Here is a 137,681-nt window from a genome sequence, read left to right as displayed (position 1 = left end):
CCACCAGAAACATCTCTAAATGCACAGTATGGTGCAGAGTCTAGAGATTATTTCTGCGACATTTTAGTTCTGATAGTAAGTTGGTTAAAATCGCCTTAATATCGGCGTAGGAATAAACAACCGTCGGTCGCCCCTTCGATCGTTGATATACGATCGATCGCCAATCGACACGAGCCTACCTGCAATATATACACACATATCTCACATCTGTGAAATCTTTCCACAGATGTGAGATCTCTTGCTAGGACCCGTGGCCTCAATATGTCCACCCAGCATTTCATCCTCCTTTTTCCTCCTCGTCCCCTCCCAGAGCGGGAAGCCAGAGGACATCCTGCTTGCAGCGCTCTCTTCCTCTTTTACCGCCAACTGTTATGAGTGGACTCCCAGCTGGCCTCAGTCTAGTGGGACAGACAGAGGCTCCCTTTCTCCACTTCACAATTGTACCTATGTCTTCATCTTCACTATTTTTTTTTAAATTAAATCACAATATATTAAGAATATTTAAACCCCAGGACAATTGTCCTGGAGTTTAAATGAGACCATAGACAAGAGACAGTTATGTGAAGTACAGTGGGTGTTGAATGTGAACAATGGCTCACACAAGATATCGAACAATGGCCATGTGAGTAGTGTGGAATGTAATACATTTGTGAGATACTATTTGATAATCTTTGACTTGACTTAGAAATGTCCAATATCTACAGGAAACTGTGGATGCTAAACATAACAAAGGAATGTCATAAATATTATCCATGTTTATGGAACGTTTCAGCTCAGAAAGTCACTAATAGCTGGGTAGGCCTGGATCAACAGCCTCCACTAACCTGGTGCTGCTCAAGAGGAAAATACTACCAGTGCAGACATTTGGCCTAAAGAAGTGGGCAAAAGTATAGTTTGATTATGTCAAGTTGTGCAAAATAATGTTTTACATTGATATTTTATTGGTAATCTTTGTTCTACACGCAGCCTTCCTTGAAGAATTTCAATCTTTTCGACCTGGTGTCACCTCAGCCTGCCTCTGACAGCCACTCGACCCATGCAGCTTTGACTCAGTCGTGCCTCACAACCCATCAACTACAGCAGTTTTGTGTACACTTGACAATAACACTGGAGGGTAGCCATACTGTATTACCCGTGTCAGAAGGGTGAACAAAGACTTCTAGCGACTATTAGTCAGATGACTCCGAGTGCTGGATCAGTCTATAAATTTTCTCAAACAAGCCCCTATGAGACCACCTTCCATACCATGTACATAGTTTATGCCTTGGCACTTATGGGCAGTGTGCGTGTGTGTGTGTGTGTGTGTGAGTGTGTGTGTGTGTGTGTGTGTGTGTGTTTGTGTGTGTGTGTGTGTGTTTGTGTGTGTGAATGTGGGTTTGTGTGTGTGTGTGTGGATGTGTGTGTATGTGTGTGTGTGTATGTGTCTTTATGTGTGGGTTTGTGGGTTTGTGTGTGTGTGAGTGTGGCGCGTGCGTGTTGGCCAGAGGAAGATTCCACCCTGTCGCTGAACCCTGCCAGAGGCAATCAAAGCCCTAGTGTTTGGGTTCAAACTCCAGCCTTCTAGTCAAGCACCATTAAAATGCATACATCACACTCTTTTACACATAAACCATACACACACATTGCAGATAATGTACCTTCTGCTGTGCTATTGGGCTCCCACTGTACCGCTGACTTTGGCTGGGAAACCGCTGAGAAACTTTTCACTGGGGGAAAAAAAAAGGAAACGTTTTTCTGATAAGATACCGACACACACACACACACACACACACGCACGCACGCACGCACGCATGCACGCACGCACGCACGCACGCACACACACACACACACACAGACACAAAACACACAAGAGCCGAACCTCTCGAGACTGATAGTTCCATAGCTTCTGTTCTTACCATAGGGGGTGGGAGGAGACACTGGGAAGGCTGGAGTAGGTGGGACAATGTCACAACTCTGTAGCAGAGGGCTCCGGGCCCCGTAATCCATGCTGTCCATGCCACCGAGGGGCCGAAGCTGTAAAAGAAGAATAAATTATGAACACAAGTCACAAACAATAGCCATTAAGCACTGAGGTCTTTTGAGGGAATATGAGCCCACACACATGCTCTCACTCACACACACACACACACAGAGACAGACAGACACACACACACACACACACACACACACACACACACACACACACACACACACACAAAGCCGACATCAGTCTTGTGATCTGTGTGTGTTTTCAGTCTGTGTTTTGCTGTAAACAGTCAAGCCATTCATGCCGCCCAGCCGTGAAAATGAGTGCTAGCTGTAATCTCAACTATCAGCCTGTGATTCACACACATGGAGCACAGTATGTAGGGCCAGTTTAATAAGCTCAACGGGATTCCTTCTTGGGGAAAAATGTCCAGCGCGTTATGTATTGTATTTTATTTCCATATAATCCAAATAATTTACACCGGGGTCGGTTTCCTCTGCAAAATCTGATCGAGACATTAATGACGTACGGACCGGAAGAGAAACAATAACTGATGCAGTACCTCATCGCTATACATCTTACAAACCACTGCTCCTCCAAAACCCTGCGACATCCCTTTCTCTTATCTTCAAAACAAAACGTGTTGCCAACAGAGTAAAAAACAGCTCTTTGCGACCAGAGGCTCATGAGAAAGGCAGTATTTATTCTGGGTCGGCACCAATTCCTCTGACACTGCAGAGAACGCTGTATTCCGTACGCAGGCTGAAAGACAATCATGGAAGCCGGCCAACCCCAGAGAAGACTATTTTTGAATAGAAGTCGCCAGATGGCCCTAAATGGTGTGACAGGCTGACCCCTGTGTTTACCTGCAGGGGGGGAGGGAGACGGTCAGCGTTGGCGGGGGAGTTCCTGAACATCTGAGCGCCGCTTCCCCTCCGCTCTGGACTACTGAGGCAAGAGTAGTCTGTCACATCACTGACCTGCCTCTGCTGCTGCCAACCTGCAAGATAGGGAGAGAGAGAGAGAGAGAGAGGGATTACAGTCTGAGTGAAATTCAAACATGTCACTTTTAATGATTAAAATAACATATGGTGTCCCAAAGACCATGAATTCTGAGTAATTCCTTTACTAAAACAAACAGGAAACGTAATACACAAACTGTTTTGAAATGGACCCCAAAGGAGCAACATTATGGTGCAAACATGATTTACGCTCAGATTCTGGCTTGGTCACTGCTACCATCTGCAAAAACTGCTATTGGTAAATTTATTGTGCCTAAATGGCTTTTAAGATCAGAGAAGAACTTGCAACTAAGCCAGACCCACTCTACCCTGAGCAGATGGCGAGCGAGGAATCTAATACATCTGTTGGAACACTCAGCTGGGGGAATCGGTCGCTCCCTATCCCCGCCTTCGGGGTCCATGCATAGCTCCGGCCCCTGGGATTCAACTCCACGGTCTGGTTAACGCTGCTTTCGGAAAAGCCGACGTGCGTCTCTTAATACAACACACGCACAATTGGGGCTCGCACCAGTACACACTGATTCCATCGCCACGGAAGACAGATCCAAATCGACATACCAGCAACAGGATTTGAAGTGCCGCTCGAACGGGGTGGAGCAAGCTGAGTGTAACAAAACCACATTCTGCATGAAGACAGATTGCGAGTGTGTTTTGTCTATTTTGTGTGTGTCATATGGATGACAAAGTCAAAGAGAAAAAGATTGGACAGATAATCCTCAAGAGGGAAATGAACTGGAACTACAGCGGCCAAAGCAGTCACTGTAAAGACAAAGAGACAGTGTCCTCCACAAATCCTCAGTCCAACCTTCACAGGATCTTTACATGATCTGATATCTTGCTAATTACATGCAACATGCATTGAAGAACGCGTGTCAAGATGGCAAGGGGTTGAAAAAAAGAACGGGACACGAATGGAGGAGCCATGTTCCAAGAGCCATGACACTCTTCAAACATATAAAAACAGACACAAGAAACAATCAGTCAGGCAGACAGATGCGCACACATGCACACACACACACACACACACACACACACACACACACACACACACACACACACACACACACACACACACACACACACACACAACCAATTTCAGACACAATTTCAGCATTTGTATGGCTCATCACCGACAGAGCCTCGTATCCAACTCACACAACAACAACACCAACAACACCAACACCAACACCAACAACAACAACAACAGCAACAACAACAACAACACGTCATTTCCTGTCCTCAAATGCCACATTTCGTGGGTCATAGATTAGGGACATCTAACTGACCCACCAACGCACAAAACACAAGGTCCAAAGTTAAAGATCAGCTGTAAAGCAGCATTGGATGATGCATGGCCGCAGGTCCCCAATAACCACAGCTGCCTCAATTGGTTTGGGACCCTCGCAGACGTGATTTAGGAGGAGTCACGGCTACATCACCTCACCCCCTGACAGTCGAGGCAGCGCTGTGAGCCGCGGCACTCGCTCTGTCTGCTTGACAGAAGAGCTGTTCTATATGTAAAAGGGCCAGGAAGGGATGACATCACACTCAACTATGGCTTTCACTCATTAAACAGGAATCGGAGCAGGGTAAAGGTCACCAGATGTGTGCCTCGCTCTCCTAGGGTTCATTCCAGTGCATATGAGAGAGCGTAAATCCATCGCATTTGTCAGGACCTGAGAAAAACACCATGTTGAGAGCGGAGGCAGGACCGAGAAACAGAGCTATCAGATGTAATCATTTGGATGAGTTCGGCCACAAGTCCAGATTGCTGTCGAGTCAGCCATGATTTAGTTATGAAGCAGGTTTTGTAAACAGGTGTGTTGCAAAGGATTTTAAAAGATAAAAAAGTATGACAATAGTAATAACCTCATGAAATATTTATACATATATATCCACATTATAAGTCTTACATGTTTACGTCTATTCTGTCCCTCGTGACATGTCATGAGGGACATTAAGGTTAGATTATTTCCATTTTAAAAATGCACCTTGAGCATGGACATAGTTAAACATTAACCTCTTTTTGTGATCCCCTGACAATGGCAGGAAGCCTACTACAACGGTAGGAGGGTCAGTAGGAAAAGTCCCAGCCCAAAGCTTTTTCTTTCAAATACTGCATATGTAAAGAAGCCTCCTACATCCTGTGAGCGCAGAGTCTGTGCATAGGATATACTTGCAATGATATTATGATAGTAGAGTTATGCAAATAGCATAATGTCTGGTCAGTTATGTTGGGTTTGCTTGGGTAGTCTGTATCCCAAGTTTTTTTTGTGGTGGAAGGTCAGGGAAAATATGTCACCATAAATCTCCAATGAAGAGTAAGTGGATGAGACAAAATAATAAGGCCTAAATATAGCTGCAGGCAGCAATACAGGTCCAGTTTAATCGTGTTAGGTATGTATTACAGTTTTCAGAGTTTCCGTAATGCCGGGATCAGACTACACAAATTCAGTCAGATTTTGTTGGGTTTTGTCGATTTTTTGTCTTCATGTCTTTTCTTCAGATAATTACTAACACTTTGACTACAATATATTAATATTAATGTCATAACTAAATACAATTCAATATTAACATGGCATAATGGTTATATAATATTTTATTATTATGTTATGTTATTGCTATTATATTTTATGTTATAATGGCAAGGCATTCGGCTATTAATCTACTATGACAGACAGTATAATGTTTACTGCAGACTAACATTACTTTGCAATTTGATTTATTACGGAAGGTCACATATACATTTATGTAACTGCTTTCATAGACAATATTTTCTTCTCTGTCGTCACAATTTAATGCCTTCTCCTTTTTTAAATGAAGCCCTCTACATTCAGCTGCTGGCAGCTGCATGTAGATTAAATGCCTTAAAAAGAACCATCTATGTTTGCCTGTAAACCAGAACTTTCTTATAACTCACCATGTTGCCTATGGAAATAGAGCTGCACTTTCCACTCGGTAGAAGACAGTGTAGCGGTGATCCACTGTGTTCTCCTTTCTGCTAGCAAAGTTAATAAAATGCTTGAATTTTGGTAGTTCGTGCCTAGTTTCGTGATGCGATCCGAGTCCGTGGAATGCATCAAGGACTCCTACAGTTTGTATGTTACGACTGGCTCGAATCCCGCAAATAAGGAAGGACACAAGACCAAATCTAACGCTGGGTTAGATGCGACAACAATGCGTTTATTTACAAAAAGGGAAAACGAGATAAAATATGAAACAAAAAAACCCTGTCGAGGTCAAGCAGGTAAGACGATACACAGACACACACACACACACACACACACACACACACACACACACACACACACACACACACACACACAACCGACTTCAGACAATTTCAGCATTCGTATGGACACACATGCACAGTTTTCAACCGCTACAGACTGATGGAAACTACACTACGCACCTTGCACAATGCGATTTTGTGCCCTGAGCCACAATTCGCACATATGTAACAAATTGGATGATGATGGCACAAAGCACCCTGCTCCACAAACTCATCTCGCTCCACCACCCGACCGGAAGCTGTAGAACCATTGCGTATCAGCAATGCGCGAACGTTCTGCTACTTCCAGTAAAATTTCATCTGTTTTTCCACTAATTCCTGCTCGTAATTCCTGTAGATCGATATGGATCAAACTTGAACCACGAGATGTCTGAGATGTCCACGTTTTAACGAGAGCTCAACCATGTCCATGGGTTCAGAGATTGTAATGTTCCACCTTTAGCCTGAAATGTCATATGCCAAGGAGAATAATAATAATAAAAATCGAAGCAATAACAATATCCCTGTTGTTGGGGGATCCAGCCTGCAGGCCGGACCCCCTCATTAGGTTGCTTCTAGAGCCCAACCTCAACCCTACCTGCTGGTGTCTCTCTTTCCTCACACGTTGCGGTGGGTGTGTTTTCAAGTCTCTCCTTGTGCCACACACACAAGCAGTCATGTGTATCTCTGCACTGGGAGACCATTGGAATTCCCCTACAAGACGTGTTTGGGTTGGGAAACCAGTCTGATCTCCTAACCAGAGACAATGCCACAGATAAAACCTATATTTACATTTTTGTTTTCCTTCCTTCCCCTCACCTCCATCATGTTTACACTTTGCAATATTTCATAGAAGTTCCTGGTCTTACCTGCCGTGTGGCCGAGTGCTTCATGGCTGAGGCCATTGCTGTGGAGGGAGGCGGAGCGGGACAGGGGAGAGCAGTTGGTGGGCACTGGGACGAAGGTGGGGTCCAGGTCCAGAATGAGCTGGTTGAGCTGCTCGATGGACTCGTCGATGTCTGTGGCGAGCGACGCCATCTCCTCTGCTTCCTGCGGATCTTCTGATGGGGATGGAGTGTGTAGTAGAGAGTGTTTGAAGTGTGTGTTGTACCTAGAGTTTGTGCTCTGGCTGATGGACGTACCAACCTCCGCCACTCGCAGCACGGCCTCCCTGCTGCTTGTTCTTCTGGGGGGGGTGACGGGAGCTGACAGGGGGGAGACCTTCCCCCCGTTCACTGCTTTCTCCCCATCCACGAGAGAATAAGTGTATGGTAGCCCGTTGACCGCCTGCCGCTGCACCCAGGCCTGGGTGGAGTATTCACTCTCCATCGCTCCAAGAGAGGAGAGGGGACCGATACCGGCTGAGCCGGGGAGAGCCGCCTCTTCATCCTTAGCCTCTTCCTCATCATCCAGGATGTCCGTCTCCCTTTCTCCGTTGAAAATTTGTCCCAAGCTGCACTCATCAACCACCACCTCTCTCTCCACCCCAGCACGGGAGTTGGCCATGACCCCCGGCGCAGATTCAGCCAGTTCAGGATCGTGTAGACCGAGATGTAGCTTTCCCGAATGTGTCGATGGATCCTGGGACTCGTGAGCCTCTTCTCTCCTGCTACTCAGCGGCACCATCCCTCCTTTTCTCTGGGAGGTGACAGAAAGCCCTGAGTCGCTGCTTGCAGACAGTGCCCAGTCGATGCTACTGCAGCGGCTGCGGGGGCTGCGGGGGCTGCGGGGGGGCGATGGGAATCCAGCCCCGTCCTCAACGCTGCTCTTGCCCACTCTGGCGTATCGGCCGTGGTCCACAGAGCTCAGGACAGGAGGCACAGCTGAGGTAGAGGACAGGAAGAAGAAATTAAGTATATTATATATACATATACATGAAGTAAACTAAATTTATAATGTATGTATTTGGGCTGGGCAATATGTCATTATGATATCGAAATCATGATATGAGACTGATATCGTCTGGGATTTTGATTATTGTGATATAGTGAGATAGTAAAATGTGGTCTTCAAGGCTGCGTCACAGTAAAGTAAGCTCTACCTTCTTGGTCATAATATCCACATTAATAATGATTGTTTCTCAAATATGCCATGTATGTAAATATCTTATCAAAGCACTGACAGGCATACCCGAAATATTGTCAATTTAATGATATTGAGGTAAAAAAAATATATAATATGAAAATCATAAAATGTTATATTTCATTTTGTCAATATCACTCTGTAACTAAGTATATACTGTACTGTATACTGTATATATGTTTTATATTAAGACAATATATCCAAAATATACATCAGTAATCTGTGAGTCACATTCAAGGTGAAAAGTGAGCACAAAACTTTACCACATTATTACTATACATGAATCACTGTCTTGCACACACACACACACACACACACACACACACACACACACACACACACACACACACACACACACACACACGCGCACACGCACGCCCTCTGTCAGGCCACAGCTCTCACCCTGAACAAACTTCATTTAGATAACAAGCTCTTTTGTGCGGGCTGGCGGATGTGTGTGTGTGTACGTGTGTACGTGTATTTCTTTATGTGTGTGTGTGTCATGGAAAGAACATGTCTGTCAGAGGACAAATCCCAGGTGGTAGGCCAGGTAGAGGTGATGAAATGAGCGCACACAAATGCACACAGTCACACACTGACTTAGAGGAAGCACACACACAAAGAAGAAGACAGACAGCCACACACATACAAACAGAAATCAAAAAAACAAAAAAAAAACAGGCACACACGCGCACACACACACACACACACACACACACACACACACACACACACACACACACACACACACACACACACACACACACACACACACACACACACACACACACACACTTTTAAAGTTGGAGCAGATATTGAGGCAAACTACTCAAGACAAACAGGCTGTGGAGCAGACTTCAGCCTGGATTGGAGAAGGCTTTTCCCCTCTGAGTTTAATAGGACTAAAATAATTTATAGTTTTGTATTAAATGTCAATATCTTGATAAATACTGATTTATTTTCTACAAAAATCGAATTTTATCACAAAAAACAAAACAAATAGAGAATAGATAAATGTGATCTAGCAGAGGTAAATGGAAAAAATTAACCGTATATGCTGTCTATATTGCTTTAATCATCAAGTCAAGAAGTATTTTTACATAAATTGTGACAGTTATATTGTTTTAAAAACTCAATAATGGTGTGGGTCTACCAGGTAATAGAGTAACAAAAACATGAACACCGCACAACACTTTTGTCTGCTCTGCTATAATAGTTCAGCCACTCAAAGTGACTCTACAAAAAGTCTAAGAATATATATTTTGGAAAACGAGGAGCCGGCAACTTTCAGACCAAAGCAAGCGTATTTGGATAGATAATAAAGCCTTATGTTAGTAGAGTATTTACTGATAAGGTCTTCCATAATACATACCGTACAGTACAAACCAGTGGGCGAGCTGCAGATGCAGAGTCCCTTAAGTCCAGAGAGGCAATAAAAGCCAAATACCAGACATGCATGGTAAAGCGTCACAGCTGGTCGAAAAAGACCCCAAGTCACACAAATACACACAAAATACACACTTGGACCCTTGTACAAAAACAAACAGCCAAAACAACCATTTTCAACGGCAGAATAAAGAGGAGTTTTGAAACTGAAGGCTATGACTTCTAAAACGGTTTCACTACAACGTGCGCAGGCAAATAAACAAAAAAAAGCATTAAAAAAAATCAGCTCCGATCAAGTGTAGTCCCAGCGTTCCCACCGACGGACTGAAACAGGATGGAAATAGCTGCTGAAGCTTCTCGTCTCGACTCCCTTTGGAGTCGGAGTCAGGGGAAAAGAGAAACAGATGACAGGCCAAAGGGGCGAGGGTGGAATGAAAGGATGAAGAGAAAAGGTGCATGGAGAGCCAGAGTTTAAAAAAAAAAAACGATTCAGACCAGTGGTGCTGTGGCCATGCAGGGCTCCTCTCCTGTTGCTTTCTCTGACTTTCTCAGGCAGGGAACATTCTTCCTCCAGAGGTGCTTACAGCCCCCCGCCGTGTGTCCCCGTTTTCTTTCTGTTCTAGTATCCGTCGCTCCCTCTCTCCCTCTCTCACTCTGTCACACGCTCTCTCTGTCGTTCTTCCTCTGTCCCTATGCTATAAATCCCCGCCTTCTCTGCCCTTTTTAAAAAGCAGCCCCTTCTTCACTGCCTTGTCCCCTCCCCTCACTTCCTCTCTCCCTCTCCCTCTCTCTCTCTCTCTCTCTCTCCGTCCAGAGCGGTAGGCTCAGCAGGTAACTCTGAGGCTACCTGCTGTCTCTCTGAGTGAGTGGCTAAAGGAGAGGGCAAGGTGGATCATCAGGTACGATTTGCTTCGATTCATTTTCAATGAATCACGCGCGCGCGCACACACACACACACACAAAGTTGTAGGAGTTTGTACAATTCAGAAAATGCATGTACAACTGAAGCAGACAAGGAAAAGGACCTTGAAATGGCCAAATATGGCAGGCGGAATGTAAACATGGGGGCGGGCTCCTAAGAGACTTGAGTGTGTGTGTGTGTGTGTGTGTGTGTGTGTGTGTGTGTGTGTGTGTGTGTGTGTGTGTGTGTGTGTGTGTGTGTGTGTGTGTTTGGGGACATATAAAGTGATGCAGGCATAGGATACGGATGAATAGAGTTCTGCAACCTGAACCTGAGCGCAACGGACAGCTAAAAGAGAGAGAGGGGGAGAGAGAGAGGGAGAGAGAGGGAGGGGGAGAGAGGGAGGGATGGGGAGAGAGAAGGAGAGCGATAGGGAGGGGAGAGGAGGGAGAGACAGAGACAGGGAGAGAGTTTGGAGACAGGAGGAGAAAGGGATGTATAGAGAGAGAGGGGGAGAGGGAAAGGGAGAGAGAGAGGTAGAGAGAGGGTGAGAGAGAGAGGGAAAGTGAGGGACAGGGAGACAGGGAGAGAAAGGGATGTAAAGAGAGAGAGGGGTAGAGGAAGAGAGGTCGAGAGAGACAGGGAGAGAAAGGGATGTAAAGAGATAGAGGGGGAGAGAAAGGGATGTAAAGAGAGAGGGGGAGAGAGCGCAAGAGAGGTAGAGGGAGGGAGGGATGTAAAGAGAGAGGGAGGGGGGAAAGGGAGAGAGGTAGGGGGAGAGTGAGAGACAGGGAGAGAGAAGAATCCAGCATAGAGAACCAGAGGTTTTGAATGAGGGCGATCGAGGGAGGGGACTGGTGAGGGAGTGGAGGTGAGCTGAAGGGTTTAAACACAACCACCTGTGGTTATAAACAACATTCTTCTTTCTGACAGGATTTTTTTAACCCCTTGCCTGGCAGTGTCATTACCTTCATGTATGTTGCTTAATGCCACCGCCACATGTCTCCCGAGTTTGCGGATGTGTGTGATGGTGCATTTCAGCTCCAACAGTTGAGTTTGTCTAAATTACACGGTTGGTCGGAGCAGATTTAGAAATTGTTAAAAAAAACAAAAATAAAAAACAGCTGGAACTGTGACCGCAACTAGCTTTTATAGTGATTGTCTCAGCTGTCTGGATATGTGTTTTTGTGCTGCGTGTTTGGGTTTTTTTCTGAGCTAAATGACCAGCCGCTCTCTGTCTGCTCTGGGGATGTCGCCGCTCCTCTTCCCAGGGAGAAGGGAGGACCCGCTTTAACCACGGCACTTGTAAGCTGTCGCACTGATTCCCAGATCATTCCCCGTAGCGCTGGATACAGAGGAGCAGCTGCTCCCAGTGAATACAACCATCAGTCCCAATACTAGATATGGATGGATGGATGGATGGATGGATGGATGGATGGATGGATGGATGGATGGACAGATGGAATGACGGATGGATGATGGATTGGACGGATAGACGGATGGCCGGATGGATGAAGGGATGGATGGATGAATGAATGAGGGATGGATGGATAGATACAGATAGACAAATGGATAGACAGATCGATAGGTCGATGATAGATAGATAGATAGATAGATAGATAGACAGACAGACGGACAGACAGATCAATGGACATACAGACAGACGGACAGACCGACAGATAGATAGACAGACAGACCCGCAGATAGACGGACAGATAGACAGACGGATAGATAGATAGATAGATAGATAGATAGATAGATAGATAGATAGATAGATAGATAGATAGATAGATAGATAGATAGATAGATAGATAGATAGATAGATAGATAGATAGATAGATAGATAGAAAAAGTATACAATAAACTTCAAAAGTAACAACCAAAAAGAAAATGTAAATCAATGAAAAAGAATCACACTAAACACTAAAACAGAAAAAAAGATGGATATTATGGAAATCCGGTGAATAAAGAGTGTTATGTAAGCTACATGGAATAATTCATTTTGATTGCGGGAGATTCCTGCTTTCTCAAATATACCCATTACTTGTGAAATCCGAGAGGGGGGAGAGGAAACGAAAGAGGAAACTGAGACGTTTCGAAGGTGTGGGTCTTGCCTGTTCCAGTGGGAGACGTGTGTTGGTACGAATCCCGTCGGACAAGTGGGTCCAGGGTGTCGTAGTCCATTGTCACACTGTCTGCGTTGTGCCACAGCCCGCTGCCTGCACCCCAACAACAAACAAACAGGAAACAGACCGAGAGGCTGCCTTGGTCATGAGTCAGCTGTGCATCAAAGGGCAACACACACACACACACACACACACACACACACACACACACACACACACACACTCAAGTCTCTCAGGAGCCCGCCCCTGTGTGTGTGTGTGTGTGTGTCTGTGTGTCTGTGTGTGTGTGTGTGTGTGTGTGTGAGTATGTAGTATGTTTTCACTCAGACTTTAAAAGTCTGTTATTCCCTCACTGTGCACTCTGGTATCTGAATTCCTCTGAGATGGTTGTGTTTGATAAAGCCCTATATTGCTTCCTGCTAAGAGGCGCGCGCGCGTGCATGTGTGTGTGCGTGTGTGTGTGTGTGCTTGAGCACTTTAGGGAAATTTGATGAACCCATCCCAATGTACTCTGTGGATGCACATTGATGAACTGCAACAGTGCCCCCTCTAGGTAACTGTAAGCACTTTATTATTATTATTATTATTATTATTATTATTATTATTATTATTATTATTGTTGTTGTTGTTATTATTGTCCTTATTATTATTATTACTACTACTACTTATAATAAGACAAATAATAGTCATAATTATAACAATAACAATAATAATAATAATAATAATAAGTATAATAATAATAATAATAATAATAATAATAATAATAATAATAATAATAATAATAATAATAATTTACTGTGCATATAATGTGTGTGAGTATATGTGTGTAAACTGTATACCTGCGAGCTTCTTAGGACTGTCTGAAAACATCAGCTCCACCCTCCCATCTACTGGAAACCTTGAATCTGGAATAATATCAATAAATTATTACAGGAAGAATACATATATTTCATTATGGAGAAGAAAGCAGAACGAGACATGCTTGATAAACACATGATGATAATATGGAAATGTACAAAAATACTCAATGAGCAGAGATAAGGTAAATGAGGCCAGTCAGCAGACGGCAGTAGCAAACTTAAAATACGACAAGAACACCTTCACTGGCACAGTCAAGGTCCACCTTCGAAAACGTTAGAGTGTGTCCGTAGATAACGCCCGTGTGAAACTGGAGACGGAAGATGACCTCGCGACTTGCAGACTGTCTGTTTTTATCATAACAAACCACCTGGCATCAGAGAAACAACACCACAGTCACATCCACTGCAGTAGTACTCTTTTGACATTTTTTAATGTTCTGAGTAGATCTTCTTATATATTTAGATCTTTTTATATATTTACTTGAATATATTTGTTAAGCATTTATATTTTCTTGCTCCATTTTAAAATTGATGAAAATAAATGTATATAACATATAATATAAAATAATTTTAATAATGATAATGATAATGATCATCATCATCATCATCATCATCATCATCATAAATAATTAAAAAGTTAAATAAAAAATAAATACATACATTATTGTTATTATTATTATATTATTATCATTGTTATGCTATTATTATTATTATTATTATTATTATTATTATTACTATTATTATTAAGTCATTGAGAATCAGGGTTTGTATTGTAGGGTCATGTGACATGTCTGTATTTACCATGATGTCCCCTTTAAGCAGCTGAGCGGGCTGCAACACAACGTAGAGCCTGTCCGTCCTGCCAGCTTGCACGTGGCTGTGATGAATACAAACAAACCACATTTTAAGATCGCCACGGCACTCATAGGGGAGCAGGCCCGTGTTTAAAAAGGTGTGGTTAAGTGAAATCATTTCACTTACTAGACAGCTGAGGTACACACGGCTTGAAGATTCTGGTAGACTTTGAGGAACAGGCAACATCCTGAGGAGAGTTGAATTCCAAAATATAATGTGATGGATTTGACAGAAAGAACTCAAAAGAAAATGCTCAAAAATGGCAAAATTTTCCCCTAATAATTCCATAATAATGGAATGGATGGATAGATAGATAGATAGATAGATAGATAGATAGATAGATAGATAGATAGATAGATAGATAGATAGATAGATAGATAGATAGATAGATAGATAGATAGATAGATAGATAGATAGATAGATAGATAGATAGATAGATAGACAGATAGATAGATAGATAGATAGATAGATAGATAGATAGATAGATAGATAGATAGATAGATAGATAGATGGATAGATAGATAGATAGATAGATAGAGAGAAAAAGAAAAAGAAAAAGAAAAAAATAGCAATAAACCTTACAATTTAATTGACAGTAGAAAAATTGGCAATATACAATCAACATACCTGACAATAAAATATTTATATATACTTCCATTAATAGCCATTAGAGATCCTGTGTTATGTTAAAATTGTCATTTTCATCTTTTGCATGAGTGCACATTTGCTCTTCTACCCGATAAATAGTGTTGGGAGATAAATCCACTGCCTTCTTTTTACTAGACTGTCATGAAGATAATATCATTTCATTCAGACCACACAGGTGTGTGTGTGTGCGGGCCGCCTGCTCCTTACCTCCATTCGGGCGGATCTTGGGAAGACTGTAAAAAGCGACGCAAAGAAGAAAGGAGGGAGAGGACCTCATTCTCATACCGCCTCTCAGCAGACCACCCAGCATCCACGTGTACCTGGAGAAGACGGACACGAGGGGGAATGAGATTGCTCGGAGTTGATCGTTGTCCTAAAAGTTTGAGCGGTTTGGAGATGGTACTCGCTCACTGAGGTCTAAAGCCAAAAGGAGATGACGCGGTTAACCCTTGGGGAACATCAAACGACTCAGGGTTGAACCACATTTGACCGGCAGTGCACCGCCGCTGACCTCTTGACCTCTGGTGTGAGGGACGTGGAGGCTGTTACCTCTTCTGGGACGGTGTCATCAAGGCAGACACGTTGTCGTTGTAGAACCTCCTCATGGCGTAGTGGTCGAGAGAAAGCTCTGCACTGAGAGAAGGGGTGGATGTGGACATGTTGGAATGCTCTCATACGCCTCTGTTTATTATAGGTTTATAATATTATATATTTATGAGCCATTGTTTATTTGGTCTTGTTTATTGTTTATTTAGGGATATATTTTTTTCTTGTTTCTTGTTGATTTTTTAGGTTTATTTTTGTGGTTACTGTAGATTTATAAGTTTTAGTATTTATTGTATTTTGCCAAAATAGAAGAATTGTCAAGATGCAATAAACCTAGAAATGAACAATAAACAATATGATATTATAATATACAAAGTTTTAGTATTAATTTTATGTTGCAGTCTTTTTCTAATTTTGTTTTGTTCATTTTTAGGTTTAGATGTGCATGTTGAAACACACACTCAAAAAACAGAGATAAGTTGTCGCCGACCCATGGTAATGATACAGTGTTTTCCACATCACAATCAACAATTTCGCAACGATGAGTCAGCTGACAGTCAAATGAGGAGTCAGCTGACGGTCAGTCAGGAGCAGCACACACACACACGGAAGCAAAAAAATTGCCTCTCCTTTTATTGCATATTCCTTACAAAGTCTCTCTCTCTTTCTCTCTCTCCCTCTCTCCCTCTCCCTCTCTCTGTCTCTCTCTCTATTTGTCTCTGGTTTTTGTTGTTTTTTTGGTTCCTTCGTGATCAAGTTGCTGCTGCTGTAACATGACTTACTGAAAATAAAGGAACCTTAAAAGTCAAAAGTCTCTCTCTTTCTCTCTCTCTCTCTCTCTCTCTCTCTCCCTTTCCCTCCTTCTCACTCTCTGGTCTCACTCTCACTCTCACTTGCTGGGATTCCTCATGACCTCTCCCTTACAAAAGTATGAGCACTGAGAGCTGGAACCATTTGGACATTTCTCCGTGAAGTAGAACATGGAGAGTGCAGAAGCAGAGACTTTGCTGAACTTCACCTTTAGAGTTACATAGTACTGAGAGCCCGGGCACCAGAGCCCGATCCCTCACTTTCTCCGCTCCTCATAGCTTGAGCTACTGTATGTAACAGAAACTCTGCTCTAAGTGTGGTCTCCAACTGCAACAGGATCCACACCTCCAAATCAAATATCGGGGGAGTTCAAAGTCTCATTAATCATTGACCTGCCCTTTGCCTCGCGGTGAAACAAGTTTTCTGTTTGCTTCAGTTCGCCCTGTCTGTTGTTTAATCATCCCTTGTTGGTTTTTGAGAACTTCTTTCAAGTTTGACATTTCTACATGAGTTGGTCCATCATGGTTATGATGGACCAACTTATGAGATGGACCAACTTATGAAGAAATGTCAAACTTGTGTTATTTATTTTTTTAATAAATAATCTGTATCATCAAATCAAAATATAGTACAATTATTATTATTATTATTATTATTATTATTATAGCTGCAGGCACAGGGACCGACACAAATTACAGTTTTCCGAGTTCCCTTGAAATGCAGGATCACTTGCTACCGACACAAAATAAAGTCATGTCCAGAACACATCACACATCATGTCCAGAAGAATAAGAATCCAAACAGAAACAATAGGGTTCGACTGGTTCTGTATTATCTTTACCTGGGTGAATTGTCGGTGAAATGAATGTAGGAAGCCAACAGCACTCCGATCCTGCCTTTAGATCCCTGTTGAAGAAAGTCAAAAAAGCAATTTTGGGACACCTCCAGTGTGTACGGGATCATCTGAATCATTAGAAAACACAGCAGGGGACTGAGGTATAGAGGGTTTGGGGCTTTACTTTACAGTGCAACACCAGCACATGCTTGGAGTGCGTTTGGAGCCAGTTCTCCATGGTTGTACACACACTGCAAATCTGATCCAGGTTTGGAGCCAGGAACTCCACCCAGCCTGTCTCCAAAACCTGCACGGCAGAAAGAAAGTCGCTTGAATGCGTCTGTGCTGTGATTCTGAGCATAGTCCCTGCGTGGCTTGTTTTAAATCATCATCCTTGGCTTATATTTAATGTCAGGTTTAGTGTGGACAATTTCTATCTTCACTTCATCTTTCTGCTTCACTGTTTATTTCACAAGTCATTGTAATAGGACCAGTATATTTTATTTTTGACTTTTTGTTTTAGGTCTCTTTCATCTTTATATTTTATTTAGAATTGTTTTTCTTTTTTTTCTTACGTTATATCTGCGTTTTTTTATTAGGCTTACTGCATATTGCCACATTTTACTGCGTGCAGTTAACTGTTATGTTTATTGTATATTTTGCAATTGTTCTATATATAGCCAATATATTTTATTTTTTGTATATTTTTTATATTGCTTTTTTATTATTTTGCCTATTGTTTTGATGTAAGCCATTGAGACAATTACAATTTCCATTCTGGAATTAATAAAGTATCTATCTATGTATCTATCTATGTATCTATCTATGTATCTATCTATCTATCTATCTATCTATGAATCATATCAGCTCTTACCTTTTGGTTCACTGAGAGAAAGGGAATCCTCTCTGACAGGTTGATGATCTAAAGAGAGGAAAAAAAGATGGAGATGAGAGAAAGAAGCAGGCGGAGTCGGCACAAAGTGTGTGATAAGAGTGTGTGTGTGTGTGAGGAGGATGTGAGGCAACGGATAAACAGAGAGATGCGGCGACGGCCACCTCACCAGGTAGTTCTGTCCGTGCTTTGATGCGAGCATGCGCGTGACGTCGCCGACGACCCGGGCCCAGGCCTCCTCCGCATTCACCCCGTGGAAGCTGAGGGTGATGATCTTCTCAGTCACGTAGGTCAGATCGGCTCCATCCGCCATGACTGCGATGCGCGTTTCATGAGCTCCTGGAGGGGGGAATGAGAGAAACGAAATGAAAACGAGTGCGGAAAAGTGAGTCATGGGCGGCGGTGTTTCCAGATGAGGAAATGAGGCCTTTTTTTACTTTTTTTTCATCTCTCAACTATACACATGCTGCATCATTTTATACCACAGACTCTGTTATCTGGGTTCAAGGTTTAAAATCTACTTCAGAGGTGATGTGGCATAAAATCACTCCCTGTTTAAGGTCGGAAAAAAAAAAGAAAAAAGTAGGACGGCGCCAAATGCTCAATCGGTGGAAGACTTCATCGAGCTTGTGACAGTAAGAGTGATGATGATGATGTTGATTCCCAGAAGAGTGACGCTCGCGGATTTGAATTTCCTGCGTCACCGTGGCGCCTAAACTGAGCAGCGGATCCCGTTTATTTTTTTATTCACTTTTTTTATTATTTAATTTCCTCCATTTTTTGTCAGACTCGGTCGACTATTTAATTGTCATGCCGGAACAAATTCTCAGTGTATGTAAATGTACACTGGAGGAATAAACTGCAGATTTGATATGTACACGTACTATCATTTCTGGATTCAATCAGGGATGACAAAATACTTTATCTAAACTCAGTATAAAGGAGGTCGACGGGATGTCTGGTTTTAAAATAAACCCTGGTGTTATACAATGTAAGTTGTTTGCATTCCAACGTCAGTGTAGTATCTCCCTGATGTGATCATGACCCCAACTGTCATGAAAGTCAGCGCTCATATAAATAAGTTTTGTCTTTCTGGAAAAGAAAAATGTGTCTATGCTCAAACTTAAACACACTCAGAATTACATCAACGAGAGAAAGGATGTACTGTGGCTGTGGGGTGTGATACTGGGTGCAAAGGGAGGTTCTTCAACCAATCCAGCCTAATTATAGACCTCACATTCAGAGGGAGTGCATTTCAAAACGGATTACTTCCCCATGTCCCTGTCTCTCCGTTCCCTTTTTTTATCCAGCCTTTTTCACCAGCGGGGAGCTGCTTGGATCTAAGAAACACACCCGAATGAAGGCTGTGGAAATGGAAAGGGAGCCAATCGAATTCACTCATTCTTTAATACGTGCTCTCTATTTTGGGTTCTCTTTAATCCCTGTTGCATTTTTTTTTAATGACTGCTCTTCTTTCTCACAGATTTTATTGTGTCTCAGGCTGATCTCCCATTTCTGCCTCCCATGCCCGTTTGAAAGGCATCCCATTCTTAATCCTCCTCGATGAACATATCACGTGCGATAAAATCCTAAAATTCTAAAAGTTTATCCTAAAGATCTGACAAGCACTACCTTCCATAAAAAAAATGTGCAACGGGGGTCAATTTTGCATCCAATTGAATTTATACGACTGAATCTCGACAACTTGCGGACAGCTAATTCTTCTCCCGGTGCAGATTTCAACGATTTTCCGTGTTTTTTCTTCTTCCACAAAAAAAGACTTTATAAGAGCGGAGGCTTACCCAGACTAGACCTGCAGCGCAGCAAGAGACAATGGAATCTTCACAGCAACATGAAGGCTGCGGACGTGAGCGGCAGTAATAGTGGTTTAGAATAATAGGTGTGGATTTGGGAGAGGTGGAGGTGGTGGTGGTGGTGGTGGTGGTGGTGGTGGTAGAGGTAGAGAGAGAGTCAAGAAGGAACTTGGTGAAGCATGAGGCCGCACTTTGCCCTCGCCTTGTCGCGTCGCTGCGTGTGTATAATCTGCGGTGATAAAAAGTAACGAAGTACTTATACAAAGTAAGTAAATTATACTTTAGATTACTTTCACTTTTACTCATACACGTATAATACGTGTATTTAAGATCACATACATTAACTGAAGTAGAAATGTAATTTGTATCTATAGTAATTTTGTACTTTTACTTTTAGTAAACGTTGTGGGTACTTTTTCCGTCGGTAGTTGTGAAAGTAAAAGTAAATCCTGAGCGGAACAATAAAATAATAAAACTGATATCTTGACGCTCCTGTAGTCACTGGGTTGGGAAGATTCAAGTTTTTTAGTTGTCTATCATGCTGGAATCCATCTGCGGAATCGTACATAAATATAATAACAACAATAATAATTATAATCATATCACAATTAGTAAAAATAAAATATATATATATACAAAAATAAAACAGTAATAAAAAAATATCATTCATCCACTAGATGACACCAGAGGACGCGCCACTCCCTGAGACGCGCATTCCAGCACAGGTTCAGTTCAAATCTCATTTAAATTAATATTCACCGTTACCAGAGGATGCAGCAGTGTGCGATTGTCCGTTGTTTGTGTTTTTGGAGTGTTTGTGCAAAAGCTATAAAAACAAAAAGACGAGGATAATTGTGCGGTTATATCAGCTTCTTGCTAATGTTGCGTTCCAAAGTGCCTCGCAACTCGGTCATTCCGAATCGGTGGCGCCCATCTCCGAGCTAAAGAGGTTCCGTTGCCTCTGTTCAGGGAAAAAGAAACAAACATGGAGACCCGCAGTAAATGCGTGTTATTTTTGGCACACGTGTGAATTAAAAAAAAAAAAAAAGTATGTTCACTTAACATAAAACCTACAGCGTAGTTCAACTCGAATTTATAAATGGGCGTGCCTTTGTATCGCTCCGCGTGGGGGGGGGTCGGTTTTTTCCGAGTTCCGCCCCGACAGGAACGCAGCATAATTCATATCCAATGAGACCACGCCCTGTCCAGGGAGCAGCCCGACCCGGCGCGTCATCCGTACAGTGAGCGGTCGCGCCTTCTAGCGCCAACGGCCATGGACACACAGCGGCGTTAGCGGAGGAATTACTGGACATATATTCATTACAGCAGCCTGTTGGTTAGCTCCTCCAAGCTAGCTGGCGGCTGTCACTCGGAAGGATGTAGCCTTTAGCCAACTCTCTGAATGAAGTGCGTGAGTACCGTGACAGGCTAAGCTAACGGGAGGCTAAAACCCATTGGAGTTGGTCAGTAACTAGTGGCAGTTGGCGCTAGCAGGCTAGGGGCTAGCAGGCTTACGGTTAGCACTAACAGGCTAACAGCTCGTCGGAATGGAAAGTGCGCGGTCTGCGGCTATGGAGGAAAGTCGGTCGGAGTCGAACGCCCTTTCCGTTTCACCGGCGACGCAGGGACCGCTCGACGCGAGCGGCGAGGGCAACTCCGTCAAGCACACCGCCGCCGGAGTGTCGACACTGTCCGCCGGGAAACGACCCGGGACCGCGGTGGTGGTGGTGGTGGGGGACGATGATGGATGCGGGCTCGGAGAGTCGAAACTCTTCGGGAAGGGACTCGCCACCACCTCGCTGCTCCAGATCGCGATCCGAAACGGGATCTACCAGAACCAGGTCCTGACCAAAAACGTGGCCGTCATGCCCGCCGCCAAGCCACCGTCGGCCAAAGACAACGCGACCGTCAACCCGCTGCTGATGCGGAGGCGGCGGCGGCACCGGAGGAACCTCTCCCTGGGGGCTCAGCCCTCCACCGCTGCCGGCTCTCCCCCGGCCGAGGCCGCCGCCCCGAGCCCCGCCGCCTCCCCGCTGAATACCCTGAGCCTGGACAGGAAGACCTTCCTCCGGCAGAAGCCGTCCAAGCAGCTCCAGGTCTCTGACAAGGCGTGGGTGCGGTCCGACCCACGGCGCGGCTGCGTCCACGTCCACGAGTGGCTCACGCCCTCCTCGCACCCGAGACCGGTGCTCTGCACGCCGGGCACCACAGCCCGGGACATGGCGGCTCAGCTGGAAGCCGGTAAAGCCGGGACCGTTGTGAGGATGAGGAAAACGGTGGAAATGAACGGGAGCTGCAGCAATGGCCACGACCAAGGTGCATACAAACCGGGTGTGTGTGGGAGTGGACAGGTCAACAGGTCTCAGGAAGCCTGTCAGGTCCCTCTGTCCTTCGCCAAATCAAAGGAGAACGAAGCTCCACAGGACGGAGACCACCCCGTGCAGTGTTACCCAGAGGCTCGGTTCTCCTGCTGTTTGTTTTCGGATGACATGCCCAGCGACCCCTCCTCAGAGGTTTACCTGAACGACTTGGACGGGACCATCACGGACGACTGCTACGGGCTGTACTCGGGTTCCGACGTGGAGAGCAGCACCTGCGAGGACTCGAGTCTCTGCGGGCCCCGGGGCCTCGAGCGCCGGGACTCCCTGAGTGACGGACTGGGCCCGGGCACTGACACCTCGGGCCTGAGCCCTGGCCGTGACAGTCCCACGGAGGGGCCCGACCCTTTCGAGAGCTCCTCCGACGAGGTGGAGCTCATCCCTTCCCCAGCGCACGCCGCAGACCCGGGCGGTGCCCCTAACGGGGTGTCGAATACGCGCAATGACACGCCGAACACCGACGACACCGAGACAGAGAGCCACGTAGATTCACCAAACTGTAAGAAACCTTCCTCCAAATGCAGCGGCAGCTCGCAGACCCGACCGCTGACCAGCCCGGCATATGGCCGACTGGACCCGGAGCTCCTGGGGGACAGCGGAGGGTGGTCGGAGCCCGTTGATAACCCCCCGGCCCTCTACGTGCAGCTGCACGGTGGAGCTGTCAGGAGGCTGGGTGACGACGAGAGACCCTTGCACTTATTAAATGAATACCTTACCAATTTGGGCTTTGAAGACCCATGGCGAGTGCAGGAAGAGGGGATGAATCCGGAAATAGGCAGCCTGATACGCTTTTATTTTGGTGAGTACATAGACTGAAAGTCTACAGAGCCTCAAATGGTATAGTATAATTTGTGGGAGAGCGATGAACAGGGGCGAGTGTATGTTCATATTTATTGGCATTAATCTTCGTGTTGACACGTTTTATGGCCTGTAGTTGTTCGTTAGCAGACCATCCATCCATTGTCCATCCACTCCCAGTGCGCCATGACTGCTGTCATTGTGTTTGGGCAGCCGGACCGTCAAACAAGTGTGTTCGATTGTCCCACGGGGACAATGACTCGTGTTGTGATATTTGCCCTGCCACCCTGGTGGTGTAAAGCAGGTAGACACATCTGGAGGTGACAGGTGCTCTCTTTGCCATTCCAAAGACCAATAATATGTCCAGTCATAATGATTTCTGTTTGTGCCATTGATGGTGATGATGTCACAATCAGAATCAGAATCACTTTATTCGCAGAGTAAGTTCTCACATATGGTTTGTTTTGCTGTAGAAAAGCAGACTAAAACCAGTTTAAGAGGATATAGCCATGATCTATTAAGGGATTAGCACCACTGGAAGTTGTTTTTGACCCTGTTTTTACTCTCTCAACAAAGGGGGGGGGGAGTCAGAATCTGTTGGTGTTATTGGTGTTATGATGGAGTAAGCGATACAGACATGTCCTTTTTTATGCATCGTTCTGAATAAGTGTTGTTATTAACATTGTCCTGCTCGCGTCTCCTTTTATCAACATGGAGTGTGGAGCAAACATTGACACAGCATGGCCCAGCTTTGAAGTACCAATCTTTTCTGACTGGTCCTGAATATGTTGTGTAAACAGCTACCCAGCAAAGGCCTCTTTACCCCCCCCACCCCACTCCCCAATTCTTGGCTCCCACAGTAGCATGACAGAGAAACAAAGCGTATGATGTGGAGTTATGTCGCTGAAAGCAGGGGCCCTTCCGGCGAGCACTCCCTCGTCACCCTGGAGAGAACGGGGGAACGGAAAGGCATGAAATGTGAAGTGAAAGGACCGGCGTGTCGCAGAAGTGGGCGGAGCTGCACGAGGGGCTCAAATGAATGAGGTGGTGCGACGGGGAATCGTGAAAGAATAACTCTCATTAATCTTTTTTTCAGAGCTATTCTTAAAGCCATTAATCTGGAGAATGTTCTATGGAACTCGTGTTTAAACAAGCCTAAATTAAATCTGTGAACGTCACTTCCGAGGGCCAGGTGGATTGACCACTAATAACCCTAGTCGTCCGGGACTGTTTGCAGAGCTGTTTCTGTCTCGTGTTTTGAACGCACACGAGGAAGTGATCCACAGAGGTGTTCATCTGTCCTCAAAAGGCCGCCATTACAGTATGCTATTCTATCAAACGATACATACACCCCAACATACACATGTTTCACTCATTTCTTAGGCATTTAAATTGTAGTCTACTCAATTCAAATAAGAACATTTTTATTTTAACCATCAACTTCCTATTTAAGGAGCAACTTAAGTCATTGATTATTTTTTTCTTCTAAAATCATTGTTTCCCCCTAGAGTTAGTTTCAGGTCTGGTGGTACTTGGGAAAACCCCAGAAAGATGCCGAATGGCATCTATGTATAGATATGAAATACTTGTGTTTTGTACGCCATACTGCATACCATGTTTGGGAGAGTAACCTTGATTCCTCTTCTTCCTCTTATTACTTACTCCTCTACATTTGTTAAAAAAATCGTTGAAAATAGTGTGAAACATTTCAGTTGAGTTGTACAAAAATCAGTAAACATTTCTGTCCCCCAGTCGAGTATAATACAGTTAACATAATGAGTTCAACCCTGGGCTAATTCCTGTTGGAGAGGATGATGATGATGAGTAGGAATGTATTTGTATCGGTGTTAAGTCTGAGGGCACTGACTCAGCGGGACCCCCCGTAAAATGATCGTTGATACACACACACACACACACACACACACACACACACACACACACACACACGCACACATACACACTGTGCTGACAATGAAAGAACAATGACCTGAGCAGTGTTCAGATTTCACCTCCTCAGTGATTCTGATGTACCTGATACAGCAGCAGCAGCTACTGCTTCTGCACCATCCAGAGGTCACTTTTTTTATTTTACAAGGTTAATTATCCATTGCCTATAAACAAATGTGTCAGACCCAATCCACCCCGAATGCCCCCGTGAGGACTAAGATTCTTCCCGCAGTACTGCGATAACCGCACCACTCCATAGTGAGTGAATCAATCCGATGGGCGGTGACGCTGATATCACCACTGGCTTATCGAGGACAAGAGGTGCCAAGAATGTTCCCTTTTCCAGCAGACAGGAAACGGTTGCAGGCTGCTCGCTTTTTCAGGGACGGGATGTTCCCCCTGCGCAGAGGAATGGACGGAAGGGAGGGCATGTGCGTGTATGTTAAAACGCGGCCTTACGTCTTGCCTGCTCCACCCAGGAAAGGGTGAATTTGACAGGATACAGATTCCATGCAGTTGTTTAGTTTAAAGATGGAGGGCGTGCAGCCTAAAGGGATTCGTTTGATGTGATTTATCAATTGCATTGTTGCAGTCGGCAATCTCCTCATACATCCGGAGTGTTTACAGGGCTTAAAGTTTGCTTTTTTAAATTCATACAATAACGTCAGCCTAGATGCAGGTTAAATAAAGCAGCTGCAACCCTTTCACCGAAAAAGAAACAAAAGACGCCACATGTGTTTTGGTTGTGGGTGTGTCGTGATCAGCTATACGTCACAATTACCAATGATGTGCAAGTTGTTAACAAATCAGCAGCAACATGCACACGTCTCTGTTCGCTAAAATATGGAATCAAAAGGGATTTTCCCTGCGTTTGGATTAAAATGTTTTCTTGCGGAGACTTGGTCACTTGGTTTATGTCCAAAAAATAGGGGAAAAATGAAGGAGGCAATTGTTTTTCTATGGTATGTGTGGCTGCTAATCTCTTGTATTCATTGTCCATGGGGCTTTTAGTGATTACTGATCATCATGGAGGATGAAGAGTGTGAACGTATAAACTAATTTAGCATAATTGGATTCCTGTTCTCGAGAGTCCCGGTTTCTCAATTTTGGTCGCCCAACAGTACAGTGTTCTTGCTGACAAACCTGTGCTCCTCAAAGTCTTCGAGTAGCGCGATCTAAACACAGAGCAAATATATGCAATTTCAACCTACGCCTGCAGAATGAATAACAAGGTCCACTGCAGCGCTCCGGAACACACATTTCTTTTGCAGACTATACAACAGCACGGAATGGATATCATTATTTTTTACACTTCTCCATTTCTCCCTTCCTGTACCGCAAACTGACTATTCATGCGCCATTAAAATAAATCCCTGTTGCTATTTCAGTCTGTGACGAGCACAAACCACAGGATTATGGCTAGAATTTCCCCAACAAAATAAAAGGTGCTGGATTTGGATGCTGACATTGCTGATTGGGATCATATGACGTCAGAGTCATGCGAGTCAGTCACACACAAAAGTTACAGAATAACCACGATGACCGCCACTCCATCCAATCACCAGTCTTTTCCTGATCGGTCTTGAAAGCCTTGTAGTGTCTTCTTTCTGCCTGTTTACAAAGCCATGAGTGCCAGTGGTTTAGGCAGTCAGTGCATTAGGCCACAGAGCCCTATCTGATAAGGTTTTGTCTCTGGGACCCCGATTGGAGAAGATTTGTATGCCTCTGCGCCAGCGAGGCATTGTGTTTTTGGGCCGGCCGGCCGTACGTACTTCTGTCCCATTCTTGTGAGTGCGATATCTCAGGAACACCTCAAGGGAATTTCTTTTAATTTGGCACAAACGTCTACTAGGACTCAAGGATGAAGTGATTCGGTTTTGGTGGTCAAAGTCAAGGTCACTGAGACCTCACAAAACACGTTTTTGGTCATAACTCAGTAATTCATATGCCAATTATGAGAAAATGTCACACAAATATCCAATAGGATACAGTGGTGATGACATGTTATACCCAATGACATAATGTTCCGCAAAAATAATTTTCTGGCCATTTTTCAACTCCATAACTCAGGAACAGAAGGGGAGACTGTGATCATATTTCACATTTGGTCAGATACTGAATTTGTGCCACGAATCATATGAGTCTGGACATGGATGTAAACTGCACCATGACTGGTTGGCGGAGGCATATAACCGCAATGCTGTAATTCTTGTTATAGTTGGATATGATTTAGTCCAAACTTCCTATACTATACTATAGTATAGGAACTCTATCCTATCCTAACTATTATAGTTGGGGAGATAACCGTGAAACTATTATTATTATGTCATTATTGAAAACCACTGATATAGTCCATATATTATAATTATCCATCTGTATCTGGGAGCAGTGAGAGCAGGAAGGACAGGAGAGGAGCAGACACAGCATATGGTAATCACAACTAAACACTCTGAGAGCCATTGTTTGTAGTGACATCCGTTTAATTTGGGTGACGATTCAGAACAGTAGTGGCCTCAGTTTGGTGTTTTGTGTGCCTCCTAATGTAACAAGCGCTTGGAAAAGTCTTAACTAATTCTCTCAGCATTCCACTGTACTGTCCATGTTCCCTGTGGAATTCAGCTGGAATTCAGCTTGTAGACTTAAGTCACAGGGGGGAAGCTGCAGGGAGAATCACAGTCAACGCTAGTGTTGTAAGACATTGCGTAACAAGCTAATCTGATTTCAGAGGTCTCAGCGGCTCAGATTTATTTTTTTTTTTGACACGGGCCTCCCTCCTTTGCAACCTCCCCCGGTTGCTCAACGGGAGATTGGACAGTTCCGGCACGCATGTATACACGACCTGAAAACGTACATGACGTGACAAATGTACGTGACTCCTGAAAGGCAGTTGGTCTGGACGCCTGGGCGCTGTGATGCTTTTCTTTGGCGCGCCTGGTGTTTCTACCTAATCCTCCGGGTAACCTTGCAATCGTAACCTAACTCACATTGCATTGTGTGTCAGCGAGGGGTTAATGTAACAAATCACGCCTGAGTGAGTGCTCACTCTCATTCACTCTCTACCCATAGGCCATTACAATTCTCTTACATAACTAGAGCGCTGTTCCCCCCCTCACCCCCTGAGGAGGGGGTGTGTGTGTGTGTGTGTGTGTGTGTGTGTGTGTGTGTGGGGGGGGGCGAGATTGTTTTTTTCCCCACAAAAATCTGCATTCATTCTCAAAGAGCTAAAAATAACTTTTTCTATGATTACAAAAAGCGGTTTTGAAAAAGTCACACTATTGATGCTGAACATCAATAGTTTTAATTTAAAATGCCAGACAGCGTAGAAGCCTCTTGCAGTTTTTTTCCGTCTCTCCCTTTCTGTCCGCCCTTAATTTTTGCCCCCTTTATTGCTCCTTTCTCTAGGTAAGCCACGGAATGTGGGAGGTTCGGAGCGCGTGCAGCTTTCCGGGGTGTTCAACGTGCGAAAGGGGAAGCTGGCCCTTCCGGTGAACCGCTGGTCGAAGCGGCAGGTCACCCTGAGCGGAACGTGTCTCATCGTGTCCTCGGTCAAGCACGCCCACACCGGCAAGATGCACATCCTCCCTCTCATTGGCGGAAAGGTACTTTGTCAAATATACTGTATGCATGCTAAACCTAACCTGGTTTTGTGGCGGGCTTTGTTTACTTCCCTAAATTAAACAATACAATAATATGCCATGATTTTGAATGACATTGGCAATGGAAACAAGCTGAGTGTGTCAGCTCTGTAGAAAGCTGAGTTTATGTGGTATGTTTCAGGTGGAGGAGGTGAGGAGGCACAGTCACTGCCTGGCCTTCAGCTCAGCGGGGCCCCAGAGCCAGACCTACTACGTCAGCTACGACTCCTACACTGAAAACCTCCGCTGGCACAGGCAGGCTGCAAAGGTAAGCAGGTCCTCTTGCAGCAGCCATTTCAATCTACTTTTATTACAGAATCAGACCAGAATACATTTATGTTGTAACAAATGTGTTTCCATCATATTTCTGGCTAGATTATTTTTATTGGTTTTTTTTATCCCTCCCTCCTCTATTGGCCGCATATCGGTTATCAGATCGGTTCCGTCTCAGATTGTGATCAAATTTCTCCACAGTCTGGATGCTATCCAGTCATGTCTTGCGTACACGTTAAAGTAAGGCAGCAGTGTTTAAATAAACAAAGAAATGAGAATTGACAGATAATCACACATATTATACTTGTGTCGTACCACTTTGAAATTCACTCTCAGCGGCCAGGTGACCAGTGCAGCAGGAAACGGTGTATCACGCCTAGGTCCTCAGGGAATATTTGTCAGCGCTTGCGCCAGCACGTCACATTATTTATTTACACTGTAATCTCTCTTTTACCCAGATCGCCTCCCAGAGGGTGAGCTCAGTGGACCTGTCCTGCTGCAGCCTGGAGGAGCTTCCCTCACAGCTCTTCTACAGCCAGGACCTCACCCACCTCAACCTCAAACACAACTTCATGTCGCCGCACAGGGGGCTGACAGCCCTCACGAGGTGAGACAACTCTCTCTCTCTCTCTCTCTCTCTCTCTCTCTCTCTCTCTCTCTCTCTCTCTCTCTCTCTCTCTCTCTCTCTCTCTCTCTCTCTCACATCTATCTATTCACGAGGGATGCAACGGTACACGATATGTTATAGAACCAGTACGCGTTTCAACCACTACGTTTCAATACACACACTTGACTATAACTGAGTGATTTGGGAATATAATCGAATTGCGATATTTTAGACCAATATTGCGATTGAGATTTAGTACGCGATTTTATAAAAGTTCTTTATCTTCTATATTTTTCACTAAACACAAGCAATAAATCATTCTATAGTAGGACCAACACAACAATGGATACAACAACATATAAACTGTTCTTTCCTGTACACCAGGCCTACGTGTTAAGATGAAATTAGATTAATCGATGTGTGAATTTATATGAATCACATTTCTTTATTCAACTATTGTATTGTTAAGAGAAAAGCCTTCACTCACAGTAGTACATTGACTGATTGATCTAACTTCAAACCTTGTGATAGTTCAATTCTGAAAACAGGGATGGCGCCCTAGGCAACCACCTATATCACCAAGAGTAAGAGCCGGCCCTGCTAGTTATTTATGGCAGACTACTACAAAAACATCTTGTACACCTTTTTAACTTTTTTGTATCTATATTTCAATTTTTATTTATCTTTCTTAAATATGAAAATACCGAAACCATAGCGTTTCCGTGGCCCCAAACTGTGATACATACCGAACAGTGGGCCCACTGTACTGTTGCATCTCTACTATTCACCCTCTATAACTCTGTTTTTCCATATCATTTGTCTCTGCCGGGATTTATACCATATGGTCTGACATGGGATGCATTTAAGATCAGTTTAAAAATGACTAGTTGCCGGGGGTGGAGGTGGTGGTGGGGGGGGCTCTGTGGCTCGGGTGATTGAAAAGCAAAGCGACGCTGGCGATGACAGATTTGACATTCCACCACCTGACCTCTGCTGAAGAGGGCTCAGTGATTTCCGACTCGGCAGCCAAATCAAACAGTTACAATGACTGACGGGGCATGAGTACGTGCTCTTTCACAGCTGGGGCCGGCGCTCAGCGAGGAGTGTTTCGGTGTCGGTTTTGCAGATTCAGTTCCGAGGAAATGGTTTATCTTCTCGTATCGGTATCGTCATATTGTCAGTGCGATGTAAAATTTTATAGTTACACAAGTTAATGGATTACGATTCTCATGATATGTGATCTATAATATTTAAAATTAAATGGTAGAAATTATATTGTTTCATTTGAAAAAAACTTACATAAAAAACAATTACATAAGGTTCAATAGACTAGCCTTTCTTCTTTAACATTGGATATTAAATCACTAAATCACAATATTTTTGGGGTTAGTATTGATGCTTTTGTATCATATTTACACGCGACAAATATTTGAGGAACAATAATTAGTGTTGTGGATTAGGGATGTTAATAGTTAACCGTTTAACCGTTAACCGACAATAACAATTTTGACCGATTAAGACTATCAGTTAATCGGTTAAAAGATATTATTAAAAAAAAAAAATAAAAAAAAATAAATAAATAAAAAGATTGTTGCATGGTAACAGAAAATTGGCTGTACAATCTATTTGCTAAATACAACTCGGGGGGCAAGACATGCAACTAGCAGACCTTTTGTGTATCAACCACGCAATTCTTGGTCCAAACACGCAGGTACAAAATGCCAGCTGAAACTATGCAAAAGAAAAAAAAGTAAAATTAAAAAATATATATAATATTCTGTGTGTGTGTGTGTGTGTGTGTGTGTGTGTGTGTGTGTGTGTGTGTGTGTGTGTGTGTGTGTGTGTGTGTGTGTGTGTGTGTGTGTGTGTGTGTGTGTGTGTGTATATATATATATATATATATATATATATATATATATATATATATATATATATATATATATATATACACTCACCGGCCACTTTAATAGGTATGCCTGTTTAATTGCTTGTTAACACAAATAGCTAATCACATGGCAGCAACTCATTGCATTTAGGCATGTAGACATGGTGAGGATGAATTGCTGAAGTTCAAACTGAGCATCAGAATGGAGAAAAAAGGGGATTTAAGTGACTTTGAACGTGTCATAGTTGTTGGAGCCAGACGGGCTGGTCTGAGTATTTCAGAAACTGCTGACCTACTGGGATTTTCACGCACAACCATCTCTAGGGTTTACAGAGAATGGTCCGAAAAAGAGAAAATATCCAGTTAGGGGCAGTTGTGTGGACGAAAATGCCTTGTTGATGTCAGAGGTCAGAGGAGAATGGGCAGACTTGTTAGAGACGATAGAAAGGCAACAGTTACTCAAATAACCACTCGTTACAACCAAGGTATGCAGAATACCATTTCTGAACGAACAACACGTGGAACCTTGAAGCAGATGGGCTACAGCAGCAGACGACCACACCGGGTGCCACTCCTGTCAGCTAAGAACAGGAAACTGAAGCTACAATTGGCACAGGCTCACCAAAAATGGACAATAGAAGATTGGAAAAACGTTGCCTGGTCTGATGAGTCTCGATTTCAGCTGCAACATTCAGATGGTTGGGTCAGAATTTGGTGTAAACAACATGAAAGCATGGTTCCATCCTGCCTTGTATCAACGGTTCAGGCTGGTGGTGGTGGTGTAATGGTGTGGGGGATATTTTCTTGGCACATTTTGGGCCCCGTTGTACCAATTGAGCATCGTTTTAATACCACGCTGAGTATTGTTGCTGACCATGTCCATCCCTTTATGAGCACAGTGTACCCATCTTCTGATGGCTACTTCCATCAGGATAAGGTACCATATCACAAAGCTCCAATCATCTCAAACTTGTTTCTTGAACATGACAATGAGTTAACTTTACTCCAATGGCCTCCACAGTCACCAGATCTCAATCCAATAGATCACCTTTGGGAAGTGGTAGAACGGGAGATTTACATCATCGATGTGCAGCTGACAAATCTGCAGCAACTGCGTGATGCCATCGTGTCAATATGGACCAAAATCTCTGAGGAATGTTTCCAACAGCTTGTTGAATCTATGCCATGAAGAATTAAGGCAGTTCTGAAGGCAAAAGGGTGTCCAACTCAGTATTAGCAAGGTCTACCTAATAAAGTGGCCAGTTAGGGCTGTACCCGACTCAATTGTGTCAGTCGAATCAGATTCCACTGTTCAATGCTGATATTCTACGGGGGGGCGGGGCGCACAGAGGAAAGGGGCACAAGTCGTCCGTGCCCCGTCCTGGTTCCTCAGAACAAAAAAAATTAAAAACACACTGTTTTTAGTTGTTTTATTTGGAGGAATGGCTCCAAACGGAGTGACTCCAGCGGTTCTATGGCTTTCAGTCGGTGCAATTGGATGATATTGGGTCGGTGCGCATGGAGAGCTGTGTTCGCATTATAAAAACATATTTATGATTCCCCTTATTTATAATTATAATTTGTCAAGTCCAATAAACAACTGACCGCAATTTCTTTGGGGGGGGGTCAGGGGGCAGTGCCCTAATATTTTAATATTGTCGGATAACAGTTAACGACTGGTTAACGAGGGTCGGTTATCAGTCAGAAAAATAACTCAAAATTAGCATCCTTAGTGTGGATATTATAACAAAGTGGGACCAATGCAGCCTTAAAGACAACATTTAACTATATGGCAATTACCAAAATCACAGATGGTATTTTGTCTCTACCAGGATATCGATGTTATATTGATATGCCGCCCAGCCTTAATATATATTGATATTTTCTAAACTTCCTTGTTGGTGTGTTAATCCATATTTCCCAGTCCTACCCAAGCATGCTTCTTTTCATCTCACTGTCGGTTCTTTGGCTGCCGCTCAGCGGCTGCAGGAACATCATGCTTCCGATGGGAACGGCTCTACGCTGCCATTGTTCCTCTGTAAACACACACTTCCCAGGCGGGTGTTTCCAGGAATGTGTTTTTTCCCGCGGCGTGGCTCAGAAAGACGTGGATCCACTGCCGCCTTTCACCCCGGCCCCTTTGTGGAGCGGATTAGTTAAGGCCTGGGAAGCCCAGAGATCTGTTAGACACACACAAACACACACACACACACACACACACCCACACACACACACACACACACACTGTAGCGTCTAACCAAAACACATGTTGCATTGTGATGGTGAGCACTTTTACTTTTGCAAACAGTTGGTTTAAAATAGAACCAGTGTGTGTGTTTGGCTTTCTTTCTAGTAGTTTCCGCTGTTTGTCAGACACCATTATGTAACTAGAGGAGTTTCACAAAAGGTGTATTGCCAGAACGGCTAGAAAAAGAACTTTCAAGGACAGAACGGCTTAGAATGTTGATATCCAAATGTATTTCTCTCCATCAATCATTCATCTTTGCCTTGGTTTATCTTTTTTTGGGTCCCCTCCTTTAGGCTGACTTCTTATATGCACTTATTTCTTCTCAGCTTTTGTAAACTGCGAAGCCTCAGTCTGTCCAATAACAGCCTGCACGAGTTTCCACTAGCCTTGTGCGACATCACATCCCTGACGGAGATCAACCTGTCGGGAAACCGCCTTGTTTCTCTGCCCGCGGCCGTGGGAACCATGCACAAGTGAGTGGAAAGACCCCCCCCCCCCCCTAAATAATACTGTTACTGTTACCTTTGTCATGGTAACACCCATGTGTCTTTTATAGTATACAACATCATTGCTGGAGAGATTTTGTCCAGAGTGACCTTAAGAAACTCGCTGCAGAAATTTGGGTGGTTGCCAGTGCATCAGTGCAGATAAATCTGTGTCAGGATGTTTATAAAGAGTGGAATTGGCCGCGAACCAGGGCCCTGTCCTGACATTGCAGCAGTTTTGCGCAGATAATCGCAGTGCAAAGGCAAACCCATACTGTCCCTGCACGAAAGGGAATTTGGGGTGGTGTGAGTGTTGGTGTGTGTTGGTGTGTGTGTGTGTGTGTGTGTGTGTGTGTGTGTGTGTGTGTGTGTGTGTGTGTGTGTGTGTGTGTGTGTGTGTGTGTGTGTGTGTGTGTGTGTGTGTGTGTGTGTGTGTGTGTGTGTGTGTCTGAGTTTTGGCGCATGTCAGAGAAAATCCCATTTCAGACATGTTGTCGTGATAGGATTTGAGAGAATTTATTGTAATTCTGTGCAAAACCTTTTTTTCGTGTTTAAATAGACAGAACAAACTGTGAATCATCATGTATATTACATTTATATCCTTCATTACAATTCAATACTCAATATATATATTATATAAATAGTAAATAAATATGTATTTATTTGAAACCCCCCCATCTTTAGCCTGCAGACTCTTCTCCTGGACGGGAATGCTCTGAGCTCGCTCCCCACGGAGCTGGGCGCTCTGGAGGGTCTTAACTACCTGGGCTTGTCCTTCAACCGCTTCAGCCGCATCCCACCAGTCTTGGAGAAGTTTAAAAGCATGGAGAGGCTCTGTCTGGCCGGGAACGAGCTCCCCGTCCTGGACACACCTGCTCTGCACTGGCTGTCCACTCGGCATGTTGACGTCAGGTACCATTCAGCTGTTCTGCATTTATCCAGAAATACATCTACCACATACTGAGGGCAGGGTTCTTATCAGATGCTTGAAGTGCTTGAATTTCTTCCTCAGAAATGTAAGTACCGAAATACCTTGAAAATAGCCTCTATTGCACTTAAGTGCTTTAAAAGTCCTTGGGGAAAAACACATTCATTAAAAACCTGCAATATTCCCCTTGGTTTTTGTTATTCAAATCATAATGTAATAACACATTTCCAGCATCGCTTTTACGACATCGAGTATGCCAGACAGGGCTTAACACTAACTTTTTTTTAGGTGGTTGCCAGGCTGGCAAAAAGGCAACACCTTTAGGTTGCCGAAACTGAAAATATCGTTGAAATGTACTTATGAACGCATCACTTCTACTTACACACATTACAGTTTTCCGAACCCGTCAACGCAGCATTGCTTTGGAGCGCTTACAAGCCAGAGTGGCCCCGGGGGGTGTCTGTGTCTAACGTAATATCAGAGAACGAGTCCACTAGTTAATAGATGGCGTTGATAACTCCCCCCCCCCCCCCCCCAAAAAAAAAAGAACAAAACAAACTGAAAACAACTCTTCGGATCGGTTTGGACGATTTACAGAAGTCACCCAAATCGACATCAAGAAAGCGACATTCGCCGAAAAGCGAGTTTCATCCCTGACTGTAACAACCTTGCTCTGCGTCCACTGGTGCCAGTTTGAACCGGTACGCACGAGAATAAACACACCAACACAGGTGCAGAGTTCTGGTTCCAACTGTAACAGTAATATTTAAATATCACTAAGGCAACAAATTTTTCTTGGGGTGCAATGTTTTGCTGTTTGCTATTTTTTATATTAAAAAGTGGTTGCCAAAGGGGGCAACCAGAGGCCACGAAATGCTTGGCAATTGACTCAATCTGGTTGTCAAGGGCAATGGTTGCTGTCGAGCCTTGCCAGGGAAATGTACATCTAATCTAGCATGGTTGGAAATACACCTATTAGTGTGTGTGTGTGTGTGTGTGTGTGTGTGTGTGTGTGTGTGTGTGTGTGTGTGTGTGTGTGTGTGTGTGTGTGTGTGTGTGTGTGTGTGTGTGTGTGTGTGTGTGTGTGTGTGTGTGTGTGTGTGTGTGTGTGTGGTATATTAGAGATATAAATAATAGACAACAAGACTAAGATTATATTTTAATTAATAAAGATAACATTGAAAATGTATTATATTCATTTTGCATGAAATGAAAATGAAAAAAATGGTGCTTAAAAAGTCCTTTAATTTTATTGTGTAATGCCAGAATGAACCCTGTGAGGAAATATAAATGAAGGCTTAAATCGTATCGGAGTATTGATTCTTTTCTCTTTTTCTTTTTTCATTTTTTAAACAGTCGGACCAAATTGTACAGTATTTAATTCTATATACAATCACTTGATATACAATCTGTCTTTCTTCCTTCTCTTCAGGCTGAACAGGCTCCAGAGCGTCCTGGCCGGAGAGGCCGGGACTCTGGTCCACGTGACCCAGCTGGATGTGCGGGATGCTGGGCTGCAGCAGCTGGACGTCAGGTCTCTGTCCAGGCTGGAGCTGCTCCGCTGCGACAGGAACAACCTTGCCCTCCTCAGGGTCGGAGGCCATGCGCTCAAGGGCCTGCACGCCGCGTGTAACGGTACGTCTGTGTGGAAAGCTCAACATTTGACGAAATTATGTGCAGATATATATTCTCTGTTCTCACGTACACTGTGCTCTCTTTTCAGAGCTGAAAGAGCTGGAGGTGTCCCCCGCGCCAGAGAATCTCACTGTTCTGGATGTGTCCCGGTACGCAGAGTAAACAAAACGATATAAACTAAACCACGCTATTTATATCCTTGACAATTAAGTGACCTATTTACTTTGTGGAAGAGAAGGCTGTGCACTTGTAATGTCCTGACAGCTGTCTCGTGTGTGTGTGTGTGTGTGTGTGTGTGTGTGTGTGTGTGTGTGTGTGTGTGTGTGTGTGCGTGTGCGCGTGCATGTGCGTGCATGTGCGTGCTCGCTCATGTGTCTCACAGGAACAAGCTGGACTTTGTTCCTGGATGGGTGTGTGACAGTGGCCGTCTAGAGGTGTTGGATATCAATCACAACTGTGTCGCCGAGCTTCCCGTTCAGTGAGTGTCTCATGCAACAACGAGCCGCAGATTCGAGATTTACAGCTTCTCCCGTGGGGAACACTCACCATGACTTTGCAAAATTGGACATCGCATTCCAACAAAGGCTACATTAAAGACAAAGTAACTCTTACTTGGAAATTTGAATTTGAGTGTATTGGGCTATAATGACACAGGGTTTATATTTACTTTTTATATGTTAATAGAATTGCTTCCATATTTCAGTATACCATCTGATGTGCATCACAAAAACATTTCACGGAACAAATTCTGTCCACTACATAAATTAAATATTTCGGAATCAGAAGTCAGAAACAGTATTATTTTGCCAGCTACATTTAAATATAATAGGAATTAGTTCTGGTGAGGTTTGGTGCGTTACACTGTAGACCATTAGTATTTAAAAAAGTTTACGAATAAAAATAGAATAAAAAGTGATAGTAAAGTAATAAAAACAATTGTCAAATATATAAAAAAAAGCAGAAAAGTAATGCGTACATAAGAAATTTGAATTAATTTGTATAGCTATAGTGGTATTTGTAAACCTATAGTGGTATTTAATGTAAGCGGAAAATGGTTGCCTAACTTCCAAACAAATTACAATTTTCAGTTGTTTTATTTACAAAAAAAATTAAGTCCCTGTAAAGCAACTATAAATGTGTTCTAGGTTTGTAACAGCACAGAAAAATGTGTCAGTATCCACCCAGCCAAATCTGAATGATTAAAAAAAATCAAGTATATAAAATGAGGTTTCAAAATTGTGGAGAAGAGAGGGGGGAGAAAAAAAAGGCAGTACCCTCTGTTCTGAGATGCTGGGGGTGTGTCCACCAAAGGCACTGAATCCACACCCGATCGCAGGGGAGGTGCAGCCTCTCTAGTGTCAAATACCACTAATCCAATACATACATATGCAAATCCAAAATCAGAAAATTAACAGTGGGCTGTTTTTTCGTTGTTTCGATTTTGTTCCGAAGTTAAAAAAAATATATAGAAAAATAGGATATTTGTTACGGGCAGCGTGGTGCTCTTCCGGGGAGCGGGACTTTGTACCCTGTTGTGCACATGGGTAGAGGCCCGCCAGCTCAGATCCACGCTCCCCGGGCTCGCACGGAGCTGGGGGAGCCACCACACTTCGAGACGGAGCTGTTTTGTGCATTCTGGCATCCAGGGAAGATTCATGTGAGGGACCAAGGCGCCATAGTGTAGGCTGTAGTAACTCGTTGCAATTAAACGAGAGAACCACTGATGAATGCGCTCGACTCTTGTATAGTATTCGGGGAGGGGCCATGCCACGTAGGAACCTGTTGCATCACGTGACCCTAATTTAGGCCCGCCCAAAAAATCAGGACCACAAAAATAATTTAGCGCTAGAATTCATAGTTCACAATATCATGCTCCTTTTCACCAAGTTAATATATGGTCTCTCAGGTCCCCAAAACATGTTTTTAATGCTTTTTTACTGGAAAACACCACTCAGATTATGCATTGTGTGCACACCAGGTTACTGTGCAGTGGGACCCTGAGGAAGCTGCTGGCGGGGTGGAACGCGCTCCGTCAGCTGGCGGAGCGGCTAGAGAGGTCGCAGCTGGAGGTTCTGGACGTCCAGCACAACCAGCTCACTGAGCTCCCCCACAACCTGTTCATCAAAGCCCAGAGGTGAAGAACCTACGGCCTCCTGCTCTTCTATTGTTCTGTCTATTGTTTTTCCTTTCCACTTCTTCTTCTCTCTCTGTTTAAGCTTTTAAGCTCCAGAACTTTTTCTCTCTTTCTTTTTTTCTCTTGTTTCTTTCTTTTTTTTCTTTCTTTCTCTGGCTCCTTTTCTTTATTTCTCTGATTTATGAATTTATCCCCCCCACGCAGCCTCCGCTACCTAAACGCATCAGCCAACAAGCTGGAGAGCCTCCCCCCGGCCAGCATTTCAGAGGACAGCTTCAGCAGCCTGCAGGAGCTCTACCTGACCAACAACAGCCTGACGGACAAGTGCGTTCCCCTGCTGACCGGCCACGGCCACCTCAGGGTGCTCCACCTGGCCTACAACCAGCTGCAGACCTTCACTGCCAGGTACCATGCTCCCGTAACTCTTACAAACTACCGCTAGTAAGAGTTAATTTCATGTTCAAAACTGTATCTCACAATATTAAGAGAATTCTGTAAGTTCTAACTATATATATATATCACATATTATTTACATGTATTTCTCTATCATTCTCTTTATCCAAATACAAATTGATATCGCCTTAGTAGAGTGGTTCTCAAAATATGAAGTTTGCTCCCTAGGGGTTGCTTAGGGATACTGCATGGTAGCCCAGCAGTGTGACTGAGGTTAGAGGAACTGATGGCTCTAGAAATCCAAGATTACCCTAGTTTTAATTCAGTTAAATCTTATATGATATTTTTATGTTTTGTTATGGGAATTGGATCTAAATGAGCAATATAATGACAAAACATACACAATATGCCTTTAATGTTTTGATAAAAGCATTGTATCAAAATGTGTTTGAAAACACTGGTGTTTGTCTTCTTCATTATGACATTTTAATAAAGTTCGCTGTGACTTGTTTTATCACTGGCTGTTGTGGCATTATTATTAGCATGGATTAAAAAATCGAAACTTTTTTTCCCCCCCATTTTTTAATCCATCCAAAACAGTTTGACAACCAACACTTTAATGTTGTCATCACTGTTACTAATATCGTATTTCCAATGTGATACATGGTGTAACCCTGCGCCTGCCCCCCCCCCCACCCACAGTAAGCTGGCCCGCCTGGAGCAGCTGGAGGAGCTGGACCTGAGCGGTAACCGGCTCCGGACGGTGCCCACCACCATCCTGAGCTGCAGGCGAATGCACACCCTGTCCGCCCACTCCAACTGCATCAGCGTGTTGCCAGAGGTCCTCCAGCTCACGGAGATCAAGGTCAGTCTCCCCTATAGACACCTAGACCCAGTGTATTAAAAAGAACCCCGCACGCACACACACACGCATGCTGGAGAACTGCCGGGGAGAAAAATAGAAACGCAATTAAAATAGACAAAGGTCATCAGAGCTAATTCTTCAGACTGAATTCAATATGGAACAATCCAAGCAAGAGGCATTTTTAAGAGACATCTGATCCTGAAATCAGACCGGCGGTGAACTGTGGAGTCAAAAAATAAAATGAGATCACAAATCGACAAAATACTTGATTTAAACATAACACAAACTACAGGCAATCACGTATGAACCGATATAATACAGCACATTTCCAGATCTCTCACACACACACACACACACACACACACACACACACACACACACACACACACACACACACACACACACACACACACACACACACACACACACAAGACAAGCTGATGCCAACGTTTGTTGCCCTACAATATTAGATTAGGGAATTATGCCTTGAAAAGAGGGTCAGACTATTGTTGTGGCTGCAGCCAAGCTCTCAATCTCTCCATCTTTTTTAATAACCTTAAAGCTCTGATCTGACATCAGTTTTTCCTTTTTGTTTTTTAAACCTACCTCTAAACCATCCTGTTTCCCCTCGTTCTTTTTATCTGCCGTTCTGCCAGTGTTCCTGTCATTTTAGTGAGGAATCCATGCCCCAATCTTTCTAACTTATTACTGAGTTTATATATTTCCAAACTAACATTGGCCTTATAGCCATCAGAATTCCCATCTGATTATCTTTGCTCTCTCGCTCGCTCTCTCTCGCTCTCACTCTCTCTCTCTCTCAGTGTGTGGATCTGAGCTGTAATGAGTTGACGGAAGTGATGCTGCCGGAGACTCTCCCCCCCAAACTGCAGGAGTTGGATCTTACCGGCAACCCCCGCCTCAACCTGGACCACAAGAGTCTGGAGCTGCTCAAGTATGAAATGAACACACACACACATTAAACTACATCTGCCAATTAGAGTAGCTTATTTTACAAAGTTACTTAATTTTGACTATATTTTAGAGACATGAAATGATTAAACAAAATAGATTTTAGTAATTTATGTAAAAACTGTAGAAATGTGCTATTTAGATATAAATATGTCTACATTCACAATGTTCCATATTATTGAAAAATAGATTTTACCTTCTGAGTATATAGCATTTTATTTATTTATTTTTTGCATATTTCATAATTTCAAAATGCCTGTTTAGTTTCAGGTCGCTGTGATCAGATTCACAATAATTTTGTACCATTCTCTCTGGGGTTGGGCGATATGTTAAATGTTCCTACCGACCGCCAACAGCCCAACAACCGGCAATCGCCGATATATTTGTGTGTTTTGCGAACCATTCTTACTGATCAAGCTCGGATAAATCTCCTGCTCCTCCTCGCCTCTATCTGCAAAGATAATTTCCAACACTGGTGTAGAAAGTCTCCAGTCTCCATCTCCACGCTGGTCTAAACCGTCAAAACAATCCAAAATCTGCACATGGCTTGAAGCTGATTTGGATCTGTCCAAGAATCTCTCCATTGATTGGTGGACTGTGGTGCATAGTAATGGAGCTTCTGATTCGCTAATTGTGACGTCACTCTTTCTGACAGACAGGTTAATTATTTATAGAGTTCAATTCTTGAGGAGACAGATCATTAAATTAGCAAAATAAAAACAAAAAAAATCCTGCTAAAAAATTGTCCAAATAAAAAAAGAAAAAGTAATAATTGCCGACTGAGTCAGCCATTCACCAAATGCTGATATATTCGTCCAATCCCCCAAGCCTAATTCCTTCCTAATATTACTGACATTTTATGGTCAGAATTCATTGAGTAATTGGAAAAAAAATACAATGTTTGGCTGCAGCCCTAATACGTTTCTTACCATCTCTCCCTTTCTCCTAAGTAACATCCGGTGTTTTAGGGTGGACCCTTCTCCCTCTGCTTTGTGTGCGAGCGAGGGCCCCGGGGCCCCTGCTGTTTGGAGTCATGGCTACACAGAGGCCTCCGGTGTCAAAAACAAGTCAGTGCCTTCACATTTTCCTCTAAGTTGAAACATCTGCTTTCAAGGCAATATTGTGTTTTCCATTGAAGTAGATGAATGCGGTGACATGGGGGTGTGTGTGTGTGTGCGTGTGCGTGTGCGTGCGTGTGCGTGTTCAGGCTGTGTGTAGCGGCCTTGGCCCTGGACAGTTTCTGCGGTATTTGCGAAGCGCTCTACGGAGTGTTTGACGGAGAGAGGAACGTGGAAGTGCCTTACCTCCTGCAGTGCACCATGGGAGACGTGCTGGCGGAGGAGCTTCACAAAAGCCAAAGACAGGAGAACTACATGACAAACACGTTTCTGACCATGCAGAGGTACACACACAGACATGGTTTTTCATATCCACATAACGTCCCTTTTTCCCCTAAATGCTTCTCCGTGTTTTCGCGCTTCAGGAAGCTCGGCACCGCCGGCCAGAGGCTCGGCGGCTCAGCGGCCCTGTGTCACATCAGACACGACCTGGTTGCCCCCGGCGAGCGAGGAGGCTGCTTCACTCTGACGGCCTCCAACGTGGGCAAGTGCCAGGCGGTGCTGTGCCGGGACGGAAAAGCTCTGCCACTCTCCACTGCCCACACCGTCAAAGAGGAGGCAGAGTACCGGAGAGTCCGCCAGCACAACGGCGTCATCACTGAGGTAAGAGGCATAAGGTGCGAATGTGAGGATAATCAGCGTCGATGTGTGAAGGCTCCTTTAGGTACATGACAGGAAAATTCCAGAATTTTTCAACCTCAACCTTATTTTTATAATTATAATTATTAGTCATCCTTTAACAAACTGCTCTTTCTTAATCCTCAGGACAACAAGGTCAATGGTGTAACAGACTCCACCAGGATCATGGGCTACTCCTTCCTGTGTCCCGCCGTGACCCCGCGGCCCCACGTCTCCTCCGTGACCCTGTCCCCGCAGGACGAGTTCTTCGTGCTGGGGAGCCGGGGCCTGTGGGACGTGTTGTCCCCTAGCGAGGCAGTGGAGGCGGTGAGGAACGTCCCGGATGCGCTGGCCGCCGCCAAGAAGCTGGTGACGCTGGCGCAGAGCTACGGCTGCTCCGACAGTCTCAGCGCTATCGTGGTGCAGCTGAGTATCACCGACGACTGCTGCTGCTTCTGCGAGCCCCCGCCACCGCCCCCCAGTCCGGGCCTGGTAGGGCACGCCCACCCCAGCGCCCACCCTTACCCGGCCAGTGATGGCAGCCTGCCCTTTCCCCCGCCCTCCTCGGGCACCGTCAGCGAGCTGAGCAGCGAGTTCAGCACGTCAGAGATTAGCAGTGAGGTGGGCTCCACCGCCTCTTCGGAGGAGCCCCCGCCCCAGACCGAACCCCTGGCGGCCCACCTGAACCCACTGGGCAGGGCAGGGGCACGGCGGCCAACCTGCGGGGGCGGAGCCTTCCAGAGGCAGTTCTCCGGGGCGCTGTCGGATAACGGGCTGGACAGCGAGGACGAGGAGCCCATCGCCGGCGTCTTCTCCAACGGCAGCCGTGTGGAGGTGGAGGCCGACGTGCACTGTCTGCACAGCTGGGACTGCCCCGCGCCCCAGCTGCACTTGCACCCTCACACGCACTCTCACACAAACTGCCCGCCTCCCGTCGCCTCACAACCCGAACCAATCGCCCCAACACCATGCTCTCCAGCCCCGTCGCCCATCCCACCTTCCTCCCCGGGTCCCGGCGGAGACGCCTGGTCAGGGACACTGGGGCGCAGGTCCCGGGCCAATGGCTCGGTGGCGTGCCAAGGACGGAGCCAGGACGTCATCGAGGAGGCGGGTGACGCCCCCGTCAGGAAGCAGGGGGGTTACTTTAACGCCCCCGCCCAGCCGGACCCTGACGACCAGCTCATCATCCCCCCGGAGCTGGAGGACGAGGTGCGGCAGATCATCCAGCAGCAGCAGCAGCAGCAGCAGCAGCAGCAGCAGCAGCAGCCGCCGCCGCCGCCGCCGCCCCACACGCAGCAAGCACACACCTTCCAGAAGCCCGCAGATTATTTTGTCACACCGCTCTAACTGGCAACTCCTTCCCTGGACGATAGAAGCAGAGGAGCGTCACCTGTCGAGAATTGATTTGGACCACTCCCTCTAAAAACTCTTGCCATCGGAGTATTCAGAATATGCCTCACACATGTTAACTGTTACAGACCAGAGACTGTGTTTTGTTATCATTTTGTTACTGCTACCTAGACACGCCAGTCAATTCAATTTTATAACACTTTTTTCCCGCATTAATTCTTTATACAAGTTTAATTTAAGGTAATGATTTTTATCATATCGTTCTGATGAATGAAGCACTTTGAATGCTTTTTATGAGACTTTTATTTTGAGAGTAATGTTAAATGGTACATTTGGAGACGGACCACTCTAATCCTAACTTAGTGGAGGACATTTCCCCATTTTTTTCTTGTGACTGTTATCCTTTGAAGTTTTAGGAGTTAGTGAAAATACTTAGACTAACTCCTAGGAGTTGCATACTCACAAGTGACCTAGTCACTCAAGTGTACTAATATTCTCTGAGAGAAAAGATGATTATTTCTGAAGGCTGGTGTTTCACAGTTGTGTTCTTGGTGGTGCGTGGGGTTCTGAGGCATGCAGTTTGTAGGCAGGGTCCCAAACGGGCTTTACCAGCCAGGTGAATGTTTTTTGGAACAGTGTTACGCAGACATCTTGACAATGGCAAATCGCACAAGAGAGCTACTTTTGCTATATAATAAATCTAAGTTTTCAAATAACAAATATTAGTTGGACTTCATGGCCTTTGTTGAATGACTTTTACATTATTGGAGCCAGTGTTTAATTTGTAAATCAGGAGGTGCCAGAACACAGAGAGGTCTCTGATCCGTTGGGTCGGGAGGAGGAAAAAAGTCACGAATGCAGCATGGGGGGCGGGGGGCACTGCATGGTGCTTTTTTGTTTCGTTCAATTAGGGAACGCAAATAAAAAAAATAACAGGACTGCCCCCTGAATCCCCCCGAATCATCAGTCGGAAACCCATCAGTCGACTGAGATTCTTCAAGTCGAGCGGTCGTTTTTTTGGTCAGTCAGTGTGCATTACAATAACAGGATATAATAGAATTGATTGGAGTTTACAAAATACACAGGGATAACATTTCAGTGAGGAATTACAAAAAAGGAGAATCAAATATATTTTTATGTGTAAAACGTCTGCGTGCGGACACAGACCCCGTGCGACTCAATCGGCGGAGGCAACACGGAGAGCTGAGCCCCGTTCCTCCAAATAAAACAAGTAAGAACAGCGTGGGGATAGTGCACGGGGGAACGGGGCACAACTCATAGACTCATTAAGATTATTTTCTGTGCATAGCGCATGGAGAGGACGATTGGGGGGGGGAGTCACTGAGACGGTGTCCCCATGGTTTTGTTCCATACGCACGTCTCGTTCCGCAAGACAAAAATAAAAACACTGTTCTGACGCACCGATATTAGGCACCCCATTCCTGGCTCACACATCGTCGGTATCGCCGAAGACGGAGTCTGGTGCGAATCTGATTCGACTGACAAAATTCTGAGTCGGGTACAACCCTAAAAAATAATCTAAAAACACTTTCTATTTGTTTTGTTTGGAGAAACGGAACGCGGAACAAGCAGCTCGAGCCACAGCTCCGCAGTTTGTGCGGAGGTGCAGGATCCAATCAAATAGGTGCCGGTCCCAGTCTGGGAGGTCCCGGAACATGTTCCGGCACAAATTAAGAGCTGGTTGGAGCACTGGACACTACATTTACATGGTAATAGATAGCTGTCTGTAGAACTGAAGTATTATCTGACAATAGAATGTCTATTCACTGCACGAGCGACTTGACTGATCTTGTGTGTAGGACATGATACCATAACCTTCATATAGGAGTGGCAATGTCATTATTGGCACTATACAATCACACAAGACTAGAGGATGAAAGTTTGGACTTGGATGGAGTTCTGATGCCCCTCATAGGTCACTGATATAAAATCTGTGATCACACCTGGAGTCCTATGCAAAATGAATGTAAACTTTATTTATATTGACAAATTCATTAAAAAAAAATAATTAAAAGGCACACAATTTAAAACGACATTACAAAAACGAATCTCCCATTATAAAATCTATCTTTGTTAAAACTGCATTTCAATAGTGTTTGGCTATACGTTTGAAAGGTTTAAATATTATCTCTGGCAGCATATGCTTAGAAGGGTGACACATCAACATAACATTCACAGATCATTCGAAGATAATTAAAACAGTCCATTCCAACATGTCCATTCTCAGACAGCAGTTGTATCGGCCCGTAGCGCCGCCCTTTGCGGGGAGGCGGGCTGGCGCCGATCGGCCTCGTGGCGTTTCCTCTCACGCAGGTAGTGCTTCACCCCGCGAATGGTTTTGAAGGTGAGCACGGTGCCGGTGGCGTACAGTATGGCGGTGATGAGACCGAACAGAGCCACGGCCGCGTCCGCCCCGCCCACATCGCAGTTCATCCAGGTGTAGCCGTTGCGGGCGTAGAGCCGCTCGCGCCGCTGGCACACGTCCGTGGCGTTGACCCCGATGACAAAGTGCAGGTAGAGCCCCACGGCCACCACGTAGGCCACGGCCCCCAGCCCCTGGAACACCAGCGCCCCGACCAGAAGCTTCTGGGACAGCAGGTGAGGGGGCTTGTTCCCGGAGACCACAAATAGGAGCGAGACCACCCCCAAGGTGAGGCTGAAGGCGATGCCGCCGTAGATGCCCGGGGCCCTCATCTGGCTATACTGCATGTCCAGGTCACGCACCTGCTGCAGCTCAGTACCCTGCAGGTTAAAGTTGGAGTTGATGCTGACGCCGCCCAGCCCGCCCATGGAGGAGAGGCCCGACATCACCATCTGGGCCGCTACCACGCAGATCAGGACCAGCCCATTGGTCAGCACAGAACACATCAGCACAATGCCTGGAGCGCGGCACAAAACAGGTACAGATTAACACAACAATGGAAGGATTAGCCTGTCATTTGTCTTCAAAACTGAATTATAGGCTATCGTATCTCTAAATCTGCTGTAGTGCCTACGGTGAGAAGGAGGAATGTCACTGTAAACAGAAGAAAACTGGTCTCTCCTGATATTATCTACAGAGAGGGGAGGGCGGGTGTCAGAGAGAGAAACTGAAACCTGCCCACTGCTTAGAACTCCAGCTGCCCACACTGTTACAAACAGGAGATTTCAACACGTGTGCTCAGATTTGTCCTCACAATTAATCTTCACTTTCCATTAATAAATTCATACACCCGTTTGACATCATACCTCGCCTGGAGCAGATGTGAGAGCATTTGGACTCATCTCGTCGCTCATGTGGGACGTCATGGCGTTTTGGAGGAGGTGTGGTGTCTCTTGGATAGTACGGGGGCCGAGACGAAGACCTAATTTGGGGAAACAAGGTATGGTTTTCGGGCAATCTTATCAATTTAGAGACAATTCTTTTTAAAATACCTGGACAATTGAAACCATGTCACATCAACCACAATGAATAATCTTAAAAAAGAAAAATAATAATAATAATAATAATAATAATAATAAAACAAAGAACAGTATTAAAAAAAATAATAATGATAAATAAAATACAAAGTAAAATATGATAATAAATATATCTGCAGGCAGCAATACGGAGTCCAGGATTGTCAGCCCCTCGTTAAAGTTCAATGGATGAGTGTGCGTTGGCTCTCTGTTCCGTGTGTTTTGTGACCGCAGAAGTTTATTTGTTCCGGCCTGGTTACAGTGTCATTCTATGATCGGGCGCTGTTTGCGGCTGTGGGTGGGTTTCCTACGGTGTAACTAACAGCGGTTATCATTCTGAAGTTGGGCTGTATGATTTTCACTAAAATGATAATCAGGATTATTTTAGTCAACATTGTGATTGCGATTATTTATCACGATTATTCATCAATTTTGGTAACAGAATTATTTGATGGCACTTTGTAAATCAACACAAAACTGCAAACTGCAGCTTCACAATTATAATGTATTTTATAAACCTATAAATAAATAAACTTAGGTAAGTGATTTAACTGACTTTAATTGCATTCAATTGTATAGGTTGGTTTTTATTTTGTAAAACTTACCCCTAACGGGAGCAGCCGAAAGAAGACAGATACAGTATATAGTGTATGCACTATATACACTGTATACCTCTCATCTCATCACCGTTCTCAGTCTCGTTCCTGCAGTCTGTCAGTGTTCACTACACTAGCGTTCACAATGGCCATGCCCCCTGTGTGTGTGTATGTAGATAGATAGATAGATAGATAGATACGTAAGAATTTCTCTGTTGCAGCATACGTCTGTGCGTGCCGCCATCTTTGTGAGGTTGCAATTGTTGATCACAAACTTCATCCACAATACTGATGTTGCAATACTGCGTTGTTTGAGATTCATAACTCTCAAGCTCAAACTCGAGCGCCATGTTGGAACTGCCGCGAATACAAATCTTATTAAGATTGTCTGTGGGTTCGTCGGATGACATCCATAAAGGTCTGACCTCAGTTACATCTGCACGCGCCGCCGTCTTTGTGAGGTCCCCGTTGTTGACCAATCACTAGACTGCAATGCTATCATGTAACCTGTTTGAGCCATCATTTGCGCATATGCACGCAATGATAAAAAAATGCAGTTTTCTACTAAATTGCTCCACAATAATGGACTAATCTGGATCAAACTTGGAAAACGGCATGTCGGGACAACCTGGAATACACATTTTATTCACCTTGTCTGTGATTGCGGGGGAATCATGACATCCACAGACTACTGACGTAATTTTTCATTAACAAAAGCAAGAGAGACCCCAAAATAAACATAGCTGCAGGCAGCAATGCATGGGGTCCAGAAATTAGTTCTCCAGATAAAGGTATACAGTATAATCAAATTAATTCTCAGTAATGGAATACACCCTTATGTTATAATGGCAACACATCTGGCTTTGCATCTGTCGGGTAATGATGACGAAGTGACTTAATGACACGGTGAAGACTCTCTGTTCCCAATTACAGTTTTCAGAGTTCTGTGAACACAGCATTACTGCTAAAACAAGTTACAATTTTTAGAATTTCCGCGGAACACAGCACCGGCTGGTCGTCTCGACCCAGCGCAAATCCTACACGAAGTAACCACTACACGCCAATGGAGTCTACAACGCGCGACTCGCCCCATGCCAAAGTCCCTTCAAAGACACAACCTGCACATGTATAGCAAATTGGATGATGATGTCACAAAGCGCCCCACTCACAAAGGAATCACGCTACGCCAACGTTCTGCTACTTCCGGTAAATTGGCAACAGTTTTTCACTAATTCTTGCTCCAAATATTGGGTAATGTGGATCAAACTTGGCCAACAAGACGTCTGAAACTAGTGTTAGGTCGTTCCCGAATGAAATTAACTGAATCCTCCCCTAAAACTATTTGTTATTTTCAGTCTCCGCCTACCGCCAAAAGCTACTGCTAGAAGTTGTTCAAAAACGAACCAGTGATCATACCTAGAGAACTGGCAGAAATAGTTCAGAACCGCTCCCTACACTTCTTTTAGTTCCTTCCATTCGTTCACTGATTCCCTCTTTGGTTATTTTAGTGAAGATGCTGTTATTTCAAACCGTACTGTGCAGACGTTACACATGCACGATCCCACCTACATTTGGCAACATTGACGTTGAAGTTGAAGTAAAATCTTTGTCAGGTTAAATTGTTCATTCAGATAGATTTGATTTAAATGCTGTATTGATTCAAAACGCGACGCAAGACTTAATTGTCAAATATAGGACGATGACGTATTTTATGCGAGGGTGAACTGGGCCAAATGGATTTCTATGCCATCGGATTTATGTTAGGCTGCGTGGGTTCAGTGGAGTCACTAGGGGGTGCAGACCGCACCGGGTGTGAATCTTGTTTTTCATTATACGCCAGCAGACTTCCTGCACGGACTTTGGCCGCAGGGAGGACTCACTGAACGAATCCACTGCAAGAACGAGTCGATCACGAATGCGAGACTCAGCGGAAATTGTTCGCAAATCAGTGAACTAATCTTTTTCGTGAACTGAATCAAAAGATTTGTGTCCATGAAAGGCAACAAAAAAACCCACCTCTAACAGGAAGACACGGAAGGACAGAGGTCTAATAAAGGTCCATTAATGTGATAGAAAGGAAGTCGTTTAAAACACAATGTGGTCATCTGAGTGGAAAAAGAGCCTTTAAGTATTGTATTTCTTAAATAATATGTCGCCCACCCAGACCATAATATATATTTTTTTCTTTTTGGGGGAGGGGCAACGAAGTGGAGTGTCAAACTTGTTTTTAAACATGGTTATACGGCAGCAGACTTCCTGCATAGACTTTGGCTGCTGGGAGGACTCACTGAACTAATCCACTGCAAGAACGACAGGGTTCAACACTAACTTTTAAAGTGATTGCCAGGTTGGCAACCAGGCATCAGCTTTTGGTTGCAGAAACTGAAAATATGATTGCCATTTTTAGTCACCCTATATTTTGAATAATTAAGATACTACGCCGTTATATGTCAGCTTAATAATGAAAATGTGACAAAAGAATGTTTAAAAGCTTTATTACAGTAACTGAACAAAATTCTTTGGAGTTGGTGTTTTATCTGATACTTGAATTTGAATCTTCACAGTGGAAGAAACACAGAGCTGCGATAACACTAACTCCCCTAGTCACACTTGGCCTGACCACACTCTTTCTTTTACACCCACATGTATATGCTCACCACACAGACAATAAAAATCTCAACAGTCCTGTTTGTCCCCTTATTGTTAACAGTGGTAAATTCAAATTTTCATCTTTCCATTTAAAAGTAGCTCTCCAACAGATGAGGTCCTAGCCATACTCATTATTAATGCTGTCTGTCTACAAAGATTAACAACTGATTATTGGATTGTAACGGCTATATGTTGACAAATTTGACCAAAGTGACGAGAAAACGAATATTAAAAGACATCTCCTGTATGTTTTTTTTATTTTAATTTGATTTGTAAGTATACAGTTTGTTTCTTTTTTTCTGTCTGGTTTTGACTGAAATGTTTTTTCACACCTAGTTTTCGTTTTTTTGTTTAGTTTTAGTTAACTGTACAGGGACGCAAACACGTGTATGGTGAAAAAACGTCTGAACTACTTATGGTGGTAGCCGACGGTTTTCCGAGTTCCAATAAACGCAGTTTTTTTCATTAGAGTCTGGACAGACAGTCTCAGAGCAGGACGCACACATTGGCTTTCTCTGACTGTGTGGAAATCCGATGTATATCTGTGCACACGCGTGCAGCGTTCTGCTTACGACTGTAACTGCAATATTTGAATATCACTAATGCAGAAATTATTTATTACGGGGTGCACACGTTGCTGTTTGCTGTCCATATTATTCATCTGAAAAGGGTCGCCAAGAAATGATCGCCAAGCGACTCAGTCCGGTCTGTTAATGCCGAGTCCTGAACGAAACACGACTCACCGGAAATCATGCGCGAATCGGTGAACGAATCGGTGAGAGGATCTTTCAAGTGAACTGAATCAAAAGATGTGTGTCCCTGAAAGGCATCGACATGCCCACCACTATCTGAAACACCCTGGATTGCCGAGGAGAAAAATCCGAAATAATAATAATAATAACTCAAATTAAATCAAAAGTCAACAAACCTGTCGCTTTGTTCACGTCTCTGGTCGTCGCGGGGTGCTCGGTTCTCCCGTCGATCCCCGTTCCTCTCCCGGTGTACCCGGTTGGTTCGGGGTGGCGAACGGCTCATACCTGACACAACAACGGCACAACGAACACAACAACGGCGTCTGGACGTTTTATTTGAGATACGAGCTCAAATGAAAATACTTTAGCTTTTTTTTTTTTTTTTTTAATATATATAATAATTGGTGTAATGGTATAATTAATTAAAGTTAAAGATGAGTTTCGTCGAGGGTTTCGGTCTTCATAAACAGCTTTAAATAACAACGTTCCGGTTGTTATTAATGTGCCACCTCTGGAAGTTACTTGCGGGCGCATAACTATAGCAACACCCCCACCAAAAATAAACATTAAAACTTACTGTTTCGGTTCGGATGTCGATTACAAACATGAAAATGTTTCCATGGTTGTTTGAATGTAGAAAGAACACCTTTGCGCGCAGGTAGAAATGTGTCCACGCCCACAAGGGGGAAGAAAGGCGGAAGGAACGACTGACGGCAGGTGGAGCATCATCCCTCTTGATATATTTGGGCTTTTTTGTTTGTTTGTTTGTTTGTTTTGTTTTTTTACAATCGTCGAGACTTTTGGACCGGGTTCAAGTGGTGACGACTGCATGTGAATCGGCCACTTTGTCCGGTCCGGCAGCGTCGCCGGTGCAAGCCTCTGTCTGGCGGCCGGGGCCTTGTTGTTGTGATCCCACCCATGGGGGTGATGTCAATGCGGCTTGTTCAAGTGACTGAAGAACTTGTCAAACTCGCCACGTAAAGTGAAGTTCAATGACATACTCTGCGCGAAATATGCATTTTAATCATTTTAATACCACACGTGTCGAATATCTCATAATATCGGTAGGTTTGCTGGTGTCTAGCGGACCTACATTTCCATGGAGATAAATCGAAAATGTTTGCACACGACTCATTTATTTCTAGTCTTTAATTATCCCTAAAATCATATATTGATGAACTAATTCATAAACTGTAAACTTGTGTTTTAGTACAGTTTGATAATTCATGAAATGATTATTTTAGCCACTAGGTGACGCCAGTTCTTTAATAACCTAATACTTTTGTTTTCCTTAACCAGCACGTGTCTGTGCCGCTTTGTTACTAAACCTTGTTTTAACTTTTGAGACTGAGAATGTACCAAACATTAGTTAATAATATATGATACATTTTAACCATCAATGTATAATATATACGATAATATCTTCTGTTTTGTACGGTTTGATAACCTGTAAATTATTATTTTGGCCACTAGGTGGCACCAGCTATAAGTGAAGACTTTTATTTTCCAGGAACCCGTACTTCCGGTTTTCCTGTCGTCACTGTGACTGCCGTAAGTGAGAGTGGAGGAGCGCAGTATGGCTGAGCTGAGGTGTTTCCAGTGTGAGGGGCTCTGATCCAGACATGCTGTGCGCCGTCCGCAGCGGGCTGACCGCCCTCCGACGCCGGCGGAGCTTCACGGTTTTTCGGACCAATGTCACCTACATCCAGGGCCAGAGCCCCGAACCTCGCATCCGTGAATATTTTTATTACATTGACCATCAAGGACAGGTGAATGTCTGGATGGAGGAACGGATCTTACACGTCCCCTAATAATAATTATAATAATAACAATAATAATAATAATAATAATAGTAGTCATGTTGTGGCGATGTAGAATATCTTTCTCACGATAGTCATGATCGTTTTTGGTTTCGATTTTTGAAATGTACCTGGTTTTATGTGGTCAGTGTGGAAAGACGTTCAGTAAAATCCACCTTTTTCCTCTTCACACAAATAGAATATACGTTCACAAGCAGAAATGGTGTTTACAAGCAACATAGGCTTATTATTATGATCTAGTCCAGGTTTGACTCATAAGTAGTGTTTTTTTTTTTACCTGGTTTTAAGTGGTCCGTGTGTACTTAAAAAGATACTAAAAATTCAGAGGTTTTAGATTATATTTTACTTAACCACTCATTTAGAAGAGCAATATTTTTCTTGAACAAGCTTTATCCAGACATAAATTCAAGAGATTCAAAATTATATATACATATATATTTCAAGATTCAAGAGGTTTATTCGTCACATACATATACATACCTTCATACATATATGCAGTGAAATGTAATATATGCACACACACACGGAAAAAAGAAAATAAAAAAATATTCAATCCAATACATCGGGGTTGAACTGGATTGTAATTTGAAGAGGAAAGGTCAAATACAATTTAGAAACTTATCAAAATATATTGGGGTCTTTCATCATCGATTCAAGTGACAAAAAACAGGTGTACCATGATATGACTGTTGAATTGTCTTTTCTTTTACAGCTCTTCCTTGATGACACTAAAATGAAGAACTTTGTTACTTGCTTTAAAGGTAGAACCAAGCCTGCACAGACACACCTGCAGAATGCTAATTTAATATGTTGGTGATAATTAAAACTCCATGTCCAGCTGATGTGTGAATTAACTTCATCTGATTTGAATCAGACTCCTTAAACTATGTGCTTATCAATGTAACATACTATCTTGTTCTAAATCTTTTGTCATGTGCCTCATATTATACTGTAGTTACAAGAGAGGGATTATTCAACTTGGCCTGACAAATTGTCTCATGCTCCTGGTATCCCACTTCCACTTAAAATGGTTCTTACACATTTAAGTTGAGACGTGATGTTCATGACCTGTGGGCTTGTGAGCTGTGACTGTATTTATTAAGTCATGTTTGATGCTTGCCTTGTATTGGAACTGTGCTCAGATCTGACAGCATTTGAGTTATCATTTATTGCTAATAGTGTTCTATAGCTTTGCAAACACTGAACCTTGAATAACTATTTTTAATATTCAGATAAGGCCTTCCTGGTCTTCTTCTTCAATCGCCTGCGTGTTAACCAAAGCGGCCGCTATGAGGTACACTTCCCCTTCCTGTCCCTGTGCGGGCGCGAGAGGAACTTCTTGCGCTGTGATGACCGTCCCCTGGTGTTCACCAATCTGCACCAGGGGCCGGCGGGAGCAGGGGACTCGGCGGGAGCAGGGGACTCGGCGGGAGCAGGGGACTCGGCGGGAGCAGGGGACTCGGCGGGAGAAGGGGACTCGGCGGGAGCAGGGGACTCGGCGGGACGGGTCCCCGGGGCGAAGCTGTCCTACTGTGGTGGTGGAGAGAAACTGTCCACACCCTTCCGACCAGAGGCCCTGTACATGCACCCGGCCAGCGGGCGGCTGTACCACCCCTGTTTGGAACGCGTGGGGGGCGTCGGCCTGGTGAGGTCGGCGCTCGCGATCGAGCTCAGCCCTTTTTTCGTATACAATGGCAACAACTCGGGACAGCCTACACACTTCCTTTGGGGAGGACAGCGGCATGCACTGACCAATGAGCTCGCAAATTTTTTTACCGGGAAAGAGGATAGTACCGTAAGCCAGGAGGGGTGAGATGAAGTGGAAAGCAACATCAAGTCTCACTCTTGTAATTGTACAGAAAGTAATAGTAATCTACTGTCCTTGAAACTTGGAGTGATGTCTGACTTGGGTTGTCAGGTATAATTCAGCTTGCCAAATTGCCTGATGATCCAGAGTGTAACAAGCTTTAATGCACATTGCTCGTCAATAAGGCTGGAAATTGCTCATGGAAATGTGATAAACATCGACAACCGAACAATAATGATGATACCCTTTGTGTGTTTTCAGGCCAATGACTGGTTTGCCATCATTTAGGATTATTCATATGGAAACAAATGGAAAATAATGGTGATATATGAAAATGGGGATGGATTCACATATAGTCTACAATAAACAGAACTCCCTGAAAGCTGGTTGATATTTTTCTGATCTATTTTTAGCTCTGGTTTTACTACCAGCCTTTATTCATCAAATATTCACTAACCTATTTCTGTTCAACTTTGATAGATGTTGAAATGGCTTACTTATATAGAGCTTTGTTTCCTACCTTAAAAAACAGGGTTTGAAGTTGTAAAATAATAGTCCTTGCAGATGTGCCACATGGGCCAGTTGTCAAAGCACTTCATCATTTGATTAATAAATATTTAACCCCTTTTCACCTAAAAAGCAGTGCTATAGTAATTATTACATCTCAATCGTTTTTTATTCAACATGCGTGATTATCCTCTGTCACTTTCTTTACGATTGACTTCTGATCACTTTATTTTCCTTAGTTCACTTGTGGTGGTATTTTTTCACCCAAAGGTGCTCTTGTTATCTTTTTGTTCATCCATAGTTCATACACAGTTTACAATCTTTAAATACTTGCAGGGAAAGGCGGAGCCCGCCACAAGCACTGGCAACAGCATGTATGGTTGTTTCTTAAAAAGTGTTTTTAATAAACTTATCAAATATGGGATTTTTTTTTAAACTAAATAATCATCTGGATTATCACTTAGATGGAAAAATCGAACCCATTTTCACGTGAAATAATGCCCTAGTAATAATTTCATCTGTGTTTACAAAGTTAATACCTCACTTGTAAGTCAAGTGTTTCTCGCATGAACCTTCTTGCCTTGATAGATTACTTAGACTTTTGTGGGGCGGGGGTTTTTCCCCTCCCTCCCTCTCATTGGAACGGAAAGCGAGCGGCGCCACGGGGAACTGCATGTCCCAGACACCTCGGCTCCGCGGACTCCACCGTGAACATGGCAGCACCGTGCGGCAAGGCGTACGAGGCAATGGAGCGCTCCCTCCGAGCGCGGGTCCCCCCGCTGCTCACGGACCTGTACCAGTTCACCATGGCCTACGCCTACTGGAGCTCGGGCCGGCACCAGGAGCCCGCCGTGTTCGAGCTGTTCTTCAGGGAGAAGCCGTTCGGCGGCGGCTTCTCGCTCTTCTCCGGCGTCCACGACTGTCTGCTGTTCCTGCGGAGCTTTCGCTTCACCGAGCAAGGTCAGTGACACCCACCCTAACCCCCCTGCCACTCCCGGGGAATCTCGAAGTTACTCCACCAATGAAACGTTTATCGCGTTGTGTGTGTTTTTTTCCTAATTGTCAACCTCAGATCCCCATGATCGCACCTCTTTTGCAATACTTCCACACGGCGCTGCCGTAGTCTGCACCGGGGCTGTGGCGCAACTCCGCCCGCGGTGCTTGGGGGGCTCTGGACGCTTGCACATAACGAACAACTTTACTTTTACTTTATTGGTTTTCACCACTTGGCAGCTGAACGCTTCATTCCGTTCGCCCTGTCAAACGCAGACATATCCCCAGTCAGGTATAAACCCCCAGGGTAAAGAGGCGATCAAACCAGTTTGGCCCGAGAGCCAGGACCGCTTGACCTAAATGGGAATTTAAAGCACACTTATTGCTCAAGGCGGAGGGTTGCCGGACTTCATTTTATAGCGAGGCCCCTTTCGCAGACTAAGCTCTGGGGATTAAACAAATAATGACACAACACGTTATTCATACGTTATCTGACTAGTTAAACATTGTGTGGAGAAATTTAAATTAATAAAGAAAGAATAAATAAATAACATAAAATACAATTATAAGAAAAAATGACTAAAAACATGCAGAAAAACATTTTATATGTGTAAAAGTTGTATTATGGGAAGAGTCATTATTTGTTTTATGGAGAAATGGTATTCAAATGTCAATATCATAATCACAATGTAAAGATCATCACTGTTTTTTGGGGTTGTTTTTTTTTTTACATTACAGCACCTTTTTTAGTGCAAAGCAGTCTTTGACACCAATAACTTTCAGATAGATAAATGTACTAACTGACTTAACTACACAGGAATCATGTTTAATTCTGAGTTATACCGAAATTATATTAGTATTATCCTTTTATATCATCAGTATAGTTGCATTACTTGGTAAATTATCCTCCAAGTGTATGAGTGTACACTGCTGTATTAGAGTTTTTCCTAGTGATTCTTCCCATTCTTCGCCCTAATAAAAGTCTAAAAGATCTAAAAACAAAGGTCTAAACAATCTAAAAGTAACAGCCAGATCTAATAACAGCTAATCTAGCTCTTATTAGATCTGGCTTTTACTTTTAGATTCTTAGATGGAGTTCTTAGATGGTATTGGAGTGGGAGAATACAGTACATCTAATGAGGGTTTCTGAATGGTGTTTTAAGTTGGAACATATATCTCAGATGCCGTCCTTAGGTATCTAACATGTCACGTCTTGGCGGCATAATGAGACGGTGGTTAGGGGGGATGTCTAAGTGTCTGTTTTGTGAAATGGCGCGCACCTAGATGTGGAGTACTTGCGCTCGGTCCTTCCCGCGGCCACCGATCCCGCCTTCTTCCAGTTCCTGCAAGGCCTGGACTGCACTGCCGTCACGCTGCGCTCCGTCCCTGAAGGGACCGTGGTGTTCGCCAGGGTGAGCCATGGGTGGGGTCACAGGTCACAGAGGAGGTCGACAGTAGAGTCCTGATTGGAGTCACATGTCCTATATTTATTTGTGTGTTTTTCCAAAGGTGCCACTAATGGAAGTGGCCGGTCCCCTGGCTGTAGTTCAACTGTTGGAGACCAGCTTGCTCTGTTTGGTCAACTACGCCAGGTAACAACCCACTGGCACCCCCCGCCCCCCAATTTCTCACAAACATCCCCTCTCATGTGATCCTCTGTTCCTAGTCTGGTGTGCAGCAATGCGGCTCGCTTCCGTCTGGCGGCGGGCCCCAAGAAGAAGCTGCTGGAAATGGGCCTCAGGAGGGCTCAGGGCCCGGACGGTGGGCTCACCGCCTCACGCTACACCCACATCGGAGGTGAGGGCGGTGCTCCCTTCACGTGTTTACCATGTGGTGTACTCCCACACCGACTGACACCAGTATTGGTCCCCCCCCACCCACCCCCACAGGGTTTGACCTTACCAGTAACGTTCAGGCGGGCTTCCTGTTTGGGATCCCCGTAGCAGGTACCATGGCTCACTCCTATGTCACTTCCTTTTCCTCCCTTGAGGAGGTGTGGCCACAAGTGAGTCTTCCTCCTCCCCCCCTCCGTGACTATCGATCAATAGAGTGAGCCGTCTTTTTGATTCAGAGAGACGTGATGTTGAGCCCGGGGCTGTCGCCTCTTCCCCAACCAGACTCTGGTGGCGGCGAACGGGAACCGGGACCCTGTCGACCTGATCTCGCTGACCAGGGGCCGGCTGTGTCGCCTGTGCGACCTCCTAGGGGCAGAGCCTGGCAAGATCAATGAGGGCGAGCTGGCAGCCTTCCTCTCCTATGCCATCGCCTACCCCCACAACTTTCTGCCCGTGATCGACAGCTACAGCGTCAGCAGGTAACCCCGCCCGAAAAAAACCCATGAACACTTGGACATGTTTTCCACGATGACGCGGCCTCTCTGTGGTTTTAAAGTTTCCACCTTTTAATATTAGAGTAAACAACCTCTCACGACTAACGCTGGAGGCAACAAAGCTCAAGGAAACTGTGACTTGGGTGTCGAACAAACAGGTATTGCAAAGCCGTGATGCTTGTCAAGCCCTTTCATTTTTTTTTTTTTTTTTACAAGAAGGTGTGTCGTGGTGATTGAGTTTGCTCCAGTCAGGCCGTCGGGCTCCATTTTGTTCAACGCTGTTCGGTGAACAGTGAGCTTTACGCAGTTTCATTCAAGTCGACTGGTCAAGACCTTTTCCTCTCAGTGGTGGAAGTAGCTGCTGGTTACTTCAGTGCATTTTTTTTTATTTTATCCATACTGCAGCAGTGGTCTCCTGAACTTCTGCGCCGTGGGTCTGGCGCTGTGTGAACTCGGTTACCGGCCGGTGGGAGTCCGTCTGGACAGCGGGGACCTCTGCAGGCAGTCTGTGGACGTACGCAGGGTCTTCAGAACCTGCAGGGACCAGTGAGTAAGATCTCAGATTCTGCGGAAATATACGCACATGATACTCGAGCGAAGAGTTGTGATTGTTCTTGTTCCACCGCCAGTTTCTCCATCGCTGCATTCCAATCGCTGGTCATTGTCGGCACCAATAATATCTCAGAGCAAACCATGGTGGAACTCAGTAAGAAGGTGAGATGTTCTCAAACTGCCTTATTGTTTGTGATAAATGTATGTATTGTCCATACAATGATTTTTCCCCTAATGGAATTTGATTAATTATCCCTTTTTTAAATATTCCTCCAGGAAAACGAGATTGACGTGGTTGGCGTCGGAACTCATCTGGTCACCTGCACGAGACAGCCCTCGTTGGGTTGTGTCTACAAGGTATTTTTTATTCCATCTTTTCTTCAACCAGCACTCATACTCTGTTTTGGCTCTCTTCCAAACACTCTTGACATTGTACACACTCACCTCTTCTGTTTCTCTGTCTCTGTGTGTGTGTGTGTGTGTGTGTGTGTGTGTGGGTGTGGGTGTGGGTGGGTGTTAGTTGGTCGAAGTGCGAGGTAGTCCCAGAATGAAGTTCAGCGAGGACCCAGAGAAAAGCACCGTTCCTGGGAAGAAAGCTGTGTACCGACTGTTGGATTGTGAGGGTAAGACATTGTTATTTTTTTATTTTATTTTTGTACTTTGCCCTGCTGAAAAAAAAAAAAGGAAACATGTAAAAGCAATATAATAGGCCTTATTTACAATGGACACTACATTTTTCTGTCATTTTTCCAATCCAAGTTTCATTCTGTTTTTTGTTTTTTTTCCAAGTAATGTGCTTTAACTGTAATAACTGTGCAGTATTATGTAATGACATTGTAATAAGTTAGTCATAACCAACTCATCTGTTTTGAATGCCCGTATTATTGTATACATATTTATTTATCCTGTACAGAAGTAGCTCAATTATATTTTTATTTATACCATCAGCCAATACTAGCAACCATACTGCCACTTAGTCCCTGCCATAACATTTTAATGTATCCTGTCTATAGAACACAGAATATGTTGCGGCTCTGTCATAACGAACGGTATATTTTGTATATTTTTAGACTGTTAGGCTTTTTTTGCTTTTTGTCTGTTTGTACTACAATGCAAAACCCCTTACCAAGAAAAATACCTTGTATATGAAAATGTGCTTGGCCAAATGAACACATTCCGATAGTCATTCCACCTCCTTTCAATCTGACCTCTATATATCCAGCACTTTTCTTTGACATTTGACACAACTCTAACAAGGTTTTTAAATCTCAGTGACTTTCAAAAAAGCACCTTCCATTCCTCTCTTCCCCCCACAGGCCACCCCTTCATGGACCTGCTGTGTCTGCTGGAGGAGCCCGCTCCCCAGGCGGGACAGACGTTCAGCTGCTTTCCTCTGGGGCAGGAGGTCGCCGCGCAGCTCGTCACCCCAGCTCAGGTCACCTCTCTGCGCCAGGAGGTCTTCTCTAAGGGACAGGTGAGGGAACGATGCACAAGATGAACAATTATTATGTTGGTCTTGTCTCTCCACTAGGTAGCACGGGTTCCTAAAGCATCAACGTGCAAGAACTCCCTCAAAATCCGCTATTTCCTTGAAAATGTTGCTATTTTCAAGGGAATAGCAACATTTTGAAGGAGTTCTTGCACGTTGATGCTACAAAGTATTGTACAGTAGCCTTTACATTTTAGAGATGGGCCAAATTAAATATGTTTTTTAATATAGAAGGTATATATGTTATAAGTTATTATTATAGTTGTTATAAGATATTATTTCATTAATTGCACTATCTTATACGTACAAAATCAAATAATAAACTGCTCAGGAAATATACAGTGTAGATTTCCAATGAAATAAAATAGAATAAAAATATAAAATAATGTAGCATATGGTAATAATAATTGAATTATAACAATGACAGAAGCCATCAGATAGGTACTGTTAAATTATATTTCTCATGCTTGTTCCTCAACAAGACGTTATTATTTTTCAAAATCCCTTCCCGGCGCCCTCTTGTGGCGGATACTGGCACTGATCTTACATTGTAGGGAAAATTGAATGTGGACCGAAATTGAATACATCAAATGTCACTGGTACTTTTTGTTTATTTATTATTTATTTATTTTCTTAGATCAAGCACCCTCTGTGCAGTGCTTCTGAAACGCGAGCAAAAGTCCAGAGTTCGATCCAGAACCTCCACCCTCGACACAAGAGTCTGCAGGAACCAGAGTCTTACGCCGTGAGTCTGGCGCACATGGACATAACTTGAATTTTAAATTGCTGAAACGAAAAACAAAAAAAAAGATTCAGCGAGTTGTGTTTTTTGTTTTTCCTCTCTAGGTGGCGTTATCAGAGAAGCTCCATAAGCTGATCTCTGATATCCGCAGAGGCAGCGGCGGCGGAAACACCGGGAGCTTCCTGCTGGCCAACTGATAGAGAAACCAGTTTTAAACACGCCAATCTCACGTCCTTGTTTTGCTGGAAACCTTCTTAAACAGCGCCTTTTTAAAAATGCCATTTTTAAGGTGATAGATATGTTTTTAGTATTTAAAATTGTCTCAATGTCAATTGAAGTGTTTACACTGTTTACTATAGTCAACCTGACCTCCGTGACCTCTGACCACTGTGGTTGGTCAAAAACAGGGTGAGAAAGAAACGAGTTTGAAAACGCATTAAGGTCATCAGTGGGAGATGAGCACCTCAAAGCCACACCGTCCTTTGTTATAGCAAGTTAATTATTATTACTATTATTATATGTTTTTTTAGAATTATTATTATTATTATTATTATTATTATTATTAATAATAATAATAATAAAAAACTATATTAAAACTTAGCTAGTGAAATAATGTTGAATGCGTTTTATGATCTGACTGTTCAATGTAAACTTGAAACCAGCTTTCTTATCAGTTTGGCATTATCCTGGGGAAGTGTATAGCAAACTTTAAGCTCCCGAGTTAATAATCTATATATTTTGTCATTGATTAACCATCTAATATCGTTTGTGTTCTTTCTCGTATCCTTCAGCTTTTGCAACGCAGCTGTTCTAGCGTCTTCTCCGTGCGCGACGGGATCATTTAAGCCCGAAACATTTTTGTTCAAACCTCCGCCAGTCCTGATATTCTATATCCCGACCAAACCGCCTTTGTTAATGTTGCTGTTCCCAATGACGTTCACTGACTTTTTTGTGAAACCTGGACACACTTGTTTTTCGGTTGGATGTGTTTGTCAGCACGCTCCTTGTGTTGGGTGGGGTTTGGAGGTTTTATGGAATAAGCTTGACCTGCGATGCTACACGTCAGTGTCCGCTCCAACAGCATTGTTAACCACATTAGTGGAAAGCTGGGTGTCTGGGTTTCTCCGTCAAGAAATCATAAACTGTACCATACACTGTATCTTAAATTCCCGCCACCCCGCCCTCCTTTCTTTGTCCTCCACCCATCGGACCGTGTCAGTCGCCCAGCGGGAAGGATATAGTTAAATTGGGATTGGCCGTCCGCCGGCCAGTGGAAGTAGTGAGGCAGATACAGGGACAGACATATGGAGCTGATCAGGCATAGCAAGAGTGTGATGTCATCTGTGGCTGCATGGCTCCAGTGTTGTGGACAGTGGAGTGAAGATGGAGCTTGAAAGCCCCGAGCTCCACGTCCAGCCGCCACGACGAGGTTTTCCCACGTGAACGATAAATCTTTTGAGGATCCCATTGTCTTTGCGTTTGTTTTGTTATCTCGACTGTGATAGGCGCCTGAAATCGTTCGTTGTCAGATTTAACCCGATTTGATAAATTGTAATAGTCATCATTGTGTCGGTGGTAATAACACAGCTATAAAAGGTAAATATTATGGAGTTCAGAATTTTGTGATTCAGGGTTATTTATTCCATTCCATTGGGTTCCTCGATTTGTTTTTTGGAAAGTGGAAAAATTAAGAAAATTAGATTAGGTGAGATTATATATTTTGTGGGAAACAATACATACTTCAAATGTAAAACAAACAATTAAAAAAATATTCCGCTTCAGACTCCATGCAATTCCTTCACGGACCCCCGCGGGGGTCGCGTACCGCCGGGGCGTTGGCAACGGTTAGTCCCGGAAAAGCCGTTTTAGAGACGTTTTTTTTTTCCAGTCACGACGGAGCCGTAACGTCTTTAATGAAATAACCTGAGCAATGAAGGGGATTCTGTCGCCCGCTACTTCGCTCGGTTTTCAGTTTCCGCGAACAGAGCGCCCGCGGCGCCCAGCGACCTCAAGCCATTTTTATCCACTTTATTATTATTTGGTATTTACGTTTTCACGATTGAAGAGTGTAACAATAAATCATAATTATAAAACAATAATAATAATAATGATAAGCCCCCCCAAAAAAAAAAAAAAAAATATATATATATATGTGTGTGTGTGTGTGTGTGTGTGTGTGTGTGTGTGTGTGTGTGTGTGTGTGTGTGTGTGTGTGTGTGTGTCGTTTATCCCCGGGAGGGTTAAAGAGCCGCGTGCGACCCCTGACCCACAGCGGTATCATTCCAGCTGCACCGCTCTCTGCTGCCGGAAGAGGGCGCTGGTGACCCGTCCCCCTCCCGTCCCCCTCTCCTTCTCCGAGTCGCGGCTCCCTCCGCTCCCCTCATCCATCCGAGGCATAGACGAGAGGGAGGGAGAGAAAAAATCTGCTCCTGCTTTTCCGGTCTGCTCGCCCCAATTTCCTCCCGAGTCACCTCCGGCGTTCGAGCGAGAGGGGACGCGAGCGGAATCCGAGCCGAGATCCGCCGCCGCCGCGGGGGGGAGGGCGGGGGGGGGGGGGGAGGGATCGGACGTTCGCGCGTGGATCCACCCACGCGCCTCTAGTATCATTCGCCTTTTTGATTCCGAGGACCCCGAACGGCGCGTCCCCGGAGACGTGTGCGCCTGAGTGTGTGAGGTGGAGCGGAATGCACCGACCGAGGGGAGAGCGCACGGCTCGCACCGCGGCCGGTACTGGCCGCTCCGCCGCACGCACTCCGCTGACTTGGGTTTCCACGCGGGAATAAGGGGATTTTGTTGTTTTTTTTGGTTTTGTTTTTTTTTTTCTACCTCGCGACGCCATCTAGGACGTATTCGGACCGAATGGACGTGGCCAAGGATGGGATGTTCAAATCTTTAATCCGGTGGTGATGAGAAGACCGACTCCGGTCCAAGTGGATCCTGGCTGCTGGTGTGCTGCCAGAAACATCTGGAAAGGATAACTGAGGAAAACACCCCCACCCCCAACCCCACCACCACCACACCCCCGACCCCCCCCCCCCCCCACCCCCAACCCCACAAGACTGGAAAAATAATTCACATCTCAAGACATGTTTTTAAGATTTATGACTGCAGACTGACGTGTTTTGCTTTCTATTTCGATGTGCCATGGGAGGGTTTGGTTGCACTGTCCAAGAGAGTCAGAGCTTTTGCTGCACCGACAAGACACGGACACGTTGGATAATCTGAGCCCTTGAGTGCATTGGATAGGTGATTCAAAGGCCACTGCCACCCCTGGCAAAAAAAACCCCAAAAAACAAAAACATCATCTCATTCCTATCATCTCCAGGAATGCTGTGAAAATGTGTGCCGCAAGGTTCAGCGGGAGCCTCAATGGCTTTGCGGAGGAGGCCACCAATGGCACCGGGAGCCCCGGACCCGCCACGGTCTCCCGGATGCTGGACTGGACGGAGGCCGGGCCCCGCGTCCTGCACAGCCTGGAGATGGGCACCGTGATGACCGTCTTCTACCAGAAGAAGTCCCAGCGGCCGGAGAGGAGAACGTTCCAGATTAGGCAGGACACACGGCAGATCGTGTGGAGTCGGAACCCAGACAAGATAGAAGGAGAGAGTGAGTATGGAGTGAATGGGAAGTCAGTCGTCCGGGGGGGATCAGCGTAGGCCTACGACATGGAATAACCTTCCATCCACTGACGGTCCCATGCGCGTCGCCCTGTTTACAGAGTGGTGTTGATTTGACGTTTACCTGAATGCTGACCGCAAATAATCTGACAGACATCGGTGTCCTGTCTTTGTGCATGTGAAACCGAAGACTCTATGGCTGTCTTTGTGTGCCTGTCTACTTTGTGTGTATTGATTTCCTTTGTTATGAATGGATTGGAGTGCCACCGCATTTGGAGCCCTACTCACATCGTCGCCTCTCCCCTCACCCTGTGCTGTGAGTTGGGGGTCGCGCCACCCTCACCCACCCCTTCCTATCCTTCGCGGTCCGGTCATCTCTGCAGACAGAAGGATCGTGACCCCTTGCTTCCTCCGTGTCCCAGTAGCTCTCCAGACGGATTGGCCGACCACGTTAGAGGTCCGGTCCTCCCCGCCCAGCCGTAAGCATCCTGTCTACCCGACGTGCTGACTGGCTGCAGGCCGGGAGGACCGAGGGGAAGAAAGCTGGAGCCGTGTCAAGCGGCGGTGGCTTACTTAGTGGCCAGTTGTGCCGTTACATTGTCTTGGTGAGGCCTGGTTCTCGCCGGGGCGTGGATGCCATTGTCTGGGCTGCTGGTGTTAGTGGCCTTGGCGGAGGCCAATTCCCGGCTGTTAATAGGGAGGAGCATCCCGGGGGTTAACTGTTTCCCGAGTGAAAGGGGTCTTTTCAGGGCCCATTTAGACAGGCGCTTGTGTGTTTCACACTAGATTTCTTTAGTTCTTGGAAAAAACTTGTCTGGATTGCGATTCTGGGATGTGCTTTGTTCCAGCCCTGAGCCTGTGTAATAGACACTTGTTCACATCTTATCTCACTTTGTCGGTTTTCTCTTCGCTCTCCAGTAATCCACCTCCCAGTAAAACGTTACAGTAGAGTATGTGGCGTCTTTTATAGCCTCTCTACACGGCTAAGCCTTGGCTTAAGAGCCTTGTTAATAATTTATTTGCCATCATAAAACACATAAACCGTATCTCAGCTAATCCAAAGGAGCAAAGGAGCGAACCGTGCTTATCTGGAGTGTGTGCAAACTCACCGATACAGTCCAATCACGTAAAAGAAAACACACACACACACACACACACACACACACACACACACAATAACACCCAAGAAGACCACCACATGACTTTCACACTCACAGAAACTGTTAGACCAACATTTACACGCTGCCCCCCTTTGGAGAACCCCAGCGTTATATATTCCAAGAACTCAGTGGGTCCCCAGCCGCCATGCAGCTCTCCTCTTCTGCTTTTCACTTTATCTCCAGCAGCTGTTTGACTCTGTTCTGTCTCACCTCACTCCCTCCCCAGACTCCCATTTTATTTCCTCTTCCGCTGCTATTCTCACACTTTATTTTGCTCTTGCTCTTAAGAGCAGTTCACCTTTTGCAGCGGCTCTCTCTTGTCACGTCTGACTAACAGTCATGTATGTCTGACAACCCCCCCCCCCTTTCTTTTTTTTACTAATTTTCCTTCTTTGTTTTTTTATGGCCTTGTACATTTTTCTTGCTGTTTGTTTCATAATAAAGGAGCTTCACCTCATACGTTACATTGCTATTCACATACACGGGTTATTCGTCGAGATGAGCGGTGAATATTTTGAATCCTGAGGTACAGGAAGGGGCAGGTTATCAGGGAACATCTTACTTCCTGCTTCAGATTGAAGGACAGAGCTCAGGGAAACAAAGGACCGGCGTCCTTCACAGGAAAAGCAATGGAGGCAAGAATGTTTATAGACGCACGGTCGTGGATCCCTGCAATCGACAACAATCAGCATCCCATTTGATTTTATGGGACTTTTTTTTTATCATGACCGTACCCCTCGGTGGCTTCTTATTATAAAAAACTGCACAAATTAAAGCCAGACATCTGGCATATAGTAATGTCATGGGCCGTACAGGAGCAATTTGTTTTAAAGCGTGAGAAGTGTTCTGTAATTATCAACGGCTATCCGTTCTGCTCAGCTGTCTGCATAACTTTGAGGGCACACAACAGCATTGGGAAAATTCAGAAGAAGTACCATGTCATGCCCAACGGGGCCAGATGCATGAACCTTTGACCTCACTGAAGTCATACGGTGACATATTATACCGTATTGGAGCCATAGTAAACTCGGTATGAATTAGGTCTGTACTGTGTTAATTCTCTTTGTATCTCTGATGTATCTCCAACCAGTCCTCCTCCGCCTTGGTGTTCCTCTAAGTTTACATTTAGACTTTCCGTCCAAAGCACTCCCGTTTATCCCGTTTATAAGCACTCCTATTATCACAAACAACGAAAACCGCCTGGACCGCGATAAAAGGATTCGGCAGGGGAGGAGCCTTGATACCTACGCGCACCCGCATCTTGTCCCGTCCGTGCTCTCTTGTCTCACGGCAGAAGGTGTGAGGACGGGCACGGTCAAGGCCAGAGAAGCGCGGGGTAGCGATATTGTCCTTCGTTCAGACTAAATGACGGGAAGCAATAAAGAGTGGAACAAAAAAAAAAAAAAGAGGTTGGTTTCGGTTGGGTATTTTTAATATTGCTTTGTGAGGATGTTGAGTCACCTCCACTTCCAAGTCCCAACGCCGCTTTCATTTGTACCGGACCAAGCGTGCAAAGTACAGGGTCACAGAGATGCGGAATGGAAACAGTTCCTATTGCAGAGCAAGTCGTTGACGGCTCATATGTGAGAGTGAGTGATCTGAGTTTCAGTCTGTGTGTGTGTGTGTGTGTGTGTGTGTGTGTGTGTGTGTGTGTGTGTGTGTGTGTGTGTGTGTGTGTGTGTGTGTGTAGACTGTGGCTAGCACCAAAACCCGCTGCCAGCAAAAAAGTACGGACACGTTTCCATCTGAGGGTAATATACTGTAGCTCTCTCTTAATCTCATGCCAACCCCCTGCTCCCTGTCATCTCCACATGTTGCAGACTCAGATTGAGACCAGACTTGTGCTTCTCTTTTCGGCTCCCAAACAACAGCGGGCAGCTGGATTAGGCCGACTGAGGAGCATTAGGTCTTGGACTACGCTTCTCAGATCTTTTATCTGCTCGTTGGAGTCATGATCTGTATTTACTTAATGTGTTAAATAAAAGATAGTTGTCTGGCTTGCTTGATAATCTCGTCTCAGTTTAGCTGATTGGGCCGAGTATGGTTGAAGGGGTTTAGGGTTAGGGTTAGGGTTAGGTTTAGGTTAGGGTTAGAGTTTCAGTTAGAGCTTTAGGCTGTAGTATACTGTAGGCTGTAGAAAAATAAATGTGAAGTTCAATTTCAGCCACGTGAGGCCACGCCAGGGCTATAGGCTTTCAACCGCCAGTTCCGTCCATATATGTTTTTGTATATTTGCTTGAGACATCTGCTTAGAAAGTAAACAAGAGTGAGTTTTCCTTGAGGGCGTGTCGACTGTGTGGCAAGCTCACACCATGTCACTGTTTGAGTCCAGAGTTTACATCACGCTGCGTGGTCAGTTCCCCGACTTAGCCTCGCCGCAGTCTGTTGAGACTCAGTGCAGGAGTTTTGGTGTGTGTGTGTGTGTGTGTGTGTGTGTGTGTGTGTGTGTGTGTGTGTGTGTGTGGGTGTGTGTGTGGGCGTGTGTGCTTGTGTGTGTGCGTGCGTGTGTGTGTGTGCGCGCGTGTGCATGTGTGTTCTTGCTGCTGACATCTACACAGACACACTCACACAAATAGAGACATTTCAGTATTTTGGCAGAGAGGCTGTAATGTGAGCGAGATGCTCTGGCGTAATTTATGTTGCGCATATTTTGCGCTCACACAACACTATCCCTCTTGTCCTCCCCCAGTTGACATACGGGAGATCCGGGAGCTCCGGCCGGGTAAGGGCTCCCGGGATTTTGAACGCTATCCAGAGGAGGCGAGAAAACTGGACCCCGCCCACTGCTTCATCGTCCTGTACGGCCTGGAGTTCCGCTTGAAGACCCTCAGTGTGGCCGGTCAGTGTGTTGGTTATGATTTCCCGTCCTCTGTCATAAACACTCTTGCAGGCACATAAAGAGAAGTTACCGCAGTGCCCCTGAAATAGCTATCACCTTGTAATACAGCTCTAAAGTGTATAATCCAATTTATATATTTTTATAGTCCAATTTATCAGATTTCAGTGTGCTGTCGGCTCAGTGGCTTGATGCTTTTTGTTGACTGTGGGTCCGTGCTTCATGTGTGTCTCAGCGTTCAGCGAGGAGGAGGTGAGCATGTGGATCTCTGGGCTGAACTGGCTGATGATGGACACGCAGAGAGCGCCAGCGCCGCAGCAGACGGACAGGTGTGCCAGAATGTGCAGGGTTCTTTTTACTGCACACGTGGTTGACCACATGGCAAATAATACCTCAAAGATTCGGCGCTTCATTGAATTAATTCATATCAATGGTAATACATTAGAACAACTATTAAAGTGGTTAAAGTGGGTTAAGGGAATGGATAGATGCATGGATAATGGATGGATGGATAAACAAACTAACAAATAAACAAACAAATGAATAAATACAATTTGTATTTTGTGATTTCTCCCTGGCAACGTTGTCAGTTTGGGTGTTTTGCTAATTGTTTTGAAGCAAATGGATATAATAAACATTCATAAAAATAGATCAAATAAACATTGGACAATGCCTACAAAGGTATTTCTGTTATTATACGCTTGTTGTATTCCCTCTTTACAAGTAATAAACTAGTTGTGAGGTGGTCATACATTACTTTGTGCTGTGTGACTGATGTGAGGATATTTTTTTCCTTCCCCTGTAAGAGCCAAAGCTTATTTTTGAAATACAAATGTAATGAATGTTACGAAATAAATTAAAGTCACAGGGAAGGTTGAACAAAATAATCAGGTCTGTGTGTGAGGTCATTTTGTTTCCCTATACTCGACCATTTCCACCTTAAAAGATGTGAAAAAGTACCACACCAGATCAGTAAAAAAGATGGTGGTGGGGAAATGCGGTGCAAATATTTGTTTTAGGATGAAAATGTTTACTGCGGCTGAATCTCTGCGGAGGTAGATCCTGGCTTGGCACGGCGTGTGGAAGAGGACAGGGAGGAGTGTGAGTGTGTGTGAGGATATGGAGAAGAAAAATTTAGTTGTGGTTTCAACATTATATGCAGAATATCCGTTTATAAACCCTCGTCGGAAATCAAAATGTCTGTTTGTAAACTAAACTAAGCCTTTTTTTTTTTTTTTTTTTAAATCGTAAATCCACCATTTCAATCCGGATGCAGAAACAGCCCTTGAAAAACGAAACAGCCCCTCTGACAAATAATCCAACACAGCTTTTGAGGGAACTTTTTTTTTTGAGGGAACCTTCTCTGCCTTTCCTCAACTTTTGTTCAACTCTTTTCTTTCACCTCTCCGCAGGTGGCTGAGGAAGCAGTTTGAAGTCATGGACAGGAGTCATGAGGGCAGGTGAGCGCCATGTCAACACCCTGTCGCAGCAGGTAGAAACAAGGCATTGGGACGTGACCAGATCTATGTCTGTTATCTCTCCGGCTTTGACTCCCAGACGTGCATGCTCTCACACCCGGACAGGCTTCTATTCGGGTGGAAGCAACTCCAACACAAACAGCCTGCCACCGTCTGATAAGGAGCAGGAAGTGATGCAATGGGGCGGGAGAGGGCAACTTCCGGCTGGTTATGGAAATAGAAGTGAGGAGGGAAAGGTGGGGGGGGGTGAGAGACCAGGTCCTCTCACGGTAGAGGTCCCAGACACCCCCTGCTGAGGTGTATGTTCTTCCTGTAGGGACATGACTTGTAGCATCCATGGCTGGATTCTTCTGTTTGCTTTCCTCTCTCATTTCCTTGTTTATTCCATCAGCAGTGATTGATGCTGTGTGTGTGTGTGTGTGTGTGTGTGTGTGTGTGTGTGTGTGTGTGTGTGTGTGTGTGTGTGTGTGTGTGTGTGTGTGTGTGTGTGTGTGTGTGTGTGTGTGTGTGTGTGTGTGTGTGCGTGCGTGCGTGCGTGCGTGCGTGCACGTATGTGTGTGCGCGTATGTGTTTTGTTAATCAGGAAAGTGATTGCCCATGTGGCATTTCCCCCCGAAAAAGGGAAAGAAAATCAGAGCTAAAAGACATCAGGCTCAAGGAAACATTCAGCCGAGGAGGAAAACAAACGATGAGGATATAAGTGAGGTCAGCTGTACGAGCCTTCGGGCAGGGGTTCCCAACCTGAGGTGCACGGCCACCGTGGGGGGGGGGTCACAGACATAAAACTCAAGTATTGCTTCAAAAAGTGTTGTTACATATATGAATTGTAACAGAATCCTTAACTATATGTTCTAATATACTGTATGACCCTGAAAACCACACTCTCTCCACCATGGAAACAGAACCAATTCAGACAAAAATGGCAATACAAAAAAAAGCGCGCTGCGTCTTTTTCATTCAGGGGGGTGTCCAATTGAATAAGATTTGATTAGGGTGTCTCTCTGGCAAAAAGGTTTGGGAACCGCGGCCCTAAGAGGACGGGGCAGAAATATAAAGGTAAAGAACACTCTGTGTTCTCAGCCTTGTTCAGACTCGCCCCCCTCTTCCGCCTCCAGCAGGAGGACTGTCCCCTGCTCACCAGCCATTCCTGTTGAGCCTAAACAATGAAAACCACGCAGAACATTTTCCCCCCATTGCCCTTGAGTGTGGAGAAGTGGAACCTGAGCAGCAGCGTTATCTTAAGCCTTACAGCGCCATCTGCTGGGCAGAAGAGCACCAACCGGACCCTCGACGTTGATTTTGAGACTTAAAGGCTCTTTTTCAGCTCAGATGACCACATTGCGTTCTAAACGACTACCTTTGTATCACATTAAGGGACCAGTAATGGACCTCTGTCCTTCAGCGTCTTCCTGTTCGTGGTGGGTGTTTTGATGCCTTTCTGGGACACAAAGTGGTGTCACCCCCTCTGATGGTGTCACCCGGTCCGCGACCCACTAGTGACTCCACTGAACCCACACAGCCTAACATAAATCCCATGGCATAGAAATCCATTTGGCGCAGTTCAAAGTGAATTTAAAAAAATATCCTCTATCAGCGGTGACGAGTTATTCATATTCTATAAAGCGATCGAAGGGAAAACTAAGGTTATCACCCTCACGTAAAATACGTCATCGTCCCGTATTTGACAATTAAGTCTTGCGTGCCGTTTTGAATCAATATAGCATTGAAATCTAAACTCTCGAAAATAAAAATATTTGAATCAACAATTTAACCTGACAAAGATTTTACATCGGCTTCGATGTCAGTGTTGCCAAATGTAGGTGGGATCATGCATGTGTAACGTCTGCACAGTACGGTTTGAAATAACAGCATCTTCACTAAAATAACTAAAGAGGGAATCAATGAACGAATGGAAAAACTAAAAGAAGTGTAGGAAGCAGTTCTGAACTATTTCTGCCAGATCTCTAGGATCGATCACCAATTCGTCCTCAAAGTAGCTCTTGGCAGAAGGCGTAGACTCAAACCGTCACATGGTTTTGGGTGGAGGATTCCGTTCATTTCGTTCACTTAAAAGATTCGGTCAAGAGGAACGAATTGTTCGCGAACTGCCCCCAGCGCTACTTCCTGTTTCTTTTCCTCCTCCAGCATCACAGTCAAGGATGTGAAAACACTGCTGCCTCAGATCAACTTCCGAGTCCCGAACATGCGCTTCCTCAAAGACAAGCTACAGGTGAGACTACAAGTAAAACAACCGACAAGTTAAGTTCAAAGCTGGGTTTTTTCAAACTTGGGGGAAAAAAAATTTGGACATATATAAAAATATATATCTTTTTTCTTTTTTCTTTATTTTGAACCAAAAAGTTCCAATCTCAAATGCATTCCCATGTAACAATTCTCTGTCAATTTAGTAGAACGAGTGTAGTGCCAAAGAATAAAGAATATTAATAAATCATAATTGGCAAGAGAGGATTTCTGGGAATAAATGCCCAACTTGTTTTAAGGTGCAGATTATACAGATATATATTTAAATATTCTGCTAAAGAATTTGTGGTTATGAAAATATGTTATACTTTTTAAAATAAGTTGTATATCCTGCAATATATCATTGTTTAAATATATTATTGGATAAATTCTATCATATATGATAATTACAGTATATTATTAAACTACCCAGGTTTAAAGTTACCGAGCAAACCAGTACATCCCCCTTTGTGAGACTGAGTCAGATTCATTCGGTTGAAGTTGATGATGCTTTCTTTCTCTCTTCCTGTCTGCGCAGGAAGTAGAGGCCAGGAACGACCTCTCGTACCCCAACTTTGCACAGCTCTACAGAACACTGATGTTCGACGCACAGAGGAGTGTGAGTATGCATTGCGTAGTTTGCCCATACACACACACACACGCGCGCACACGCACGCACACACACACACACACACACACACACACACACACACACACACACACACACCGGCTAGGTGACGTGTGTATTGTTTATGCTTCTCCCACCTCCCTGTGCCTCCCCCGCTCCCTCCCCTCTCTCCTCCCAGATTATTGAGCAGCTGGAACTCTCCTTCCCCCTGCGGTGAGTCCCACCTCCTCTCCCCCCTCTTTCCTTCCCCCCTTTTCCTCCCTCAGCCCTTGTTCCTAATCTTCCCACTTACCTCTTGTTTTAAACATGCTTTTAACAGATTTCGAAAATGGCAAATTTATTTTGTCATTTTAAAGCCATATAATTGCTTTATTTGCAGTGCCTTTATTTTCCCCTCCCACCTTGTCTCATTGACTCCTAATATTCATTTCCATTTAAATAACTCATTCGTGGTCGGGGTGCCCACTTATTGTAAGTAGCCACACTCTAATCTCCCCATTAGCAGTAAAATATGAAATGTGAATATGAATCTATACTGTATTTGTGATAGTTCACTTTAAAGCTATAGGCTGTTCACGTGGATGATCTGTAGCTCCTTCACTATTTATTCAAAATCAGTAATAAAATATTATGTATGTATATATATACGTATATATAATATTATAATAACATATTGTCTTTTTAGGAACGTTGACAGACCAGAACTATGCCAGATCTCCCTTTACGACTTCCAAAAGTTCCTACAGATGGACCAGAAGGTACTGGTGGACTCTTTCGCTATTAGGATTTTTTTGTAACGTTATTAACATCCTTTTTTTAAATCTCAGGAGTCGTGGGCGTCCGACGTGGGTCGTGTCAGAGAGTTTCTCATGGGGTATCTGCGCGGCGGAGCCCAGCCCGAGCCCATGCTGCAACTGGACGAGGTGATAAACCTACACACACACACACACACACACACACACACACACACACACACACACACACACACACACACACAATACGTGCTCCTCCTTCACACTTAACATCTGATATGTTTTTCTTTCTTTCTTTTTTTTTTTTTAAGTTCCTGACATTCCTGTTCTCTAAAGAGAACTCCGTGTGTGACCCCCGACCTTCCGCCGTGGTCCCCGAAGACATGAAACAACCTCTGTCCCAGTACTGGATCTCCTCCTCGCATAACACGTAGGTTGCTCTCCCTCCCCGTCTCTCGCTCTCTCAGTCTCTATTTATCTCTCATTTAATGGATGATTCCACAGGGTAGAATAACAATGATCCAGGCGCTGTGGTCTTCATGCATCATTAGTCTGTTGCTGTACTGGTTGACTGGGCGAGGCACAGGAAACATCAACGCTAAAATCACATCATTTAAATGTAGTGTGGATTTATACCGTACCATAATGTTTATACTAGTATATACCTGTATATGTACAGTAAAATGCAAAACATTTGAAGTCAGTTTCTTTAATCGTTTTTTTGAATTTTGAAGTATGAAAAATGTCCAGTCACTGGTTTCTGGTCATTGTTTGAGAGCTAAAGTCGCTAAATCGAACAGGGCGCATTTCCTCAAGCCTTCCTAGCCTAAGAAGGAACACATTAAAGACCCCTGCAGAGTAGTAGACTAGTAGAGAGAGTAGTACTGTACATATTTGTATACTTTCTGGAATTTTGACATAGATTTAGGAGGCTGTTAAGATGTCCTCCTTCAGCTGGAAAATCAGGGAATGACTAAAACAGAGTTAATTAGGTCCAGGAAAACTGGAACAACAATTGGACACGTGGCCTCTGCCTGTCATAGTTATAAGTAAATGAGGGAAAACGAGGGAGGAAAGGAGAGGGATGTAACCAGGAGGGTGCTGGGGATGTGTTCAAAGCAGGTGCTGGTAGTGTGTGTGTGTGTGTGTGTGTGTGTGTGTGTGTGTGTGTGTGTGTGTGTGTGTGTGTGTGTGTGTGTGTGTGTGTGTGTGTGTGTGTGTGTGTGTGTGTGTGTGTGTGTGTGTGTGTGTGTGTGTGTGATGAGACCCAATGTTTCCAATTGCAAATTCTGAATTTTGACTCTCATGAAGTGCCTTTAAACTTCTCATAGGGAGCCCATCCCTCTGTCTTTGCCCTTGTGTATCTCCACCCCTTATCCCTTCACCAGGTACCTGACGGGGGACCAGTTCTCCAGTGAGTCGTCTCTGGAAGCCTACGCCCGCTGCCTGAGGATGGGCTGCCGCTGCATCGAACGTAAGTCCCACACCAGACTGGATCCTTGCTCCTGAGGAGACTCGTTTTTTATACCATATTCTGGTTATTTTAATGACAGTTGACTGCTGGGATGGACCGGACGACCTGCCCATCATCTACCACGGCCACACCCTCACCTCCAAGATCAAATTCCTGGACGTGCTCTACACCATCAAGGAGCATGCCTTCGTCACCTCAGAGTGAGTCTGCTGTCCACTTCCACTCTGCCCGACTTTAACTGTTGGTGTGTGTCTGTGTGTGTGCGTGTGTGCGTGTGTGACCCTTCTCCTCTCCTGTTTTGCAGGTATCCCGTGGTCCTGTCCATCGAGGACCACTGCAGCGTGGTCCAGCAGAGGAACATGGCCACCCACTTTAGGAAGGTGTTCGGAGACCTTTTGCTCACCAAGCCCGTGGACAGCAACGCGGAGGAGCTGCCGTCGCCGCACCAGCTCCGCAGGAAGATCCTCATCAAGGTCAGTCGAGGCTCAGGTCCAGTTTTTTTGTATTATCCTTTATCACAGTTTCAGTCTACAAAGGACAAAGGACAGTTTGATGCAACCCCCTGAACTTCAGCCCTAAACCCTCAAATGGGATGTTTGAGGGTTTAGGCAGAAATCCCAAAGGGAAAAGTGTGGAAGCAGAGAATGGGGTCTTCTTGGGATTATTCAGAATACTGAATGGAAAAATCGAGTCGTATTTTAGGAAAATAGACACACAGAAAGGGACACATTTTGAAAGCTTTCTCTATTTCTATTTAGATTATTTGTACACTCACCTCGCAAACCCCGCTTCCCGCAGGAAAGTGTTCAGGACTTTAATATTTGGCATTTTTTTTAACACATCTCTCAGCACAAGAAGCTGGTGGAGGGCACCCTGTACGAAGAGGTGACCTCAGCCAGCTACTCCGAGAATGACATCAGCAACTCACTGAGGAATGGCATCCTCTACCTGGAGGACCCCATCGATCACGTGAGTGTGCAGGAGAGCAAATTCCAGAAACAAAAAGAGATATTTGCAGTTTCTGTGCTTAGTGTGATGACAGGGCCGCCCATAAGGAGGGGGGGGGGCATTGGGGGGCAGCAATAATCTCTTTTTTCTGTTCATATAAAATAATTATGTTTAATAATGTTCATAGAAAAGCAAGATTAAATAGTCGAAAGAAATCCATCAGTTATTTTCTGTGTGTTGCGTGCGTGTGTGTGTGTGTGTGTGTGTGTGTGTGTGTGTGTGTGTGTGTGTGTGTGTGTGTGTGTGTGTGTGTGTGTGTGTGTGTGTGTGTGTGCGTGCGTGCGTGCGTGCGTGCGTGCGTGCGTGCGTGCGTGCGTGCGTGCGTGCGTGCGTGCGTGCGTGCGTGCGTGCGTGCGTGCGTGCGTGCGTGCGTGCGTGCGTGCGTGCGTGCGTGCGTGCGTGCGTGCCTGCCTGCGGGTGTGTGAGACAGACATGGACACCGCACTACTTTGTGCTGACCAGCAATAAGATCTACTACTCCGAGGAGACATCCCGCTATCAGACGTCTGAGGAGGAGGAGGAGGAAGAAGGAAAAGAGGTATTGGCGCCGAGGGACATGACATTCAGGGTTGTAGCCGAGCGGGAAAACGCTATGTGTCACGTCAAAACTCCCCCTTCTCTTCTCCCCCATCTCTTCTCCGCCTCCTCCTCCTCCTCCTCCTCCTCCTCCTCCTCCTCCTCCTCCTCTCCCTCGTTCCCAGGAGTGCAACAACAACGAGCAGCACTGTGCTGAGCGCTGGTTCCACGGGAAGCTGGGTGGAGGGCGGGACGGGCGGCAGGTGGCGGAGAAGCTCCTTCAGGAATACTGCGAGGGCGGAGCGAAGGACGGGACCTTCCTGGTGCGAGAGAGTGAGACCTTCGTGGGGGACTACACCCTCTCCTTCTGGTCAGTAGCAATTAGGGGCATTTCCATGGGTTGAGTTTCCTCTTCTGCAATCTGAATAAATGTCTTATCACATGATGATAAGCTTATGTAATGAGGACAATGTGGCATAACAAACAAAAATAGACGTTTGAATTATAAATTTAAATTATTTGCATGACAATTAATCGTCACCTAAAATGCCATCATCATGATTGCCCAAGCAGAGATACCATCAGCGAGAAGAGGAAAATTACTTTCGACTTTCGATGCAGGACCAGTTGAGAGTAATTAACTTTTATTGAATGTTAAGTTTTGGTACAAACTTGGTAGCATATGTGTTTTAAACTACAGCCTCTGTGTTATTGGCACTTTTGGTCTGGGTGTTACGTATGGCTCCATAGTAGTGATGCAAGACTAGCAAACGATTCGTTCATAGTGAACAGATCTTTTAAATGACAGGCATTTGGCATAATTTATACTGAATTGGACCGGAATAAGTCATTTTAGACAATCAATTATTATGGTGATTCACAATTTGCATTTCTCTGCCAAAATAGATTTTTTTAAAGAGAATTAGGCTCAAATATTTTCTAGGATTCACGGTTTTCATTCTTCTGCCTGAATATTTTTTTTTTTGACAAATTTGACATGAACTCCATTCACAACGCAGACTCTTCTGACTTTCGTTCATCACTCAAAAAAGTCGGCCCTTGCTCACCGTAAATTTCACCACCTGAATCAAAGACACAAAGAGTTGGTCTGAATCGAATAACTCTTTTTACCGAGTCACTCATCACGAACCGAATCTCAAAAAACGGGCTGAACCTTTGACCCCTGCTCAATAACACCCGCTGTTCCCTCCGTCCGCCCCGTCCAGGCGCTCCGGGCGGGTCCAGCACTGCCGGATCCACTCTCGCCAGGAGTCAGGCTCCACCCGCTTCTACCTGACGGACAACCTGGTGTTCGACAGCCTGTACCGCCTCATCTGCCACTACAGAGACACGCCGCTGCGCTGCAACGAGTTCGAGATGCGGCTCGGGAGCCCCGTGCCGCAGCCCAACGCGCACGAGAGCAGAGAGTGAGTTTGACGCTGGAGAGAGAGAGAGGGACGTTCGAACAAAGGAACAGACGGACATACATGCAGATAGAACACCGATAGATACATTGGAGAGTTGTCGTGTTGATTAAACGCCCGAAACGAGGCCGGGCGTGTGACTCTGCCTCTCCGGTTTTCCAGGTGGTTCCATTCCAGCCTATCGCGGGTTCAAGCCGAACACATGCTCATGCGCGTTCCCAGAGACGGAGCCTTTCTGGTGCGGAAGCGAAGTGAACCCAACTCCTTCGCCATCTCCTTCAGGTGAAGCACGTCGACACGGTCGTAAGAGATACCTGTGTCTGATGCATTCACTTTTTAGAAAAAGTATCTCCAAAAAAGTAAATAATGGACAAAAAACAACAGAAACACTAAAGGAGTCAGCTTTTTATATCCTATATCCATATTTAAACTAGATTGATGTCGGGTTTTGTAAAATAAAATATTAATGATAATGATTTTTTCACGATCCATGTTTGTTTTTGTCCGTCTTGCTCTCTCTCTCTCTCTCTCTCTCTCTCTCTCTCTCTCCCCCTCCACCTTCAGGGCGGAGGGGAAGATCAAGCACTGTCGCATCCAGCAGGAGGGGCGTCTCTTCATGCTCGGCAGCTCGGCCGAGTTTGAGAGCCTGGTGGACCTGGTCAGCTACTACGAGAAGCACCCTCTGTACCGCAAGATGAGGCTCCGCTACCCCATCAACGAGGACACCCTGGATCGCATGGGCACCACGGTTAGACAGGGCGGGGCCGGAGACCTTTCCTCGGGGGGCAAAACCCTTTGTTGTCCGATCCACCCATTCGGCTAGAAAGAAAAAAGAAACACACATAGGTGGAATCAAAATACAAGTGGAAATGAACTGTGCTCCTGTTAACTTTTCCAGGAGCTTGACTATGGGGCGCTGTACGAAGTGCGCACCCCGCACTTCTATGTGGAGGCCAACAAGATGCCCACGGCTCGGGTAAGCGAGACTTTCCAAAAACGCGACGCAATCGACTTGGCGTTGACATCGCCGGTGTTTAATTTATGTTTTGGTCATTGTTTGCTCTTCTCTCCCTGCTCCTAGTGCATGGTCAAGGCCCTGTACGACTACCGGGCGCAGAGGGAGGACGAGCTGTGTTTCCCCAAGCAGGCGCTCATCGTCAACGTGGAAAAGCAGGAGGGAGGCTGGTGAGTGTGGCTGCCGTGGTTGGTTTCCGTGTGTCAACAACATTCGATTTATCCATCTTGAGCCTTGGGAGATGAGCAATGTGTGTTTCTTACCTGCACACGCCCGTGTTTTTCCTCCCGATGTCTAGGTGGCGAGGGGACTACGGAGGCAAGAAGCAGCTCTGGTTCCCTGCCAATTACGTGGAGGAGGTTCCCAGTTCTCCCACCAGAGAGCCGGATGAGACGGTGAGTTAAGAAACAGATCTGGACAATTATTATTATTAATAATAATTATAACAATAATGATTTTCTCATTGATGGATTTCACCTGTCGTGGTCCAGGCCACAGAGAACAGCCCTCTGGGAACCTTCCTGAAGGGCTTCATCGACGTTCCCACCTGCCATGTTGGTGAGTTCCGAAAGCAGTTTTAATCTGTTATCTCCAAATGCAACTGTGATTGAACACACACCCATCTGTCCATCCATCCATCCACCCACCCATCCCTCTATCCATCCATCCGTCCATCCATCCATCCATCCATCCATCCACCCACCCATCCCTCCATCCATCCGTCCATCCATCCATCCATCCATCCATCCATCCACCCACCCACCCCTCCATTCATCCATCCATCCATCCATCCGTCCATCTATCCATCTATCCATCCGTGTATTCGCTCCGTCCATCCAGTGGTTTTGAAGGATGGGAAGAGTTCCAGGCCCTTTGTGTTCACGGTCCACTCCCAGCAGCTGTCCTCTCACCCCGCCCAGTCGCTGGACGTGGCGGCTGACACCCTGGAGGACCTGGGCGGCTGGGTCGGCAAGATTCGAGAGGCTGCGCAGAACGCCGACGCTCGGGTAAGTGACTTACCAAGGGCTTCTGACACTCTTATAAAACAGAGAAATCTATCAAAAAAATGGGTCGAGCACAACATAACAGTAACAGTTTACTCGGCTCAGAAAGGGATTATCAGAGGGATTTTTTTCGGTTGGTTGATAAAGTCTAGTATTTAATTTCTATTGATTTTTGTGTAAGAAATTACTCTCTCATTTGGAGTTAAAGTGGTAATCCATAACATTGTTTTGTTTAAACTGGGGGGGTTGTGTGATGATTATTTACCAAGAATTTAAGATTTGAATTATAATAAATATTATTAAACAGGAGTGATTGGTCACCGCTCCACGTTTTATTTTTTATTATTTTTTAAGGGGCTGTTTTGATTTTTTTGATTGACTATTTGTTAACAGATGTTATCTTTATTGTTAACAGATGCAGGAGGAAAAGCAGATGGAAAGACGGAAGAAGATCGCTGTGGAGCTTTCCGAGCTGGTGGTATACTGTAGACCTGTGCCTTTCAACGAGGAGAGTAAGAATCCCAATGTCTTGTTTTCTGCCCCGGTCTTGGTTTGTAAATGCATTGTTTCATCAGGGTGTTGTTTCAACTCAGTGGTGGCGTGGCCGAGAAGTCTGAGGTGCTGGATTAAGGCCCTGGTCGCTTTGGGGGGGGGGCGTGGGTTCAAATCCCATCGCTCTCAGGGAAGATTTTATCAGAATTTCTCTACAGGGATCAATAAAGTGTTATTTTATCTTACGAAGCCAAAGGATAAAATGTTGGCAGCGCGGTGGCTCAGTGATAGCGCTGTTGCCTCACAGCAATGAGGTCCTGGGTTAAAACCCCAGCTGTTCCCGGTCCGTTCTGTGTGGAGTTTGCGTGGGTTTCCTCCCACCATCCATAGGCATGTATGTTAGGGGATAATACTCCTGTTGGTGCTCGTAGGATTGGTCAAATGCAGAGGACAAATTTCAATGTATTTGAGTGCTGAGAAATGATAAAATGATAAAAAAAAATCCTAGTGTCACCTTGTGTTACATTTACTCAAATCCTACACTAAGTAGTAACATAGGATATAAAAAATATAAACATATTAGGATGGAGGGAGGCAAAATATGCGCAGAAAACAGGACATAAATGTCCTCAAACAGTATATAAAATCCTGATAAAAATATATATTTTTTAATTTTGAAAAAAACGTAAATTCTGAAATGAAATGCACTTATTTAAAATCCCTTGCATTTTTCCAACCTTAAAGCATGAAACTCTATTGACTAAATAAATAGTGTTGAGGGTCCAGTTTTGCGTAGCCTAATGGTTTCCTTTTACTATTGGCATACTTCAACTTAAAATCGACTTTTATTTAGCAAATTGATTTGCATTGCATTGCTTGAATTATAAAAAAGTCTTAAGTCTAGAAGTCTTTAGTCTAAATCAATAGTTTATACAGGTGTTACAAGTAAGTATATTGGAGTAAAAAAAAAAAATGTTTGATTTCATTTATTGGAGTGAAGTTTAAAACACACTCAAATGGAACTACTCACGTAATGTACTATACAAAGTTATTCCTGGTTTAATGTCGTGGCTGTTGACCTTTGCCCCCTTTCTCCCTCCCTTCCTCCCACCCTCCCTCTCTCTCCTCTTCAGAGATCGGGACGGAGCGGGCGTGCTACAGGGACATGTCCTCCTTCCCAGAGACCAAGGCGGAAAAGTTTGCCACGCGGGGAAGAGGGAAGCGCTTCCTCCGCTACAACCGCCGGCAGCTGTCCAGGGTTTACCCCCGTGGACAGAGGCTGGACTCCTCCAACTATGACCCCCTGCCCATGTGGCTCTGCGGCTCCCAGCTTGTGGCCCTCAACTTCCAGACCCCGGGTCAGTTAAAAAAACGAAAATCGAAATTGAATTATCAAATTCTACATATCAAATTGTGAAAAAAGGGTTGATTTTTCAAGTTATTATTTATATATATATATATATATATATATATATATATTTTTTTTATTGTTGATTTCTATTTTTTTTTCCTAATTTCTCATTTATTTATCTATTTATATTTAATGTTAATTTGTATGTTTATTGTATATGGACAACTCTTCTATTTTTTAGTTTTTACTCGTTTTTTTAGTTTGTTTGTTTTTACTACTAATTTTATTGCCTATTGTTTGGATGTGAGGTTCTTTGACACCTAAATTTCCCTCTGGAGATAAATAAAGTTTCTGTCTGTCTGTTTGTCTGTTTGTCCATCTGTCCATCTATCTATCTAGGTTCAGGTGTTAGTCTAAGGTCAATTGTGTGAGTTAGAATGACTGATAGACAAAATGGCGCAAAAAAAATCATCCTAATAAAGTGTGTGTGTGTGTGTGTGTGTGTGTGTGTGTGTGTGTGTGTGTTTGCGCAGATAAGCCCATGCAGCTGAACCAGGCCTTGTTCCTGCTGGGAGGAGGCAGCGGCTTTGTGCCGCAGCCTGATGTCATGAGGGACGACACCTTCGACCCCTTTGACAAGGACACGCTGCACGTGGAGCCCATCACCATCCAGCTGCAGGTGGGGCTCACCAGTCCGCTCGACAAAACCTAACAACACTCTTGATGTTTTTTGTTTTTGCATTCAGAGAACATTAACGGCATGTGTCCTTATCACACCATCTGCCTCAGGTGCTGGGAGCTCGTCATCTGCCCAAGCCCGGTCGCAGTATCGTTTGTCCGTTTGTCGAGGTGGAGATCTGCGGCGCCGACTACGACAGCTACAAGAGCAAAACGGACGTTGTGGGTGAGAGCCGCCTCCATCCCAGCTCCTTCATGTAGACATCTTAGCGTAGATGCACTGGGATCACACCGGCACGATCGTTATTGTCCTTATTACAGGACAGGATCCTATTTATGATCTATCTGCCTTGAAATTCCCCCCTCACAAGTTTCAATATGTGACCCACCGCAGCAGAACCTGCATTGTCGAGCATTTCTAAAATCACCCGGAGCAGCCAAATAAGTCGAAAAAACCTTTCTTGAAGGAAAATTAGATTTTTCCAGATTTGTGTTCCTTTTTGGGTTTTTTTTGTCTCTGAACGTATTTTCAAAACCGAGTTTGATTTATAAAGAGTAGATAAATTTTAAACCGTGGATTTAAATATTCCCGTTAGATTACATGGGGAAATTTACCGAGACGCTGAACAGTGCGAATGTCGATCGATCGTTTCCTTTAAAGCGACCGCAACAGTTTGCCACACACTTGTCATTAACAAACCATAGCTTTAAAAATATCTGCTTGATTCGCACAAGTGACACCTTGTTTTGAAGCTGTTCTGATTCTCCACTATCAAATTACATGAAAAAAAAAAAAAGTGAAACGGCACCAAAAGTACCTAAAATCTGCGGTGGGTCACATATGTGAATGAAACACATACACACTTTGTATAAATGAGACATGTTTTGTGTAAGCGAGTGATTATACATTTATAATATGAGACTAATATAATAACACCAACAATAAGATCATGTTTCTTCTATTTTCTCTCTACTTTGCCGATTTAAGATCCGTCATTTTATATTGACACCGGCAGACACTGTGTTACAATAAAAACATGTTTTTTTACCTTTACCCAGGTACTTTCTCATTTCAATACCGCCCATAACTTATTTCAACACTGTCATTTGAGTCATTTTAATCGCAGACGTCACAAGATTACACTCATATTTACAATATTTTTCACGTTCTTTTGAAACCAGTAGACGTCCACGGACCACTGTTGATACAGGGGAATCACTTGAGCAGCACTGAGCCATTAAATGTATGGTTTAGTGGCATAAAATTCTCTCTCTCTATCTCTCTGCAGCTGATAACGGTTTGAACCCCGTGTGGGTGCAGAAGCAGTTTGTGTTCGACATCCACAACCCGTCCTTCTCCTTCCTGCGCTTCACCATCTACGACGAGGACATGTTCAGTGACCCCAACTTCCTGGCACAGGCCACGTACCCTGTACGCTCACTCAGAACAGGTATGTGGCAAAGTTAAAGTTGTAGTTACAGATCTAAGTATTATTTGATGTTCAGATGTCAGTTTCTGGCAAAATTTAATATATTTATATTATATTTACACACAAATATAAATAGTGTTGGATATTCCGATAATTTTTTTGTGACAAAGCTAATATTTTTATTGGCTCTGCTCAATAGCCCTGTACAGTGTTATTTTGCCTTGGATACAGTGTATACTGTATGTGTTTATGTAAGATGGATGGAGGTGCCGAGGCTTATTTGTACACGTTTTCTGATAGTTTTAGTATTTCTATTTTTATTCATTTTCACTTTGTCCATACTTAATGTCACCAGGCTACAGGAGTGTGCCTCTGAAGAACAGTTACAGTGAAGAGTTGGAGTTGGCTTCCCTTCTCGTCCACATTGAGATCGTCAACGCAAAGGTAGGGAGCTCTTTTTAGCAATGAGATGGGCCGCTTTTTGTCACTGCTATTGCGATTGTTGCTGATGCGTTGCGAGGCACCTCACGTTATGGCACCTCACGTTTTGGAACCTCCGCTATCCTCCCGCCGTGCAGGAGGAGGATGACGAGAACCTGTACACGTCCATCCAGCGTCTGCGCGACCGGACCAGCGAGCTGTCCAACCAGGTGTCGGTGCTGGAGCGGTCGGGCTCGGCGGACCTCAGCTACCAGCAGAGTCTGGAGGAGCTCCGGGCGGCGCAGGACCAGCTCAGCGAGCTGGTGGAGGCTCGCAACCGCAGGTACCGGATCGCAGACATGGAAGAGAAAAACGCGCCTGGAGAATCTGCTTGTGTCTCTTACGTATTGAAAAAAAACACGCACAACGGCACAACCATTCAGATTAAACCGTTTGCCTTTTTCCAACTCGCTCAGGTTGGTGGAAAAGAAGAGGAGAGAGAAGCTGAGGCAGCAGCTGGCTGCAAAGCGCAGTTAACACCTCTGTCCACTAGAGGGCGCAACCCATCAGCACACAAAATAACTGGAAGAAACATGCTGAAGGCACTTATGAAATAACATATAAGAATTGTAGAAAAAAATATCTCTTGTCGAAGCATCTCATGGACAAAAGAATTAAAGCTATAAAAACAATCATGAAGTTTATAAAAAAACAAAAAAAAAACAGGAAAAGGGCGAAAATAACTCAGGTTATGTGCACAGAGATATATATACATCTGTCTGGATGTTAAAAAGGGAAACACAAAGAAGCACACTTTGCAAAAATGAAATATAATATCTGTGCCTTCGATACAAGTTGAGCTATAGGGAGGAATGTAAGTACGCACGCCACACGCCTCGGCGTCTCAATTTGAGTACTTGTTATGAACGACTGGAATGGAGGGTCTTTAAAAGGACCCCCGAGGCTTTGGAGGAGGAGGAATCAGCTTTTGGCGAGGCTAAAAAAAATAACCAAACAAGCAAAACAAACAAAAAAAAATCAGGGGAATACGACTCATAAAATGGGTTTAAAGTATTCCAGAAGAGAAAGCGGGAAGAAGACTAAAGTCTACTCCTCACTGTCAAGACCACGTCTTTTAACCACGCCTGCAAGGTATTTTAACACAGCAAAGGGCTCTTAATACGCTACCTTCACAGAGGGAGGGAAGGAAAGTTACGCTTCTCCGTGTGTCACCCGAAAAAAAATAAAATAAAAATAAATAAACGGGCCTCAGGTGTGTTCAGACACACACATGACAAACAAGGGCTATCACGTCGGACCCACACACCCCGGATCAGTTCCCGTTGGTTCCAATCAAAGGGAAGTTGGCACAACTGGTCCTTGATCTGCTCAAAGCAGCTTGTAATGTACACGCTGCATGGCTTATTAAATACCCCCCCACCCCGTCTTTCCTATTTGTTTTTTATCTCCTCTCTCTGTAGCTTCTTCACTCTCATGTCTAATTATACATTGTATATAACTGTTTTATAACTGTATAATTGCTTTATTTATCATACAGGCGTAGATCCTCGTATTATTATAGTTGAAAGAACATAATAAAAGACTGACTAAATGTTATGTAGTAAATAATAATGTATGTGAACCTCTCTTTGGACCCAACCTTCTCTTCTCCTCTCTGCCACACACACACACACACACACACACACACACACACACACACACACACACACACACACACACACACACACACACACACATTGGGCAGGGACTTCTATGCAATGGTCGCCCTCTTGGCCCTGCCCACGTGTACTAGGAGGTTTGATTCGAGTTGTAATTCTCTCTATGCTAATTGTCCAGTATTATTATTCTGCAATGACAAATCCTGTGCAAGTTGCCATTTAATAAAGCGCTTTCATGTAAACCTGCCTCTGTTTCTTATCCATTTTTCTTTACTTCGACTGCACATATCAATCAATTTTCCATTTCTTTTTTTTTTGGGGGGGGGAGTATGTTTAAATAATTGTAATGCTGTGTGTACCTGTGTGTGTGTGGGGGGGGGGGGTTTCTGGGAGGTCCAGTTGTGTTGTGTTGTGTAATTTGCATCAGTCCATCTTATTCGGGGAAATGTGCAGAAAAGAACACCTCCACACCAAAAGCGGTTGTGAGCTGCTCGGCAGGGAATAATAGAACCGGGCTTTGGCTGCCAACGGAACTGTGTCTCCCCGATTCAGTCCAGTCTAGTTAATGCCGCCAAACCTCACAATATCTTGTGTTGTATCGGCCAAAATGTCAAGCAGGCAACGAGGAAAACACCCTGTACCCCGCGATGAGCAGCTAGTTCCTGCGTACAGTCATGAAGTGACGGCATCTACTGATCTTGTTGCTTCTCCATCTGTTCTATGGTCAAACCAACCAATCAGATATTCCTAAAACATATTCGACGTGGTATTTGTGGACAAAATAAAATGCCTGTCATTTTACCAATTTGGGGTGAACGGTGGAAACTTGGTGTCCCCCCAGAACCGGCCTTGCATAGTTAGATGAATATGTTGATGTTCCCCCCCGGGTAACCATTAACCTTGTGGAAAACCCTAACTGAGATGGAGCAGGCGGACATTTCCAAACAGTTATTGACTCACTTTCCCTCCAGTGAATTTCACGGGAACACTCTTCTCCTCCATGAGCCCTGTTTTACGCCACGACAGCTCATTTTCTGTTTACTGAGGACGCTTACAAGTCAAAGACACGATGACCTCCCTGCTGCGGGAGGACCCTCGGGTGAGATGGGTTAGAGAGTCACCGCACACCGCTCTGAAGGAACATGCTGTCCACATCAGACGACAGCTCCTAGAGGTGTGTTACACTCTCAGAATATACCACTGGGAGTGAGGTTCTAACAGTGGAAAACCGAAGCCCTGATCTGATCAGATCTCCAATTGTTTGTTCTCCAGGGAGTTCTGAAACCCTTCAGCGAGGTGATCGATGTCAGCTCGGCCGATCCTCATCAAGCCGGGGTCAAACCCATCTCTTTCGTTCGCCAGGTCAGTAGTGTTCCCTCACTCGTTCTTCCTTATTTTTCGACCCGCCCTCTGTCATCGGACGCTTTTCCTCGCGTGTTTACCCGCTCGCCGCAGGTCTTGGCGGTCTGTCTGCACCCCGTGCTGCTGCCTGATGATGGTCTTCCGCTGGACGTCAGGCTGAGGGCTCAGAGGCTGCTCGAGGCCTGCGATGGAGAGAGTGTGGGTACGGTTTAGAAAGGAATCACAGGTGTTATACAGTATACATCCTTAAACAAGCGAGCACATTGGTGGAGTGTGGTGTGGCAGAATTTGTGTATTGCAATTTTGTAGTACATGAATAAAAAAATAGTATATAGAGTATACCATTTTTACGTTGATTACGTGAGGCCCACAAATTTCTCATGTTTTTTTACATGTTTATTGCTCATTTATGTTAAAAATATATAGTTGGTGGGTCAAATGGGTCCTGGCAGAATATATGCTTTCATGACAGGTTCGTACACGGCCTCCTGCGGCTTGCTTCAAGTCCAGCACACCATCGCCAAGTTCATCACCAGGAGAGATGCTGGAGTGCCGTCGTTCTTCCAGAACATCTTCATCTCTTCTGGTTCTCAGAGGGCCTTAACGGTAAAGGATTGTGGTAATAAATGTGCTCAAATCAGCAGAATGTAGTCAGCCTTGTCGACCCCCCCTGCCCCCATGTTCTGCTAAGGTGGTTGTGAAGCTGCTGGTCGGAGAGAAAGACAGGACCCAGACGGGCGTGTTGGTCCCCCAGCCCGGCCCGCACACCCTGCAGACGCTGCTGGACGAGGCCGGGGCCAGACCGGTTCTCTATCGCCTGAAGGAGGACCGTGGCTGGGCGGTGGACCCGGAGGAGCTACGACTCGCTCTGAAAGCTGCCAGACAGTGCTGCCGGCCGAGAGCGATTTATATTAGCAACCCGGGGAACCCGACAGGTTTCTTGCCTAAATAAAAACACAGAAAAGATTGCTTAGATTTAAGCCTCGTCCACATGACATGATTTTTTTTCCAACCGTGAACGACAATGACAAGCTTGGGCAGCGCACATTTAACGACTCAAATTTTCCGATTTTCTGTCGCTCCGATGCACACACACATAACAACTGCGGCCTTTGAGGAGCACAAATCTAAAGACAGAGAACAAATGAACAGAGTTTTTATGGTACTCCAGCCAGGGGCAAAATATCTCGCAATATTTGATGTATGCTGTATGGCAGCATCATGATGCCATACATCTCGTTACTGTGGTTGTTTGTGCAGCAAACCTGCACTCACAATTAACACTAATCACAACCTCATGAGTCGCCACAATTCCGCAAGTTGCTCCTCCATTTCAGAAGTCCACACTCATCCTCTTACTGCTTTCTTTGGCTTCGCCATCGTACAGGCGCACGATCTCGTCGGCTGTTGAAAATCACCGTTGGGATTTGAGGCTTTGACATGCGCACCAAAGGATTTTGGAAAGACTAGCCCTGTTGAAATAAAACACGTTTATTTGAATCGTGACACAGATTTTAGTCTTTCACTCGCACACACACACAGAGGTCGATGACAGCTATGGTTCTACAATGCGACTACTACTACTAGTCAGCCCGATCGCAAATCGCTGCCAAGTCGGCCTCGAAAAAACATGTCATTTGGCCCTAGCTTTAGTGTCTAACACACACCTGCCCTGACTTCTATTTGTCCCATCAGGACATTTGCAGGATAGACACTCAATTGAGGAGGTGATCAAGTTTGCTGCAGCTGAGCGTCTCTTCCTATTGGTTGATGAGGTGATTGCAGACTTCTGGCGGTCTCTTAATCTCTCCGAAACTCCAAGTTTTCTCTTCCGCTTCATGATTGGTTGTTTTTTTTTTCTCTCCCTTTCTTTCCTATCGTAGATATACCAGGACAGTGTGTACGGTCAGGGCATTGAGTTTGTTTCCTATAAAAAAGTCCTTTTGGAGATGGGCCAAAGCTACTCAGACACAGTGGAGATGGCCTCCTTCAACTCACTGTCCAACAGCGTCACGGGGGAGTGAGTTCAATCTTTGGCAAAGGTTATGTAAAGAAAAGCTAAAGAAGAAGTGTCACTCGAGCAGGAGTTACAGAGGCAGCTGGTTATTGTCTTTAATCATTTTACATTTTTTAACTGTTAAAAAAATAATAATACGTCATCCATATGATCTCAATTTAGAAGCACAATGAATAACTACACCGTGAGATTGTCCTTTTTAGTAGAGGAGAAATACTGGCTTCTCTATGGTGAAAAAAGGTGTGCATATGAAAAAAGTAGTCGGTGCTCGTGGGACAAAGGTGACCATCGTCCAAGGAAAAAAGAAGATCATTTCCAAAGGAAAACTTGATGGTAGTTGGGAGGCTAGGCAGAGAATAAAGTGGGATTAAAAGGCTTTATTATCATGGCTCTTACAAATTGTAAATGGATTAGAGACCCAACATATTTCGACCAAAATCAGTCTTCATTGGGTTTTTAAGTGTTGAGTATTAATACTAACTTAATTAATACTGACACTTGACTACTAGGAAAAGCTTATATAGCATTCATGCATGGATGCATGGAGGGGTGGAGGCTGAACTCCAGTGCACGTGTCCTGTGATGTCTTGTGTTTACAGGTGTGGTCTGAGAGCAGGCTACATGGAGCTGGTCAACATGGACCCGGATGTGATGCTGTTCGCTGAGACTCTGCTGTGCATGGACATCAGCGCTCCGGTCTTGGGGCAGCTCGCTCTGGAGCTCATGGTCGATCCCCCGAAACGCTGCGATGCCTCCTACAACACGTATGCGCAGGTGCCAAAGACAGCCGCATCAGCGTCAAAGTCAAATCATCACATTGCCCTTGTTCAATGTTTGACCTTTTCCTTTATCACTTTCTCCCCGATTAGGAGATTCTTTCTAACCAGATCACGCTGGCGCAGAACGCTGAGCGGGCTTGGATGCTTTTAAACGTTTTCCCAGGGATGAGCTGTCAGCGAGCGATGGGAGGTGTCTATGTTTACCCCCGTCTGGATCTACCCTCCAAAATGGTCAAAAAGGCCCAGGTACTACCACACAATCTATAGAGAAAATAAGCAACACAGCATAAGAAAGCTGTGATACACATGATGGACACACATATATATACCTATTACATGGCTCTGTGGAATACTCAATTCTCATTGGCCAATACTGCCAACCGGCAGTCAGTTATTTTTGAATAATGACTCCTGATCTGCCAATAATGACTGTCCTGGGCAACCGCTTCTCCGCCTGGATCCACGTCCCTCGTTGAGCATGGTCTCGCCCTCATTGTTGTGGACTACTTGTTTTTTTTTCAGCAAAACTCTTAAACGAGGCACACAAGTTGTCAAATAATCTCAAATCTGTTCTGTCTCAAGGTATTCTTTTATTTAGTAAGTAACTGGCTGATAAGTGGGAAAATGTGCAGTGCGCCAGTCATTACCGCAAAATAACCTGATCACCCCACAGGGGGTTATTTTGTGATAATGACCGGCTGGCTGCACATTATGCCTTACATTATTATCAGAGATCTTGTGAATAAGCAACACTTGTATATCTGTAACTTGGAAGATTGTATAAAGTGGTCTGTCTGCTATCCTATAATTCTGTAATGGTCTGTCCGCTATCCTGTAACTGTTTTCAGACGTTAGGACTGGAGGCTGATGTACTGTACTGTCAGAAGTTACTGGAGGAAGAGGGTCTGTGGATTGGAGCGGGGTGTGAAAATGGTTCCACAAATGGAAGCTTCCACCTCAGGTTTGAAGACTTTCTCAATTTTAAGTTTTAATTTATACATTTAATAGCTGTGAGATTATTGATGAAGATTATTTTCACTTTTTTATTTCATGTTGATTTTGAAATTAGAGGGTTTCTTTTCTCCCTGGCAGGGTGTGTGTGATGGTCCCTCCTACAACCCTTGAGGAGGTCTTGGCTCGCCTCAGGGCTTTCCACCTGCGCGTCCTGGACACGTTTTCACACCGAGAAATAGACACAAGTTTGCCAGGTTCTTCAGTCTCCAGCAGATATAACCGCTGTAATTAATTGAATCAATTAATTATTAAAAATTTTTTTGTTATACATTTTGTCAGACAAACAAGAAACATAATAATTGATGAAGATAAATAAAGGCTCTAAACATTTTTAATAATTTTCACCATGTGTCAATTAATGTTGGGATGATCCGGTTGAAAAATGAGGTGATCTGCTGAACAAGAACTTTAAAATTTGATGGTTAGACTCATTTAATAGCTACTGCTTTTATATTTTAACTTGATAAGAATGTTGAATGGAGAATTTTGCTTTCACCTCCAGAACCACCAAAGACCAAGGTCCATAGTTACTATTGGACATGCAGCCATGATGTTAACTTGGGTAAAAATGATTGACAAAGATTGATCCAAAACCCTAACAGTTATTTACCAAGGCAGTGTGCCAACCCGATGTCAGCCCCCTGCCTGGGTCTCAGTTTCACCGTTGCCAGGTTTTGGGATCACTCACGTCTCCACATTGGTCCAACCAGCAGTGTCCCAGGAGTCTAGACTCACTTGGCAACTTTATGAAAAAAGACACTCAGAGATATTTACTATTAAACCCTGTAAGGTCACACTATTGACAGTTTAGATTTACTCAGAGCAAATTAAGGTTAAAAATAAAGGTCTGCCATTTTAACAAAATACACAATGCCAATCCCGGGGGAGGCTGGGGACATGGAATCCAAGTAGGTCATGTTCAAAACCTCCATTGCAGAGGCGGCTGCTAAGAGCTGTGGTCAGAAGGCAGTCAGTGCATGTCGTGGCGGTAACCCAAGAACCCGTTGGTGGACACCAGCGGTGAAGGAAGCTGTCAAGCTAAAGAAGGAGGCCTTTCGGGGTTGGCTGGCCCAGGGGTCTCCCGAGGCAGCAGACAGGTACCGGCAGGCTGGAAGGACTGCGGCTTCAGCGGTCACTGAAGCAAAAACCCGGGTGATGGAGGAGTTCGGGGAGGCTATGGAGAAGGACTTTTGGTTGGCCTCTAGGAAGTTCTGGCAAACTGTTTGGCAACTCAGAAAGGGAAAGCAGGGCTTGGCTCAGGCTGTGTTCAGCCAGGGAGGAGAACTGCTGACCCGGACTGGGGATATTGTCGGGCGGTGGAAAGAGCACTTTGAGGAACTCCTGAACCCGACCCGTCCTCAGGGAAAGAGGCAGAGTCTGAAGACTCGGGGGAGGTCTCGTCCATATGCCTGGCAGAGGTCTCTGAGGCAGTTAAAAAGCTCCTCAGGGGTAAGGCGCCGGGGGTGGATGAGATTTGCCCTGAGATGCTGAAGGCTCTGGACATTGTTGGGCTGTCTTGGTTGACAAGCCTCTTCAGTGTCGCGTGGATGTCGGGTACAGTACCTGTGGAGTGGCAGACTGGGGTGGTGGTTCCCATTTTTATAAAGGGGGACCGGAGGATGTGCTCCAATTAAAGGGGTATCACGCTACTCAGCCTCCCCGGGAAAGTTCAGGGTGCTGGAAAGGAGGTTCCGGCCAATTGTCGAACCTCAGATTCAGGAGGAGCAATGCGGATTCCGTCCTGGATGGGGAACAGTGGACAAGCTCTTTACCCTTGCAGGGTTGCTGGGGGGGTCGTGGGAGTTTCCCCATCCAGTCTACAGGTTTTTTGTGGACCTGGAGAAGGCTTTCGACCTTGTCCCTCGGGGGATTCTGTGACCTCCAGCACGCACTGGGGAGGTTTGCAGCCGAGTGTGAATCAGTCAGGATGAGAATCAGCACCTCCAAGTCTGAGGCCATGCTTCTCTGCCGGAAAACAGTGGATTGCTCCCTCCGGGTTGGGAGCGAGTTGCTGCCCCAAGTGAAGGAGTTCAAGTATCTCGGGATCTTGTTCACGGGTGAGGTGAAAATGGAGCCTGAGATGGACAGGCGATTGGTGCGGCGTCAGCAGTGATGCGGGCGTTGTACCGGACAGTTGTGGTGAAGAAGGAGCTGAGCCGGAAGGCAAAGCTCTCAATTTACCAGACCATCTACGTCCCAACCCCCACCTATGGTCATGAGCTTTGGGTAGTGACCAAAAGAACGAGATCGCGAATACAAGCGGCCCAAATGAGTTTCCTCCGTAGGGTGGCTGAGCTCAGCCTTAGAGATAGGGTGAGAAGCTCGGACATCCGGATGGAGCTCGGAGTAGAGCCGTCGCTCCTTCGCGTCGAAAGGAGCCAGTTGAGGTGGTTGGGGCATCTGATCAGGATGCTTCCTGGGCGCCTTCTTTTGGAGGTTTTCCGGGCACGTCCAACTGGTAGGAGACCACGGGGTTGACCCAGAACACGCTGGAGAGATTACATATCCCAGCTGACCTGGGAACGCCTCAGGGTCCCCCAGGAGAAACTGGAAAACGTTGCTGGGGAGAAGGGGGCCTGGAGCTCCTTGCTCAGCCTGCTGCCACTGCGACCCAGCCCCGGATAAGCAGAGTAAAATGGATGGATGGATGGATGGACAAAATGCCAAGTTACTTAAAACAAAGCCATCAAAGTGGTGGCTTCGAAATTATTTTGTTTAGAAAATTCAAATTCCATATTATTAACTTCTTTCTAGCTGACTCTTTTTAAGAAACAGCCGTTCAATGTATTTGCATAATGCATGTGCTCCTGTATGTGCTGTTTCCATGTGCCAGTCACAAAACCTCAACATGTCTGAATTGCTGTTTTTCTGGTTATCTATAGTAGCCATTTGCCGTTTGTGGTTGGCAAAATACCTAGAGTATTTTTAACAGAGACATACTGGCCTAACAGGTATCATGAAAAGCAAACACAGTTGTAAATAAAATATTCAGGCATATTCCTAGAACAAATAAACCCCTAGTAACACATGCATGTCATTTTTCACCCATAACTTCTTTTCCTTTTTAGGTTTATAATAATACGGGTACTTCTGACTTAACAACCTACCTGTTTAACTACTGTTCAGACAACCATCTCTCTGATCAGTCTGTATTGTACTCTGCGTACAATACCTCTCAGCATCAAGCATCTCATCGCGCATCACCCTTAATATACTACAGTATAAACACTATTTACACTATATACTGTATACTATATACACTATATATACCATATAGACTATATATACTATATACACTATATATACTAAATACACTATATACACAATATATACTATATACACTATATATCCTATATACACTTTATACTGTATACTATATACACTATATATACCATATACACTATATATACTATATACATTATATAAACAATATATACTATATACAGTTTATATACTATTGACTGCAAAGTGGTGGTAGGGGAGTGTGTTGCTAGGCAGCATCGGATGGTGGTCTGTAGGATGACTCTGAAGGCCAAGAAGAGGAAGAGAGTTAAAGAAGAGCCAAAGATAAAATGGTGGAAGTTGAAAAAGGAGGATTGTTGCATGCAATTTAAAGAAAAGGTAAGTCAGGCAATCGGTGGGAATGAACGGTTACCAGATGACTGGGAAACAACTGCAGAAGTGGTGAGGGAGATGGCCAAGAAGGTACTCGGTGAATCATGTGGGAAGAGGAAGGAAGACATTAGGCCTTTCTCAATCTGCGTTCTTGTCTGTACTTGTGTTCTTGTGGACTTGTGAAACGTCATCAGTCGCAGCCCAAGTACTGTTCCAAGGACTCCTGGTGGTGGAATGAGGAAGTACAGGAGCGCAAAGAGCAGAAGAGGTTGGCGAAGAAGAAATGTAATAGTCAGAGAGATGAAGAAAGTAGACAGGAGTACAAGCTGATGCGGCGCAAGGCGAAAAGAGAAGTGGCAAAGGCAAAGGAAAAGGCATATGCCGAGTTGGATGAGAGGTTGGACAGTAAGGAAGGAGAAAAGGACTTGTACTGATTGGCAATTCAAAGGGACCAAGCTGGGAAGGATGTACAGCAGGTTAGGGTGATGAAGGTTAATGAGGGGAATGTGCGGACTAGTGAGGAGAGTGTGTTGAGAAGGTGGAAGGAGTACTTTGAGGAGTTGATGAATGAAGAAAATGAGAGGGAGAGAAGAGCGGATGATGTGGTGATAGTGGATCAAGAAATGCAGCAAATTAGCAAGGATGATGTGAGGACAGCATTAAAGAAGATGAAGAGTGGAAAGGCAGTTGTCCCAGATGACATACCTGGGGAAGCATGGAAATGTTTAGGTGAGATGGCAGTGGCCTTTGTGGTAGAACTTCTTCTGCTAAGATCGGTGAGGTTAATCTGCAAGAAAACAAAAACTGAGAATATTCAAGGTATTTATTCTGCAGAATAAAGAGAAAGATTTATTACTGCTCCAAAGCAGTGTTCTGACCAGTCTACCCCAATGTGGCAAAAATCAAGGCAGGAAGTTTTCTTAATGTTTTGTCTGTCTTACAGAGGAGATCAGAGCACGGGCTGATGAGCAGCCCAGGAGTGGAACCCTATTCCTCCTGCGCCCGAGAGGACTATTATGAACCATTATATAAATAAAGCCTCATATATATATATATATATATATATGTATATAACTGTGGCCTGCATGCCAAACATCCAAAATGAACAATAAAATTCAAGCCTTGTTGGCGAGCCATGGCCAGAAAGACTCCATCTCCCTCCCTGAACCCGTAACTGTGGAAAGGAACCCCCACAAGTGGCACCTTAGCAGAGACCCGGGAGGGGCAGGGCGCCGAGTAAAAGGCGCCCCGGAGCCAATCCACGGGCTGCGGAAACGCTTTGCTGAAATGGAGCGAGAGTGGGAGTATCTCCGCTGCCAGCTGGGGCGCGTCCTCACCAGAGTGAGCTCTCTGAAGCACGCCATGAACGGCCACCGACCCGCCGCCGAAGCCGGCCAGAGGTCCAGACCCGTGTCCGTCCCCAGGACCCTGGTGGGATTCCTCGTGTCCCCAGCCCATTGCGGTGCCCGAAGTACAACGTCGGGGGGGTGCTACGTCCGTCCCCAGGACCCACGCGGGATTCGCCAGGTCCCCAGACTGTCGGTGTGCCCCGGAGGACAACGTCAGGGGAGGAACTACGTCCTTCCCCAGGACCCATGCGGAATTTGCTGGGTCCCCCCCTAGCTCCCAGGGCGGTGCTGCCGGGGGAAATCAGGGAGCTGCACAAATGTCTGGGCAGGGGTGCACTCCCTGATTTTGGCACGGATTGGCCAGTGTTTGACGCGTTGATGAGAGAGGCTGGGGGAGTGCATTCATGGCCAGTAGGGAAATGTGAGTGTTGTGTGGCGCACATTGATGCGGAGGGGTCGTTGGCGAGCGTGATGGGTGCGGGGACACTCAGACAGGAGAGGAGATAACCCAGTTGTTGGTACCTAAGGGCCACCAGGAAATGCTCTTCCAGGCGGCTCACCATAATCTGATGGCCGGTCACCTCGGTCACGAGAAAACACGACAGCGGATAATGGCCCGCATCTATTGGCCAGCCATTTGGGCAGATGTGCGTAAATGGTGCGCCACATGTCCCGAGTGCCAGTTAGTCAACCCTCCGGCTATGCCTAGAGCACCGTTGAGGCCCCTCCCCCTGGTCGAGGCCCCTCCCCCTGGTCGAGGCCCCTCCCCCTGGTCGAGCCCCCATTCGAAAGACTCGGTATGGACCTCATCGGGCCGTTAGACCGCAGTGCCCATGGGTATCATTTTGTGTTAGTCCTAGTGGATTCTGCAACCCTGTACCCAGAAGCAGTGCCCCTGTGCAGTATTACTGCCAAAAGTGTGTCGCAGGTGCTGTTTCAGGAGTCGGGATTCCAAAGGAAAACCTGACCGACCAGGGCACTAACTTTATGTCATGTACACTTCGGGAACTTTACGAGTTTCTGGGCGTCCGCTCAATTCGGACCAGCGTTTACCATCCCGAGACTGACGGTTCATAGAGGACTATTATGAACCATTATAAAAATAGATCCATATATATATATATATATATATATTGAAAGAAAGAAGAAAGAAGAAAGAAGAAATTGGTTCGTTATAGTCCTCTTGGGCAGGAGGAATAGCGTTCCACTCTTGGGCTGCTCACCAGCCCGTGCGCCGATCTCCTCTGTAAGACAGACAAAACATTAAGAAAACTCCCAAGCTGCCTTGAAGTGGCCCAATCAGTGCCCGCACTGTGCTGATTGGTCCAAATCAAGGCAGCTTGGTGACCGCGTGAAAAGGGAACCGTGCTGTCGTCTGCAGCCGGTGCTTGACCACGCCCCTTTGTCTGCCACACCCAACTACTGACCGAGAGAGTTTTATACAGAAGAGAGGTTGTCTTCTTTCAGCTAACGGGAGTAGCCAAAAGAAAAAGAAGACACTATATATACTATTTACACTATATTGTGTATACTATATACACAATATGTATTATATACACTAAGATAAGATAAGAGATAAGATAAACCTTTATTCGTCCCACAATGGGGAAATTTACAGCAGCAAAAAAGGGACAGCAGAAAATAGAGAGCATATCAAGGTATGCACTATAAACAATATAAACTATATTAGAAAACATAAAATTAAAAAAACACCATAAATAGGAACTAGAGTACTAAGTGTATAGCACATATCTTGACACATTGCACATCAAGGATCGCACTTTCTTTTTTTAATATAAAAATTGCACTTGGATCTGTGTGTGTGTGTGTGTGTGTGTGTGTGTGTGTGTATGTGTGTGTGTGTGTCGTCTACTGGCTGTGCTGTTGGTTATACAGTCTGACAGCCGCAGGAAGGAAGGACCTGCGATAGCGCTCCTTCCCACACTTTGGGTGAAGCAGCCTATCGCTGAAGGAGCTCTCCAGTGGCATCAGAGTCTCATGCATCAGAGTCTCCATTTTGGATGACAGCTTAGCCATCATCCTCCTTTCTCCCACCACCTGCACTCGGTCCAGGGGCACCCCCAGGACAGACCTGTCAGCTGTGGTGAGGCTGTTGCCCCAGCAGACCACTCCATAAGGTCAAGGTCCTCAGGAGAGCCCCCTGCACTCCAAAGGACCGAAGTCTTCTAAGCAGATAGTCGGCTCTGACCCTTCTTATAAAGTGCATGTATGTGATTAGTCCAGTCCAGACTATATACTTCTAGACTGGCTGACACTATATACACTATATTCACTATATAGAAGACTATAGAGATTAGATAGATTCGATTATGGATTATAGATTAGAAGATTTAGGTCCTTTGGAGTGCAGGGGGCTCTCCTGAGGACCTCTTCAACATCGTGGGGGCATCAGTCATCTTTTATGGAGTGGTCTGCTTCATATACGCTGATTCATATATGCATTCATATAGACTTAAATTTAATTTATGAATTCAATTCATACTGAGGACATTACCCTATGTCCCTTTTCATGCCCAGCCTTGAATTTAACAGACCATTCAATGGAGAAAAAGTTAACCAGTATCCTGCTTTTATTTTGTGCTAAAAAATGACATTTAAACCCATGCATTTTTAATTTTAATACATCCATGCCCCCCCCCCCCCCCACCTCCCTGTGGGGGCGTACTTTCATCAGGTTAGTTTTAGTGTACGTACTGTAATACGTGTACATCATTTACATTTGCATTTAGTCATTTAGCAGACACTTTTATCCAAAGCGACTTACAAGGGAGAATTCAAGCTCAACATTCAAGCTACATTGTGACAGAGACATTAGTGTAGCAATAAATACTGCTAGGTAGTGCTAAGTAATTGTAGGTAAGGACAGGAGGTACTCACTGAAGAGCTGGGTCTTCAAGTGCTTCTTAAAGACAGAGAGGGAGGTCCCTGCTCTGGTCGTTTTTGGCAGCTCGTTCCACCAACGTGGAACTACAAATGAGAATAGCCTGGATTGCCGTGGCTGTATGGCCGGCAGAGCCAGGCGACGCTCATTTGACGAGCGCAGCACCCGGGGGGCAACATGTGCTCTTACAAGAGCATTTAAGTAGGTGGGAGCATTCCCAGCAATCACTCTGTAGGCCAGCATAAGAGACTTGAACTTGATGCGGGCGGCTACAGGTAACCAGTGGAGCTCGATGAGCAGCGGAATGACATGTGCCCTCTTTGGCTGGTTGAACACCAGTCGCGCCGCCGCATTCTGTATCATCTGCAGTGGTTTCACCGCACAGGCCAGCAAAACCTGTTAAGAGAGCGTTGCAGTAGTTGAGACGGGACATCACCAAGGTTTGTACCAGCAGTTGAGTGGCATATTGGGTCAGGTACGGCCTGACTTTTCGGATGTTGAATAGTGCGAAGCGGCAGGACCGGGAGACGGCGGCAACATGGTCCGAGAATGTCAGTTGGTCATCAATAATGACACCTAGATTCCTTGCAGCCTTGGTAGGAACAAGAGATAGATAGTCGATTTTAATATCAATGTTGTGATAAATACCTTGTTTGGCCGGGAAGACCAGCAGTTCCGTTTTCACCAGATTCAGTTGAAGATGATAAGATAGGACAGATAGAGTTGAGTATCATCCACATAGCAGTGATATGAAAAGCCATGTAATGGATGATCGGGCCCAGTGAGGTGGTGTATATGGCAAAGAGGAGGGGTCCTAGCACCGAGCCTTGGGGCACCCCTGTGGTGAGGTTGTGAGGCACAGACAGCTGGCCTTGCCATGTCACACTGAACGAGCGCCCAGTAAGGTAAGATTCGAACCAGGAAAGTGCACTGCCCGTTATGCCCACACTTGAGAGTATGGACATTACATTACATTACATTACATTTAGCAGACGCTTTTATCCAAAGCGACTTACAATTATTCAAACACCGACAGACACAGCCATCAGGAGCAATTAGGGGTTAAGTGTCTTGCTCAAGGACACCACAGCATGCTAGCAGGAGGAGCCTGGAATCAAACCAGCAACCTTTAGATTACTAGACAACCAGCTCTACATCCTGAGCTACCATCCCCATAGACAGGAGTATGCTGTGATTGACAGTGTCAAAAGCAGCTGATAAGTGTAGCAGAATGACAACCGAGGATTTGGCAGCAGCTCTAGCAGTTTTTAAGGCCTCTGTCACAGACAACAGGGCTGTTTCGGTGGAGTGACCACTTTTGAAGCCAGATTGAAGTGTATTGAGAAGGTTGTTTCTTGACAGGTATGTCTAGAAACCTGTCTAGAGACCGCCCTCTCTATGGTTTTGGAAAGGAATGGGAGGAGAGAGACCGGCCGATAGTTTTCTACTTGATTGGGATCGAGTGAGGGTTTTTTGAGCAGTGGTGCGACCCGAGCCACTTTGAAAGCGGAGGGGAAAGTGCCGGAAGTTAGGGAAGAATTAATCATATGTGTGTTTGCCGGGGTGATAGTCGGTGATATGGCTTGAAGGAGGTTAGATGGGATCGGATCTAGCGGACAGGTAGTAGGACGGCTACATGTTAGTAGTTTAGATACCTCACTTTCAGCGAGGGGGGTGAAACCAGGGAACGATGAGCCTAGGGCTGGAGAAGACAGGTTGTGAGTAAGTTGTTTAGTGAATTGGCTGCTGATGGCTGCCACTTTGTCAGTAAAAAAGGAGGCAAAGCTTCTAACCAGCTACTAACCTCAGCAGTGAGGTTAGTAGCTGGGGGAGGTGGTGGATGGTAAAGCAGAGACTTGAAGGTGGCGAATAACTTACGTGTGTCTGTGGCACCGTTGATCCTATTGTTGAAGAAGGCCTTCTTTGCAGTAGTGATGCTGGAAGAGAAGGGGGACAGCAGTGTCTGGTAGCTTGCAAGATCTTCACTTGTTTAGGATTTGTGCCATTTCCTCTCGGCTGCTCTGAGGTCAGTGCGCGTTGTCCGGAGGGTGTCAGTCAGCCAAGGGTGCGACTGGGTTGATCGAGCAGGTCTGGTGGATAGTGGACACAGGCTCTCCAGACATGAGCTCAAGGTGGAGCAGAGAGAGTCAGTGGCATCATTAACCTGCAGAGAGGAGAATGTGCCGTGAGGCGGAAGAGAAGAGGAGAGCACAGAGGAGAAGTGGGTGGGAGACAGGTTGCTGAGATTGCAGCGGATAGTAACCATGGGTGGGGAGGTGGGGGGTTGTTTTGGTAGCTGGACATTGAAGTGGATGAAGAAGTGGTCTGAGAGATGAAGAGGAGTGACCCTTAGGTTGTCCGTGGTGCAGCTCCGAGCAAGAATGAGATCAAGCTCTTTGCCAGCCTTGTCAGTCGGTGGAGACGGGACCTGTCTTAGGTCGAATGAGCGAACCAAAGACAGGAAGTCAGCCGAGCTCACACTGTCCATGTGGATGTTCATGTCACCGAGGACGAGCATGGGACACTCATGCTCAGGAATTGATGACAGCAGGGTGCCAAGCTCATGTAGGAAGTCACCTAGTTGTCCTGGTGGACGGTAGATGACGACCACATAGGCTTTCACCGGAGCAGTCACCAAGACGGCGTGATATTCAAAGGAGACAAAGTTGTTTAAAGGCAGCAGTGGATTAAATTTCCATGTGTTGGAAATTAGCAGGCCAGTCCCACCACCACGGCCAGATGGTCTGGATGTGTGGGAGAATGTGTAGTTTGTGGAGAGTGCAGCCGGGGTTGCACTATCTTCCGGTTTAATCCACGTCTCAGTGAGGGCAAGGAGCTCCAAGGAGAGGTGGTTGGCATGACCAGAAATGAAGTCTGCCTTGTTAACTGCAGATCGACAATTCCACAAGCCAACAGAGAAGGAGGTCTTTGCAAAAGATGTTTGCTGCAGAGACCTGAGGTTACCCGGATTGCAACGGTGTATGGTATAACGAGGCTTTCTGGGTGACCTTGAAGTTGTAGAGATGCGGTAGTAGCACATTTTGTATGGAGTGAGAAAAAGAAGGCAGGTTTGCCTTGTACGGTGGACGTGCAGAGGTAGACATGCGTCTTTACACAGAGCGACTACAAATGGGCCAACGCTTGAAGCTAATGCTTCAAGGGCAGGACCATAAATAGGTGATAGAATACAGCTGCTCATGTGATTAGGGTTGCACCTAGCTAAGAGCACGCCCACATAAGAGAGGACTTACCTGAATAGGGGGTGTGTCTGGAACACAAGCTTGTTGGCAGATCAGCAAATAGCAGTGAAATGTGCAGAGTCAAACCAGTAGTCCTAAGTTGCAATACTACAATACTAGATAACATAAGCAGAGCAGTAATACACTACACAGCTACACAGCAAAAAGTTACAGAGGTACACTAGTGTACTCTAGTGTACCTCTGTAACTTTTTCGTCATGGGTCTTAGAGCAGTCATATAATCATATATATAGTCATATAATTATAGGACCTAGTCTACATATTGCACAGCCTTTTAATTTCAAAATACAGGTCTTTGAACTTTTACTTTTTAATCAAAAGACGGCAACATGTAGTTTATGTCCTCGTATTATATAGACTCAGCTATTGAACTTTATGCTGAAGTAAGCAGCCGATTCACAGCGTCTGACAATATGGTGTCAAATCAAATAACCAAACCCACAGATCACAAACCGCACGCAGAAAATCATCACATATGCAAATTGAAAAATGCACCTCTGGCTTTGTAGCGCAACCACAGCCACAATAAAACACCAATATCCAATCAATTTTAGAAATCAATTTATATTTAATAGGCCAAAGAGGAGGTTTATGGATGTGGTGAGGAAGGACATGCAGACGGTTGGTGTAAGGGAGGAAGATGCGCAGAACAGAAGGTATTAGGGGCAGATGATCCGCTGTGGCGACGAAGAAGGCTATCTCTAAAATGCACACGCACACAATTGCACAAACAAAGAGAGGAAGAGCCATGAAAAAACAGTTTTCATAAATGAATCAGTAAAATGGCTTAGAATTAGGGTTAAAAGGCAGCCACCATCTTTCAAGGTTTGGTACATTCCACGTTACTCACTCTGGTGCTTCGCGGAGTATGCAAACAAGTTGAACAGATGTTCAACCGGTTAGGGTTTGGGCCTCTGATGATATATCTCACATTGCTGGGTGGACCCCACATCTCCTTGTTGGTAACAATGTCAAGTGAGTGACAGGCGCAGCTCACAAGCTACAGGTCTAGCTGCATTTCTTTAAGTCAGGCGAATGCAGAGCGCTTAATCTGACACACAGGACGCTCGCCCCATCTATTGCAATGCCGACAACGACAACGCCTTTTCTTCCAGGAACCCTGTTATTACTTAAACTTTGTGATGCTCTCACTTCAGTAAGCTCCACAATGCCAAGGTAAGCGCCGACTAACGTACAACAAGTACGGGGAATCTGCCACATCTGTGAGGGGTTCATGTTTGAAATGTGGTGGTAATACGCAGTCGATCACGCCGTGCATTTTAAAAGACACAAACTCCTGTTGTAAAATCTTGCCCGAGACTTCCACTGCATTGATTGATGTGTGGCATGCTACATTTGCAGCTATTCCTAATTATCATCCATTTTGTTTTTTAATCTTATGTCTAGTTAGGCCTAGCCCGACATTCGCATGTCCCTGTTCGGTGGACAGTGCGTTTTGTGTTTATTGGTCTCTGCATGGATCTTCAGATGGTCAGGTGGGCTCTGATCTGCACATTGCAGTATTTGTAGTGGGCTTTTGTGTTGTCTCCTGGAACAGACGCAATCCATTGTTTTAAGGGTGGCTTTTCCGCTCTCTCTTATACACCTTTGTGTGTGCTTCCTCCTGTTTGGCCATTTCAGCTCGTTGGCTAAACACGCAATAATTAACGTCAAGCCTCTCTATGATGAATTGCATGTTGAGCCCCAGTGTCATTCTGGCTCCTCCCCTATTCTTCTTCTCCTCTCTCTTATTGGAGAAGGGGGTAGCTGCATGCGGTGCTGGAGCAGTGGAGTGGCGGAAGAATAGGGGCGTGCGAGGATAAAAGGGGTGTGTGACAAGTGACCAGTTAACATGCTGTTACTCGGCTGATATGGAAAACGGGAGCGAAATTGTCGTTAGTACAGAATAAGTGTAGTTGACTTAGAGTTCGGCTGTCAATCGATCTCCATCATGCTCATACTAACTGGAGGAGAGGAGGGGCCGATTCATTGAAATGTATTCTCTAACTTTTCATCAGGGGAACGCCCCCCAATTGAACAAAAAGTACTTTAAATCACGTTAAATGACATCTTCTCATGATATGTTAATAATGCATTTTTAATGAATAGTTGTTAGCTTGGTAAACATATTATTTAAAAATGAATAACATCCATGTTATTATACCTTAACATGTCTCTGTGTTTTTATGACCAGGTCGTGACCTTCTTTCCAGGCCTTTCTGGTATTGTTCCAGGTTCCAGTTTTTTGCCAGCACACTCGGTATCCAATAATTGTTTTCTTTTTTGGAATGTGCGTTTTGTTGTGAATGAGCAGCAGAGCCTGAACGAGATCTGATTCGGCATGTTTCTGATTCTATTTTCTGCCAGATTCACTCCCCAAGAAGGCCGTGTAGATCATATTGTTAAACTGTCAAAGGTAATTCATTCTTTCTTAACCTTTTCGGCACTTTAATGGTTTTATTATCATTGCGAAGCAGAGGTAAATAAAAATCCCGCCCAATGTTTGGACTCGGCCATTTAGATTGGCTTAGTGCGTGGAAGGAGTGAGAACAGGGCGGGGCTTTTACTGTACTTTCTGAACCAGGAATTGTTCACCACTGCTGGGTGATTTATGTATCGATTACACACTTTTATTTGAATTCGAGTGACCTTTAAAACCCGAGCTGGGTCTGCAGGATTGCATGGGTGTTCCATGGAAGTTTAAATGAAAGACGTCACACATAAGCAAACGAGCATGGACGTGGTTACTGTAACTACTAATTTTCTTGTAGTCAATAGAAACGACTGGGTGAGAAATAAACATCCTCCATTGTTTGGATGTCTTCCTCTGGCTTATATCGAGTTCCAACATGCATAACAATACTGCAACAGGAGGGCTATCAAATTGGTCAGTGCTCATGTAAATATTAGACACCACATGGAATAAATTCTTCTGCAATGATCGGTGAGGTTAATGTGCGCTACAAGAAAACAAAAACTGAGAATATTCAAGATATTTATTCTGCACAATAAAGAGAAAGATTCAGTGCTGCTCCAAAGCAGTGTTCTGACCAGTCTATCCCAACTACTGACCAAGAGAGTTTTGTACCAAAGAGAGGTTGCTCAATTGTCTTTTCCAGGTATTACCCTCAAACAGTAATTTAACAATAAAACTCCGGTCACAGGTACAATCCTACTATGCCATTATATTCTCTTAATCCCCCCTGGGGTTATCATTATCTCCATATAAGGTTGATGAGGATGGAATGTGATCTGGTTCTTCAATACTACAACTGACGTTATTAAGAACTATGGGAGGCTCCTTAAAAACCTACGAAAAGCTATTGTCCTATATAAAACATGTAAAAACATAATTCAAATAGTTAATCATATGCATTGTTCTCTCAAACCATTCAGAAGGACAAGACTTTTTATCTATTTGAGCCAGTATGTATTCAGTATTTTAGTCAAGCCTATCAGTGACTTTCGCACCTGTTTTTCCTTTTTAAGATGACTTCGCTGCAACAGGTGAACCCCAGGATAAGAGGCATCCGTGTCCAGCTGCATGACACCCTGCAGGACATGGCTGCTCGCCTCAAAGACCAGCTCTTGCAAGTGAGTCACGTAAGACAAGCTACATACGTTACAAAGGTCCCCAACATTATTTTAAAATTGGATTTATTCAGTGAGACTTAAGGAGTTCTCCTTTTTCAAATTAGCCTCTGGCCACTACAATAAGCGGGCCTGTCCAAGTTTTTGTAGTAGGACTACATGTTCAACTTTTGATAAATAAGATAAATATGGGAGACGAGAGTAGACCTCAAGGTGTCAGGGCAGGGATGAGACTCGGATGCAGACAAACAGGCTCAAGAAGCAGAGTAGGTCGGAGACGCTGTAATCCGTGGGAGGTACAAAAATCACAAGGATGGATGAGGCAGCGAGGAAGGCAGAACCAGAGTGACAAACAGAGGGAGGAAGAGATGAGGCAGGAATCTGGTGGATCAGTAGTTGACTAGTGCTGGAGCTGGAGGTACAGTACTCGCCCAGACCCTGACACAAGGTTTAACAGTACAAAACAATGGACGAGCTTCTGTCAAGTCAAGCAATTGGGTTCTCTCTAGGGAGTGGAGAAGCCGTTCAAGCAGGTGATTGACGTCAGCTCCGATGATTCCCACAGTGGAGGAGTTAAACCTATTACTTTTGTTCGCCAGGTAAGGGATGTGCCTCTCACTCTGTCTTTTGGGGTCTTCCCCACAAGTTTGACTACTCCACATTCATTTAGCCTCAGCCGGTCATTCTCTTTGTCTCAGGTCTTGGCGGCTTGTACGTATCCCAAGCTTCTGCGCGATGAGACCTTTCCTGACGACGTGAGGTTGAGGGCCCAGACGCTTCTTAATGGCTGTGAAGGAGGAAACGTGGGTAAGAGTAAAGGCACTGTAATGAGAACAAAATAAAATAGAACAAAAAAGTAGCAACGATCTTGAGAAAGAAATTGGCGATGGCTTGACTAATGCTTTGATGGCAGGTTCATATAGTGCAAGCATCACTGGCCTTCCCCTTGTTAAACAAAGAATCGCTGAGTTTATTATTAAACGAGATGCTGGAGTGCCTGCATATCCGGAAAATATATTCTTCACCCATGGTTCCGAGAAGTCATTGATGGTATGAAATAAAACATTGTCAAATGTTGTTGATTTTTTTTATTTCAAGTCATATTAGTCATCATGGAGTCACATATTGCAATCATGCGTAATGTCTTTTGTCCTATTGAGATGGTAATTGAGCTACTGGTCTGTGAGGAGGCACAAACCGGAGTGTTGACCCCGCTGCCCTGCCCACACACCTTACCGATGCTGCTGGATCAGGAGGGGGTGAAATCGGTGCCATACCATCTGAGAGAAAACCGGGGCTGGGCGGTGGGACTTGGAGAACTGCAACTCGCTATTGATACCGCCAGAGCATGCTGCCTGCCCAGGGCTATTTATATCAGCAACCCAGGGAACCCAACAGGTGCAGTCAACCTAACCCCATCATGTTCATCAGTTCAATCCTCCATGTTTTCCATTCAATAATACATTGCTTATACTGTGATGATACATGATAATACTTACATTGTTGTTTTTTCGACTAGGTTGTGTACAAGATAGGGAATTGATTGAAGGAGTGATTCGATTTGCTGCAACAGAAAGCCTTCTGCTGTTAGTTGAAGAGGTGACTACCAATGTATACACCCTCTCACAAGCTTTGAAATCACATTAAATCCATACATTCTGCCATTTGAACATAATCGGTCCTGTTGGTGTCCTCTAGACATACCAGGACAGTGTGTATGGAAAAGGTAAAGAGTTTATTTCCTACAAGAGGGTCCTGTTTGAGATGGGACAAGAGTACTCAGAGACTGTGGAGTTGATCTCCTTCTATTCCTTATCCAACGGCATCATGGGAGAGTGAGTCTCATTGGTATTCCTTTTATTCAGTTATTCCCTGCTTGTCAGCAGTAAACTTAACTTAGTATTTATTGAAGAAATATGCCTGATAACCCTTTGACTCAAGGAACTGAAGGCCCATTGTACTCTATGGTCCCTCTGTGCGTAGATGCGGTTTGAGAGGGGGTTACATGGAAGTCATCAACATGGACCCATCAGTGATGGGCTTTTTACGTACCATCCATCTTAACAGCTCCCCAGTTTTATCGCAGCTTGCTTTGGAGGTCATGGTCAATCCAATAAAAGAAGGAGACATTTCCTATGACACATGCTCAAAGGTAGGGGAGCAAGGTGGTACTCACTCGGCAACATCCGAATACTTGCAACTACACTCTTTCCATGCAAAACCCACAAAAACACAAAGGTCTGTGAACTCATACACAAAGCTCCCTTTTGCAGTCCACATTCAAACAATATATAAATACCACTTACAAGCTTTGTCCTTTTCTTCCCAACAAGGAGATTCTCCTCAAACAGGTAACACTGGCCCAAAATGCTGATCGGGCTTGGAGGTTCCTGAATGATCTTCCAGGGATGAGCTGCCAGCCAGCGATGGGTGGTCTCTATGTTTACCCTCGTCTGGATATGCCTCTGGAGATGGTAGGTCGAAGTGTTGGTACAACTCCATTGTACTGCTATGCTCCGAACGCCAAACATAGATTTTGTTTCTTTACTCTCCTGCCTTTCATCCATTACCTCTTTATTCAGATAACAGGCCCGGAGGGGGACTTACTGTACTGTCAGAGGTTACTGGAGGAACAGGGTTTGTGTGTTGGAGCAGGCTGTGAGAACGGCCATGTAGTTGGAGACCACCACCTTAGGTTAGCGACATGGAGTTCTGTGCTTGTTAAACTGGACATGTGGTTTAGTTTACATGCGTTTGAGTTTATCTGTACATTTGTTTGTATGTGTTTTCTACCTCAGGCTGTGTGTGATGGTACCTCCTACAACGCTAGAGGAGGTCTTGGCTCACCTCAGCTCTTTCCACCTGGGCCTATCGGACAAATTTCCCCACTCCGAAAGAAGTGTCAAGGACACCAACCTCGGCAAAGGAACAGCTTAAACCATCTTGCAGTTTCCCATAGATGCGTCCAGCCAAGTTATAGATCTGAATCCCTAAAATGATCAACAAGAGAGATTAAATATGTAATAATAAGCCAGAGCAATAACTTGTGTGTTACACAATTGACTGTAAATGTAGGGAATTTTAGCAACAACAATAACAACCACAACAGAATATGACATTACCTACTAATAATCAAGAAGAAGCTCAAAAAATTATTAGATTACGTTCAACTAATAGTCATTGCACGGAATACAAGTACTGAGGCAACAAAATGCATTTCTCTGAATTCTACCCATCCTAGTAACTGATGTATCTAGGAGCAGTGGGCTGCCATATAGCTGCGCCGGGGAGCAGTTAGGGGGTTAAGTGTCTTGCTCAAGGACACATCAGCACGCTACCAGGAGGAGCTGGGGATCGAACTGGCAATCTTCTGATTACTAGACGACCCACTCTACTCTAATACCACTCTAATAACCTCCTAATTACTGTTGTTTGCCCCCACACCCTCCAAAAAAGTAGAAAACTAAAACTTGACGGCAGAGAAGAAATACAATACAATACAATTATAGCAGATGAACTAGACCAGTCTGTTGTGAAAGATTAAACTGTGTAATTAACTATGTTAGGGAGGTTCAAATAGCCCTTCAGGACCAGTGAGTATAAAATCAGCATTAAAACTAATTTGAACTGCATTTTCCAGCTCCCTGCAAATGAAGGAGGCCCAATACTTTACCAGAAAGGTGATTCACAACTTACAAAAGATGTAAAAAGGTAAAATAATCAGTTCAACAGCAGCGTGGCAGAAGGGTCGATGAGGGACACTTCATGGTACTTTGAGCCTTTGAGCCTGAGGGAAATTATATGGATCTATTTAAAAATTCATAAATTATACTGTATGAATCAATCTCATAAACGGTTACAAACAGTTAAAGAGATTATAAACAGTTAGAACTGGGGGTAGGTACTTTAACTGGGCATGCTTGCACTGCTGCTTCACAGCAAGAAGGTCCTGGGCTCGATTCCCATCTGGGTGCTGTGGGTTATCCGCTCATAAGGGGCCTTTCTTTGCATGTTTTCCCCATGCTCACTTGGTTTTCTAAAATATAACATCGGTAAGGACCCCTACTAAAAACATGAAAAAGATCGTCATCTGACCAGCGAAGGATGTTTGGGGTTGATTCCCGGGTACATCGCTATATGCTGCCCACTGCCCCTTGGTGGAAGGACAAGCCAGGATGGGTTAAATGCAGAGAACAAGTTTCACCGGCCGCCATTTGTAGTGTGTGTGAGTGTGTTGGTCGCCATCGCCACATGTGTTGTGGTTTGTGTGACAAATAAAGAATTCTTCTTCTCTTTTCTGACAAGTCCAATCTCTCTTCCTTGATATTTAGTCTAAAATAGGCATTAGTGTCCACATTTGTTACATGGGCTTAACCTCTCACTTACATACCAGGCAACAAAATATGCTTAATTTATATTTAGGCCAGTAACCCCTTAATCTTATATTCTATATTTAGACTTGACAAAGCAACTGGGAATACTTACTTGCATTTCCAGCATTCAATTTTGCAAAACCCATTTAATCCTATTTCACAGAGAAATGTGCTCCAAAATCCATGGGTTTGGGCACTGAGAATAATTGTACTCCATAAATTACAGTTATTCCATTTAATACATTTCCTTTTTTCATAATCTCACTTCTCACACACTGGAATTTGTCCAATGAACTATAGTTATGATCATATAATCTCTTTTTATTTTATATTTTTGAGATTTTATGTTGTACTTAAATTCTCAAATATTTCCTACGTACAATCAAACAAAATGTTTTCAATAAAAACATTTAATGAAAAGTAACTTCTTGTATTTAAATATACAATTTTAAGTGTTGATTGTGTTTTTATTAAACATTTCTTCACATTTACAATATTTTAACACATTTTGATTCGGGATAATGGAAATTGTTGCACTTTTACATATTTTGGTTTAGACTATGTTGACATTTAAAAAAAAAAAAAAAAAAAAAAGAAAAAGGAAAGCAATAGTCTCTGTGTGTGTGTGCGTGTGCATGTGATTGATTTATAATTATCTTGTGGTATCGGATTTTCTTTCCTGGAATATAAAAGCGCCAGTGCTACGACGGTCGCAATCTGCAGAGTGTGCACACGGTTGGAAGCTGTTTGCCTCAGCTGGTGAGTTATATTTCTCGCCTCAGTTCCTCAGTTGAGCCCTGTTCGAAAAATATGAAGAAATATAAGTCGTGGATGGACTTTTGGAGGCTGTATATTGAGAGGGCTATGGCGATATTGTTACATTTTGTGCTCCTATCGGACCAGTGTATGGCTGTGGGATTCCCGCCCATGATCCCTCTTTGACCCGCGTGGTGAATGGTGAGGACGCCCGGCCCTACAGCTGGCCATGGCAGGCGAGTGACTGGCATTGGTAATGGAAAGGTTTATATTGTATCCAATGATACATATGATACATACTTCTCTTACTGGCTGTAATGCTGCTAGGGTTTGGACTCTTTCTAGATCTCTCTTCAGTATCTCAGCGGTTCCACCTACCGTCACACCTGTGGAGGAACCTTGATTGCTCCAAACTGGGTCATGACTGCAGGGCACTGCATCAGGTGAGCCACAGTTTAACTATTGTCAATTTATTTTATTTATTAATTAATTATTTTTCCATGTATCTGTATGTGTGCGTGTGTGATTACCAGATCTCGTACCTACCGTGTGGTGCTGGGGGAGTATGACCCCACCAAGCACGAGAACTTTGAGCAGATCAAAACGGTGGATAGGATTGTGGTTCACCCCAGATGGAACAACCACTGTGTGGCTTGTGGGTGAGGACCTTCACATACTAGTGCTGACAAAAAAAGTATTGGGAAAACTTTGCTGGGATTTGAGGAATGCGGTGCAGACCGAATCAAACAAACTGAACAAAAAGGGAGAGGTTGCCAAACAGTTAACAATAGAATCTACAGCTTTTTTTTCTACCAAGTCTGATATCAGCAGCAAGCACCAAGTTTTAAAGGTGTCATCTGCTCATTGATTCTGGGTCAGGTTAAGAATCACATCATCAACAAATGCCTTCTATGTGATTATCCTCAGCGTTGACTGTCATAACCTTTCACACGTTCAGCAATGACGTCGCCCTGATCAAGCTGGCGTCGCCTGCCAGTCTGAACGACAAAGTCCAGCCCTTCTGTCTGCCTGAAAGTGGGGAGATCGTTGCCCACAATGAGCCCTGCTACATCACTGGGTGGGGAGGACTTTCCAGTGTCTGTGTGTGTGTGTGTGTGTGTGTGTGTGTGTGTGTGTGTGTATTTAATAGGCAACATCACCTTAAAAATACTCACATGAGACGGGCAGCAGAATGGAAACCAAAAATATATTCACAGCAATGGGTTTTTGCCACCAGAGCCTGCTGTTACACGCCCTGCACCTATAGTGCAACCCAGTAACAATTAAATACCTGAAAGTTTCCCCTTTGGAAAGTCACTTTCCACTTCAAAGATTAATTTAATACAGATTTATGGCATATCATTATTTGATAATAGTATAGAGATTAATGATAAGGGTTGCTCTGAAGGTAGACAATTCCCAAATTAACATTGTATAACCAACGCTCTTTCTAAAAAAGATTTCCCATTTATTTTATTAATGCTAATCCTTTCTCAGTACACTCAATACATCTATGTGAATATCACAAAATGTATTTTTAGGAAAGCTAAAGTTATAGTTTATACTTTCCAGACAATAAGGGGAATGGAGAATTTGGGGAAACCTTAATTGTCCAATGCAAGGGTTGTCAAAATAACGACCTATCCAGATGTATGAATTTTTCGAGCTTCGAAACAAGGTGTCACTTGTGCAAATCAAGCAAATATTTTTAAAGCTATGACTTGTTAATGACAAGAGTGTGGCAAACTGTGTTTCTGAGATAATCACCTCCAAAGTTTTACCCGCACCAGGTTCATCCAGCCAGCTCCCAGAATGCAAATGGGGTTGGCGGACAAACAAAGCCTCATGGCTAATTAACATACTGCTGAATGAACAGCTCAACAACACACAACTAATTTGGTTTTTAAAAAAGCTTTTATTTAACAGTTAGAATATACATGTTTTATAAAAGTATAATTATTTTGGAGTTTAAAAGTGTAGGCAAAATGTAGAGCCTATCAATAATATGAGTCTCTGAAAATCTGAAATCTGAAAATCTATCAACATCAACGGACTTCGTCACGTCATCAACTTCTTCCGTTGTAACAACGGTCATATCGTCTCGGTCATATCATATCTCCTCTGCTGGTTCTTGAAAATATTCCGTTTCATCATCACATTAAGTTTGGGTTAGGGTTAGGGTTAGGGTTAGGGTTCTCCAAGTCTCCGCGTCGCTGTCGGAGAACTGACAATCATCGCGGAAAATGAAGTCCAGTACGCGCTGCTAACACAGCCTTGGATCCATCGCACTGGTCAGATTAAGGTCCGAAATAAGATTCATAGCTTCCGCCACCCGCTTCACATAATCCATAACGATACGGAGAAGAAGGTTTTCACAGACAAGTGAGACTGAAACACCCCCTTGCTGTACTTTAACCGTCTGTTTACGGAAGTGACGTAGGTGCGTGACGGGAGGGGTTTTTCTTCTTTGCCGTTTCACAACAGTGGCTCCATGTGTGTAAGAGTAGTACGATTAAAGGGTTGAATTCTATCAAACGGTTTCACATTGTGATTTCACATCACATGGAATATGGAGGAATGATCTTCACCTGGACGCTCGCTTTAAAGGAAACTATCGATCGGCGTTATTCAACGCTGTTCCGCGACCCGGTAAGTGAACTGCGCTTCCCCATGTAATCTAACAGGTATATTTAACTCCACAGCTTAATAATTTTCTACTATTTATAAATCAAACTCGGTTTTGAAAATATGTTGAGAGATTTAAAAAAAAAAAAAACCCAAGGGAGCACGAATCTGGAAAAATCTAATTTTCCTCCAAGAAAGGTTTTTTCAACTTATTTGGCGCTTCTGGCGATTTTAGAAATGCACAAGAGGCGAGTTTGGCTGTGGTGGGTCACATTTTTATTAAGTATCAATTTATGGTGGTGGAGTGGACAGTATGTTCAATAGTGGGGTGCTGCAATATACAATTTACATGCCAAAGAGGATATACCCACATTGATATCAAGATAAATTCACATACAAATACGTTAGGCTTTTACCCTTCAGTGTATCCAGCCATGTCTTGATCTTACTTCATAGTCTGGTGAATAGAATCCAAATAAAATCAGGTGTCGAGACCCCACTTCTACCTGTTTATATGCTCCGCAGCTGGAGGCCCCATTGCGTCCAAGCTCCAGCAGGCTCTTCTCCCTGTGGTTGGACACAGCACCTGCAGCCATAGCGACTGGTGGGGAGGCTCCGTCAAGACCATCATGATCTGTGCCGGGGGGGACATCCGCTCCGGTTGCAACGTAAGACTCGGTCCCCAACACCCCCCTACTGTTTATTCTAGTTAGTCTGAGTTCTGACTGACTTCTTTCTCCTCTTTCTGTTTTCTCTACAGCGGGATTCAGGGGGTCCCCTGAACTGTAAGGGGACTGACCGCAGATGGTACATGCAGGGGGTGACCAGCTTCGTTTCTTTCCGCGGTTGCAACACCATTAAGAAGCCCACAGTGTTCACACGCACCTCCTCCTTCACCAAGTGGATCAGTGACATTAGTTCCCCTTCCCAACTTCCTGACTTTTAAATAAAGTTTGTCTGACCAAGGGTCCACATAGTTAGAAATATGGTTGCAGAATCCTCGCTTTTAGTAAATTGATTTTCTTGTCCTTTCTTTTAGACAATGCTGCAGTACTGAAGACATGGAATCAGCTTGATGTTTAATAAATTCTGCAGAGTCCCAACTGCATTGTCCTTTCTTTTTCCAACATGGTGTGCAAATCCTGCGCTTGCAATTTCCGACCACAGTGGGACAGCATGGGTTCTTGGAGTGGGTATGATGGTATAACACTATCCATTGGAGTGCTTATATTGGTAAGACAGATGCATGTGATGACATAGAAATATTATTTGATACACCTCCTTATGTTGTCTACGTACTGTATATCTGGCTCGATTTGGAAATAAAATAAGAACTGTGATGGCCCACACACACAGTGATTAGACATTTGTGCAAGATGATTGCATGCTGTTAATGCATGCCAACACACACTGACCTTCCTTTTACATGGATCGCCAAAGAAAGGCTAGAATACTGTTATAAAAGAACATCAACCTCTGGGCAATGGGGGTAGAGCCATCAACACACACACCACACCCTCAGACACATAGACCCACAATCCCACACACACAGGCAGACTCACAACATGGTGAAAATGAAACAGTGAAAAATAATGGGGAACGATTGCTTTGTCTTTATCTGAGGGACTCCTCCAACTTCCTGGAGTTTGGCCCAGAAAGTGAATGAATGAGCTTTAGATCACAGGCCGTTGGCTGGCTGCTCATTACTGAGCAATGCGTTAAATCCTTAGCTGTAAATAATGTGCTAACTAAAGGCCCAAAATTACCCACAGGAACTGGCAACCAGCTTTTTTTTTTTTTTTTGCTTTGTTGTTTATTCCTCTCTCTTCCTTTACACCCCCCTCTGACTTCCCCCCCTGCGTTCACGGTGACTGGAATTCAATTTTGCACATGCTATGTAATTATTCGTCACGGGTTGAACCAGGAGGAAAGCGAGAGGGCTCATTCAACAGCAAACCCCCACCCGATCCACACACACACACACACACACACACACACACACACACACACACACACACACACACACACACACACCCACACACACACACACACACACACACACACACAGACACAATTTCGGAGTGCAGGGACATGGGGACACAACAGCATTATTTCAAAGGCTTCATAGAAATGCAGAATCAGCGCCTTCAAAGCAAATCAAGGGAGGTAATACATTCCAAAATATTAATTTGTGTCACACAAACAAAGAGTCTGCGTACCATTGCAAAATGACAAAGGGGGGAGAAATTAAACCTAGAAGGGACTGTAGATTGATAAACAATATGGTATGTGCAACGTGTTATTTCTCTATTTGAAGTGATATTCACTGGGAAGGAGGGAGAATTTAGGGGAATTGAGATGGACCTGCCTCAATTCCACGCATTCCAAATAGAAATATCAACCCACCAACCGAAGGAAAAGAAGTAATGACATTATGTGGAAGTATGTCTCGGGTACCACCTTAAGATTCTCATTAAGATTACGTTTTAATAGACACTTCATCCAGTCCTGAACCTGAAACTGTCTACTACCTTCGCTTCTGCTCTGCTATGTGGTTGTTTTTATCTTCAGACAATGATGGTTGGAGGTAGCGTTTGATTTCTAGGGATCCAGCGGCAGATCTGACATACATGTGCATATACAGCATGTGGACAGGAGGTGACATAAGAATGCAAACAGGAATGCCCTCTCACACAACACTAGTAGGCACTGATTCTAACTCCAAACCACAGTCTACCGTTGCCACCAAAGAGGAGGTGTTGCTTCCTCTTCCGTGAATCGCTGCGTAGACTTTCTCCATCTTGCCCCATTCGTTGCTCTGTGTTGTTCTTTTCCCCACCATCATCATCCTCTCTCCTCATCTCTCCTCTCAGCGGTTCCTTCAATCCCTAGTAAGAGGGGTGACGTAGCCCGGCAATCCTACTTGCCTTTACAGCTTTCATTCTGATGTCTGAGAAACACTGGTTACAGAAAGGGGTGAACGGGAGAGTGATCACCCACCCCGGACAAAGCATAACCAGCAGCGGCAACTATGAATATGTATAATAAATAAACCCAAGACGGTGAAAGGGACAGTGAGAAGTGAAAAACCCCACTGTCCTTTATTTAAAGCCTCTTCCCTTGCACACTGTTACTGGCGGATACCAATTCTGTTGAGATGGAATCATGTCTACGTTCCTTCAGCCATACTGTAACGGGTCTCAAGCCTGGCACCTCATCTACAGATTATATGAGCTAAAATGAAGTAAAATAAAAAAAGGGAAGAAATGCATTCACACTTGTTTACTATAAATCAGGACAATTCACAAAATGAACAGCCCTTTTAGCCATTACTATTTCACTTTTATCATATTCATATCACAAATTCACCATGTGATCTTATATACGTTTATATGTATATATCTATATACACTCTCTTCACACTTTATTAGGAACACTATACTAATACTGGCCAATACTCCCTTTGCTCTCAAAACAGCCGCAATTCTTCTTAATGTGGATTCCACAAGATGTTGGAAACATTCCTTTGACATTCTGGTCCATGTTGACATGATTGCAAAACATGATTCTTTCCAATTAACGATCTCAAAAACACATTCAAACAATTAAATTAGCAGACCAATTCACATATTAATATAATCAAAGAGAACAACAAAAAAAAAAAAAAGAACAAAAGTTGAAAAATGCGTGACTTTTCCTTCTCTGGACAGCATCGCATCCACAGGTAATTGGTTCATGTGATGTCATGATAAAATAAAAACTACCAATATAAATATAAAGTTAATAATTTGGTAATAGATTTCCAGAATAAAATAATATGAAATTGGTGGTATGAGATAAGCAGTTTTGATATAAAAGTAAATATATATATTTTCAAGACAATTATCATAAAAACGTTTTGTGAAATTCACACTATGTTCCCTCAACACAAATCTAGGTCAGATGTTCCCTAGCGGAACACATAAAAGGAAACAGGGCTGAGGGAACATTAGGTTAAGGGAACATAGTGTGAGAGAAAATTTGGATGAAGGAACCTAGGGTTGAGGGAACATAGGACCCACATTTGGTGAAAAATATATTTAGGGATCATACTGTAGGGAACTAGGGGTGACCCACTGTAGGGGAGATGTTCCACACTGGCCTCAATGTGGTTACATCAAGGACTTGGCTGGTTATGTATACATGGCAGACTGTCAATGCCTGCATCTCCTGAGGAAAAGATAATAACATCATATTCTCCTTACACTTACTGTTGTCACACTTCCCCGAAATGTACAAGGCTACCAAACAACACTTTAAATATATACTGTATACCTGTCAGATCCACCTGACATTCAGTTGTTCTGCTTTTTTGCTCCAAAACCTACTTTAAAATGCATTTCACCTGATCACCGTCCTGGCGAGGACATCCCACCGATCTGGAGAGCACCCTCACAGCACCGCTCAATAGTCCTCTATTCTGGAGTCGAGACCACTGCCAACCTCCCCAGCATTCCTGAATGAAAGTCTAGTAACACCAGCATCCTCTACCAGTCGTGGCTGGACCCAGGTAAGAAACCCACCTAGACCCAGGCAACATTCCCCGTTTTTTTCCACCTGGTCATCCCAGTCAACGCAACCCGCACGCTCCAGGGCTGACACAACCAATCACCCTCCGGCGTACCAAGCTAAATCCCGTCCACCTGCCATCTCCGAATGGACCCTCTCTCGCCTTCACAACATTTTCATAGACCGTAATGTTCCATTTCACTGCAGCGACAATAAAGCCAATTTTTCTATGTTTACCCTGGCTCTCTAGGAAGCAAGCGGCTGGCCAGAAACTCCTTGTCTAACTCCTCATTACTTCCGGGTCACCTACGCGATGACGTCACGCCATCGGCCATCTCCACCCATGTCACAATGCCCGCTACAGTGCCACAAGCCTCAGCCGGGTTGGAGGCTCAGGTCGTATACTGTCGGAAATATTCCTAGCATTGACAGTTTCCAGAGTGTTCCATGCAGTACTCTACAGTCGACCAGGCCATTTCACTCGTTTGTCTCACCGGCCATGCTTATGCCTTTAAAGAACTGCCTCTCCATCCTGACTTTTGGTGCTTCTTTGGGGTTCATTGGAGAGGAAATTATTACTTTGCAGTACATCTCGCTTTTGGTTGCAGGAGCAGCCCAAAAATCTTCAACTCACTCTCCAAAACATTGTGCTTGATCCTATTCAACAATGTCAAACTCCCATACCTCCTTCATCTCCTAGATGATTTCCTGGTCATGGCACCATCATCATCATCTCCTCCCAGTCACGGCATCGACACAATCTTTTCTGTCTCCAATGAGTTTGGAGTACCACTCGCATTTGAGGAATCAGAAGGACCCTTCACCCCTATAGAGTTCCTTGGTATCAGACTCGATTCCATCTCCTTTCAAGCTTCCATGCCAAAAGAGAAATTACACCAACTACCTTACCATATGCACCAAATGTCAACTCCTTTCCCTACTCGGTCACTTGGACTACGTCAACTGCATCATTCCCCAGGGACAATGCCTCATCTCCAACCTCCTCACCTTAGCCTCATCTGTTCCTTCCATTCAGCCCTCAATAAACCTAGACAATGCATGCAGACTGGAACTCCGACTCTGTGCTCTCTCACTGGAACGGCAACTCCTTCTTTTTCGAAGACTTAATCACTCAGCCAGAATATATTCAGCTATACACAGACGCTGCCCCATCACTAGGTTTCTTAGGTTACTACGATGACCCCAGGAATTCTCCGGCTTGGATTACCACACCGTAAGTCCTTCATCCGCCCTTCACAAGCTTTACCCCATAGTTATTGCAGCATGGGTCATGAATGGTCCCGCAAAACCACCCTCATCCGTACTGGCAACACTACCCTGGTCGAAATCATCAACTGAGGACATTCCCATTCCCTGAACCTCATGCACTTGGATCTCTGTTTCACAAAACTTTGGCAGCTCACGTTTCCGGCTTTCATAATCCCATTGCTGACTCTCTTTCATGTTTCAGAAGTTCAGGTGGCTCCAGACCAGAAGTCCAGCCCATCCTGATCCCTCCATTTTCTGCAGCGATCTTCAACTGACTCCCCAGCTGCTCCCCCTCATGACCGCCTCTCAGCACTCCATTATTAACAGCCTTGCTACAGCCAACCCATCTCTAGCTTCATTACACATGCCCATTCTTCCCTCGCTATTTGTGCTTCCGCCATCCAAGTAATACCTCTGCGACATTAACTTCATCATAAAGTTATTAACAGGCGCTCCATGCTCTGCATTTAGCCATGTCCACAACCCCATGCTCCTCAAAGGGCTCCAAAGACAGGCACCTCATCTTCCTTTCAAGCGCTCTCCACTCGCCACCGACCTACTACACTGTTGTATACTATACCTCCTTTTCAAGCTACCTTTCACCCCACATAGACAAGACCTTGGAATCCTCTTGGCATTCTTTGGTTTCCTCCAATGCTCCGAGTTCACCTCATTCTCCTCCTCTTACGTCGTGGCCCCAGCCCTTCCGACATCACCGGCCATACTCACGACTCCCTCGTTTTCACCGTCAAGCACAGCAAAACCAACCAGACGAGTCACACCATTTCCATATTCTTGTTCTGTCTTGACCTACCTCGACCCTTTTCTACCCCTCTTAAAATTAATTCACTACAGACATTTGCTCAATTCTTCTAGCACCAACCGCCTGTTCACAAAGGAAACAGTAAAGCATTGCCACTCATTTCTGGTTCATCTCAGAGATGTTCTCATCAAGTCTGCCATCTCACCCGAACTCTACTCCAGCAACTTTCTTCAGATCGGCGCCGTTTTATCTGCTTCCCACCAGAGTGTGTCAGACCACACCATCCAGATCCTAGGACGCTGGTTCTCTCAAGCTCACCAGTCCTCTGGGGATCCGAGGCATGGCTGAGGCCTGATGCCCTGAAAACTCCTTCCCCCATCCCGAGTCAAGACTCCTGGTGTTCCATCTTTCACCAGCTCGCCATTAATTTGTCATCCCTTCTTCATCATCATCATCATCATCATCATCATCATCATCATCATCCATCACTCCATATTTCTTGCTTCTCATTTTTAATAAACAAACAAACTCACTCTTGTGGTGGGGTCTCTCGTGAAATGGAGTTAGAGAAGTGACTGAGGTTCGGGAGAGGGGACCACACCCCAACTACACCCGCTACCAATCAACACTTTTTCAGATCCGGCTGACATTCAGTTGCTCCGCATTTTTGCCCCCCACCACCTCCCAAGCTCCCCAGCTCCACCTCTATCTCTCCCTTCTCCATTTCTCAGGAACCACCAGGGGGATCCGAGGCATGGCTCATCATCATCATCATCATCATCATCATCATCATCATCATCATCATCATCATCACCACAATCATTACCTTCACCTTATCTTCATTCCATCCCTCATCTTCAATAAACCAACAAATAAAGCAACCTTTTTGTTGTGGTGTTGGTCTCTTACTCTTAGAAACAAACCTTGGAAAGGAGAAAGGAACATCTTCCAAACGTGTCACGATTTTCATTTTGGGTGCAAATGGGGGAAGATTATAAAGGGTATTAGTCAGGAGACAGCGTGCGAAGCAGCCCGTCTGAGGAGCTGCTCTCTCTTATGCTTATGAAGAATACTTATGTCTCGCTGAGTGTTGTGCACTGCCCACAGCTTTCCGTGAACTGATGCTTGATTCAAAGCGTTGCCATGGATACCTTCTCTGAGGGCTTCACTGCATACAGTATCTTCTCACTCCTCAATACATTTTTATTGCCCTAAAAGACATTTAGGAATTTGGATATACACATTCGTATGTATTTTATTGTATGCATTCGTTCCCAAAGGCACAAGTCTGGTTTGCATAAATTAGTGCCTTTAATAATGAGACTAATTTAGATACTCCCAAACTCCCCTATACACACACCCTCAATCGCTCGCTCTCTCCCTCTCTCTCTCTCTCTCTCTCTCTCTCTCTCTCTCTCTCTCTCTCTCTCTCTCTCTCTCTCTTTCTCTCTCTCTCTCTCTCTCTCTCTGGCTGTGGCCGCTCAGTGGCAGTGGGTGGTGGAAGGTGTCTCCGCAGGGTGAGAGGTACAGGCTGGTTCTGCAGCGGGGGGTAGACAGGGCCCTGGCAGGTACAGCTGCCACCCCGCCGGTCCCCCACCCACCACCCCCAACCCCACCTCAGACCCCATACGGGTGATGTACAGTGAGGAGGGAGCACCTTGGTGACTGGGGTCATGAGTCAGGCCGTTAGGTTGTTTTTCCGGAGGAGCTGGGGGGAATACATAAGCTTATTAGTGTCAGAGATGAGAATACGAGAACAACAGCAAGACCCTGTAGAAACATGTTCTGAGGGAGCCCTAGACAATGTTAGCCGTTTTCTATTCAGTTATATTGACCCTGGAAAGGGTCATCTTCAAATTTACATGTCATTTTATGTCCCTGGAGTCATTTTTGTCTATTTACACTACCAGTTTCACCATCTCTAGTTCGTTGCGTCATCTTGTCCAGACCGGTGGCGGCAGTGGTCCATTTAATGAATACTAAATTGCTCCCTGAGGAGAAATCCTCTCTTCATCCTCCGTCTGGGGTTGTGATGGGTCGGCCTCTGTCGGGCGTCCCAACAGCAGCTAGGGGTTGAGATATATTTCTTAAGGATACCTAGGGGTAAGCCTGTGTTCGCTGATTAAACCCAGGGACCTTTTTGGCTGGCGGACGACCTCTCAGACCAGCGGGCTAAACTTAGCGATGTGGTGTCGGTACGAAGGAACACAAAGTAATTAAGAGAGGAAGTACAAGCAGCGACTCAGACACACTTAATGTACCACGGCTTAAAAATAGAATTCTAATCAGATCACGTGCTTTTCCGGAGGCATTTTGACTGTCTTAGTAACCACTGTAACGAGGGTCCTGTGATCCGTGACTCTGTGGTGATACCGAGGAACCAAATAGGGAGCCAACGGAGACAATCTGGAAAGGGAGTGGTGTGTTTGCTGTAGGAGGGTCTGACTTTGGCCCCTTCTCTCTTCCTTTGCCTTCCTCTGTTTTTCTCTTGTTCTGGCGGCCTGACACGGCCTCTCTCTGCTGTTGTGAGCATTCTGTCTCTTAATGTCTCCCGGAGGATGTTTTAGGGCTTCATACATTCTCACCTCATTTACTTCGCCAGCCTAGGGATAGCAGACTGGCAACGGCTTCTTGGTGTGTGTGTGTGTGTGTGTGTGTGTGTGTGTGTGTGTGTGTGTGTGTGTGTGTGTGTGTGTGTGTGTGTGTGTGTGTGTGTGTGTGTGTGTGTGTGTGTGTGTATGTGTGTGTGTGTGGTTGTGTCCTACCCCTTTGGGAGGTGTGGAATATAACATGATGCCTGCAGCGGTGTTTCAGTGCAAAAGAAAGTGCTAACACACACTTCAGTTACAATAACAAAATCTTTGAAGGGGATTCTTCCCACTCTGGCAGAAAAGTGAATTACCAGTGTGTGTGTGTGTGTGTGTGTGTGTGTGTCTGTGTGTGTGTGTGTGTTCTGTGTGTATGTGTGTGTGTGTGTGTGTGTGTGTGTGTGTGTGTGTGTGTGTGTGTGTGTGTGTGTGTGTGTGTGTGTGTGTGTGTGTGTGTGTGTGTGTGTGTGTGTGTGTGTGTGTGTGTGTGTGTGTGTGGGTTTCTGTGCGTTTCTGTACCTGCCATCGGGTCATCACAACATCGTCTCCCGGTGAGCACTCTTTTTCAGTGACAGAAAGTGCTTCCTCCCACTCAATCTGACGCTCTCCGGTGCAGACGCTTGTCAATCCACCATCCTTTGTTTTTTTTCCTGGCCCTCTTTCTACATACTTTCTCCAAGATATTTCTCCCTGCAGGGTTGTACGAAACGTTTATTGTCTGGGACCCAAAGCGTGGGACCCCCTCCACAAGGGCATGCCGTGCGGTAGTTAGAGTCAAGTTAAGAGGCACATTGTGGCCAGAGAAAATGGTTTTAAAAAAGCACGGAAAAAATACCACAGTATTCATGTCTATAATAAGCACTAGAGAGAAACACACATTCTATCTATCTATCTATCTATCTATCTATCTATCTGTCTGTCTGTCTGTCTATCTGTCTATTTAAATGTGTCATTCAAAGTAGAAAGGTGTATTTTAAGGTTTTTGCAGATAGGGAATTGCCCATTATATATACATATATACTTATATATTCCGCTGAAAAAAACTTGTCTCCATGTTGAACTTCCAACCCAAAGGCAAACAGGGGATGGTCGTTTCACACGGAATTGTGCTGCGACCGCAATGAGAAAATAGATGGGTCTGCAATTATCGGCGGGTGCAGACAACGGCGGGATGAGACAGTTGAAGCAGCTGCTGCGTTTTAATGAGGGGAACTGAGTTTGATAAAGTCGCCTTTCTTAGAGAAGGAGAGATTGCCGTCATTACCTGCACCCTTCCACTGCTCCTGCTCTCTCTCTCTCTCTTTTCCTTTCTTTTTTTGCATTCCCATTCGTTATTTTGTCTATTTTGCCCGAAATGATTTTGTCCTTAGAAATAAAATTTGATGCCTGGCATCAACCATGACTTCACTGTTGTACTGTCTGTTGTACTGAGGGCCGATCAATTTATTTTTTTAATATAATTGGAACTTTGCTTTCATCATTGATGATTTTTGAGGTTTGGTATTTTTTATTCAGATTGTGCACCCACAGCACGAGCACCAGCACTGGATCTTCTATTTCTTGTTATTTGACTTTCACTTACCTCAGCTCTCAACAGGAAGCAACATGAACATTTGATCCAGGGCCTGACCTATTGAAACAGGGCTTTGTTGTGAGGAGTGTATTAATTATATAAAACACGTCATGAAAAGTGTCTTGTGTCTGGCTGTTCATTCGCAGCAGCTGGCATACTAAGGCAACGTACGAAGCAACGATAACCAAGACTCCAATGCATCTGAGCTGCAACGTGCCTCAGATCAAGGGAGCAATAAAGTCTTGTCATTTTGCTTCCCTCTTGATAACTATGTGTGTGTGTGCGAGTGTGTCATAGCTGCAGAGAGAGAGAGAGAGAGAGAGAGAGAGAGAGAGAGAGAGAGTGAGAGAGAGAGAGAGAGAGAGAGAGAGAGAGAGAGAAATAACGACTCGTGACCCTGGAACATTGCGTTTTCCAACCGAGCGAGGATGGTGAAGAGAATATGTGAACCTTGTCAGGGTTGCCATGGTGACTTGTGACTTGTTTGATTGAGCTTCTTGCACAGGATTGTGCGCGTGCATGTGTTAGTATGTATTCCTGTGTGTGTGTGTGTGTGTGTGTGTGTGTGTGTGTGTGTGTGTGTGTGTGTGTGTGTGTGTGTGTGTGTGTGTGTGTGTGTGCGTGTGTGGGTGTGTGTGTGTGTGTGCGTGCATGTAGTCTGCGGAGTTCTTAGCTGCTGGTTATTTCAATAGAACAGAATTGTTCCCACCGTTTGAATCTTATCAATGTTCGTGGCAGAGCGGCCAATAGACTGGTCTGCAGGAGGTGACCGCTCCTGCTGCCCCGCCATCTTTCTGCCTGCACCAGTTTGAGCTCCGTCAGGGGAAACCAGCGCCACCATAGGATACGTCCTGATGAAATTCAAGGTTAAGTCCTGTATATATTGTCATATGGTATTTAATAATTCATGATAAGTGTGAGGAACTGTTAGAGTCCTCAAATATTGCGGTGGACTGGGGGTGTGGTGCAACGGCAGCACGGCTTCCGAATAGGCCCCGAATAGGCTGAATCAGGGCGCTGATTCGGCCTATTCGGGGCAGGAAGTTTTCTTAATGTTTGTCTATCTTGCAGAGAGGGATCAGCGTACAGGGGCTCATCAACCATCCAGGAGCCGGTGAAGCCATCCTTCCTCCTGCGCCCCGACTTACTTTCTCGTTATTGTTTATCCTTTTGGCCAGCAAACCTGTCCGTTCGGTTCATTTAATAAAAATCACGCCATGCAGGTGCCCCAGTGTCAGAAAGACTCCTCCCTCCATAAACCTCCCTCCATATGTATATATTATGCATGTGTGAACTTACTGAATCAATATTCTGTTCTCATTGCTTTCTGGCAGCAAAGATTCCAGATTCTTAATTTGTCACATATATCATACAAGTACAGTGCAATAAAATGATAAGGAACACACTCCAAAGGCTCTGGAAAATGAAATAGGGAGAGTAATAAAATATAATAATATCACCTAAATCATATATATATATATATATATATATATATATATATATATATATATATATATACAGTATATATAAAGGATCGCTGTATCCAGAGTTTCTATCCGTCTTTCTTTTTCTTTCTTTCCTTTTTTCTTTCTTTCTTTCTGTCTTCAGATGAATTGCAGATGACAGTTATCTGAAGCCAAATCTGGCACATTGCATCAAATGGCAACATTTATGTTTAATATTTTACATGGTTCCTTAAAAACAAACAAAGTAAGCAATAAAATAAAATAAATAAATAATAAATGAATAAATGGACAAATAGATAAATAAATCAATAAATAAATGACTAAATAAAGCTTTGAATTTTGAAAAATTCTGTTTCTCAGCTCATCATTTAGTTCCCCCGCTCCCCTCCTTCCCTCCCCCTGCTTCTCTCTCTATATAGTAACATGCTGTTGCTTCAGTTCTCACATGGCCGAGGGCACATGGCGATTCAGCTCAGGAGTCAAACGTTGCATGACAGCAAACAACCAACTCTGCTGCTCTCCAGACAAAAGAGATTAAAGTGTTTTGCCTATTACTCACACTCACAAATCAATGGCCACCATTCATTAAAGGCTCCATGTTAGGAGCTGCTAAAAGAATCGGCATTTGTAAACCACCTCTGACCCAGCACGGACAATCACGAACCCCCAAATGAGAGCTGAGATGGGGGTGGGTGGGTGGGGGGCATGTACAGCCCAAGCACAGTGGGCACCTCTGACAGTGTGCAGCTCGTTTCGATTTGGTCCGAACGGCTCCTCACTTTAAAGCCCTCCCCTTCTCTCTCTCTCTCTCTCTCTCTCTCTCTCTCTCTCTCTCCTCTCTCTCCTTTCACTTCCTAACAATCCCTCCTACACATCATCAGAATGAATGTGCTGTGTGAATAATGGCTGGAGGGAGCACCTGATTAGAAATAATCACCACATGCCGCTTTGTTGTCGCAGTCCAGACATGAATGAATGACACGAAAAATTTGGGAGAGGGGCGAATAAAAAATAGGAAGTGTTAATTGGTTGATTTATTGTCTCAGACATTATGGAATGGCCATATTGTATTTGCTTTGGTTTGTTGTATTGGTGCTTTGCCCTGGTATGCTGGATAGCGGTGTGTATTTGGTCTTTGCCGTGATGTGTTCACTGTACCCTGTGTGTATATGATTTCCGATAATATTGACGAGTGTGTGTGTGTACGTGTGTGTGAGAGTGTGCACGTGTGCGCGTGTGTGTGTGTGAGTGTGTGAGGTTGTTTGCGTGTAAGTGTGTGTGTGTGTGTGTGTGTCTCCGTGCCCATGAGTGTTTGTACTGCCTGGATCGTTTATCCATCTGCTTTGCTCGATAAACAACCAATGTGTGCACAGCATTTTGATAAGCATCTTGTCCATCTGTCTCACAGTCGGCTCCCTCCGCCCACATTTTGTTACGGACGTTGATCAGTTATTTAAATAGCTGAACACTTTGGGGAAAAGTGAGCAAAATCACTTGGATGATAACAGAACAGTACATCAGGGAGTTCCAGAGTTTCCAGGGGTTTTGCCAAGGGGTAAAGGGGCCTAGGGGTCTGGTTTTTCAATAATTGGTGCTAGACGAGTAGTATTCAAACTTTGTTTTGCCCCCTCCCTAGGATTTCCTTGAAAAAATGTTGAAAACAAAACAAATTGTATTACTGATTTTAACTCTCCATTTTCTTGTGCCTATTATATTTACATGACTTCATTGTATTGATGTGTGATAATAGCAGAGCTGTGTCTCGTGTAACTGTGTCGGTGTAGTCTGTCGTCTTATGCTGTCCTCTCCTCCGAAACCCCTCTGCTTTTTATTGCCACCATGCACGGCCTTTGTTTCCTCCTTTCCCCTCCTTCAACCCCTCCTCCGCTCGACCCCCTCTCTCTGTATCTCCTACTCTTCCCTCGACGAGTCGCATTGGTTTGCAGGCATGTGTGTGATCTGAATTTCAACCTCTGTGTCTGTCTCCCACCCAGACTCCAGGGATGTCCCTGCCCCGGAAAACTTGTTTTTCTCCCTCTCTCTCTGGCTACGCTGCTGTTGATTTTTCCCCTTTCCCCGTGGCAGTGATGAGGGTAAAAACTGAGATTCTGTATATTCAATGCTTCGATAATTCATCCTGGCTGTAGTTGAATAAATGCTGGAATTTATTTGCAATGGAAGGGGCAGAGTTTTATGAACAAGAAGGATAAATATATCCTGGCGTCTTCCTATTTTCATCTCACGCTCAGCCTTAACTTCCTTTTGAACCTGAAACTTTTTTTTTCAACGTCTTTACCCTCGTCATCTCTCTGTTTTTGTGATCGGACTCTTAATGATGCATTTACCCCTGCACTGCGTGCAAATCTCTACTCCAGTCTTTCAGCAGAAACGGGGATGTGATAACCTGTGGGTTTTCTAAGTGTCACCCAGTAAGTGAGAAATACAGTATATAGGTTCAGTCAAGTGCATTTTGAGATAATAGTATGGTTATTTAAAATCGCTTTATTATGTTTTGTTTTATTATATCCGTGGAATGAATCATGATCATTCCCTTTGGTGAATTTAATCAGGTGTAAAAAAATTACAACCCATAAATCACCCTGTGTTCACTGTGTGCTATCTAAAAGAAGCAAGAAAAGGTGCCGTAAGCATTGAAAGCAAAATCATAGCCTTAATGTCATGGCAACAGGCTGGTGCATTTGTTGTGTTGGATTTTTCAGCTGAAAGAGAGGGAGACAGAGAGAGAAAGTGTGAGAAATCCTGCACCTTTCCCTACCGAGGACAAGCATGCACAGAAAAAAACACAACGCCCTGCGGCCAGTCCAGACCCCACCGGAGGGACGGCACGCGGTGGACCCACCGGCTCACCGGACGGAATGGAATTACGGGCCTTCAGCTGCAACGTCCTCACTGCGGTGTGAAACGACGGGAATATGATCTCGCATGTCCTTAACAACCATTCCGAGGCCAGTTATTTTTATCGTGTCGGCTGGCGGTGTAGAATGCGGCGAAGCGTGTCCAGGTTTCAGAAAAAGAACAGATACGTGTGTGTGTGTGTGTGTGTGTGTGTGTGTGTGTGTGTTTGTGTGTGTGTGTGTGTGTGTGTGTGTGTGTGTGTGTGTGTGTGTGCATCCTGTCCATGCTTTACTGCTTTGGCAGCCACCGATCCTTGGCCATTATTATAAAACACCTCTCATTCCCCGTTTTCCCTTCACCTTTCGGCTCAAATTTGTCTTTTATTCTAAGAAAAAAGATTTGGACATCAAGTGTTGAGCCAGTGTAGGATCTTCCATTTGTCAGTGACCTTGTTCTATTTAATATGGTATTCATCAGGGTACATTTCTTGGTTCCTTTTGCTGGTGATTCAGGATTTTGTGTTGTCATCAACCAAGCTGCTGAGGAAGCATCATTTAGGATAATACAGAAGGAAGTTTTTGCCGTTGCGGAAATAGCAGCTTTCTGATCGGATGAATTCTATGAAAGCGACTTGCCAGAAAACAGAGGCGGTGCTCCAACCTGAAAAAGAAACCAATCGCCCTCCTGAATAATCCAATTCACCATCCTCTTAACAACTGTCTCCTATCCACCAATTACATCCTTTGTTTCAGAATGTCCTCACAATTACAGTCATCATTATCGGCGGATTCCCAACCTTTGCGGGGCCCATTAGTAATATTTTGGCACACTTGCTGCACGCGGCAATTATAATGATTGTATGATTACATGCTGTGGTTATGGTGCATCCCACGGTCCTTGTTAGCAACTTAATCATTTTGAGGACGTTTGAGTGTAAAAAAAACAAAAAAAACACACAATGCTCTTCAGAGCTGGTGTTTATTGAGAGCCTGTGGAAGTTAACATACATCACCTGACATTTCCACTCAGAGCCACCGGAAGATATGGCAGCGGTGTTGCCTTTCACCAGGGAAGGGGATTCGGTGACATCTGGCGTAGGAAAGGCTTTAATCTGTACGCGTCCGGAGAACTGTGTCTGGAAGAAAAACTCAGTTCTTCTCTCAAAGACACGTGCATGACATGTGCACGGAGAGAGAACACATCAGAGAGACCCACGACTACGACCAGGTCCCAGGGGGTCCCCAGCAGAGTGATTAATAGTTTAACTTCACCAATATTTCCTTTATAAGAAGTTAGACCTATTATAAACAAAACAATTATTATTAACGTTATAATTGTTTTGATTAGATTCAACTAATTGTCATTGCACGGAATACAAGTATTGTTGCAATGAAATGCATTTCTCTGCATTTTACCCATTCTAGCACTGACGTATCTAGGAGCCCCCTCTGGCAGTTAGGGGGTTTAGTGTCTTGCTCAAGGACACATCCTGCTACCAGGGGGAGCAGGGGCTGGCAAACTGGCAATCTTCCGATTACTTGATGACCCGCTCCACCTCCTGAGCCACTGCCCCCTGATGATTGTGTTTCACTGTTTCTCCCTATAGTGTAGACAGTTTGGTCAAAACAATAAAAATCTTCTCATATACGGGTCGCAGAAACAAAATCGTAACGTATTGTAAAATGGGGTCTGTGGACTTGTGTGTATCAAAGTGAGCGTCCTTTATATGAAAATGGTTGAGAATCACCGCTGATTTGAATGTGACCATATACAGATGGTAGACCTTGAAAAACATATCTCTAATCAACAAAGCTCCAGATGCTGCTCGATTAAAATAAGACAGTAAATGGGAAAGGTGATCAAGAGAATATGTGGCTAGAACTGATCGAGATCTCTGAGATAGAATGTTATCCACATTACATGACATAATGTGTAAAACTCTGGAGATTGTTTCCACCGCATCTCTGGAACAGTTTTTCAAAATCAACGCTCGACATGTCGTCCGGTGGGTCCATCCCGCTCCACCTTGGCGCGCATAATCCCATTGGTAGTGATCCATAATTATAATAGTAATGAGGCTCGCCTAACAGAGTTACGTTGCAGGATGACTGAATGCGGAGTGTGCTGAAAATAGACGTGAAGCATTCTGCACAGTCCATTATCCAAATGAGATTATGGCGAGGACAAAGTCAACACAGAGCAGCGGACGGACACTGAAAGGGGACGGTCGGGGAGCGCACCGCCAGTTTCAGTCACGTACAGGAAACAGAATGCGCTGTTGAAAGGCATGCCCATGTTGAGATTTTAAGGACTGAAGGGCATACTGTATATGTCCGAATGTTTGGGTGCAATGGAGGGGGCTTCCCTGCATGGATGCGAGCGGAGTTGTAGGGATCGATGCACTGCTCCCCGAAACCATCCCTCGGGGAGCCCCGGCCATAGCTCAAGTGAGACTATGGGCGGTGGTCTCCATGGCAACCGTGAAAACAATAAGAAGAGCACAAAGAACCGTCGCCGTCACAGACTCTCCATTGGTATGGAGAGTGTTTAGGGAGGTGTGTTCACTTTAGCCCCCATCAGAGTATGAAGCGAGACACGGCCCCTGCACCCGTCACAGCCGTAATTGGTTAAATCACAGCTAGATTTGGCCGTTCGCACCTGCTGCCAATTTAGCAATTATAGTACAAGTGGAAAAACCGCCGTGCCGGAATAAAGATGAGATGATGCCGCTGTCGCCTTGGCCACTTTGTATGTACTGTATGGTACAATGCAGAAAAAATAAAGCATACACACTTACTCCCATACACATACAAACAAACACACACACACGCGCACACACACACACACACACACACACACACACACACACACACACACACACACACACACACACACACACACACACACACTATCCCGTGGCTTTTTGTGGCTCTCGGGAGTCCCATGGTGTCCTTCAAACTGGATTGATTTTTATCTACGTACATGGCACTCCAAGAGGAGAGCCACGAGACCGCGGCAGCATACATTTTTCATAGGGTGAACGATACAGCTGAATAATCTACATTTCAAATAAACTGTAGCCCGCATCCCTCCTGAAAAAGAAAAGAGCCTCCACTTCCGAAATTTAACTCATCCTTCACTCTACTGGCCGCCGAAAGATAAGACGGCAACCTTTGGCCAATAGCACATTGTGCGACGACCAGCCGCGTTCGGACGGCTCTTGATTCACGATTTATTTGGATATTCCAGACACTTAGAGAACGGCCGCCTAACTGATTGCTTTAATTTAAAAATGTTTTATAGCCGGAATAATTGCGGCACTGGGCGTGCAGCCTCGCCTTCGTTCCTGAGAAGACTCCGTTTCAGAATGGATTACTCCAATCCTCGCCCATGGGGGTCTGACCTGAAGAGCCACCATCTGCAGATGGCACCGAAATAGACTTCTCCACAGCCATATCCTATGGTTGTGTGACGGTGTGAAGGAGAAGACAGCGCAAATAACAGTGATTACTTCCTGAAGAAGGCAGTAATTCCAGGGTGGTCGGCTAGGCTGCCATGCCGACCAACACGGCCCATTCAGCATGATGTGGATGTCGAAATGTACACAACGCCGTGCACTCAGTGCTTCACAGAAGGACATTTTTGTATATGTTTCCTCTACAAAAGTCCCTTAGATGCTGGCTGGGATGTAAAAAAAAACTGAAAACCCGAACCCGAAATGATTTCCGTTGCACGCGTGGCGATCAATATTTAACTCCAAGCCATGAACCGAAACCAGAGGCAATCTGACTTGATTGGCTCTCTTTTATCTTTTTTCGACCCGACACGATGAACCCAAACAGAGAATAATATCACTTTCACCACACTCTAGCCATTTAGATTGTAGTATCATTTATTTTTATATATTACTAATTTTACTTCACTTTTTTTGAGACAGTTAAGCTTAAGCTTTTTTTCATGCAAATTTTCTCTCGATAAATGCACCACATCTCACCAGAACACACACACACACACACTCACACACACATACAGTATATATATATATATATACAGTATATATGTTTATATTTAAGATATTGTATATGCCCTATCAGTCAAAAGTAATTGGTTTTCAAGGAACTATAATCTCTCCAGGATTGTTTCTTCCATTCCATCAATCACCAGTCTTCTCCTCGTCCTCCGCGACACTGCTTCCCTCGCTCTGTCATTCATCACGGCCTTTCCCAACTTTTATTTACCGCTCAGCTTAATGGGCTGGAATAATCTGTTTATAGCGTGTAATAGAAGATGATTATTGCTGTGGATTTATTTTGAGTGAGTGACGGTTGGACGGCTAGACATTTGGATGGTTGGACGGTTGGACGGTTGGACATTCAGACATTTGGAAAGTTGGGCAGCGGACAGTTCGACAACCTTCCCGTTTCTCATGCCATGGTGGGAGAATTTACATGACAGCCAGAATAAGAAAAATGTCTTTGCACTCGTAATAGCTTGGTGGTGTGGAAGTAGTGGAAACACTGCTCATGCTTTATGTGCTCTGCCGCTCTCATTATTTAATCCTCCAGACAGACGAGCGGGGCCCCACATTAGCATTGATGGAAATGCTGGATGTATTATTAATCCAGCGGAGGTGTCCTGTTCGGTGTTTAGATTGGACATGTTTTACCTGTGTTTTACCTGTCGCCGACGACGCTCGTCGCAGATAATTGCCATCTTGTCTCTTCTCATTTTGCTCCTTCTACACCGGAAGGTTTTGTGTTTTTTGGGTTTTTTTGGGTTTTTTTTTTTTAATCAAAGCATATGCTCCTCTCAGTGTGTGTGCCAGGGGGATGTTCTAGAAAACGCTTTGGTTGAGGTACGGTGAGGGGTTCTCCTTTTCCTGACTCTACGAGTCTGTGCCAAACGCTGTCACGTTGTCATACTCGGAACAAGCTGTTTGTCCTCTTTGTGCGCTCAGCCCAGGGATTTCCAGAACAGACTTAATTGGCTGCGAGAGTCATCCAAAACAAATCTGCAATGGTGTATTAATTCAATGCTAATTATTGTATCCGCACCTAAGACTCATTTTTTAAGCAGCAACTCAGGGAGCTTATCCCGATTGAGTCAATATGTACAACTTTCCTACACTCAATTTTCAATTAAAATTTCCCTGTTTCTTCCTAATACCGATACACTTGCTCTATAGCAGTAATTACACTCTGGTACTCCTGTGCTAATGTCCCCCGGCGAGAGGATAACCGTATCAATATGTATGAGAGAGCATTAATTATTGTCCAGTGGACTCTGAACTGCAGCGCTCGGGTCGCTGGGATTTGAGAAGGGGCTTCTTCAGATTCCCTAATAATCATAATCTGCCTTCCCAGCTCATCTGTGACAGTTCAGTTGGTCTTTTCTCACTCAGAGGATCCCCCCCCCACCCCAAAAACCCGACGGGACCTTTCTGGACGACAGGAACATGAATACTGTGCCGTATTGATGTCGATTCTGAACTGTAGGATAAATGTGTGGAAAAAAGATGAGATGAATAGGAGGGAGGAAGTGAAGCGCCATTCTAATTATTTCTCTTCTCTCTTTTCTTCAGTCGAGAGTCGTCAAGTGTGAGTGTCGTTCGTGTGTGTGTGTGTGTGTGTGTGTGTGTGTGTGTGTGTGTGTGTGTGTGTGTGTGTGTGTGTGTCCATTTGCATGTCTGGCGATTGCCACCACCGTGTAGCAAAGTGCAGCTCAGTGGAGTCTCCATGGCGATAAGAAGACCGTGTGGCTTTCTGAGAACCCATGCGGAGAGATCTCCAATGGACTGGAGGAGGAGGCCCGTGCACAAGAGGAAGGACGCTTACGTCAATCTGCTGGGGGAAAAGCACAAGAATGCATAAGAGAAAAATGCCGGTTCTCCCTTTATGTGATCCAAGGAGAGGCTTGAAATGTGTGGGACAGGGATGGGACAAAGAAACCACTTCACCTCATGTTTAAAAAGGTTAACCTGGAATTGGTAATTCGATAGATAGATAGATAGATAGATAGATAGATAGATAGATAGATAGATAGATAGATAGATAGATAGATAGATAGATAGATAGATAGATAGATAGATAGATAGATAGATAGATAGATAGATAGATAGATAGATAGATAGATAGATAGATAGATAGATAGATAGATAGATAGATAGATAGATAGATAGATACATAGATAGATACATAGATAGATAGATAGATCCCCGAAGGGTAATTGCAGTGTCAGCAACATCTTACATAAAAGAAGACAAAAATAATAAAACAATGGAATAAAAAATATAAAAAATAAAAATCTGCCAAAAATCTGGAAATATACAATAAAACATAACGGTTGACTGTACATAATAAAATATGTCAATGCACTATAATACTATAAATACACTAAACCTAATAATAAACAACAAAATATACAACCTAAGAAATAATGGTAATGTGTAATAAAATGACAATTGACAAAAAATGTTTATACAAGGCTAAAAAATTTGACAAAAAACAATTGAACCAACGAACCAAGATGAACACAAATAAACAAGGAAACATGGAGGAGTGAGGTGGAAAGGCTCTCCTTCCCCACCTCGTACCCTCTCGTTTTCGAGGCAGACATGATGTAAATGTTCCCCTTCCAGACCTCCATAAATCATGCTATGTTATGAGAGGCCTCAGCCCTCTTTTTCACTCTCTCTCTCTCTCTCTCTCTCTCTCCCTCTCCTTGTCTCACCACTTGTCTATCCTCGCTCCCATTTTTCCATACCGTAGCCTTGCTTTCAGGTAGAACTCTGTTGCCATGGTGATTTGCTACGGCGCGAGAAGTGCGCGCCGGGAGAAAGATGGAGAAACGTGTTGTATATTGACATTCCAGAACATTTGCAGCGGCCACATGCCGTTTATTACCGTGGCAACAAAGCAGCAGAAACGCAGCTCTCTCTTCCTCCGCCCCCGAAGCCTCCATCACCCCATGCAACATCTGAAGTTCACACAAAATTTGAATTGAACGGCAGTTGGTCGTCAAACGGGTGAAAATGGAACGCAGAATCAACTGTAGCAGGATGAGTTATTTCGCATTTTCAGAATAGGATAATGTTCTCTACTGGTACATAGAGAAGATCTGGCTGTTTAGGCTTAATTTAAGTTGAAGCGTCTCCAAGGAGTTACCAGGAAGCCCGTGTTGGTTTATACGTAGGGATACGTATGTAGCTCTACCTCCCTCTGTGCACTGACGTTAAGGGCCCCATGCCGATGCACTCGATCGATACCTTGCAAAATGTCGGCCTTGCAATGATCCGATCCCTGTCAGCTCAGCCTTCATCACATCGTCACATCACATCAAAAACATTGCTACAGCTCTATACAACCTTCTCATTCTTCTGAGTCTGATTCTTCATGGTTATACTAGCAAAGTCGTCACTATCATAAAACCTTTCTCTCAGGCGGCCCTCCCCCTTTTCGTACGCACATTCTGACCCCCACCCCAATTCCCGCGCCAACAACCCCAATTACCAACCCCCCGGCTCCTGCCACCACTCCACACCCCCTTGCATTGAAATGGACCGGTTGCTATGGCAACCCCATACAGCAGCATATTATTCCTCTTTTTGAAATTCAGATGAGGATCAATTAGTGATGACGTCACCGCGTCAGGGAGCCACTCGAATCCTGATCACGATTCCATCAAAGTATCCTGTTGGGGGCCACATATACGTACTAGTGCGCTCGCGCGTTTGTGTGTGTATGTAAGTGTGTGTGTGTGTATGTACGTATGTGTGTGTGAACATAAGTGAGAAACTGG

General features: G+C 44.7%; 9 protein-coding genes across 12 annotated transcripts in view; 7 read left to right on the top strand and 2 right to left on the bottom strand.

Moving 5' to 3' along the window:
* tns3.2 (tensin 3, tandem duplicate 2) overlaps nt 1-10,397 on the bottom strand; it is a 27,197-nt gene extending 16,800 nt beyond the window's left edge. The window contains exons 1-5 of one of the 2 annotated variants that reach the window (XM_080002485.1): nt 10,223-10,397; nt 7,129-8,082; nt 2,833-2,966; nt 1,896-2,013; nt 1,638-1,706 (exon numbers count right to left, since the gene is read on the bottom strand). In XM_080002485.1, the coding sequence (XP_079858611.1) occupies nt 1,638-1,706; nt 1,896-2,013; nt 2,833-2,966; nt 7,129-7,885 (1,078 nt within the window). In that variant the 5' untranslated portion in view covers nt 7,886-8,082; nt 10,223-10,397. Of the gene's footprint in view, nt 1-1,637; nt 1,707-1,895; nt 2,014-2,832; nt 2,967-7,128; nt 8,083-9,713; nt 9,850-10,222 lie in introns of those variants that run through there. The other variant, XM_080002486.1, reaches the window with a different exon arrangement.
* A 10,896-nt stretch (nt 10,398-21,293) lies between these two features.
* On the top strand, nt 21,294-44,979 carry LOC307233547 (PH domain leucine-rich repeat-containing protein phosphatase 1-like). The gene is made up of 17 exons (XM_080004885.1): nt 21,294-23,191; nt 28,540-28,736; nt 28,915-29,040; nt 29,504-29,652; nt 34,112-34,258; nt 34,955-35,182; nt 36,631-36,833; nt 36,922-36,982; nt 37,216-37,311; nt 38,812-38,967; nt 39,172-39,372; nt 40,063-40,225; nt 41,047-41,177; nt 42,145-42,261; nt 42,402-42,596; nt 42,678-42,915; nt 43,078-44,979. The coding sequence occupies exons 1-17, from the start codon at nt 21,562-21,564 to the stop codon at nt 44,275-44,277; spliced, it is 5,238 nt and encodes a 1,745-aa protein (XP_079861011.1). The 5' UTR covers nt 21,294-21,561; the 3' UTR covers nt 44,278-44,979.
* A 1,342-nt stretch (nt 44,980-46,321) lies between these two features.
* LOC307231254 (MARVEL domain-containing protein 3) lies at nt 46,322-52,345 on the bottom strand. Its single transcript, XM_080001879.1, has 4 exons — nt 52,314-52,345; nt 51,913-52,021; nt 47,530-47,645; nt 46,322-47,180 (listed from the first exon to the last, which is right to left on the bottom strand). Exons 2-4 carry the CDS (start codon nt 52,017-52,019, stop codon nt 46,525-46,527), a joined length of 879 nt encoding a protein of 292 aa, XP_079858005.1. The 5' UTR covers nt 52,020-52,021; nt 52,314-52,345; the 3' UTR covers nt 46,322-46,524.
* A 947-nt stretch (nt 52,346-53,292) lies between these two features.
* Nucleotides 53,293-55,749, top strand: cUnh8orf82 (chromosome Un C8orf82 homolog). The gene is made up of 3 exons (XM_080002327.1): nt 53,293-53,505; nt 54,269-54,317; nt 54,789-55,749. The coding sequence occupies exons 1-3, from the start codon at nt 53,359-53,361 to the stop codon at nt 55,367-55,369; spliced, it is 777 nt and encodes a 258-aa protein (XP_079858453.1). The 5' UTR covers nt 53,293-53,358; the 3' UTR covers nt 55,370-55,749.
* Nucleotides 55,750-56,583: 834 nt separating this feature from the next.
* On the top strand, nt 56,584-63,739 carry naprt (nicotinate phosphoribosyltransferase; the record flags this gene model as incomplete). Its single annotated transcript, XM_080000111.1, has 13 exons — nt 56,584-56,830; nt 58,148-58,275; nt 58,373-58,455; nt 58,530-58,660; nt 58,753-58,868; nt 58,981-59,177; nt 59,598-59,738; nt 59,822-59,906; nt 60,021-60,101; nt 60,265-60,367; nt 61,061-61,218; nt 61,871-61,978; nt 62,080-63,739. The coding sequence occupies 13 exons, from the start codon at nt 56,584-56,586 to the stop codon at nt 62,170-62,172; spliced, it is 1,671 nt and encodes a 556-aa protein (XP_079856237.1). The 3' UTR covers nt 62,173-63,739.
* An 863-nt stretch (nt 63,740-64,602) lies between these two features.
* On the top strand, nt 64,603-87,424 carry LOC307229949 (1-phosphatidylinositol 4,5-bisphosphate phosphodiesterase gamma-1-like). Of its 3 annotated transcripts, none has more exons than XM_080000082.1 (32): nt 64,603-65,581; nt 69,442-69,591; nt 69,824-69,917; nt 71,001-71,048; nt 73,212-73,296; nt 73,846-73,926; nt 74,114-74,148; nt 74,633-74,693; nt 74,763-74,858; nt 74,999-75,117; nt 76,076-76,161; nt 76,241-76,361; nt 76,466-76,634; nt 77,011-77,130; nt 77,600-77,707; nt 77,871-78,055; nt 78,912-79,112; nt 79,272-79,391; nt 79,674-79,857; nt 80,008-80,085; nt 80,191-80,294; nt 80,423-80,519; nt 80,616-80,682; nt 80,965-81,131; nt 81,544-81,640; nt 82,754-82,978; nt 83,505-83,650; nt 83,761-83,875; nt 84,939-85,100; nt 85,435-85,523; nt 85,658-85,842; nt 85,976-87,424. In XM_080000082.1, the coding sequence occupies exons 1-32, from the start codon at nt 65,314-65,316 to the stop codon at nt 86,034-86,036; spliced, it is 3,924 nt and encodes a 1,307-aa protein (XP_079856208.1). In that variant the 5' UTR covers nt 64,603-65,313; the 3' UTR covers nt 86,037-87,424. The 3 variants fall into 3 exon arrangements, with proteins under 3 accessions (XP_079856208.1, XP_079856207.1, XP_079856209.1); XM_080000081.1 differs by having other exon boundaries at nt 74,621-74,693; XM_080000083.1 differs by lacking the exon at nt 64,603-65,581 and having other exon boundaries at nt 69,501-69,591; nt 69,824-69,840; nt 74,621-74,693.
* Nucleotides 87,425-88,247: 823 nt separating this feature from the next.
* Nucleotides 88,248-92,582, top strand: LOC307228237 (alanine aminotransferase 2-like; the record flags this gene model as incomplete). The annotated part of the gene is made up of 11 exons (XM_079997846.1): nt 88,248-88,277; nt 88,451-88,540; nt 88,634-88,742; nt 89,013-89,146; nt 89,232-89,475; nt 90,236-90,315; nt 90,424-90,560; nt 91,157-91,331; nt 91,427-91,582; nt 92,185-92,297; nt 92,429-92,582. 11 exons carry the CDS (start codon nt 88,248-88,250, stop codon nt 92,580-92,582), a joined length of 1,422 nt encoding a protein of 473 aa, XP_079853972.1.
* A 4,670-nt stretch (nt 92,583-97,252) lies between these two features.
* On the top strand, nt 97,253-110,004 carry LOC307228227 (alanine aminotransferase 2-like; the record flags this gene model as incomplete). The annotated part of the gene is made up of 11 exons (XM_079997834.1): nt 97,253-97,396; nt 106,966-107,070; nt 107,577-107,666; nt 107,766-107,870; nt 108,228-108,465; nt 108,587-108,666; nt 108,766-108,902; nt 109,051-109,219; nt 109,419-109,541; nt 109,650-109,762; nt 109,866-110,004. 11 exons carry the CDS (start codon nt 97,253-97,255, stop codon nt 110,002-110,004), a joined length of 1,443 nt encoding a protein of 480 aa, XP_079853960.1.
* A 1,619-nt stretch (nt 110,005-111,623) lies between these two features.
* On the top strand, nt 111,624-120,881 carry LOC307228225 (proproteinase E-like; the record flags this gene model as incomplete). The annotated part of the gene is made up of 10 exons (XM_079997832.1): nt 111,624-111,627; nt 112,344-112,432; nt 112,542-112,639; nt 112,730-112,855; nt 113,155-113,291; nt 115,347-115,489; nt 115,582-115,729; nt 119,620-119,775; nt 120,070-120,210; nt 120,841-120,881. The coding sequence occupies 10 exons, from the start codon at nt 111,624-111,626 to the stop codon at nt 120,879-120,881; spliced, it is 1,083 nt and encodes a 360-aa protein (XP_079853958.1).
* Nucleotides 120,882-137,681: the final 16,800 nt, after the last annotated feature.

Source organism: Zeus faber, assembly GCF_960531495.2.
Source record: "Zeus faber genome assembly, chromosome: 1".
In the NCBI taxonomy this organism is placed as follows: Eukaryota; Metazoa; Chordata; class Actinopteri; order Zeiformes; family Zeidae; genus Zeus; species Zeus faber.
Note: the sequence above shows the minus strand (reverse complement) of the source record. Positions and strands in the feature narration are given on the sequence as shown.

Bases quoted from the DNA above. Each gene is read 5' to 3' on its own strand.
- LOC307233547 (XM_080004885.1), top strand. From the start codon at position 21,562: ATGGAAAGTGCGCGGTCTGCGGCTATGGAGGAAAGTCGGTCGGAGTCG. The intron at 39,373-40,062 runs GTACCATGCTCC...CCCCACCCACAG, and splicing joins CTGCAGACCTTCACTGCCAG to TAAGCTGGCCCGCCTGGAGC. The intron at 42,262-42,401 runs GTCAGTGCCTTC...GTGCGTGTTCAG, and splicing joins GCCTCCGGTGTCAAAAACAA to GCTGTGTGTAGCGGCCTTGG.
- LOC307231254 (XM_080001879.1), bottom strand. From the start codon at position 52,019: ATGAGCCGTTCGCCACCCCGAACCAACCGGGTACACCGGGAGAGGAAC. The intron at 47,646-51,912 runs GTTTGTTGACTT...TCCCCAAATTAG, and splicing joins AGACGTGAACAAAGCGACAG to GTCTTCGTCTCGGCCCCCGT. The intron at 47,181-47,529 runs GTATGATGTCAA...GCCGCGCTCCAG, and splicing joins TCACATCTGCTCCAGGCGAG to GCATTGTGCTGATGTGTTCT.
- cUnh8orf82 (XM_080002327.1), top strand. From the start codon at position 53,359: ATGCTGTGCGCCGTCCGCAGCGGGCTGACCGCCCTCCGACGCCGGCGG. The intron at 53,506-54,268 runs GTGAATGTCTGG...TTTCTTTTACAG, and splicing joins ACATTGACCATCAAGGACAG to CTCTTCCTTGATGACACTAA. The intron at 54,318-54,788 runs GTAGAACCAAGC...TTTAATATTCAG, and splicing joins CTTTGTTACTTGCTTTAAAG to ATAAGGCCTTCCTGGTCTTC.
- LOC307229949 (XM_080000081.1), top strand. From the start codon at position 65,314: ATGTGTGCCGCAAGGTTCAGCGGGAGCCTCAATGGCTTTGCGGAGGAG. The intron at 78,056-78,911 runs GTCAGTAGCAAT...CGCCCCGTCCAG, and splicing joins GACTACACCCTCTCCTTCTG to GCGCTCCGGGCGGGTCCAGC. The intron at 83,876-84,938 runs GTGAGAGCCGCC...ATCTCTCTGCAG, and splicing joins GAGCAAAACGGACGTTGTGG to CTGATAACGGTTTGAACCCC.